This window comes from Pimephales promelas, chromosome 9, assembly GCF_988280905.1.
Source record: "Pimephales promelas chromosome 9, fPimPro1.hap1.1, whole genome shotgun sequence".
In the NCBI taxonomy this organism is placed as follows: Eukaryota; Metazoa; Chordata; class Actinopteri; order Cypriniformes; family Leuciscidae; genus Pimephales; species Pimephales promelas.
Window position 1 is genome coordinate 33,992,852 of NC_142777.1, and position 144,179 is coordinate 34,137,030.

Here is a 144,179-nt window from a genome sequence, read left to right on the forward strand (position 1 = left end):
GGCGATGCTGTGGAGGTGTATCAGAAAAAACAGGCCATGCTGCTGGAGGCCCAGAGGACAGGAGACTCTGGATGTCTGATGGTGGAGTTTGGGGATTTTAAGGGTAGGTCAATGAAGGAGGTGTATGAGGACCCAAGCAAGGAGGCTCAGGCTCTCATCACCTACCTGAAGAAGGCAAAGGCCAGGCCTAACACTAACATGGCCCTTTTCAAAGCATACGTGCTGAAGAGGCAGGCTCCAGCCCACATGCCCAGCACCACTGTGCCCGTTGCATCTGTCCCCACTGCTGCTGTGCCCACTGCCACTGTGTCTGTTCCTCCTCCACCTACTGCCACTAAGAACAGGCCTCTGCCGGCAACCAATGTGAAGGCCCTGTTGGCGCGGGGGAAGCATTTATCTGCTTCACTGCTGGCACAAAAGATTTTGTCTCCAGCCAAACCCTGTAAGTAATTTGCTAGCTTTAAAATCATTACAGTATATATTATGCAGTATATATGTGTGACGAAAATACGTGTTCAACAGCTGCAGGACCACGTGTACCTCCAGCGTCTGAGTCCGCAGCCCGGAGACAGCTCTTTACATGTGGTGAGTATCACTTAACACATACAAGTGTGTTGGTGACATGTGCTTAGTGTTTTATGTTATTTTACAGACTCTGCTGCTATGGATTTTTTTGAGGAGGAAGATGACCTGGAGATGGCAACTGTAGCCTCGCAAGCTGAGGAACAACTTCCTCAAGGTATATTAATCTTAAACAATACTTTACAAACAACTACAAATAAAACAAAACAGTATTTTTAAATGACATATCATATTATTTTATTTCACAACACAGAGGAATGGCACTTCTCAGGTGTCAATCTACATTCACTCTTTGAGTGAACATCCTCAAAGGAAAAAAGAGAATTTAAAGGTGTATGTAAAAGGTTTTATTTCATTTTTTTTATCATAATCACTGACTAAAGCTCATTCTTGTCATCTCACACTTCCCCCACTCCCCTTGAAATAAGTGGCTGTTGTAGTGTTTGGTCTGCTTCGCTTTCACGCTTCACACTGATCCCATCTTTTTTTCTTCTTGTATTTCTTCTAATGGTGCTTGGATGAAAAACAGGATTATTTTCACTGCTTCCTTCCATCTTTTCATCATCATGTCATCTCTCTACTAATCATACATGCTTTGTAGTAAACCTTGTAATCGCAGTAGCTGTCCAGCAGAGCTGAGAAAGCCATGCAGTGAAAGTCTAAAACAATAAGATAATTTTGTTGTGTTTTTTTACGCTCCAGCCACTGCAGGCTCGAGAGGCCCTGCTCCTGCTCCTGCTCCCGCTCCTGCCCCCTATCCTGCTCCTCCAGCATTGTGGACCCCTGGCCAGGTGTCCCAGTCGCCTGCAGAGCTTCCTGTCCACTGGAAAGAGCAACTCCCATCTTTCCAGCAGGACTGGATCAGGAAGACTCTGTTCAGGGCCAACGTAAAAACAGGGAAGCCTGAGCTGGTGCCACATCCCAACTTCTGGTGGTACCCTCCCCAGCCCCCGACCGTCTTCACCCAGCCCCCTACTTCTCCTGATATTTTCTTCTGCCGCCCTCTGTTCCTCTGGATGCCGCTGAAGATGTGGTCCATTCCACTTGTCTGTGTCCAGCCAGCCTGCAATAACCACAAGCTGACAGCTGCTGGCCTTTATCGCACTGTGCGCAAGGTCCTGGACATAGACGGGTGGTATGACATGGCCACAGAGTATCTGGAGTGCAAAGGGTGCAAGAAGAAGTATCCAGCCTGGTCTGAAGACATCCTGGGACAGCTCGACATGGGACACCGCAGAAAATTCCCCGCCATTCTGACATACAGGTAGAACACATTCGTATTTAGAGCAATGCACTGTAATTTGTTGTACTGTATAAAATCAAATACGTTGCTTTACTGACATTGAAATAATAAGATGTGGCACTGAACATAATTATTTGACTGTCTGTAGGTACTCGTGTGACTACCGTGTAGTCATAATGATGCGGGAGAGGACCCGGGGGAACAGTGTCACACAGCTTTTCAAAAAGCTGCAGGAGCTGCACACCTCAGCGTGGTCACAGCGGACGCTGGAGTACCTCACTGTCTGTGAGCCCTTCACAGACTCCTCCATTGTTGAGCCTCCACTCTTTTCTGCGCCCCCGCCCCTCCCACCCATCCCCAAACCCAAGTGGCTGTTGTCTGTGTATGCCAGGGACGTCCTCTCGCGGCTACCTGAGGTCAAGGCCAAAATAACCTCAGTCTTTGGCTCTGTCCTCAAGATGGACTCCACCAAAAAGGTATAAAAAGTGAAGTTTGAGTAATAATAATTGTTATTATCTTAAATTTTTCTGACAATTGTTTTGTTCTACTGTTTTTAGGTCACCAAAAAACTGGCCGGCGCTGCTGCCAACACTGCTGGTTGGTGCACTAATGTTGGCAATGAGCACGGCCAGGTGTTGGTGTCAGTCCTCACAGCGGCAGAGGGGCATGGATTGTGGCCCATGGCGGTGGGTCTCATGAAGAGGTACAGGGAGGCGGGAGTGGCACCACCCGCCATCATGTATGTGGACAGAGACTGCTGCAGTCCACATGCACACAGACAGTCGCAGGTCAGAGCCATGTTCATAGAGTGGGATGAGCTCCAAGTGCGCCTAGACATTTGGCACTTCATGCGGCGCTTTGCAGCAGGTGTCATCACGGAGGCTCATCAGCTCTACGGCACCTTCATGGCTCGGCTTTCCAGGTGCATCTTTGAGCTGGATCCTGATGATGTCGCTGCTCTACGGTTGGCCAAACAGGGGGAGTTACAGGCCAGAGGAGCTGGTCCAGTCTCAGAGAAGGCTCTGGATAAGCTGATCACCAGGAAGGAGTTGGCACTGCACTGTCGGAAGCGGACCAGAGGAGTGGAGGAGACCACCTGGAGGATCAAGGCGCTCATTGATGAGATGGACAGTGAGAAGGGGAGGGACACTCTGGGTGTACCATTGCTGGACCACGAGCGAATCCAACAGGTCTGGATAGATCAGCAGAGGCACATCGCCTGTATTCAGGACCCAGAGGGCTTCCCTCTGTACCAGAAGACAGACACACTGAAGAAGGGTGGTGTGGAGCTCAGCTGCTATCGCTGTGCTCGTGGCTCCACCTCCTTGGAGTCTTTCCACCTCCATTTAAATCGCTTCATCCCAGGTAGGTTATAACTTTTATAACCTGCAAAAAACTTTAAACTTTTATAACCTATTCTGCCATACTGAATACATACGTAACATATATTTGACTTTATTTGACCTGTAGGGACCAGTGCCAGTGATGCGCATTTCCAGGCCTATCTCCTGGAAGGCCTGATGCGCTGGAACCAGGACCGGATGGATGAAGCAGTGAGGGGAAAGACTGACCTGAGGATCTACAGTAGCATTGAGAGGGAGGCAATGGACCGGCTCAGCCGCAAAGTGCTGAAGGTGTCCCTGGATGACCGCTACCAGCCTCCAGGGGCTTACACAGGTAAGAATTATTCATGTTAACTCAAACAAAAGATTATACATTATACAGGGGTATGAGTGTTTGAGTGTACATTTTTTATATTGTATTTCAAATAATTCAACTATTGGTGGAGTTATTTGTGCTTTGTTTAATTTAGGCTTAATTTGACCCTTTTTAGACTTATTTCTTTGCTTTCTTTTGCTAAAGTGAATTTGAGTGCATTTATGCTTATTATCTTCTTGTATATTATTTTCATTTATTGATCTGTTAAACTGTATCAAGCCTACAAACGATCAAACTTTGAAAAGTTTGATTGTTTTTTTGTTTCAGTTTGTTATGGACAAATAGCCACTACAGCTATAATAATGTGATAAACTTTGTATAATGTGATGTGCTTTGTATGTGTGTTCTTTTGCAGGGGAGCTGCTGGGTATGGAGTATCTGTACAGTCAGTCTGGGAAATCCCTGACTGTTATGGATAACCCAGAAGAGGAGGATCGGCTGGTGGAGCAGATGACTGATGAGGTGGTGCAGGACGAAGGCTTTGTTGAGGAGGAACCTGAGGACCTCACAGTGCCAGTACTCTATGACCTCATTGAGCCTGTCCCAGTCCACAGCAGCAGCCCCCAGACCTTCAACCCCTGTCCCTCTGCACCAGGACCATCCTCACTACATCCACCCACAGGACTGCAGCACCCTGCCCAGCCTCCTCTGCGCCCTGCCCAGCCTCCTCTGCAGTCTCCTCCACGGCCTTCTGTCCAGCCAAGTGCTGCCTCTGCTCCTGCAACATCAACTGGGTCCAGTGTTGCAGACCAGGCTCCTGTAAGTAAGCTTCTCATTATTAGTTTCTATTTGCTTTTGCACTCTGACATTTAACATGCTGTGTATTGTTATTGTAATAACCTGCAGGCTCCTGTTCTTGGACCCGATGGCGTTGCAGGCTGGGATAAGGTGCAGGATTTGGCTGAGTACCTGGTGTCCCTCCGTCAGGCACTCTACCTGGACGAGCAGCAGGTTACAGAGGTCATCCGTCTGTGGACTGCTCTTCCTGATGGGGACAAGAGGAAGATCCACTATCAGCCCAGACACCAGCCCAAACTGACCCACGGACGCTTCAAGGCTCCGAAAAACACAGGAGTGACACCGGGTGTGGACAGTGTGAAGAGGTGCCTGATTGGTCATCCTGGGGGGCCGGCTCAGTGGCCCAGCACAAGTCGCTTAGTTGAGGGCATGTGCATCAAACTGTGTGCACTGCACAAGTCCCCAACTAAGAAGGATGGAGTCCGTCTTCCTCGTTGGACTAAGGTGCTCGCAGATTACCACCACATCCGAGACCTGGTGCTGAACTGCCAAACTCTGATGGAGGCCACGTCACTTCAGCTGTTTATGCTGAATCAGAGGACTCTCACTCAGTGGTAAGCATGGTTTTACATTGACATTTGAAAGAAAGGGATAGCAGTTATTTATTATGAATACATTTTTTGATTGCAGGTTTAATCGAAGGGAGAACACCCAGGAAGTGACTGTCCTTACCCAGGGCCTTGCTGCAGAAGACCGCATAGCTGTGGCCAGCTCACAGCTGCCTGCTCCGCGGGAAAAGCTGGATGAGGCTCCCTCCACATCAGGGGCCCGGCACGAGTTTGTCCTTCCTCCTAACAGAGCGGGACAGGCTCCTAAGCTACGGCCGGGCAGACGACCTGCCAGTGCTACAATTGTGCGGCCAATTATCCCAGCAGCTTCTACTCCTCCCCCAGTTCCTGTGCCACTGCCCCAGTTCATTTTATTGAACACTGCGCCCACACTGCTTGCAGCTGGTGCAGGTGGCGCTTCAGCTGCTCCTCTCCTGGCTCCAACTCCAGTGTTTCCTGACGTGCGAGAGGCTCCTGCTCCCACTGCCGCAGTGTCTGTCTCCCGCTTCACTCAGAGGAACAGACGACGCAGGGCAGAAGAGGAGGCCAGTGGAGCGCAAAAAAGGAAATATGTCCGTGAAGTGGCTTTTAACAAATGCTCTAAGTGTGGCAAGCCCAAAACCAAGGAGTTCGGCCATAGCCGCTTCGGCAGTGCCACGTTTTGCCCCAGTGTCTCTGGTGGCAAATCTTTAGAGGAGTGGCTGGTAGAACAGCGCCAGCAGAAAAAACCTGAACAGCCACCTCCATAATAAAAATAATCTTCCAACACAGAAAAAAGATAGTTTGTAAATACCTGTAAATAAATATCTATGTGTAAATACGGTTATGTTCATTTTCTCTCTATCTTTCTGTAATGTCTTGTTTGTTTTATTTATATTACAGAATGTTCTATTCTATTTCTACATTGTTAGTTGTTTATTGTAGTTCATTAATATCTTGTAGTTTTAGTAAATAAATACTGTTCATTTCACTCTTATTCATTGTGCTGCTTTTAATTGCCCTGGAATGTGCAAACTGTGTTTATTCATTTTAATAAAAAAATTTACATTTCGATATTTGTATGCATTTGTGTGTATAAAACATTTGAAGTGTCCTAAAATAAATCAGATAAATCACATCAATCAATCCCAAAACACATATTTGAATAAACATTTGTATTAGTTTTATTAAACCATAAACATGTAATATGCTCTTTTTAAAAAAAAAAATAATATACACAATTAATATCAATCAATATAATGATATGTCACATAGATAACCAAATTAAGGCGCATGCGCAGTTGATCACGCACTAGTCGCGCAGAACACGGGTTCGAGCCCAGCCCGCGGAGGGTGACTTGTTTCACATGTAACTAAAACTCTTCAATAACGTACAGGAATATAGCCCGAATATTGTTGCAGGAAAAAATTCTGCGTTTTTTCGCGTTTTCTGCGTCCTTTTCGCTTGCGTGCGGGGCGCAAAGATTGGACCCCATCTTTTGCGCAGCGAGCGCTCTACCATCTGAGCTAATCCCCCTGATAACCAGTGGTTACTGGTTAGACGGAATCATATCTGTGTGACACCTGATAGCGTTCACGGGTGTTACATTCAATAGTACCGGCGGAAGTGAGTAGAACGAGCGCGCGGCCTGTTTCGCAAAGGCGAAAATGTCGAGCGGGGTGGGAAGTAAGTGGTATTTATTTCATAAATAGATTAACATTACAGTCTGAAACCAAAAGCACTTTGTAAATTGAATTCTGAAGTATTTGGTAATACGTGCAAAGAGCATCTAAAGCTTATAATAACGCCGGCGTGAGCAATATTGTTGCGCTAGTTGGATTCATGATAACAAAGACGATAAGGTTTTATGTTTACATTTTCAACACACTTCTCTCTATTTTTGAACAAAATGTACTATTTTACCTGCTCTATATGTAATTAACGGTTTGTGTCGTTTTAAATAAGTCGCAATATAACATTAGTGATTAGCCTTTATATTGTAAACAAAAAATTTCCCTACACTTTTGTTATAAATTGATCTACAGCTAAATAAACTCATCATTTGAACCCCTAACTGTCCCTGTAGAACACAAGATGCTGTCGCTGGGTCCGACGGAACCCTGGTCTATTCGGGAGAAACTCTGTCTCGCCTCCTCAGTGATGAGAAGCGGAGATCAGAACTGGTAAGAATAAATGAAGAGTTCAGATGCAAAAGCCTCTAAGTGCCATTTGAAATGTTCTTCTAAAATTATCATTTTTATCAAGCTTGTATATTTAATTTCAGTAATTTCACTTAAATGGCAATGAAGATTACCCATTAATTGTCATTTAAGTGAAATGGCAATGAAGATTACCTATTAATTGTCATTTAAGTGAAATTACTGAAATTAAATACACAAGCTTGATAAAAATGGTCATTCTAGAACAAAATTTCAAATGGCACTTAGAGGCTTTTGCATCTGAACTCTTCAAATAATCATCACACATGATCATAGAACTGTAACGTTAGAATTGAAGCGTCTTAACTGCGGCTGGTCACCCTTAACTAAACGTGGGGCTTTTAGTTTTAGAAATGATTGTGGGGCAGTTATGTTAATTTTTATGATTAAGGCATAGACATGTTTCATCTCAAGGGGTTTTCCTCAACAATAAAATTCAATTCAATTTAAAAATAAATAATTGGAGGATGCGGGCATCGATCCCGCTACCTCTCACATGCTAAGCGAGCGCTCTACCATCTGAGCTAATCCCCCACGGAGAGATATGGGGGTGACACCTTGGTTGAGCGCAGGGTCTGGGGAGGCATCCAAAATAATCTCATTCTTAATCAAAATAATCTCATTCTCAATCAAAATAATCTCTGTCTCGATATTTTGGGTGCCTCCCCAGATCCCGCGGTCAAATCAGGTGTCACCTCCATTTCCCTCCGTGGGGGATTAGCTCAGATGGTAGAGCGCTCGCTTAGCATGCGAGAGGTAGCGGGATCGATGCCCGCATCCTCCAATCTATTATTATCTATATCTACATATTTATATATACGTTTAACAAAAGCATTGTAGCTTATTGCACATTTTAATATTACTTCTCTTTTATTATTTTGGGTTAAATTGTGTTTATTTTGCATTATGATTAGCTTATAAAATCTCAAACACATTTTCATTTTAAAGGGTTTTATTAATATGATTATTGCAATAGTTGTATTTCTAATAATAAAGTGCCTATGATAATTTCTGATTGAATTGATAATGTTTTAATAATTAATAATTTTCTCAACTGCAATTTCTAATATTACTTTTTTTTTCTTAACAGATAATTTTGTAGTTTATGTTGCATCAAATTGAAAGGATTTGTTACGTTTTTTTTTTAGTAACACATTACATTTTGTGTATTTGTGGTTCAAGTGCCTCAAAAGTCCTAGTATAGGGTCTTGGTCCTCTCTGATGAACACGTTTCTGGCTCAAAATGACCCGAGGGAAGGATGAGGATAATGTTTTACCGTTGAATGTGTCCGATACACTGTTATATTTTTGTCAGGGTGTCTGTAAGCAGAGCCATCAAGCCCTTCTCAGAGACTGGACGACCCCCTGACTGGTTCTCCCAGAAGGTAATTCATATTATTGATTATATCAGTTTTAGTGATCTGCTAATATATAATAATAATAATAATAATAATAATATGACCTCTACAGCATTGTGCCTCCCAATATTCTGAGCTGCTGGAAACCACAGAGGCCCCAAAGTAAGTGATTCTCTCTCTCTTTCTTTAAACACCTGCGCTGAGCATCTGTACTAAATCTTACCATTGTTCTTGCAAAACCCAAGAGTTAAAGTCCTCAAATCATCTGGACTGTGTGTGTACACAATGAAAAAGAATAATCAGCAAATAATATGTACTTTATTTTTGTGCATGGAAAGCAGTAAATACATGGAGAATGACTTTTCAGACTATTATTTTAGCCAGTATTATTGGCAACCAAAACCATCTACGTAATTCATAAGTTAATTGGCAAGTTTGTCATGTGCTCTCCCTGCAGACGTAAGCGGGGTGAGAAAGGGGAGGTGGTCGAGACCATTGAGGACGTGATCGTCCGTAGATTGACGGCAGAAAGAATCGAGGAACTCAAGAGGCTGATTAAAGACACACAGGAGAAGTACAGGTACGTCTCCACCTCCTTCTCCCCTCTCACTGTCTAAATCTGCCACTCACGAGTGATAAATGTATTCTGTACCTTCAGGAAACTGAAGAAAGAGGTGGATTTAATCCAGGCAGGTCATATGGACACTAAACTGGAGGAGCTGTGGGCAGAGATAGAGCTGTAAGACACATTTGTGCTGTCATTTCATCCTCTTTATGTTAAGAATTAACCTTTCATTTCCTGAAATATCATCCAGTTTGATCTAGTTTCAACCACCCTTGTTGAAATGTAATTTAATAAATAGATATCAGAGATGTTCAGAAATAATCAGAGCCCTATGATTGTGTAAAGATTATGTTTATGAAACGAATGTACTATATTTCATTTTAACAATATTTTTCAATGCTATTGTGAGTTTTTTTCATGGAATTGAACAATATTCACCTCTAAATTATGCACCATTTATCTCCATATATTAAGATAACATTTTTTATTAGGTTATATAATATATTATACATTAATATATTTATTTATTTGGAAATTGTCTTTTGACTACTTTTTGTCAAAGTTTAGATTTTTTTTTTTTAAATGTTGATTTGAAGTTATGTTGGTTTAATGCTGTCAAATCGATTAATTGTATCTAATATAAATGATTTTTTTTAAATAATATGTGTGTACAAATATTAATAAATATATATATACACACACACACACATATATATATATATATATATATATATACACACACACACATAAATATACATACATACACGTTTACTCACACACATACTTTAGGATGTTAGATATTAATAGAGTTGACAACACAAAGAGAAAGCATTTTGTTACCCATAATCTAATTCAAACATCAAAATTTTAATACATATGTGCATTGTGTGTGGGATCATGTGATTGTGTGTGTTCTCATGTTTGTCAGAAAAAAGAAGCAGGAAGATGAGGAGGCGGAGCAGAAGAAGAGGGCAACTGAGGCGGCCTATCAGGGTGAGATTTACATTCACTCAGAAAAGTTATTTTGAATTATATTAGTTTAGCAGTTCAACATTTGTAATGTTTTTTCAAATAATATTAGTTAAACATGGAGCTTATTGCAGATATATTGCGTTTTTAATACTAAGATTATTATTTTTTTATTACTTGGCTTATTGCTGCCTGTGAAATATTGTTTATTTTGCATAATTATTTTTATTTCTCTTTCTCTCCAGTTCGTCAGGCAGCTAAAAACACACCAAAGAGAGTCCCCAGCGTGACGGTGCGTTCTCCACCCGGTGCTAGCTCTCCCAGCATGGAAGTCCCTCAGCCAGACACATCGCAGCCAATGATGGAGGAATCCTGTGTTGGTCCCATGGTGAGTTCCTGCTTCTTTTTTTATTAACCTTTTAACTTGAATCTGACTTTAAGGGGTCAAAATCCTGCTTTTTTTTTGTCTAGACCCAAGGAGTGACCGTCTTCATGCCTGTGTCAGAGGTCACGGCTTCAGGGCCTAAAGAGTCAGGTTTGGGCGCTCTGGTGGACGACTCCCCACAGAAGAAACACCTCGCTCCGAAAGCCACACCCCCTCCCTCCCCGCTGCTGTCTGAACTGCTGAAGAAGGGCAACCTCATCGCTGCCAGCTCTAGACTGGTGAGAGAGGGGAATTGTAAAGCACTCAAAGTTTAAGCCTTTGGATTTAAGAAGCATGTCACAGCAAACAGGCTTGCTTCTTTCATGTCCCCCTCTCTATTGTCTAATAAATAAAGTCAAGAAAGAATCCATGGTAAACAACATACTCTTAAAGGAGTAGTTCACTTTAAAAAAAAACTTTTGCTGATAATTTACTCACCCCCGTGTCATCCAAGATGTCCATGTCTTTCTTTCTTCAGTCGAAAAAGAAATTAAGGTTTTTGATGAAAACATTCCAGGATTTTCTCCGTATAATGGACTTCATTGGGAACCAAACGGTTCAAAGTCCAAATGAGAGTTTCAGTGCAGCTTCATAGGGCTTTAAACGACTCCAGACGATGAATAAGGGTCTTATCAAGCGAAACGATCGGTCATTTCAAAAATAAATAAAAAACTTTACGTTTTATGAGCATCTGTTCTGTCATCTTTATCTGTTCTGTGATTCGTGTGCGTTCTGTGAGCATTCGTGACTCTCCTGTTCAAACTCGTTCATCAAAATGAACAAATCTTTTTTTCGAGTCATGACTCGTAGGGTCCTAGATAAGACCCTTATTCATCGTCTGGTGTCGTTTAAAGCCCTTTGAAGCTGCACTGAAACTCTCATTTTGACCTTGAACCGTTTGGTTCCCATTGAGGTCCATTATATGGAGAAAATCCTGGAATGTTTTCATCAAAAACCTTAATTTTTTTTTTTTTCGACTGAAGAAAGAAAGACGTGGACATCTTGGATGAGTAAATTATCAGCAAACGTTTTTTTAAAGGGGACTACTTCTTTAACAACGGAAAGTTTCCTCTTCAGTCCAACCAGCCTATTTATACTAACTAAACTGCAAAGCTTAACATTTAACAGCTACATATTGAGTATTTGACATATTGACAAGGGCATGCAATAATGTTAACCAGTGCATTTATAAATTAAAATCTTTGGGGCCGTTCACACGTGCTGTGCTGCTTTTCTACGTTAACTATACATATATTTAAAATAATATATATACATATCTATAACATAGACCGGACTGACTTCTTTGACCATTTCATCTTGCATCTTTTGCTGCATCTCACACATGAACAGCATGTTTTTTAGAATCCTGTGTAGTTAAAACTAAAAACGCATCTTAAAACGTTGCATTTTTCTACTGCAATAGACAGCCAGGTTTTATTAAAAGACCATCTTGCCAATGGTGAATTCCCCTTTCAGTGATTTGCCTAGACAGCATTTCTAGTTTTTCCATCTAATATTTGTATTTTATTCATATCAGCATATTTAGCTTTTATTTAGCTTTATTTCCAATAATAGTTTGTTAGCGTTTTTAATATTTTCATATTAACTGCATACAACTAATCTATGAAAGCTTGACTCTCATTAAAAGTGGAGAATGTGCCTGTAGATTTTGTGAACGGTTTGTCATATTGTTCTGTGTGTGGGTTTGTCGGGCAGGTGGTTGAAGGCGATGTGGCCACAGGTTTGAGTAATGGATCTCACGTCGAGCTCCACACCTCTGCAACCGCTCTGCCTATTAATCAAGACATCACAGCAGGTAAACACGAAAACACACTTCTATCTGCTTGCTTTTAAATGTCCCTCTTCAACGTGTAACATTTTCTGTGTCAGTGAACAAACTGAATTTGAAGTTATTTTGACTGCGTCCTGTATGCAACTTTTAGATCTCGCGCCTGTTGTATTGCATTATTACTGTGTAGTTTGAGTATTGTGAAAGTAGCTTTGGCTTTAGTGTGCGTGTTTGTAGCGCTATATGTGTGTGTGTCTCTGTGTCAGATGCTCCTACATTATCTCGTCTGCTGGAGAGCTCCACCCCAGTGCAGAAACCTGTCAGTGCTGATCCCCCTAAGTCCCCCACAGTGGTCCCGCCAGCCCCGGGCCACCTCTCAGTGCCTAAAACAGGTCTCCGAACTCTCTGATTTCCTCTCTACAGCACTCTCTCTGTAGGACCGTCAGTCTGTTTTTGCTCAGACAATATGTTTCCTGTTTGTGTCATGTGATGTGAAGGACATCCGATCATCCTATCATCCTCATCCAATCACAATTCACCCTGGACTTTTCCGATTATATTATAGAATAACAGGAAATACTGCAGATTTGTTCTAGAACGGCAGGTCTAATATAGAACGTCAGAAGTATTTTATACAGAAGACTTTTATACATTTATTTTTGAATTCTAGGTGTACACTAAAAAGTGAAAAATTATTACAATTAAAACAACTTTTTTTCAATTATTTAATACATTCTAAAATATAAATTATTCTTGTGATGCAAAGCTGATTTTTTGTTTTGTTTGCATCATTACTCAAGTCTTAAGTTTAGAAATTTCTTATAATTATCGATGTTTAAAATAGTCGTGCTGCTTAATCATTTTTTTATTTTGAAATTTTGAAACCAAACCATGATGCAGTCTTTGAATAAAAAATTCAAGAGAACAGAATTTGTTTTGTAATGTTATAAATGGCTTTTGATGTCACTTTTGATCTATTTAATGTGTATTTGCCGAATAAAAGTATGCCCCCCCCCCCGAACGCCAAATTCAGCATTTAAAAACTTTGATGTGGTTTTTCTTCTTAAAAAGAATAATCACTTCTTCCTCAGAGAGATGAACCATAGTAAGAATGAGTGTGTTTGTTGGCACGTGTAGGAGCCGCAGCTGTCGCTGAAGGTTCTGGAGCAGAGGCGGTAATGGCAGGTTCGTCCACGCCAGCGGAGGTGGAGGGCAAGGAGACAGAGCTGGTGGAGGAGGACACAGTGGTGTCAGTGTCATACATGGCCCACGAACTGGACCTGGAGACTGTTGGAGACATCATTGCAATCATAGAGGAGAAGGTATGCACACACAAAAACATACACAACCACCCTTGTATGGTTGTGATAATGTGATTGGTTGCTACTTCATGTGGTTTTAATGCAAATCCCCTGTCCTTATTAACTGCTATATATGGTTGTAATAAACAAGCTGACAATTTCAAAGAAAGAAAGTTAATAGTAATATAATTGAGACCATTCCAATATATTTTTTAAATTTATTTAATGGTTGGTTCACCCAAAATCTTAAAGTAATCCATGTGACTCCAGTGCTTTAATCTCAATTTTATGAAGCGACGCAAGTGCTTTGTTTCAGCAAAAAAAAACTAACATAATTTACCTCCTTTATTTACTAAATAAAACAAGGTCAAGGTTTCTCTGTTGTTCTCAGAGAAAACAAACCATCTCCTTTATGGTTAACTGCAAATGCAGAACGTAACTACTATTTCTTATAATGTTTAATTAAAAAAAGTAATTGTGTAAGTGTAATACAAATGCAAAAGTGACATATGAAGGTTAGGAATATAAAAGAGTAGTTCACTTTAAAAAATACTTTTGCTGATAATTTACTCACCCCCATGTCATCCAAGATGTCCATGTCTTTCTTCAGTCGAAAAGAAATTAAGGTTTTTGATGAAAACATTCCAGGATTTTCTCCATATAATGGACTTCAATGGGAACCAAACGGTTCAAGGTCCAAATGAGAGTTTCAGTTCAGACTCAAAGGGCTTTAAACGACACCAGACGATGAATAAGGGTCTTATCTAGGAACCTTCGAGTCATGACTTGAAAAAAGATTTGTTCATTTTGATGAACGAGTTCGAACAGGAGAGTCACGAACACTCATCACAGAACAGAGCACATGTGCTTATAAAACCTAAACTTTTTTATTTATTTTTGAAATGACCGTTTGTTTCGCTAGATAAGACATTTATTCGTCGTCTGGTGTCGTTTAAAGCCCTTTGAGTCTAACCTGAAACTCTCATTTGGACCTTGAACTGTTTGGTTCCCATTGAAGTCCATTATATGGAGAAAATCCTGGAATGTTTTCATCAAAAACCTTAATATCTTTTCGACTGAAGAAAGAATGACGTGGACATCTTTGATGACACGGCGGTGAGTAAATTATCAGCAAAAGTTTTTTTTTAAAGTGAACAACTTCTTTAAACTTGTAACAAATTGCAAGTGTTCTCCAAACCACCAAGTGCTTTCAGTGCTAAACATTTTTCAAATATAAACTTTTAAAATAGAGAGTAGTTGAAAAGTTCTTTTTATTGCCAAATCTGAAACAAAGTAATCAAATCGCTCCGTCTCAGGTGGACGACCCTGTGGAGGCTCTGGACGCAGCGGCAGTGGAGGCGGCTCTCTCCCTCTGTGAGGATCCAGCGGTTGGGGGACACCCCCTCACCAGCCCCTGGGAGTCACAGTCTTTTAAGGCAGAAGAACCAGAGCCCATCGTCCAGCAGAGCGCCACCCCAGCGGTCACACAGAGCGACCCTGACCCTGCCGATGTGCAGGGAGAAATGGAGGTTCTGGTAGAGGAGGCTACAGAGACCGAAGCGGTCGACAGAGTGACGGGGGAAGCTGTGACGCCCGTCGTCCCTGGCGCAGAGCAGAGCCAGGACTCTGAAGTTAAGATCGAGAGGGAAGGAGAGGAAGAGGGAGAAGGAGGGATGGAGGAAATGCAGCAGGAGATCAGATCCCCAAGTCCAGCTGTGAAGTGTGAGGTGGAGGACTGGGTTCAGCCAGAGACAGTGACACCCTGTCTGGACTCAGAGGACAGCTCAGCCTCAGCGAAAGACACGAAGGTATCAGCAAAGCAGCAGCAAAATAAAAATGTTGTTTTCTTTTACAGTTTCGTTTTTGGGATCAGTAAGATTATTTTTATACATACATATATAATACTTTTATTCAGGAAGAATGCCTAAATGGATTTTTTTTTTTAAACACAAAATGAGAAAATAGTTCATGTTCATCATGTCTTAAATTCAGTTTGATCAAATTTGAGGCTATTAAAAGTTTTAAATATCTTAAATTGTAGAAGAAAAGTCTTAAATATCATTTCAAGAGGACAGAAAAACAAGAATGACCTCAAATTACAAAACATGCATCCTATTTCAAGTCTTATGAAGTCTTTTGATAGTTTAATGTGACTAAAAGAGCAAAATCTAAATTATTATTCACTGATAATTGTACTTTTGGTTGCAACTCACAAATATTTTACGCAATTGAATTTGTGCCCCGTTCAAATGTGGTATTCAAATACATTTTGAAGTCAAACCTGGTCTAAAACGATTCGGTAATGAGATGAATAGGCCATTTCGCAAAATAAATCTCCTGTTACTCGTGAAAGGAAACGAGTTACAGAATTAGGGTGAGGAAACAATGATATATTTTTAATTTTTGAGTGAATTACTCTTTTAAAACAGCAAATCCCAAACTTCTTTGTCACTCATACCCTTTTTGTTGTAACTTAACAGCAATGGTTCTCTCATGTCAGTTAATGTTAACATAACATGCAGATAAACAAATCTATTTCATCTTTTTTTGTACCATAATTGTTTTATTTAGATTTTTTACTAATGTTTTTTTTTAAACCTCGTCGACTCTTGAAACTGCTTTGAAAGAAAACCGTGAAACTATGCTAGTAATTTATTACGTCTACGGTTTATTTTCTTCTTTCACGTGATGTAGGAGGTTAAAGAAGAGGATGGAGGTAGTGAGGTGGATGTGGATGAAGGGATGGAGATGAAAGAGTGTGGCGATGTGGACGGAGAGGGTGCGTATCTCTCGGAGGTTGATCCTCCTGCCAGTGAGAGTGAGGATGGATACGGCAGTCACTCCCAGCGCTACACTACTGCAGACTCCACTGCCAGCAGCCCTGCCTCATCACAGTTGTGAGTGTCTAAGTGCATGTTTGTGTGTTAGCACACAATACTTTCTTTTTTGTCCTTCACCTGCCTTTAACAATTTTCTCTCTCTCTCTCTCTCAGCTCAATGTGTAGTGAAGATCAAGAGGCCTTGCAGGCTCAGAAGATCTGGAAGAAAGCCATCATGCTGGTGTGGCGGGCAGCAGCCAATCACAGGTGAGCTTGGATTTCTTATTTAACACAGTTGCTATTTAATGATAACTAACTACCTTTAGATAGAAATGTGTTTGTGTAGTATGTGTGAATCATTAATCGTTTTGTGTTTCAGGTATGCAAGTGTGTTTCTGCAGCCTGTGTCTGATGACATCGCCCCTGGTTATCACAGCATTGTACACAGGTACCAAGCTTAGACTGCTTTAAATATAAGAATCTCTCATTCTTTTGAGTTTGTAGGGCCTATGAAAACTTGGGAAATCCGAAATTCAGTCATAAAAATGGAATTTATATCATAAACACGAATGTCACAGAATGTGGCAAAATTTGGAGGAATTAAGCAAAAGTAATATCTGTACAATGAATTAAACTGTGATATGGATGAGTGTCTGTGAATATTAATAAAACATTTGAAATCATAAATCCTGAAAAAAACTGAATTAACAGAATTTCTGGAAAAGAAATTAAAACATTTTATAGAGCCCTATCATTGTAAAAATGTTAATTATTCAGTTGTTAAAATTTTATTAATTCAATTGATTAGACATTATTTTGATTATTTTAAAATTTAATTAAACCATTAAAACAAAATCTAGGAAAAAATTCAAATGGAAAACACGGAAAATGGGAAAAAATAAAACTGAATTTAGGGGGGATTTCATAATGGAATCCTCCAAAAATTCCAAAAATGTTTTATAGAATTCAGAATTATTTAAAATAAATAATAATAAATTATTAAATTGTTAAAATTGTATGAATTCAATTGATTGGATGCTTTTTAATTATTTACATTTAATTAAACCATTAAAACTAAATAAAATGGAATACATGGAAATTGGGGAAAATTAAAAACATAATTGAGGAAAATTTTTATAAAATGGATTTCATAAGAGAATCCAGCAAAAATTTAAATAGAAAAAAGTTGAATCCAGTAAAAATTAAACATAGAATTTGAGAACTGTTTGGGGAAAAAATAAAATGCATTTCTTAGGGCCCTAAGTAAGGAGTTTTTCTATTGGCCAATAAGGTTTCTGTCTTTCCTGATTTCTCCGCCTCCTCAGACCAATGGACCTGTCAGCCATCAAGAAGAACATTGAGTCTGGGCAGATCCGTACAACAGCGGAGTTCCAGCGTGACATCATGCTGATGTTCCAGAACGCAGTGATGTATAACAGCTCGGATCATGACGTCTACCACATGGCCCTGGAGATGCAAAGGGATGTTCTGGAACAGATACAGCAGTTCTTGGCTACTCAGCTGATCATGCAAACATCCGAATCAGGCATCAGCACCAAGAGCCTGCGTGGAAGGGAAGCCAACCGCAAACAAGACCCCAATGAGAAGGTTAGAGACACACACACACTCACACACATGAGTGGAAACAAGACGCTGTGGAGAAGGTTGGAGGAATAACAACACAAACACAAACACACAGTGAGCACTATAAGGAGACTCATCAATCACACTATGCTTTCAGCGCTAATTATTTGGCCAGTGACATTTAATTCTTTAACTTATATTGATGTATTTCCTATTTAGTTTGTTGTTGGTGCATTGGAACATAAAAGGAACCGGTCCGTGTCAGTATAGCTGGTCAGTTCTTGATAAAAAAAATTAGAGCAAATCATCCAGTGAGACAAAAGAAAGCTCAAAGAAGCAGGAACACTGTTATTTTAGTATTATTTATATACTATATAGTTTTAATATAATATTTTAAATTGAAATAAATATCTAATCTTCAATTTTTGAAAGTTATTTTTAATAATTTTAGTTTTAGTCAACAATAACGCTTGCCTGTTGAGTGAAAAGCATGTGCAGTTATGAAGAAAAATTGTATCTCTAGAACAAATCAAGATCCAAGACTGGGATTTTTTTAGAGAGCAAGGCTAGAAGCTTCAAACGCCTCAAGGACAGGACATCAAAGTACATCAAAGAGTCTGTGGACATCTGAAGTGAAGTGTTGTGGAGAGTGGAAATGGTTTAGGTGAAAATCAGCTTCCTGTGCACCACAGCATGGAGCTTTATCTGTGAGGGTTGGCTCTTATTTCTGCATCTGGTGAAGCAGCATGAATTCAAGTGTGTCCTGAAAACATCATTTTTTACTTGGATAAAACCTTTTGCCTCCAACTATCAGTTGACAATGCCACCAAACAGACAGTTCCTGCAACTTGACCTGATTTCAGTCCAGCGAAGAGAAACAATGAGAAAGCACAAACTGAAGCATCATCAGGAAATATAACTCGTGATGTCTTTAGGCTGCAGACCTAATGGCCGTCAATACACTCAGAATGGATTTGTGGCCAAGAATGCATATGACGTTGTTGTAATACTCACAGGTAATCTCCACAAATTGATTTTCTGGCTCTTAATGGGATGGCTGCGCTCAAATTGTCATTTCAGCACTTTGGCCCTGAGCTAAGTTTTTATTTAAAATCCAAAAATGCTGAAATGCAGGAAAAAAGTGTCACTGTCCAAATACTTTCGGTATAAACTTGAAACCTTGTTTGGTGAATCACACAAAACCTGTCAAAAAACTTGTTTGGGTTATGTTTCACCCCAAAACAAGAATACTTAAATTAAAACCAGACTTTTTTTTTTAGCCCCTTTGTCAAATATAATATACAGTGCATTCAGAAATTTAGACGCCTTCAGTTTGTTTTGTTTTGCTTTACTACAAAATGACAATATAAGAACCAGATCTATGATAAGAAAAAACTAAAATGTGAAAAGAATACTTTCTGAATGCTCTGTACTATTGATTTGGGGCTAAAATTCGTCCGGATATGTTTTCGTGAGAAGCAATTTGGTTTCCACACACTACACATGGATGAAACACTTTCTTATAGGACCCAATACAACAGATTTTTTTGTTGTCCCTTACCCTCACTCACACACGCACTAGTGAACTGCTGAAGTCCCTGACAGTAAGGTTAGCGTTACTTGCACTAACACACAGTCTCATATGTAGACCCTGAGTCCTGCACACAAAGACCCTCATTTAGAGCCAGAACCACCTGCCAGAAGGAAAAGGAACAACTCCAAACAAGAGACTAATGAGAAGGTCAGTGATGTACACACACAAACACACACTCACAGGTGAGAATCAAGGGCAATGACTACTGCACTACTAACCCATAATGAGACGACTGCACAAATACTCCGAGTCGGTGACGCATGCATCCGAGGTTCTCTTCCAGGTTTCCACACGGCACTGGATTTGTGGCTCTTGTTGTTCTGTAAACGACTGAATCTATCGTTCTATCTATCTGTCTGTCTGTCTGTCTGTATATACACTATCGGTCAAAAGTTTGGACTAAAACAAATTTGTAAAAATGTTTTTGGAAGAATAAGGCTGTATTTTTATTTTATTTATTTTTTTCCATCAAAAATAAAGTAAAACTGTAATCTCATTACTATTTAAAATAACTGTTTTCTATATTTTAAAATGTAATTTACTCCTGTGATCAAAGCTGAATTTTCTTCAGTCACATGATCCTTCAGAACTCATTCTAATATGATGATTTGCTGCTCAAGAAACATTTCTTATTATTATCACTGTTAAACTGTTGTGCCGCTTAATATTTTTGTTTGGATTCTTTGATCCAAATATAAAGTTCATTTATTTGGAGTAGAAATATTTTGCAACATTGTTATAAATGTCTTTACTTTTGCTGAATGCGTGTTAATTTATTTAGAAAAATCTCACTGACCCCCAAACTTTGGAACGATAGTGTATATCAGCTTATATTGTAAATACAACTTGATCATTGTAAACAATTTATTTGTATATGTGGTGTAAGGGTTGGGTTGAACAGCCTTTTGGTGTCATCTGTTGTTGAATCTGTGTGCCATTTTTTGATTTTTTTAACACACCAGACCAAAGTTTAGTGAAAGTTTTTTTGTTTGTTTTTTTGCATGGTTTGTTCAGCGATGCTTTCACACTGAGCTGTGTGATCAAGATCATTCAAATGACTGGACACTCATTTCATCACCATATTTTTGAGTTTATGTTGGAGAGCTGCGGTCGTCATGGAAACAGTTACAACACACTCTCACTTACATGAACGCCTCATGTCTTCATCCGGCTAACACACACATGGACACAACTCTGTTACTCATTAACCCCAAAGACCCTCCCTTTAGTATCTCCAGTTTTGGATTCTCCTTTTTCCATCTTTATTTCATGTAATCCTCCTTTTCTTTTTCATCTGTGTGTGCCTGTATGTAAAGAAGCTTTCGAGGGTGACCAGATGACCATGATAGAAAACTGCTCCATTTTTCAATGTGTTTTATATGCGAGAGACTCAAGTTTAAAACCAGTGTGAAAGTCTGTGTAATTAAAATCCAACAGAAAACTGGATTCGTGGATTCGGTTTTGTTTACCTGAATTCATCATAAGATGTTTTTAAGATGACTGGCAATGTCAGATTCTCAAAAGCCAGTCTGCTAAATCTCCTTAAATATAAAATACTTTATGCAATACATATTGTTTTAAAGCAGCTTCACAGTAATCACAGTAATGCAAACATCATCAAAAATGAGACTCATTCTAGTTCTGCTGTAAAGCAGAAATTATTCATGAACCAAATCGTCTGTGAACAAGAAAACAATAAATAAAAATGAATAATTAATATCATGAGTAGGTTTGTTATAAGCGATTAGATCAACAATCAAATGAGAGCATCTGTTTCTATTTAAAACTGCTGTCAATCATTTTGCACATGCATGACCGATGTGTTCAACTTATCTCTTATTTCTTCACTTGTTATTTAACTTAAGGTTAGATTGAGTCACTGTAGTATCAGCATAAGCATGTTTATTTATCACAATCTAACTAAGATTAGACGTCAAGTCACCTTTATTTATAGTGCTTTATATAATACAGAATAGTTTCAAATGAACAAACAATGTGATTATATGTCATTTTCTGAATTGGTATGTTTTGTCAGAGCACGAAGAAATATGAAGCCGAGTATCATCAGTGTATCAGTGAAAACTAAGGCAATGCTTCTTTATGATATCTCCCATGTATAGGTGGAAAGGCAATGGTCCTAGTACTGAGCCTTGCGGTTCTCCATACTTAACTTGTGATCAAAATGACACCTCTTTCTTAACTGCTAAAGCTAATTGTTGGGTCAAATGTCATCCTGCATAGAATTCCCTTAAAATAAGGGACTCTTAAAACGTCTGGTCATTCTGGTCCCTTTTCATGTCTCTGATCAGGGTTTTAGATTAGTATGCCTGCTGTATGCTCCTATAACACCTGCTTTTGCTCTGTTGTACATGTCTGTCTGTCTCTCTGTCTGTTTCTACGGTAGGTTTTAAATAGTGAACTCTCTTTTTCTCACTGTGCTGTTTGTCCTTCTACAGGACAGCCTCTCCATGGCCTCTCCTGCTTTCCTTCTCTCTCTCTTTGTAAGTATCCAGGCCGAAGATCACAAGATATTCCCCGTCCCCCTCTAACCAAACACAAACACACACATTTTCATACTCTGAAACTGTTCTCTGATTGGTTAGATCTGATCCCTCGCTTCATGATTGTTGAGCAGCATTTGCTCTGTGTTATAAACTCGTTCAGGTTTGTATGCTGAAAAAGGGTTGTGAGCCGATGTAGTCAGCCGAATAATCCATTAAAAAATAAGTACTGTCATTAAAGGGTTAGTTCACCAAAAAATGAAAATTAAGTCATTAATTACTCAGCCCCATGCTGTACCAACCCCGTAAGACCTTCGTTCGTCTTCGGAACACAAATGAAGATATTTTTGATTAAATTTGAGAGCTGTATAACTACCACATTGGCTCCTAAAGGACTGCCTCTTGACGGCCCAGAAAGTCAATGAAGAAAATGTTTAAATATCCCAAGTGACTACCGTGGCTCAACTATATGTTTATCAAGCGACGCGAATACTTTTTGTGCGAAAAAACAAACAAAAATAACGAGTTTATTCGACTATTTCTTTTCTTCCTTGTAGGCCAGAACGAGACTTCCTTAGATTTCCACGACGCATGCGCGAGAACTGAACTGAAGTAGTGTAAGCAGATCGCAATTCTCGCGCATGCGTCGTGGAAATCTAAGGAAGTCTCGTTTCTGGCCTACAAGGAAGAAAAGGAATAGTCGAATAAACTCGTTATTTTTGTTTGTTTTTTCGCACAAAAAGTATTCGCGTCGCTTGATAAACATATAGTTGAGCCACGGTAGTCACTTGGGACATTTAAACATTTTCTTCATTGACTTTCTGGGCCGTCAAGAGGCAGTCCCTTAGGAGCCAATGTGGTAGTTATACAGCTCTCAAATTTAATCAAAAATATCTTCATTTGTGTTCCGAAGACGAACGAAGGTCTTACGGGGTTGGTACAGCATGGGGGTGAGTAATTAATGACTTAATTTTCATTTTTGGGTGAACTAACCCTTTAATTTACCCTAATGTTGGTTCCAATTCAGCTGTGACATCACAGGAATAAATTACATTTAGAAATATATTACAATTGAAAACAGCTATTTTAGCATGTAATAATATTTATGCATATATGCATCTTTAATCAATTGCAGCCTTTGTTTGCATTAAAAAACACGGTTGTGTACGCGTGTGTTTGTGTGTGCCGATTTGGAAAGACATGAGGATGAATAAATAAGGGGGGGTGAACTTTTCCTTCAAATGTTTTGGATTGCTTTTTCCTTTTATTTCTCTTCAAGAAACTTTTAAAGACACTTCAACTCTTCAGTGAGCAACTCAATTTTACTATTAACACAACATTTATTAAAGGAGTAGTTCACTTTTAAAAAAACGTTTGCTGATAATTTACTCACCCCCATGTCATCCAAGATGTCCATGTCTTAATTTCTTCAGTCGAAAAGAAATTAAAGTTTTTGATGAAACATTCCAGGATTTTTCCCCATATAATGCACTTTACTGGGTACCAAACGGTTCAAGGTCCAAAAGACAGTTTCAGTGCAAACTGCAAACTGTTCAAAGGGCTTTAAACGATTCCAGATGATGAACAAGAGTCTTATCAAGCGAAACGATCACTCATTTAAAAAAGAAATTAACAAAGTTTAAGTTTTATAAGCTCAAATGCTCGCCTTGCTCTGTTCTGTGATGCGCGTTCGTGACTCTCCTATTCAAACTCGTTCATCAAAACGAACGAATCTTTTTCCGAGTCAATTAATTCATTTCGTTTGTTGAATGAACCAAATGACATGAAAAAAGATTCGTTCATTTTGATAAACGAGTTCGAACAGGAGAGTCACGAACACGCATCACATAACAGAGCAAGGCGACCATTTGAGCTTATAAAACTTAAACTTTGTTGTTGTTTTTTTTAAATGAGCGATCGTTTCCCTAGATAAGAGTCTTGTTCATCGTCTGGAATCGTTTAAAGCCCGTTGAACAGTTTGCAGTTTGCACTGAAACTGTCTTTTGGACAGTGAACTGTTTGGTTACCACTTTTTCGCATTATATGGAGAAAATCCATGTTTTCATCAAAAACCTTAATTTTTTTCGACTGAAGAAAGACAGACATGGACATCTTAGATGAGATGGGGGTGAGTAAATTATCAGCAAACGTTTTTTTTTTTTAAGTGAACTACTCCTTTAATGCCGTTTTTCTGTTGTGTAGCTGTTCTGTTTCAGCTTGTAGTCTGCAATTTCCTTACTATGTGTTGCTTCTGATGTCACTTTCTCTTAAAGATGAAGCTCTCGTGTTCTAGTAACACACACACGCACACATACATGCTTCCTGTTCTCAGGTAATAGCTAGTTAGTTTGGCTCTGATGGTCTGGTGTGTTAGGGCAGTGGATGACAGGCATTGGCTCACATCTCACCTGCTTCTCTACTCTTCCAGGACGGAGGCACTAGAGGTCGCCGCAGTGCCATTGAGGCCGACATGAAGATGAAAAAGTGAACTGAGAGGTTTCACTGCAGCTGTCACAGAAGTTCGATAGCCTTTATTTCCCTGTTTCTTTAAGAAGTTCTGGCTAAGTTTAGTTACTCAATGCCGTGGTGGTTTGATTCAGCAGTTTGTATAATTACAGCTGAACATTAAGGACACGAAATGAAGAGACTTTAAGGGCCCGACCCCCTTTCACCTTCAGTCCTAGACCTGAAAAACGGGTCCAGCGTGCTTTGATGGTAGACTCACTGGACAGGTCAAACTGACCAAGTTAGGAGTTGGTTAAAAGTTTTCTACGTCACAAAAAGTTATCCGTCATCACTGGTCTCTTAAAAAAAGTTGAATGTACCACCATCATGACCACTAGATGGTTAGAAAACAGAATGTCGCTTTCTAGAGACAAGTAAGAAACTTTACAAGCCATTGTTCTGCTATCGCCTTATCACTTTGGGATGATGTAAAACGCTGATCGACTGAGGAAAGAGCAATAAAAAAGATTTTTTTTCTTCTATAGGAATGAATAAGGATCCTTGGTTTCTTTAAACTTGATTTTTCCCTAGTCAAGATCATTGATGCTTTGGTTTACCGTTTAAAGGCCTACTGTACTAGTTTCGTTCTTAAATAAGTGAGACTTAATTTGACATCTGTATGTTTAGAAAAAACTTATAGTTTTGTACAGAGCCTTTGTGTACAGTGTTTTTGTATAGTGTCGTGATATGTTTTAATAAAACATGAGTCTGCAAATAAACCAGATGTTCACGGGGTTATTTTAAGAATAATTTATTTGCTTGTGCTTTTAAACAAAAATACTGTTACAAACGCTTCACTGGGAGACAATACCAGCTTGTCCCGTTCGTTTCAGTCACACACACACACAAAAAAAAAAAACACACATCAATGACTATTAATGGTGTCGACATATATCAGCGGACAATCTGAACCTTTCCATTTCCCTGAACATCAATAGTGAACAATCTGCAGTCACACTCATACAAACATGCCACTGTGATCGCATCACACATGCAGTGTCACATGACAAATAAGAGTTTGTTATATTATGAGCTTTTATGATATTTTATAATCCTAGATTATACATGATTGTTCAAAAATATAGGGTCAGTAAGATTTTTATACATTCAAAACGTTTTAAAAAAAAATCTTACCGACCATAAATTTTGAACGCTATAGTGTATATGCACCGGGTTCCATGTTTTTATTTATTTGTATGCATATTAATTATATTTTAATATTATAACATAGCTGCTAGAAACATTCTGTAAACTCTGGAATATACTGATGTAACAGTGAGAAATAATGTGCAAAATGAACAGTTCCTAAAGTTGCCCTCGTCCTCTCGAGTCGAGACCTCAGGCATTGCCTTCTCCTTATTTGACTTGTAATACCACAATTTTAATAAAACTGAAGTACAGTAGGAGTGGCGGACGAGTAGAGCTTCCGTTTGATCAGCCGGTATTCCCGTCGGAGGCTCAAGATCTTCCCGGTCCCGAACAGGATCTTCAGCGGAGGCCATCCGCCGAGGTCAGGCTGCAGGACCACAGACACCTCGAAGGTCGGCGTGAGACTCCGATCGGGAATGACGGTGCCCAGTTTCAGTAGTGTGCCCTTGCTTTCCATGAACATGTGGATCAGTGCGCCCCGTATCCCACACGGCTCATCCGTGGATGAGCGCAGGATGTCTCCGGCCACACGCGTGGTCATGTGCCTGGGCAGACGCAGCTCCTGACAGCGCAGACTCGCTCCTTTAGCGTCATAGAGGCACTTCTCTATGCGTTTGGACAGGTCGAGCTGAAGACACAAGTCTTCTCTTTCCTCCTCTTCCAAACTGCACTCAGATCCCAGACCTGTGAATGGGTAAATGGGAAGAATGTGTCAGGCTCAGCTGATCAGACAGAAAAAGTACGCCTCAGCGAGTTTGAGAGTGACCAGTGGCTCATTAAATTAGGATCAGGAAATGTACACCGGTCCATCAGATGATCTAAGCTGTTGGACTTCAGCAGGCTGAATTAATATGTTGCAAGTTTGGAAAACTGGAACAATGTACATCCCTCCTCATGATGTCATCAATAAAATAAATCATATCCTTTAAAACTGAGAAATCTTACGGCAGACAATTCTTAAAGTCTTGATACAGGAAAGCTTTTAGACATTAAGATACATTTTGTTTGGACACTATAGGCTATACAAGTTGTCAATGTGAATATTCTGTTTATTGTAGGCTATACAGTAAAAAGATAATTTTTTTTTTTTTTTTTAATGGACAGGGTAACGAAATTGTTAACCGATAATGAAAGTCAGATTGGGGCAAGTTGTCACATGTCTATTTATGTGCTTGATTTGAATTATGCCATTCAAACTAAAAATATAACACAATGATATACATCACAATCTACTTTTCTGTTGATTTATACAATAAAATATCATTAATATATTATATTTAATATAATTAGTATAGAATGTAGTAATATATGACAATCAATTGTGGCCATATATTAATAATTTTACAAATATAAAAACTAATTGATTAAATATAAACACGAGACAACTTGCCTCAACCGTTTTTCATTCAAAAAAGATCCCAATTTAACATTTTTAAAGTAAACTAGACTATCTAAAGCCAACCTAGGAAACCAAAACGGAGACTGCGTTTGTGAAAACCCCGCTCTCCTCCTCACAATAGATCGCTTTACGTTTACATTTAATCATTTAGCAGACGCTTTTATCCACGATTCTTACTTGATAAGCTGTGTGCTTTCATGAGTCTGCCGCCGTGTTGGAGCTTGTGTCCGTCGGATCTGAAGCACTGTAGGAAGCGCAGCTCCTCCGATAGGCCGCTTTCCTGCTCGTTTCTGACGGTCATCCCGTGGCCGAGCACGAGAGCTTGTGTATAGACCATTTTAACGTGATTTTCTCCGAGTGTTTCCCCGAGAGCTCGCCCAACTCTTCAAATAAGTGTTTCTTTGTTCCTTCCATGAATGCAAGAGGTTAAAATGTGTGTGTCTCTGTTACGCCGGCTGTATTTATACTGAGCTGTGTTGTGTTGCATCAGCTGAGCTTTGTGGGATGGGCGATATGACGAAAACCCGTGAGAGGTTAAATCAGATCAGAATGCTTTAGTACATGCAACCTAACCAGCTTCTTGCATTCATACGTTTAGATTATGTTTTATACTATATTCAGTTATATTTAGGCTATACACACACACACACACACACACACATATACACACCGTAAAAATATTGTTGGTTTAACTTAAAAAAATAAGTAGAAATAAAAATAAGTAAAAATAAACCTGGTTGCCTTAAAATTTTAAGTTCATTGAAATGGAAAAATTGAGTAAATACAATGAAGCAGATTGATTTAATCATCAGAAACTCAAAATATTATATTATCTGAACTACATAAATTATCTAAGTTGATTTGACAAAAGAAAAAATGTTGTGATTACAAATAATGATTTTTTTACAGTGATATACTATAGATAGAAACCTTTTTTTAGTGTAAAGAACATTTTAATAATCTTAAGAATCCTTTAAGGTTCTTCATGAAACAATAGATTGCAATAAATAACCTTTATTTTTAAGATTATATTATATTATATTATATTGGCCTATTATTATGCTGTAGCCTATTAGGCCTATATTATACATAAAAATAATTTTGGATTAAATGTTATACATTTATATTATGTAATGTTTATATTTTTAGATGCTGTGACTGATAGCTATTTCTTATTACAAAATTATAGCCAATATTAAAATATATATATATATATATATATTTTTTTTACATGTAGTTTCTCAATTGACATAAGGTCATAGACATGTCTAAACTACTTTCATTTTAGAAAATATATCTGGCAATGTTTGAGACACTTTGTCGTTTGGAGTTACACACTGAAACAAAACAAAAATGCTAATGATAGCAATGAGACAAAGACATTTATAGTAAAGGAACTTGTAAATACACAGAAATGACTTTATATCTTTGAATTATTGCATCAGATGACTCATTGTTCTGATATCACATGCAAAATGCAGGTGGACAGAAGGAGGATGTACTTTGAAATAGAAAGTGATTCTCAGACAGTGAGAGATGACATGAGATTATTCACAGGTGAGACTCACATGACCAGAAAGACAAACAATGCTGTCAGTAAAATCCAGTTCTGGCCTGTCAACGAAGCACTCTTAAAGGGATAGTTCACTTAAATTCTTTTAATTCTGTCATCATTTACAAGTTGTTCCAAACCTGTATGAATTTCTTTCATTTGCTGAACACAAGAAGATATTTAGAAAAATGGCGGTAACCAAACCACTGATGGACCCCATTGACTTCCATTGTATTTTTTCCATACTATGGAAGTTAATAGGGACCAAAACTTTAAAATTAGATTATTTTTCATGGCAATCAGTTTGATTCTGAGTTTGATTTCATTCATTCCAAATGAGATGTGTGACTGTCTTGGAAGAGCTTTTACAGTGTTCCTGGCATGTCTGAAATCCTCATCTTCTGTCTGTTTGCCGTCTGTCTGTCTCTGAGTCACGATGAGGGACTTTTCCTCGTGACCTCACCTTTGTTCTCTGTCATTAACCAACCGGTCGTTGCTGTGACGTCACACTGCTCCACTGAAGTAATAAACAACCATCTTACGATGTTATAATGAGGAAGTAGATGAGACTTCTAGAGAACCACCTTTGGGAAGTGACATGTAAAGAGGAAAGGATAAGTGAACCATAAATCTATATGTATTCCTGAGTGGTTCAAGGAAGGAAGAATTAATGAAACCTTTGACCGTGGAGGGTTTTTATAATGTGATTGCGTGTGCAAAATGTGATTGTGTGTCTTCACTGAATCAGCTTTTAGTAAAATACATTCACATGACCTCAAATGAAGTCAACAATATATTTAGCTTATTCCTCCTTTCCATTTCACGGCTCCTCGGCAAAGCAATGAGAGGAGCGTCAGATCAGTCTTTTTGATTTAAACTCGTGATGTTCATCCATCAGCGTCAAAGCAAAACCTGATGGACGTGTCGTCTCAATCAGCTGCTGAGATGGAGAGTGTTGATTCATGGGAAAATCCTCAGTCTTTACGAATAAAGATTTTGTAGTAGGCTAAATATCACAATAATAAATAATTACACCATAATACAATCTCTGAATATCATTTAAGTGATTGTTTGAGGTGGAGATATCACAATAATAGCCTAAAAATCCACAGGCTAATCTGTTATTTATTTAAGTTGTTTTCATGAAAAGAAAGTATTTGACCTTGTAAAAGAGATAGTGTATCTCAATGGGACGTTCCTGGTTAAGTAAATAAATATTTTTAAAGGTAGCCTACTATACAGTTCAATATAAATATTTGAAAATGGAGAAATTATGATTTATTTGGTACTCATTCCATCACAAAAACCTAAGAAATGGAATAAGTTAGACATAATTAACAATTGTGAACAAAGTGAGGAAAGTTAAAGCAACTATAAAGTAAATATTATAATTAAGTAATATTTTGTGTGGTTTTGCATAAAATAATATAGAAAGAAATGTTTGTGGTATGTTTGAATTTGGGGCTTCAATAAATATATTAAAAAACACACACACACACACACACACACACACACATATATATATATATATAAAGCTCTTAGTTTAACCTATAATAAAAATATTTATTTCTATATTGATTTAATCATTTATTTAATATAACATTTTAAATACATTTTCACACACACTTCAATGGAAATCATTATAAGTTTGAGTGTAATCAAAATGGATCAGTTTGTCAATCCACCAAGGAAATGACATCAGCTCAGATGTCGAAACCTGATGGACTAGTTTGCTCCGCTGAGTTGCTCAGCTTCATTCACTTTAGTGTAAGGGCAATTTCAAAATGTTAAAATTAGCTATCAGCTGATCTGTGGATAGATAATTCAACTATATTAGTCATAGACAAGCAGTGTAGTGATTTAGTTTGAATATTCCCAGTGTTACGAATCACCTCCGCCACGTCACCAGGTCTTGTTAGAACATGTTTCTCTTATTCAGTGTAGGCATGCAGCCAATCAGTAGAGAGCTGTTCACTGGAAGAAGCAAGGACTTTTTCAACAACATTTATTGAGAATAATAATTTTCTTCAGGAATAAGGAAACACCTTTCATTGGAAATCTTACCATTTCTGAAAGAGCAATAATTTATTTTAATTTCTTGTCAAATCTTTTTTGAGCTAATTTTAACATTTTGAAATGACACTCTATAAAGCCCTTACACTAAAGTGAATGAAGCTGAGCAAACTGGCCCATCACCTGCGTTCGGCCGGTTTAGCCCCGACAAAACTTTTGCACGTTTTTAACCCTCTGGGCTTCTTCGTCCGAAAATGTTGCATATGTTGAAAATAAATAAAAAAATATATAAATTCTAATGAAAAAAAAATGCTCATAAAAATTATATAATTAATGCAAAGTATCATAAAAAAACTCTAAAAATTCTAAGTTATAATCAGAAAATATCATGGAAAAAAAATTTTTTTTGAATGGTTATCCTGGGAAAAATCAGGTCCATGATTTTATTGTGTGTGTGTGTGTGTGTGTTCACAAAAGCAAGTACCAAAATCTTTACCGAATTTTATTACATTCCGATTCTAAAAAAAAAAACGAAAAAAACGAAACGTATAAATTTTCGGCCAAAAATTAGTGAACAGCACCAGAGAATTAACAAAAACTAAAACCAAACCCATAATAAAAACATTTCCATTACTTGAAATTAATTAAACATTAATTTAAATAAAATATATATATAAAAATGATTTGCCAATGTAGCATTTCTCATTTTTGTTTAGTTTCACTTGAAGAGCTAAAAAAAACTCAAACTAAATAAAGTAAACCTAATAATAAAAATTAATAAAACTATATATTAAAAAAACACTAAAACTCACTAACTTACTAAACCTTGAACTAAAATTAAAGTGAAAACAGAAAATCAAATAAATAAAATCTAATTCAGAAAAAAACAAAAACTATATCATTGATCCTAAAATAACACTGGTCTCAGATGTGTGATTATAGAGCAATTTATTAGCAAGACTTGACCTGTAAAAGTGGCATGAGCGCTATCGCGTGTGTTCTGTGTTGGCAGATATTTCTTACTGAAAGTGTCCATAAGTATTGGAAGAAAGGAAAGAGAGAAATTATAAATAACAGCTGATATAATAATACATTCTTTATTATTATTACATTAAAGTCTATTAGGTAATTACTGAACACAAACAACCAAGAAATCCCGCAGAGCACGCATCTCCTGTTAATGCTGCTAATAATCAGTCGTCTCCACTGGTTCGGATCTCAGTGATTGAGGTAGGCTGAACATGAGGCTGGGTGCGCTGCTCATTTGGCCTTCTGGGAAAGCGGCAGACAGCGCACCCTCTTCTGGAACTGGATAGACTTCATTTGGTGGCTCTCGGATGGGGTCCATGTGAATCTCTCCGTCCTGCTGTTTCAGGTGCTGGATGATCTCCCTGGAGAGCTGATGAGGGTCACCTGTGTGCTCATCTGAAAAACAGATGTACCAAATCAGTATTATGGACACTGAGCTGCAAGAATAGCTCCCAAATAAGCTTTTAAAACTCTAAAAGATTGTATTTTGAACATTTCCAGGACAAGCCTCTTAGGCCTGGTTTCACAGACAGGGCTTAGATTAGGCTTTAGTTCAATTAGGGCATTTAAACGTGCTTTAGAAAAATCATTGTGTGCATCTTGAGACAAAAAAACAAAACAAAAACAATGGCAGACCTATTTTAAAATATATCAGTGCAAGTTGCTTTTAGTTAAAGCTACACTGTGTGATTTTTACCCCCATCTAGCGGTGAAAAGGTATATGACCATCCAGTGAATATTAGTTTCTGTTCCTCTCAATTCCGATTTCGTTTTAACTCCTACGGTGGCCAATGTAGTCCAAGATTAACATGACTTCCAGTTCGACCTCGTCCATGAGTGTTAACTCAAACGTAAAGGCGAAAGGCGAAGCTTGAATTAACGGGTATGTCCCTCTTTGGCTAATGTACTTTCAAGATGGAGAGTCAACATGGCGACCGATATTAGAACCCCTTACCCGTATGTATTTTCAATGGCATATTATACACTAACCAGAATATTTTATTACTTGAACAAAGTAAATATACATTAATGAGCACATATTTTTTTGAAAGAACTAAGTGTTTTTAGCTAAGAATAAACTAAAAGAGTTACACAGTGTAGCTTTAAAGGGATACTCCACCCAAAAAGGAAAATTCTGTCATCATTTACTCACCCTCAAGTTGTTGCAAACCTGTACGAGTTTCTTTCTTCTGATGAACACAAAGGAAGATATTTTGAAGAACGTTTGGAACTTTGGCATCAGTGACTTCCATAGCATTTATTATTTCGTTCTTCAAAATCATTCTTCAAAATATCTTCCTTTGTGTTCAGCAGAAGAAAGAAACAGCTCAAACATCAATTTTAGTCTGAGACCAGGCTTAAGTTTGGTCTGTGAAACCAGGCATTAAAGGTCTTGCTCATTTTATTGATCTGAAAGGGATTTCTCACCGTTGAGCAGGATGAGCCGGTAACGGTTCTGGCACTCTAGAGAATTGTCCAGAATTTGGCTGAGGGTTCTGTAGAACAGCAAGACCTGCTGTTTTCGTTCTCTTTCTCCAAAGCCTGCGCTTCTCTCCTGGGACATCTGATACAGCGTCCGCAGCGGTGTGGCATATTCCAGAACACAGCTATAAGTCTAGGGATAGAAACACAGAGAAGGTAGGACCTTGCATTTAAATTCAGTGCCAGTACAGCTTTTAACCACAAGGAGATGCTGTTTTGACAAATGTTGAAATGTTAAATGTTGTGTTGCCTTGTATCCCAATTTGCATATCTATACTATCTATGCTATTTAAGTGCAGTTCGTTTAAAATGTGTAACAGTAGGCTAATACCTGAAAGGTATACTATTTATGGTAGGTTTTCTAAGTATCTTAATGTGTGCATGCATACACTATTAGAAGAGACGGTTCTGCCAGTCATTTCAGGCCTTAGACTGAGGTTCCCATCTTCATTTTATGGTTTTTCTAATCAGTTAATTTAGTTTTAATTCGTTTTTAATGAAATGTTATGAATTAAGCAGCTTGTAAACATACTTTATCTCTAGAGAAATTTGAAAGAAAGTATTATGCAATAATTTGCAACAAGACATTTCTCCTTATATACTGTTTTGCATAAAGTAGAACCCCATTAAGACTTTTTTCTAAGTGTAATCTAGCTAAAATTGCTAATCACTCTTGCTTTAGACATTTTCCATTGGTGAGGAACGCAAGATTAAACATTAGATTTCACGGTTGAATTATGAAAAGTTAAGTAATGGTCCTTTTTAAGTCAACTGATTTTTGTTTTTAATCTAGGAGTAGGACCCAAGTCCCGGACACAATTAAAGCATAAAGCAGTTATTACTGCAAGTCAGCAAGTAAGTTAGTTAGCAAGCAAGAAAACGAGTACATTAGGAGTATAGGATTAGACGAATGGTGTAGTCGATTGGAGACTTGCAGAAGTATATGTAGGGAGCTGATGCTGTAGTCGACTGGTGTATAAGTATTATTGGTAGGTAGTTAGGTTTAGGGGAAAATATCTCTGACACAAGCATATGCAATGGCATGCAACATAGCTCTTCTCTCAATCAAATTAAAACACCATCTTAAATGCTAGCTCTTCATATCATTCCATTTAAGCTTTTTCTGAAAAAGTAAAGAACTAATTCGAGTATCAAAGAACTAAAATGATCAGTAATTAGCGTTATCCCACCTTATTGTCCTGGGTGATCTTGTAGACGCTGTTCTTGTAGCTACGATTCCGCACACCTGCCATGTCCAACTTCAGTTCTGGAAGGTTCTCGTGGAAGACCACATTAGTGTCCTCCTCTTCAGGTGAGCTTGGGACCACGGCGTTGAGGGGCAGAAGGATATGTAGACGTGGAGAGCTCAGTCTCGCTCCCGTGGAGGAATATTGGCTGATTTTGTTTTGTAAAACTGCAAGTTAAAGGGAAATTAAAAGGGAGCAGAATCTCTATGCATTCTCAAGTCATTACATGCTTGTATGACCATGCAATAAAAAAAAAAATTCTGAAGAATATTGACACTGCACATTTCCAAATGAAAGCATTAAGAGATCAGGGGCTGACATGTTCTACAACCAAAAACACCACAATTCACTCATATTCACAAATCATGATGTATACGTACTAAACTTGCCTTGTTATGAATGTCATAGAGAATAGGTTATATTCTATATGTTGATTGACAGCTTAGCCAGGGGAGAGTGAGAGGGGGCGGGACTCGGGGGGGATTGAGATTGTGTCTGTTCTGTTGAATAAATAGCTGCAAAGTCGTTGTAAGTGAGACTTATTTGACAATGACTGAACGCAACACACCATGTTTGAATATGTGGACATGTGAATAATATTTGAGAGCTATGGCAAACTGATAGATTTTATGAGTAAATTGAGGTGTGTATTATTATGTCAAAACTCATCAGTAGACTTGGAATGTTGTGCAAGAGTCATATGGAGGAATTTCATTGTAGTTTCTGTCCTTTTTTGTAAGCTTCACAACTGATAAAGTTCTGGCAAGGTTCTCTCAAAGTTGTGCGAACAAACATTTTTCCACAAAGAATATATTTTCATGCACACATCGCAGTGTGTCATTACTGCCCTCTAGAGGCTTCAACAAACAGTGGCTCACGTGTGGACTGCAAATAAATGTACCTGGAAGGATAAATTTGAGGTAGCCGATATAGAAAGACCAGGCCAAACCATGAGCCACATTCATCTTCTTCACTTCACAGATTTCTGAGATCTCCACTGGAGTAGGGCCCTGCAAAACACAGATACATATAGCCTACACAGACAGCAATGGTGCTGACCTGAATTTGCACATGGTTTGTCTCAAACCATATTAAAAAACACCACACATATAGACCTTATGCACCAGAGAAACGGGGTGCCGTCATCTTTAGAATATTGCCTTTGAACTTCCGGTTTCGAATTAGCTGGTGAAGTGAATTTACTTATTGTAGAGTTAACAAAAGTTATCATGAGCATTGTAATGTTTATCATAAGCATTGTAAAGCAGATGTCTTAACAAATGTCGACCAGGATTTTTTTTACGAGCAGTTCATTCATACCTATGCAAGATCGCTATGAAACACAGACCGGAAGTCAAAAGACAACGACGGCAAAGGGGCGGGGCTACACAAGGTCTATAAACATTTACACCAACATATAAACAAAAGTAAAAGCTTGATTTTCCCCACAGGGGGACTTTAAGTGAATGCTTTCTCTGTTTTATCATTTTGCTAGTAGTTATGAAAGCATTAGCTATTTTTGAATGTTCTCTAAATCTGAAATTGGTCTGAGATCATCATGGCCGTGATTATAGCCTATTCGAAGGCATATTGGCTGGAGTCTATGGTTACTGCTGCACAGGAAATATTATCAATAAAATATTATTGAACGTCGATCAGAAGATGTTTAGACAAGTCGATTAGGAGATGACCCAGGTAAACAAAGTCAGGTGCAAACTACCACAATTCTCAGGAATATTCTTGATTTGGACAATGATTTTTTTTTTTTCTCTTACCAGCATCCTCAGGCTGTTGAGCAGCAGATAAACGGCACACATGATGGCCATGGTGCTCCACTGTTCGCTAGAGAAGGAAACGCCACTAAACAATAGCATCACCAATATTGCACACATTCCCAGAATGACATGTCCTTTAAAGCAGGCCTGGAGGATCTCATTTATTCTGCCGTGATACCTGGAAAAGAGCACATTTTCCTGAAACAATACAAAAAAACAGTTTCATACCAGACTAAATCTTATTACATTGGTTTCAAACCTTTGCCTTGAATGGAAGAACCACTCCTCCGCAAACAAACACATACTGTGAATAAACGCTGCCACTGTGAGGATAAAAGCGATCATTCCTGTTCTCTCCATGAACCTGTCAGCGTCCAGCAGCCACACAAACACCAGTGTAAGAAGCCCAAGTACAGCTTCACACACCTCCGGCAGCCGGCTGCGCGCTCTGGGGACGAGACCATCCTCTCCAATCACACCAAACATCTGAACACATCACATTTACAGTTTAGACGTATGTATGGGTTTCCCACTGTGTTGTGACATAATGTCCATAACACACAATGATTTAATTCCACTTGTTTGCCAAGGAGACAACAGTGTCAGCGCAGAGCTTGAGATAAATATGAGACATTTATGCATTTTTACATTTGTATAGTCATTTTCAACAAGCTGCAAATTTGTCAAATTATATATATATATATATATATATATATATTTACTTCACTTACAATTAAATAGAGTAAAGGTTATGCGTATTTGAAGTGCTGTCCTAGGGGAGGACTATGAGCTCGGAATCTGGCCCGAACCCAGAGTATTCCCTGCATCCCAAGTTGGGATGAATGGTTAGAAGTGAGAAGATGGGGTGGTGGAGGAATGCTGGAAAACTGTCATTGAACAGAGGTAAGTCTGCTGTATAACGTTACCTCTTATCTCGTTGATTGAGTTGATTAAAGGTCCCGTATTATGCCCATTTTCACAAGATGTAAAATAAGTCTCTGATGTCCCCAGAATGTGTATGTGAAGTTTCAGCTAAAAATACCCAACTGATGATTTTTAAAGCATGTTTAAATTGTCATTTTTGGGGGCTCAGAAAAACGCGCTGTTTTAGTGTGTGCCCTTTAAATGCAAATAAGCTGATGCTGCCGGCACAAGGGGCGGAGCTTCGTGAGCTCGCGCTCAGTCTCTCAGGAAAATTTCATCACACAGAATGATGATAATATCAGAAACTCTCAGTAACGGTGTTCATTTCGAGGCGGACAATAATGCTTACAGAGTCAGAGTGCTGTTTAGAGATGGAAAAGGTATAGTTTAGTAGTTTAATTACGGTTATTATAACGTATTTGTCATGCTTGTATGTAGTCAGTTCGTTTGTTTAGTTATTACCAAATGACTCGGAAAAAGATTTGTTCATTTTGATGAACAAATTCGAACAGGAGAGTCACAACGTGCGTCACAGAACAGAGCAAGGCGACCATCTGAGCTTATAAAACTTAAACTTTGTAATTTATTTATTAAATGAGTGATCGTTTCGCTTGATAAGACCCTTAGTCATCATCTGGAATCGTTTAAAGCCCTTTGGACAGTTTGCAGTTTGTACTGAAACTTTTGGACCTTGAACCGTTCCCACTGATGTCCATTTTATGGAGAACAATCCTGGAATGTTTTCATCAAAAACCTTAATGTCTTTTCGACTGAAGAAAGAATGACATGGACATCTTGGATGACATGGGGGTGAGTAAATTATCAGGAAAAGTTTTTTTCAAAGGTGAACTACTCCTTTAATCAAACATGTTGGCAGAACCATACATATCTATGGGCAGAACTGTCTAAATCGGTTCGCGAATCAGATTCAGGTGTGTTTACGCTCTGAATCGTCTGAAGCGGCTTCACACTCATAACAGGGAGATTTAAGATTTAACATATGTAAAATTAGGTAAATTTGTATCTGTACAAAAAAAATTAAATTAAAACATTTAAAAATCTGTAAAATTAAAATTATGATCATGAGTGTTGGATTATGTGGCCGTGTTTTGAGCACACATGAAGAGTACTCTTTCTTCTCTGTATCAATGTTTCCCTTACATGCATTTGAATGTAAAACTCTGCAGATTTACTTTATTTCGACATTGATTAATAATCCAAATGCAGTTGTATAAATTATACTAACCTGAAATTATAATTTTTTAAAAGTATTGTCGAGCCCAAAATTATTTTATTTAGTAATTTAAATAAAAACAAAATGTAAATAGATCTAAAAAGCTGACAACCATAAAGTGCTAGTAATCGTGTATGTTAACAACGCCCCTTTTATTACGTGAGCCCCAACGCCCCTTTTATTACGTATATTACTGAGGCGATCAAAGCTGAAACAGTGTTAGTGCTGTAAAACTCATTTATGTTGGTGAATTTTAAATTCCCATTACAACCAATAAAATTCCCACGAAAACCATTACATCCAATAGAATTTCTGTAATAGTTTCCAGATAGAAACCATAACTGCTTCTTTCCCTTGGGGAGCAGAACTGAATAACCATTGTTAACTGGTGGGACGGGAGTCACGGGACTGATATTTTTGTATGTTAAAGAATGTGCTTGTGTAACTGGTTGAACTTGTATAATGTAGCAGAGTGTTTTTGAAGTTTCTGTCTTTCTCCATATCATTCACTACATATGTAAAAATATTTGTATGCAGAAATGTCAAAGAGCCTTATTCGGGTAAATAAGTTTAAAGTGTTCCCAAACGTGCGAACGACTTCTCTTTCTCGCTGGCTCCATAGCAACACTAAAATAAGCTCAATCCACTCTTAATAATAACTCCTAACTACTAATAATAACCCCAAACACCGACTTTTATCACAAACACAGCCGCCATGTTTCGAAACCTGTCAACACTGGATTGGGCTGGCAAAGCAGTCAGGTGGTGCACTACAGGAGTGAACCAGTGTGTTTGCTTCAGACTTCATTTTCTTGTGACTAGTTTCGTAATGATACAAGCTCCGAAGCAGTGTTTCATTACAAGGACCGTTTGAAGCAAGTTTCGGAGTGTCGGTGTCAGGTAATATCACTACGCACATTACTAACACACTCTTTAAATAACAAAAAAATATTGCGCCATTGACTAGACCAGGTTTTTGTTGGTCAATGGTGCAGTCTACTTCTGTTGCCTCAAAATAGCAACACGCCATCAATGAGCCTGAACACACCTCGGTTTCAGACTGGATGCATAAATGGGCGCATTTAAACAACATGGTGCAGAACGTGAAAATAATAATCGCGTCAGGCTGAAAATAGCAAAAAACACTTACATGATCCCGCCTACGTATGTCAATGTCGGGCCCTATGTCAACTTCAGGCTTACAACCACTCGTCATTCTACACGAGTCTTATTCACAAATCAATTCTCTCTGATTTTAGGGATAATTTATGGGTATAGGGTTAGGTTTAGGGGTATAGGATTACATTTTCAGACAGGAATGTTGTTCCAGGGTTCCAAGTTATGTTGACCCAGGAACAAGTCTAATTTTGCAAAATTGGTTGCGCATTCACCACAGAATGCTTTTTAAATGCATAATTAATAATAATTCCACATAAGGTGGAAAAAATGTTCATTATTTTTATAAAAAACTATATGTGCATAACAGAATTCCTCTGTGATATGTTCAGGTCCGTCCCTAACAGGGCGAAAGGTGTGGCCCAGACCGAGGTGGAACAGGAATGCAATTTCACCCGAGCCAAAGGTGGCCGACAGCAACAACCTGCACCGACAGGAGCCTCGGATACGGCCATGGAAAAAGTGTATGTACAGTTCGATATTATAGATGCTATTAGACTCCAGTTGATGACTCCAGTGATCTATATCTATTGTGCTGTTACACTCCTAAATATAATTTTGGGAATATGACTAGCTTATTTCCAGTTCTGCATTGGTTCCTGTTTGGACTGTTTTTCTTTCTCACGCGTTTTGTACAGCAGTGCACGAGAATACATCATACTGATTCAGTGGATTTACAGGAATTGCATGGTTTACGGTAATGAATACCGCTCCTCATTACACCACTTTGCCCTAAAGCTAATTTGGATACAGGTACTAGTTAGTGGAGCTCTTTGCATTTCGCCTAGACCAACTGAAACATCAACCCACACACGGAAGACAAAACCACGAGTGGGTGAGATTCACAGCACCTGCTAAAAATTTTTATATGACTGTGACGCATACAAAGAATCATAAATATGAAACATTACAGCAACACGACAAGCGTTTATCACTGTTAGTATCACTGTTATTGCATCCATCCTTAAAAAAATTTCCAAGAAAAGGAACAAATGCAAGTGAAACCCATCAGCATAGAAGCATGTAGTGCTCGGAATACAAGTAAGCAGCGCAGTTTTCGATTCCCCTTTTTGAAATTCCCTAAAAATCCCTCTTGTAAAAGAGATTTTAATCTCAATGAGACTTATATTAATAAAGACATCTGAATACAATATTAAAAGTAAAACTATATTGGGGAATTTAAACATTTACAATGGTCCATATCCAGATAAACATATTTAGACTCTTAAACCATATAATGTATAAATGTCATTGGATCAGATAAAATGTTATGTTAAGTATTCTTATGCAATCTTTTACCTATATGCTGCTTGCTTTGATATTTTCCCCTTCAATACAATAGTCGTACATTATAAGTCCAGATTATAAGAAGGTTGGTTATAAGACAGTAATACTTGTTCAAGCTTACCTTGAATTAGCTTTGATGATGACTGGAGTTAATTTTGTTCTCTTTCTTCTGCTCTCTCTCTCTCTCTCTCTCTCTCTCTCTCTCTCTCTCTCTCTCTCTCTCTCTCTCCCCCTCTTTGATTGGTTGGTACTGTCTTTACTGTCACTACCACACCTAATTTCTTTCTCTGAAAACATTCAGTTTCACTTTCAGTATGTAGCGAAGTGCGTTTACGGACAGCTCCGCCCCATGATTATTATTAAATGAGAAGTATCTAGAGCTGGGGTCTCCAAGCTCGGCCCTGATAAACTCTTCTGCCTGTAGCTTTCTAGTAATCCTGAAGACATAGATTAGCTGGTTCAGGTGTGTTTGACTAGGATCCCACTCATCCCAGATAGCAAGCAACCAAATGTTAAATCAATGTTAATGTGTCAACTGCATTGAATCAACATTGTTGAATATTTTTTTTTTCAAATTTCATCCAAAAATCAATGGTAATGGCATTGAAGCCATGTTACAATGTGATTTTGGTTCAACATGCTTATTGGACTCTCAAAATATGAAGCACATAACTACAACTGACTTAAAGCCACACCGTCTGAAATCAATTGCAAATAAAAGAAGATAATAAATCACACAAGGTTTTTTTGAGAATTAACAGAATTTTAGATGTTGATATTGTATTGAAAATATTTGATCACCATTATGGTGATCAGTGATTCATTTAGTACATATAAAACCAGCATGCATGAAGTATTGCTGAGATCCATATGCTGATTATTGATGTCTCTGTGTATCTAAAAAAACATATCATATCATAGAATGTAATTTAATTGAAAATCACAATGTCTGATCTATTGCAAGAATTATCAGTGAATATAATCTAGTAATAACAAATTTTTGTTTGGTCAGGGGTAAAATCAGTGACTTATTCTACTTCTAATTATGCTTAAAACTATGTTATCTGAACATCTTTGTTTGTGGATTACTTTCCCACACAATATGTGTTTTGGTAAACGCTGTTACTGTAAACTAAAGCAATCACTGATCACCATAATGGTGACCAAATATTTTTCAATAAAACATTAACATCTAAACCTCTATTAATTGTCAAACAGAACTTCTGCTGAGATCTTGAGAGGTTTTTAGTCTTCTTTTATTTCAGGCTGTTACTGTGTTGTCTGAGATTACATTACATTTCATTGTAACATTGATTCAATGCCATTACCATTGATTTTTGGATTTTTTTGTTTAGTGTTATTCGTTTTTCTTTTCTGGTTTGGATTACATTTAGATTTGGAGCCTTAAATAAATTTGATTTTTTTTTTGTGCTTTTGCCTTTATCGTCGGTAAGGGATATTTAATTTATTTCAGTTTATTTATTTTTGTGTTAATTGATTATTCTGTGATAATTAACAATTAATGTTGTTGCTGTTTCTTGTGCATTTATATTTTGTTCCCAATTGCTTGGTTTTCTTCTCTTTTTTAAGAGTAGGCTTAAAGAGTAGGGTTGATAGCAGGCTGGCTAGCTTTCCTTGGAGGGTTCAGGGAAATTCTCCTGTTTCTAGAGTGTGCGGTGTAGGTTTTCTTGCTGTGGATTTCACTGGTGGTTGTACTTCTGAGATTTGGTGCACGGGTTACTCAATGCGGGCTGATTTGAAGCCCACTGTTTAGCCAGCCCTAATAGTGGTACACCCCAGCTCAGTGGTGAGACCTTGCTAATGTTTCTTCGTGTGATCAACCTAGTCATATATAAATCACCTCTGGTATATTATTGCTACCATTGGTCCTCTATTTTGTACTTATCCACGCCTCATTCTCCGGTGATTGTGGGAAAGTGATTAAACTTGTGTGCCCTTAATTGGTGTTGCAGCTATTTGATGCTGGGGTGGTGTAGTCGCTACTTGCTAGCTCTGTATATGAGAGTGTCCCCGCCATGCCACAAGTATATGAATAATGCCTTTCTTCAATCAACTTTGGAGTTTTCTATAGGTTTTAGATGTACTTATGACACAAATCAATGTCGCTCTCTAAACAAAAATTGTGTATAAAGAGTATATGTGCTTAAGTACATGTATACATGTATACGTATAGTGGGGTCCACATTGAATCTGGGACAAATGTTTTAGGTTTTAGGAAAAAACCCATTATCTTATAGGTCATTCTTAGAGATGAGTCACTGAATCATCATTTATTTAATTCGTTCAAAACGTACTACATTCGCTGTTATTATCATGTGACCGACCAGCGTCAGTTCCGTCTCTTCACTGCCATTTAGGCTACAAATCCTCTCTCGTGGCCTCATGGGATAGTAAAGTGTCCATCATATGCATAGACTACTTCAGAATCTCGCCAGAAGGACATCTTGGTCCTTAAGTGTAAATTCAGACCTACTTTTGTCACATACTGTTTTTCGCCAACTATAGTAGGGAAGTATGTGATTTTGGTCTTGTGTGAATCACTGACTGAATCATAACTTCAGCTGATTCGTTACACAAATTAATTCAGAACTAAACAAGTGTGTCCCTGAATCATTCATCCAGCTGATTCATTCAAAAACACTGGTCCATTCAGGAACAAAATGAGTGACTGACCTAATGAACGATCACTGAATCATTTGTTCAATCAATTCGTTGGAAAACGAAACAAGGAATAAATCAAGTGATAACTGTGTTTTGCATGTTGCAACGGTTCTCCTGTGGAAGTTTATGAAACTCAAGGCTGTTTTGTCAGAGCTGACTCGTCTGAAAGGGGATTTACATGTCACTGACTTTGAATTTGGTAATATTTGCATTCTTTGTATAGCATTTGTTTGTGATTGTACAAGAAGCAAAGAGGGAAGATAAAATGGAGAAGTTTAGATTACCTGTTGTAACAGATCACACAGGCTCCTCAAGCACCTCATTGATCAATATGACGTTTGATAACCACACTGTACTGAGACACATTTCTTGTTATCAGAAAGTACCGGGTGCTTGATTGTCTGGCATAGACCTTATTCAGAGCAGTGCCATGACAGGTATGAAAGTGAGGCTGTGAGGGATAGACTTACCGTGTTTCCAATGGCATCTGCTGTAAAAAGCTGAATAAAGCTCCTAGATTACTTACAATTTTCCACAACTTACATTTTCGGGAGTTTTTTGTCAACTGAAATTTCTTGGAAAGATGTTTTTCCAGTATTTCATGAGCAGAACAATCCGAAAACACATTAAATAACAGTACAGCCCATTGAAGAGATGCATGTCTATCCCTCACAGCCTCGCTTTCATTCACATTAAAAAACAAAGATGGCGCTGCCGTGAATAAGGCGTATGGCTGAACTTATTATACAGCGAACTTCTAACTTTACAGGAAATCTTCCACACGTGGTCTAAGGAAGGATTACAAAATCATAGCCGACCCCAGTCACACAGCCTGTTTAACAAACTGCCATCAGCCAGGAACTTTCAATCTAGAACCAGCGGATTGAAGAACACACTGAACAAAAATCCTAATTTTACAGATGTTAATTTTCTTTCATTTTAAATTACTCAACTCGTCTCAAAATAATATCTGTAAATTAAAAATTCAGCTGTTGTTTTAGGTATTGGGACATTAATGACAAATTGCAGTAATTCAAATTTTTGCACTTTATTTAAAGGACCAGACGGTTTCTGGTCCCATTGACTTCCATAGTATATATTTTTTCCTACTATGGAGGTCAATGGGAGCATAAACTCCCTGGTTACTTATATTCTTCTAAATATGGAAGTCAATTGGACCAGAAATCCCATTCATAGTATATGGAAGTCAATGGGACCAGAAACTGTCTGTTTACTGATATTCTTATAAATATGGAAGTCAATGGGACCAGAAATCCCATTCATAGTGTATGGAAGTCAATGGGACCAGAAACTGTCTGGTTACTGATGATATTCTTCTAAATATGGAAGTCAATTGGACCAGAAATCCCATTCATAGTATATGGAAGTCAATGGGACCAGAAATCCCATTCATAGTGTATGGAAATCAATGGGTCCAGAAACTGTCTGGTTACTGATAATCTTCTAAATATCAAAAAATTGGCTGAATGGATTCGAAAATGGTAAAACTCAACTGTTTAACTGAGGGAGTTGTAAAATGAGCCTATTTTCAAAAAAAGTGGAGTATCCCTTTAAATAAAAGGTTGATTTTTTTTTTTGTTTTTTTTTTTGAGTTTACTGAGCGGGTCTCAGTGATGATGATTTTTTAATAATGTGTGTATTCGGGTTTTTAAATGTATGTACATAGTTGGTTCTTTGTGTGTACACATGTTGAAACTCAAGCAACAAAAACTTCCCCACGGGGATAATAAAAAAGTCAAGTCGAAGCTTGTAGACCTAAAGTAAGACCCATGACACACTGGCAATGCGAGTTGAAAAAAAAAATCAGAGAAATCCAAAAGGTTCATGCATATTTTATTCAAGAGTAAAAAAGAGATTTGTCCCATAGGGCATGCTCACACTGTCCGTACTGTAGGTCAGGAAATCATGATGCTCAGAATGAAGCTCCAGAGAAAAGTACAAGATATAGAATCACAAATAACTCATGAACATTTTCATTATTCATAACATAAAGCACAATGAGCAACCAAATCAAGGATGAGGCAAAGTGGAATAAACCAGCAGAACTCTTAATAATAATTAATAATCATAAATAACCAGAATATTGTTAAGATTAGAATAATGATCAGAATATACTTCTCCTTAAAAATGTGAGACACGTTAAGGTGTGCCTATATTCGATTTACATTTGAAATAACCATGCAGTCATGCTTTGGCAGCCTGGATGTCTTTTCACAGAATTATGTTCCTTCACACTACTGGATAACTTCTGTACATCCATAAAGTAACGCAAACGATTTAACACCTCAGTGGAGCTTAATTAACTGTACAGCAATGTAAACGAAAAAAAAAAAAAAAACGAACAAACAATAAATAAATAAATAAATAGCTTGAATACAAAATAAAGTAACATGAAAATAAGCAATAACAAAACGTTCCTTAAAAATATACGCCATTTATATACAAAATAAACTCCCAGCGAAGCTGGAAATCCGTTCAGTGCACCTATACAGGACAAGGACCTGTTTGAAACCACCCATAATGGCCCGACATAATCCCTCAGGTCAAATCACCTCCCTGTTTCTCACACACACATATACACAGGCAGCCTATAGTCTGTGATGCAGCTGACAGAATGCTTGCTTCCCGCACGAGAAGAGGCGGGAAGTGCCAGACTCAGTCCGAGGGACACGGGGGAAACTGCCATAGCAACCACAGCACGACGTGACAACGGCGGATTTACACAACGCAGCAACGAGCACACAGCTGAACAGCATGAGGGGCGTTACGGCGACTCCAAACCTCTCTTATTTGCGGATTAATCTTGATAACCTGTGTGAAGTTATTTTGTGTAATATTAGTTATTCTTTAGATATAGAGATTACTAGAGTAGCAAAACCTAGAACTGCGAGAGAAGTGTGAAAAGGAAATGGTTATAAGGTCCTCGCGCACGTTCGAACGCAAACGTACACTCCTCCGCTTTCGAATAAATAGAGCGTTGGCATTGTGTTTAACGTTCCAAGGCAGGCCAGGGAGAAAAAAAACAAACGGTAAGCGTTTATGAAAACCTACTTATCATCATATAATTATATATCACATGTCTCCCACACACACAGACACGCACGCAGAAGTGCAAACACGCATAAATAAACATCTCTTCGGACAAAAGAACAGGAAATGCCCTCTTCTCTGTGGTCACATTTCCATTACATAGCCCCATATCCATAAAACTACATATCCCATCATGCAACTCTCATGCATGATCTCCTTCGCGCGGCCGTACCGTCCGTCTCGAGTTTGTTGTTGAGGCCGTTGAACGTCAAGCAGGGAGTTCTGTAAAATATATCACATAGTCCATCTGCTACATAGACTGTAGCAGTGAAAGCGAGGGGAGAGGGGAGAATTGCATTATGGGAGGAGGAGCAGGGGCGAGCGAGGGACCGGAGGAGTAGATGAATCACTGGATATTGCTGTTGTCGTCCGTGCCGTTGGATTCGGCCATGTTCATCTTGCCCATCGACAGTCCCACGCTGTTGACCACGTCTCGGCGAGGGGGCATGCGCTCGTTTATGCGGTCCAGACCCTTCGCCTCCTCGAAACTGTTGATCTTGTGCTGAGGAGAAAAGCCACGGATGGCTATGAGGAAGAAAAGAGAACAGCAGTCACCAATTGCGCGTAGGCGAAATCGAAAGCGGACTATCACATATAGCCTACCACGAATGATCACGTACTGCTAGATGGCTGTAATATTATAAATTTGATACAATCACAAAGTGTACTCTTGACATAGTGATAGTACATAGGATATCAAGAGATACACATGTCCGGGTCATATTCCCCTTCAAAATTGTGATTTTTTTTAATTCAAAAAATTATTATTAATGTATTGTGAAAGGGCTGTCAAACGATTAATCGCGATTAATCGCATCCAAAATAAAAGTTTGTGTTTACATAATATACGTGGGTGCACTGTGTATAATTATTTTGTATATATAGAAATACACACACGCGCATGTATATTTAAGAAAAAAATAAATATTTATATATAAAATAATTATACACAGTGCACCCACATATATTATGTAAACAAACTTTTATTTTGGATGTGATTAATCGCGATTAATCGTTCGACAGCCCTACAATAAATACAATATTTAGTTTAAACACACTGACACAATCTTGTGCATATATCTTTGTGAGGACATTCATTGATTATGCAATCTCTAGCTCCTTTCTAGGACTGGCCGAAATGTTGTCGCTTTGTTCTCACTCCAATGGTCTAAAACTCAAACTGGACCTCACAAAGACAATTGTACAAGTACTCACACACACACGTCCAGATCAATAATGGTAATGACATTTTCAGGAATAATAAATGACATAAAATGAATATCATAATGCAAAAATCTTAATGTTCTTAATTTGTTTAATATTTTACATTTACTTTATGCCAAATATTTTTCTTTTTAGAGTGAAATGTGACCTGGAATGACTTAAAATTTCACTCACATACAGACACCTCCACTGATACTGCTATGTATTAGTCACAGTATTGGCACAAATTCACAAATTCACAACTGCACATATTTCACAACCAAACACATACACACACAATATATGGTGTACAAGGGAACAGCTGTGGTGATGACAATGGAAGTTACATCTTATCACTTTCCCTCCCAGTTCAGATGGAAACGCACACAAAGACCAATAGCACAGTCATTGTTTCCATTAGAAAACAAACCCACATTTTTTTTTGTAATGTAAATTGTATATGAACTTTGATCAGTTCTGATGGAAACAGAGCTTTGTCATACCACAGTCAGAGATGATGTGAGACCCTCTCTTGGGTTTGCTCTCAGACCACAGAAGATTTTGGCTTTCAAATGTATATAAACTCTTCCCATCTCACCCTGCGTGCTGGGAAAAGAGCTCTGGAAGTATTTTGGCCACTGATTTTCTCCATAGGCATTCCAAAATATTCTTTGATAACGAGCTATATAAAGCAAATGAAGCAAATCACCCAACTCTGAGATGAATCGCAAAACTACAACATTTGAATTTATTCTTTGAGCTATTTAAAATATCTGGAAAACAGATTGTGTACTAGTGTCTTGTACAAATCTTGTGTATGAATATTTTTCCGAGTCAATTCGTTCGTTTTGTTCGTTGAATGACTCGGAAAAAGATTCGTTCATGTTGATGAACGAGTTCAAACAGGAGAGTCACAAACGTGCGTCATAGAACAGAGCAAGGCGAGCATTTGTGTACTAGTGTTTTTATTGTTAATTAAAACTACGTGCACGTTAACCATGTACTAAAAGCGGGAAAGCTTTTCCTTTGCGTTTTTCGCGAACAACGAACAGACAACATTGTCAAAACGATCCTCGTTCACATGGATCTTTAAAATCGACTAAAAATGCTGGCCAGTAGTTGGCGATGTCTCTTTGTATTTTTCTATAGACTGAACTCGCAATACCGTTTTCACAAATTCACGTTTTGTAGTTTATATGGAGACGATAACAGTATCGTTTTCAAAAACTTTGAATTTGAATCCTGTTTTCAAAAGTTTGCATTTTCAGGTCCGTGTTCATGAACTTTTATTTTGTTTATATTCTGTTGTTTTGTATTGCCTGTGTTTTAGTTCCTGTTTCCTTGATTGCCAGTTTTTCATTCAATAGTATTCGCAATTAGAATAAGTGTGTCCCAAATTGTATGATTGAAATATGTTTTCCAAAGATACCTGGTCTACTTTTTCAGTTTAGAATCCAAAGTGCAGATCCGTGCACACTCAAACGGCTAATTCGCTGATTTCACGCAGCCGCCATTTTGAAATAGCTCTGGTGGGAAGAAAACTGGAAGTGGCGCCTTTAATCACAGGAGAGTCGCGAATGCGATGGCGTATTGTTGTGTTTAATGTAGAAATTTGTTATTCTAAAAATGTACATACATTTCTTTCATACTTTAGACTATATACAGTGCAATTTATTTTTATAAATTAAATTTTTTTATATATTCAGAACATAAAAAAGAAGCAGGAACGAACTATATACATATCCTATATTGGATATTAACATCCAATAGTGTAAATTGCGGCAGCAGCTTCAGGTTGGTAGTCCAAGGCATTGTTGTCTATCTATACTTTCGGGATAATTCCCACCGGAGCCTCACTTTCAATTTCAAAATGGCGGCTGTGTGAAATCAGCGTTTATTGCCCACAACCCAATGCGCGTTGGACGAGAATTCGATTAGAACTACAAATATGGCGAATGTGCGAGACCAAGAGAGGTTAAAAAAAAGGGGTTTGAGGGATAAATTATCAGTATCAAACCTAACTAAAAGATATTTACTCAATGTTATCCATATTATATTTCATCTGCAACGGCATTGTGAACTTTTTTAAAGATACGTTTGGTCATTAACCTTTACATGCATCATTTATGCAAACACATGAGGAGAGTACACTGCATGAAAGACCCACGACTGGCAGATCAACGTGCTACTACATGTCTCTACGAAACGGTGGGAAATTAAATTAAATGAAATTGAATGTGGATAATTTTAACAAGTGCATACTTGTAGGGCGTAGTATAATGCGAATTTGGACGCAGCAACATTACTTGATTGTCTCACCTGTTCCTCGTCATCCTGTGCATTTATACTCTGTGTGTTAATGTGTTAATGTTTCGTGCTGGTATGTATCTCTGTTATTTCATCGTTTGTGGATTATCAAGTCAAGCCAGTGCATGATAATGCTAGGTCAGTCTCACAAGGTTAATATGTTATAGATTAAAAATGCTGGAGATTTTAAATAGCATTTCAACTTCCAGAACCCTCATTGACCGTTAAGTCATTGTTTACCTAATATCTGTGAAAACGGTTTAGACTCTGAATGAGTTTAAAAACAAACCCTGTCATGGAGAGGTCACATGATCCCTGCAGATCACATGGTCACGACAGACCAAACCCAGAGTGAGTGCGCGAGGAGCGGCGCTGGGGTGATCAGCGTTTGGGGTGTGGTGCTGTAAGAATACTGGGTCATATGTGAGAGGCAAGGGGCGCGTGCCCCAACCCGACCATGGCCCAGATTCTTGCCGTCTGCTGAGTCATTCTGTAACCTTGCTGAATAGTAATGTGTGCCATTGGGGGGGAAAAGGGTGGAGAACAGCAGAGCAGAGTCTAGCATTTACACAAGCAGGATTATCAATTATCAACAGAGGATGTCATTATTTATATATATATATATATATCTATTCATATAATGATATATATATATATATATATATATATATATATATATATATAGCATATACATACAGATGGGATCAGGATCTTTTTTGTTGTTGTTGCTAAAATAGGTTTGTCTATTGGCTGGATGTAAGTGTTATGGCTGGTGTGCTGGTATTGACTGGTTTAAACTGGTCTACCTGTTCTCCCAGCCTCACAACAAGTGCCCAATCCCCCTATAAAACTAGCAAACAAGACTGGTTTGACTAGGATGAGAGACCATTCAAGACCAGAAAACCAGCTTGGGCTGGTTTAAACTGTTTCTTACAGCAAGGATACACTTATCACATTATAGAGTATATATGATTATGGGAAGGAATTAACTAAAGTGATGATCAAACCTGACAGACTGATTACATTAGACCTTTTAGGGTAGAGTAAGGTGAATCTGTAGTCTTTATAATTAGCAAGCCTATAGGTACTCTACCATATGATTATGAATATGAATATATTTTACAATGTAATATACTGTATTCCTGTGATGACAGCTGCATTTTCATTTGCTGCTCAAGAATCAATTCTTATTATCATCATTGTTTAAAACAGTTCTGCTGCTTAATATTTTTGTTTCAACAAACTAATTTCAACTTTTGTTACATTATAAGTGATCAATTTATTTCATCCTTCCTTGACAAAAGTCTTCATTAAACCACAGAATTTTGAACATAGTGTATGTCCCCATTTAGATATTTAGATAAATGTGTGTGCCTCTGTGAAATACACAATCCCTGACCAGTCATAGCGCCCACACGCTCAGTTAGCTAGGCTGCGCTGTCTAGCTAGCTAGCGTGTTACAGCGGTCACTATGAAACCTCCGAGCAGCACAAAGAGAGATAGAGGCCGGCCAGTTTACCTTCTCCATCCTCAACCGTCTCGACTGCTTCAATGGCCTCGATGGTAGCTGAGGAGGCACAGAAAGACAGACGGAGAGAAGGAGAGAGGAAGGGAGAGAGGGAGGATGGATGGGGGAGTTTATAGTGACAGTCATGCACGCAGCACAATCCCCCAGCATTAGCTGCCACGGGCAGTTAGCAGTTAGCGTTAGCTGGTTAGTTTCCCAGTATGTTCGTGTGTGCACATTTCAGATGGTTTAATTAGCGAAGAGAATGAACGAAAGTGTTTCACTAGAAGAGAGGTGTTAGCAAACATGTGCTTGAGTTTGTATGACATTGTCTTAGTGACCTTGAAAGAGAAAAGAGGTTGTGATTGGAAAGGAAAAGAGCGATGCTTGGTTTTGTAACTCACCGCTTTGCAAGGTCTGTTTTCCTCCAGACAGTACACCGCTCGGCAGCATGCCAGTAGGGGTCAGACCTTTCAGGGTTAACACGTTCTCACTCTCCTCCCTGTCGAAATACAAACCAGCATACATGTTGATGTACAATTGAAATAAATAGAAATTCAAGCTAAATAGAAATATTAAAATGTAAAAATAAAAGCTAATTAAAAATATGAACATATATAAATGTTGCTAAATATACTGTACAATCAAGCTGAATAGAAATATAAAAAACAATAAAAATGACTAAAGCACATAATAAAATTACTTAAACTTAAAATAGTTAAAATGAAAACAGAAAAAAGCTCATTCAAAAAAATAACAAATACTATTATAGCATATAAACAATACTAAAATATTACTCAAACTAAACTAAATAGAAATTCAAGCTAAACAGAAATATTAAAATGTAAAAATAAAAGCTAATTAAAAATATGAAAATATATTATAGTATATAAATAAAGCTAAAATATTACTAAAACTACATACTGTACAATCAAGCTAAATAGAAATATAAAAAAAACAATAAAAATGACTTAAGCACATGATGAAATTACTTAAACTTAAAATAGTTAAAAAGAAAACAGAAAAAAAGCTCATTCAAAAAAATAACAAATACCATTATAGCATATAAACAATACTAAAATATTACTCAAACTAAACTAAATAGAAATTCAAGCTAAATAGAAATATAAAAAACCTTATATAAAATATTATAATTATAATTAATCTATATATTATATATATAGAAATATAAAAAATTACTAAAGCGCATGACAAAATGACTAAAACCTAAACTAGTTATCTAAAAAAGTAGTTCTGTTTTTAGATAAAACAGAATATCTAAAAAATAAAAGCTAATTCAAAATATTAACAAATAAATAAATACTAAAATATTACTAAAACTAAAATAAATAGACATTCAAGCTTAATGTAAATATTTTTTAAAAAAATGACAAAAGCACCACAAAATCGCAAAAAAAAAAAGGTTAAAATGAAACCAGGAATATATAATAATAATAAAGGTTAATTTCAAATATTAACAAATACCCTTGTATATAAATAAACATTTAAGTTTATTGCAAAATATGCATAATGTACATGAAATATGTATTTTGAGGACATAGGAAGACTTGCACTGCTTCATGGGAGTGGGTGGTGGAGCCAATGAGCCTTTTGACACATTTAGCTTGAAGTTTCCAGCATCATGACTAATGTACATTTTCACCACGAATTCCACTGTTAAATACGATTGTATTAAAAAATAAGTTGAAATAATGAGGGCTGATGGCTTCAACAGCAGCAAATAATCTCATAGTTCATAGTAGGGAGGGATGTCTACAAAGTTGTATAAGTTATCGTTAAAAATCATTTTCCATACGGAGACATTTTTTTACTTCCTGAATCCAACTGTTGCACTTTATTTTAGTTAATCTTAACAACAGTGTGTCTCCGGCCATTGCGAACACACACATATTGCTGTATTATTTAAAAAAAACAATTATGTTGTAAACATCCAAACCACAAACATGTGTTCCCAACCCTTCTAGACTCACCGCAGAACTGAGAACATTTTGGCCATTTTGCCGATGGCACGGATCTTGTTTCTGATGACCTCTTTACGGGCAGCTGCAGCATTAGCTGAGAGAAACCAGGAAACAGGCTTATAATTAATAAACAACACACTGAAGCTGAATATTCTGTACAAATGACACATTTAAAATGACACAATTTTTAGATATCTCCATTTTTTTTAAAGCTAAAGTGCGCAACAATATGAAGTATCACAAAAATTGGACAATAAGTTCATTTTAGTTGTCATTTGGTCATATTTGACACTTAAAATTAGGTGAAATTAGAGTAAAAATATGTTGAGGAATGTGCGGCCCTCACCATCAAAGATCTCATCTCCGTCCATAAGCTCGTCATCAGAGCAGATGCTGAGGACATTCACCAACATCTCGGTCACTGTGGAGGCGTTAAAGGTCAAAAACGCAAGATCTTGTGACATTTCAGCAAAAACTATGAACAATTACATTAACAACAGCAAAAAAAACAGCAAAAAATGTCACGGTACCATTTATACACCAGCCAAACTTGATCTTTTAATTTCCATCTCTATCATATGACTTTATGAGGTAAAATCAAAAAAATAAAGTTTGACCTGATACTGTAGTTTTGCTTGTTGAGACAGAAAAGATGAAATGCAGTTCGTGTCAGACCTATTCCATCTTATTTGCTTTAACAAGTCAAGAGGGATGAGTTTCCCTCACACACCCAGAATGAATAAAATGTAAGGAATCTGTGTAACCACAAAGACTGCTTGTCTCCAGGCAGAATCATGATGTCTCATGCTGTTTACCAACACTGATTCCTCTTTCCCACCTTTCTCTCCAACAAACGGAAGCGACCAGGTGAAGACGTCCATGAAGTTGGGCAGCCAGTACGGATGTGGCGAGCAGTTGAACTGCCGTATGTTCATTACGTTGTTCTCGTATTTAAGCACGGCCGCTGCGGAGAGGCATTAAGGCAGTTAGATTCACACATTACATGCTGTACATCTGTACATTTCTATCTCTTTCCACATGACTGTCATTAAATAAAATTAAAAAAAAAACACAACAATATATATTATTTGATCTATCAAAATAATAATACATCATTATAATTCATAAATTATTGTGTATTATTGATTCAATATAAATGTATATATTGTATCTATACATTTATATTTATAATTATACATCTATATTTATAATTAATAATGTTTGCAAACAATGAACCAGATTATTTAAATGTTGAGCAAGCAATCTCATTGCGCCATGCAATAATGATTGCTTGTAGTTTGCATTTATATATATGTATATATTAGGGCTGTCAAACGATTAATCGCATCCAAAATAAAAGTTTGTTTACATAATATATGTGGGTGCACTGTGTAGAATTATTTTATATATATAAATACATACAGATGCTTGTATATTTTTAAGAAATATTTTCATATACTGTATATAGATTTATATATAATTTAAATTATATATAAATATTTTATATATAAATAATATTTTTTTCTTAAATATATATGCATGTGTATGTATTTATATATATATATATATACTATATACAAAATAATTATACACAGTGCACCCACATATATTATGTAAACACAAACTTTTATTTTGGATGCGATGAATCGTTTGACAGCCCTAATATATATATATATATATATATATATATATATATATGTGTGTGTGTATATATATATATATACTGTATATATATATATAGTCACCTTTATTTATATAGCGCTTTTTACAATACAGATTGTATCAAAGCAGCTTCAATATATACATATATAAACTCAATATATATATATATATATATATATATATATATATAAACTAGTATTATATATAAACTTTAATATATATATATAAATATAAGCTATATATATATATATATATAAACTGAATTCAGACCTTTGTTGTTGTAAACGTCCAGATAGTTTGGAGCAGAAAAGATGGTGATGAGAGAGGGGAAACCTGTAGTCTGACTCTTCCTGTACATACGGTAACTAAAAGAGCAAGAAAACAGAAAAGAGGTCGAAGAAAATTACAGAATTACCATCAAAAACATGATTAGAATAACACTGGGATGTTTTCATAAACATCAAGTACGTATTTGTGATAAAACCCTGTTCAAACTTTTTCAAAAAGCGTAGTCTCAGATCATAATTGTTTTGAATCCTTTATTCATGTTTTCTTTTAAAGAACTTGGCCTTTACTGTGCGAAAGCGTGCAATACAACACAACATTTTTCTTATTATCTTTATTAGACTGTGTAAAATGGAGTAATTTACTCAGGGAGCATGCTGTGTGCTGTTGTCGACTGTTGTACTGAGATTGTTGTGGAGTATTACTGACTGCTGTTTAGTTGACTGTTCTGGATGCCTGAGACAATGACTGATAAAAGGGCCTGGGCTTAGGTGAATGTGTGTGCATTGGTGGCATTTCAGATCAATGAACACTACTGTACTGTAATATATGTGGATTATGGAGAATCGATGTCTCTCTGTGTCTGTCGGTCAGCTGTGTACACTGATCGTCCATCAACAAACTCAATCCTGTCTGTCAATATACACATACAGTGAGTGTTTTAGGGTTTCTATATCTGTAGGAGGTGAGAAAGAGAGCTGAAGAGAAAAAAAGCGGTCATATAGAAAAAGACAGGAAGTCAAAGGTGACATGTTGTTTTCTTACCCTGCGTCCTGCGCCTCATGTGCCCTGATGACCGACAGTAAGTTGTTGGTCTGTAAAAACTCACACACTGCAGGATAGCTGTGGATAGCAAAATGATAAAACAGACAGAATGGGTAAACAATGGTAAACAATATTTAGTTATTGATAAACACTGATATAAATAACTCATTTGGCTAAATAACTGGTTAGCTGGTCTGTTTTTGCTAGTTTTATATGCTAAGCTAAACCCCATCTAACGGGAACGTTCTGGCAAGGTTCTCTCAGTTATGAACAAAATTTGCTAAAATCAAATGACAAATCAAATTAGAAATGTAATGTTCTTCCAGTATGTTAATTCAAAATGATATAATCCGTAAAATGTTAAAAGGTAGCTCAAAAACATTTTGGTAACGCTTACTTTTACAGTACAGTACTTACAGTATACACAGTTTACTTACCTAGAAAGTACTGGCTAATATAAGGTAAGTACATGGAACAGGGGTACGTTTAGAGGTAGGTTCAAGGTTAGTACTAGTTATTACCCAGTAATTGTAGTTACTAAAATAAGTACATAGTATTTACATGGGTAACTGGACTGTAAAAGGAAGCGTTACCAACATTTTCTAGTTTTCAGGGGGGTTTTTTTCCTGAATTTTTTTTTTTTTGTCACGACCTAGTATTTTTTTAACCATTTAAAAAATTGGACATTTTCATAACTTAACATTCTTATAACTTATTTTGTTAGTTAAATACTTTCTACGCCAGCCTCAGAGACCAGCTAAGATCAGACTGTTTTTTTTTATTTCCAAAAGGATCATTTTAGTGTGTCATTACTAATAGTCCAGCTAGCGCTTGTGATTTAGATCTAACATCACTTTTGAAACCTATTCCTCAGTTCACTTTGGTTTCATTTGATTATACAAACATCCGGATATTTCTTTATACAGATGCTCAGGAGAGGTGTCAACTGTGTATTATTGTCTTACCGCTACGAGCCACCAGGGGGTGGCAGTGATGTAAATATGCAGCATACAGTGAAAACCACCATCATTTCCTGCTCAAAATATTACAACGGTCTAAATGTGGTCCTAGCAAAGAAATGAAGGCTCAGATGTTGTGCTCAGACTAGTCTTGTATGTTATTTAGTACTTTAACTTGGCAGTCTTGTCTATTTTTGTCTAGTCTATACTGGCCTAAAGCGCAGCACACTGACAAACCAGCCATCCAATGTGTTTCATTGATTTCAAAAGGTTTCATAAGAAGTGAAAACAGCGAGGATTGTGGGTAATAACATTCACACCCGAGGCTCTCATTCACAGGCTGCGCAATGTTAGCTGCATTAGCTTAGCATTAGATATCCATTTTTTCTCTCTCTTTCCACATAGATTTTCTATAAGGGCTAATTCATCTAATCTTAATTAGTTTTTTTTTTAAGACAAAAATTGTGATGCCTGTTTAAAATGTGATTTTATTTATTTATTTATTTATTTTGTTTGTTTGGCCCAGGTTTGCTGTGCTGCTTTTGTTGGGCTACACAATTTGGCTAAAACATCATTGTAATGTGATTGTACATCTCTGACTATATGATAACAATAATTATAGTGTTATATTATCATCATTAAAAATAAATAAAATAAGAAATATATTACTATTGTAATACTTTCATTCACTGTAAGATAAAAAATAATAATTTTTCAGTGCAACACTAATATTTATGTCTTAATTTCTTCCTTTTCAAACATGAAACCATCAAATGTTTATTTTGGTGTAAAACTGAAATGCTTCTCCCTTTGTCTATAGATTCTCCTTTGTTGGGAACGGGTTTAAAAACGCTTCACTTTACAAATTTGGTAAAAATGCTTCATTTAAAATGTACAGAGTGTATATATGAAGAGTTCAGATGCAAAAGCCTCTAAATGCCATTTGAAATGTTCTTCTAAAATGATCATTTTTATCAAGCTTGTATATTTAAGTTCAGTAATTTCACCTAAATGGCAATGAAGATTACCTATTAATTGTCATTTAAGTGAAATTACTGATTACAAGCTTGATAAAAATGGTCATTTTAGAAGAAAATTTCAAATGGCATTTAGAGGCTTTTGCATCTGAACTCTTCATATATTCTTTGCAGTCTGATAATCAAACATTGAAAGTCCTATTTTGATTTTATTTTTCGATTAATCGTTCAGCCCTATTTTCTATCGTCTCTCCTTTTCCTGTTCCATCATTTCTGTCTTTCTCTCAGGTTCTCACTATATCTCTGAATCTTCATATCTCCGTGGATCTGGCAGTAGTAGCCAGTTGTCATGGTAACGGCAGAGCGCAGATTCCCGTGGGATTGTGGGGATTCTGTGTTGTGCTGAAGCTGGTCACTGTTTGAACTTCTTTACAATTCCAATTAAACTCGCTCAGCACTTCAGGCGCTGGACACCTTTATTTCACTGTACTTAACCGGTCCTCGAGGAACATTGTTTTGCTCAGTGATTGCTCTTTCAACTCTGTCTCAGTTGTTTCTCCTAAAATTTCTTAGGGGCAATATAAGGAGACACAAATTACACAGTTGTTAACATACAGCAGTAGTTCTCAATCTCTTTTGGTCACGCCCCTTTTAAACCTTAAAAAAAATCTGTTTTTTTTTTCCGGCTGAATGTAGTAGCTCAGATCATTTGCTCTCGGAAGAATTCATATTGAGATCTCTGATTGTGTACTTTAGGTATCTTGTTAAATCTGAGCACAGTCTGAGAGATTGTTGAGCTGTCCAGGGAAGCCACATGTGAGGTTACTGGTTACTGTTTACAGGTTATGAGAAGCAGGAGAGACTGTTACTGGTTATGAGAAGCAGGAGAGACTCCATTTGCTGTCTAGGAGAACTCATTGAGATACTAAAGAGATCTTGATTGTATGCTTCCTCCTCTTCCTGCTGTCATTTAGATAATTTCTGCACCTCTTCTATCACTTCTCATAGCGATCTCCATGAAGATGGCTGAATGGTTTACCTGTAAAAGTAGGAGCATCCACGGACAGAGTTGTGGCTGAAGTAATCTTGGCTTTTTTCATTGCCGAAGTCCTCCAGTGGGTCGGCCCACAGCAGATCACACATGGGGCCGAACGCTGGGGGCTCCTTGAACCTGTCCAACTGAGAGAGAGAGAGTGAGAAAGAGAGAGAGAGAGATGGGGGGGGGGGGTCAACATCATTAAAAAATTTTATTTTGTAAATACACTAATAATGTTCATTAATGAACAACATTATTAATATTTAACAAATTTAACTTATTTTACATTCTTTTAAAGGTGCATTGCGCAACATTTCATGTTAAAAATAGCCGTTTTTCTAACCCATACATGCTTAAACAATTGCCTGAGGGGCTGAATGAGCCTTTCTCTGATCACTGCGATTGCCTCTATAGTTCTGTACGGTAAAATAAATAAGAGGGATTCGGGACGGAATATGAGACGTCATGCACGTTCACGCTCGCCTGGCTATGTCCGGCAGGTTTGTGTATTCACCGCCATTCTCCGTATCAGCAAAGACAACTCGAGCGACAAAACTTTAGTCAACTTTCGATAAGTAGAAGATGGATTCAAAGAGACCGGCTTGTAGTTCATTCCAAACCCAAACGCCAAACTCCACGTAAGACAAAGAAAATAAAACTTTTGTCTAGTGCCAGGCGTCGGAATAAGACGAGAGTCAACATCGGGAAGCTTTCAACAAATGGAGAGATCTCCGGTCTGCTCGAGGGCTCAAACGGGTCCTATACACAGTAATAACTTATATTGTTCATGAATGTGTTTCCATAAGAATACAATCATAAGTGGATACAGTAAACACATAAAACAGTTCAACGTGGAGATAGATGGAAACAAAAAACAAAGTTTTCTACTACCCTCGTACTACATAAGTGTGTAATTTACTCAAATGCATTTCCTTTCTTATATTTAAAATGACTTGCAGATTTATAACTTTATTACCTCTGAAGACATCATGACTGTAACAAAAGATTTGTGCGGCTGATGCTCCTTTGGTTATGAACAGCTCGTGCAAGCGTGCGTGTGATCCATGAGCGTGCACACCTCTGATTGCAGTTTCGCTTGTCGCCAGAGGGGGCGTAGTTCTGCAAACTCAGAGACTTGCGCAATGCACCTTTAATCCTACTTTTTATTGCAAAGTTATTTTGCTTTTATTTTTTGTTCTATGGTGGTGATAAAAATACACCATTCTTTGTCATACAAATAAAGCACACTGAATTGAAAAAGACAGGGATAGTTTTAAAAACCATGCTCTGAATTGTGCACACCCTGTGCATCGCTAAAGAAAATACACCAGAAGCATAAGGGGTGATTTAAAGAAGACCCGTCAAACATCTGTTGTTAGAGCTCAGTCTTAAAGGCCCACTGAAGTGCCTTGAAACGCACAGCATTATTCAATGTGGTGACGTCATTTCAGAAATGACCGATTTCAGCGGCAGCTTTAGCGTCTATTTATAATGTAGGGGGCGGAGCTTCAGTTCTAGAGATCACTTGACTGGACAGAAAATCTGATGAGAAGCTGAAGTGCAGAGTGATGTCATCAAAATAATTAATTCATATTGGCGGAAGTGAGAGACTATACGGTTTGAATGTTTATATCTTCTAGATGTGAATTTTTTTTTTTTTTTTTTTGCAGCACACTAGCTTATAGATAACCTTAAGGCTAACATATTCATACTAAAAAACAAAAAAAACAGGATTGCTGAATTTTCAGCATCATTACTCCAGTGTTCACATGATCCTTCAGGAATCAATCTAATTTGCTGTTTTGTTGCTCAAGAAACATTTATCACTATTATCAGTGTTTAAAGGGATAGTTCACTTTGAAATACATTTTTGGTATGTTTTAGCTTACCTCAAGGGCATCCAAGATGTAGGTGTCTTTGTTTCCTTAGTAGTTTTAATTTTGATATTTTTAGGTCAAATCGTCCTTGTCTGTCAGTCATATAATGCAGGTCTATGGTCACCACCTGTTTAGATCTTCACAGTGAAAGGTAATGCTTCCGAAAATCATTGTGTAAACAATCAGTGACATAGACGCGCGAGATATCACGTCCGGCGCTTGCGCAGACTGAAGCTCCCGTGCCCTTAGATCACTTGGACATGACAAGAGGTAAAAGAGGTTGGAAGATCACTTGGTTACAAGAGGTAAAAACGATATAAATACTGTTCGTTTTCTCACACAAACCGCTCGTTTCGTGTCTTAGGCCATCAATGTGTACTTACATTTACAAGTCATTAAATCATGTTTAATCTGGACTTCTCTGTGCATGCTCTTTGAGGTGGTGACCATAGACCTCCATTATATGACTGACAAACAAGAACGGTTTGACCTAAAAATATAAAAATTGAAACTACTGCGGAAACAAAGACACCTACATCTTGGATGCCCTTGAGGTAAGATAAAACATTTAAAAAATTCATTTCAAATTGAACCATCCCTTTAAAACTGTTGTGCTGCTTAATAATTTTGTGGAAACCCTAATATATATTTTTTTCTTTGATAAATGTTCAAAAGAACGATGTTTATTGGAATAGAAATCTCATCAATCTTGCATCACATTGCATCAATGTAAAAGTTACGTTTTATCGATTTAATGCTGGATTAATATTAGTCCTCCTCACCCTCTTGATGTCGTCTAACGTGTGGATTTCTGGAGACAGGCCGCCATGAACACACAAAAACTGCTGATTCATCAGTGCAGCCAGAGGCAGACAGTCGAACGCATCCATGCACGCATCGTACACCTGCTCTGAGTATTTGATTTTACCTGAAAGAAAGAGAGACAGAGATCACACACCTGCAGAGCGTCTGATTTCACCCTAGAGACCGACAGAGAGAGAGATACAGATACAGATGGAAGAGTATGAAGTAATGTCGTTTCAGAGCTCAGAAATGAAGTGAGGTTTTATTTTCTCTGTATGAATCAAATTTGTACATTAAGCTCCTGCATTAATTTACACTTTCAGAGGACACTAAAGGAGAGAGAGAGAGTGTGTGTGTGTGTGAGAGAGAGAGAGAGACAGTCTGTGCTGTGTCAATCTCACTGCTCCAAATCTACCAATCTGTTCAGCCACATCACTGCATCACTCTCTCTCTCTCCATCTCTCCCTCCATCTTTCTTCACAAATACTCTCACTAATGACATGGGATCAATCAATATGTAAAGCTATGCTGTAGTGTAGAAGTATAAGAATACAAATCTGCTCTGTGTCGAGAATCAATACTGAATGTGATTATTAGCTTTTGAAATGTGCGTCACAATTAGTGTATGTTTAATTTAGTTATACTAACAAATGACCCCACAAAAGCTTTTTTTAAATCTCTTACAAGAAAAATAAATGTAAACAATGTTATGTTTACATTTTTATAATATATTTAATCATTAACAGAGTTATTAATGCTCTGTATTAAAATGTTTAATTATTTAATGTATATGAATATTTCATATTAATAGTAATACATGTAATATATTATAATAATGCATATTATAAATATAAATTAATTAATAATTAATTAATAATTAAAATTATTGTAATGTGTTATATTCATTTTTATATTATACATGTATTATATGTATTCTCATAAAATTATATATATATATATATATATATTAAAATAATTAAATAATAATAAGAAAATATTTATATAAAAAATATTCACATATATCATTTCTTTTATTATATCATTTCTATAATTATAATTAAAATAATTAATAACACATATACTTTCTTTTTAATATATCAGATTTCAGACTTGCTGTAGAGAGGAACACAATTATTGAATAACGACCTATTATTGACTGAATGACTTTCAGTCACAGACATAATAATCACACAATTTTTATTTTTAAATTAGATATTTATTTGAAATCATTTATTCATATAATAATAAACTGAAAACCAATTTTAGGTGTATGGTGTGTCTCCATTTAGATAGCACAATAAACATTTGTGTATAAGTTTGTGTGTGTGTGTGTGTGTGTGCAATATGTCCCCACAAAGATGGCAATATCAGAAATCCTTGTCCTTTTGGGGATCTTTTGGTCCCTATGAGGAAAAAGCTTATAAATTATAGAGTAATATACAGATTACACTCTAAAAAATGCTGGGTTATGAAAAATGCAAATATTGACAAACCCGGCTTTGTGTTAAATTTATAAATTGCATTTTTTTAATCCAACAATTGGGTTTGTCCATATTTGACCCAAAATTGGATTAAAAATAACCCAGCATTTTTAGAGTGATATTATTATTATTTTTACAGGGTGCAAAATTAAAAAACATATTTTACATTTTATTTAGGCTATTTTACATCTGTAGACCCTTGTCAGAATAGTAAAAAGTCACCCTAATGCTCCTGCCACCATCTTGATTTTTAAAATGATGTTTTTTTAATGTAAAAATGAATACAGTTTTCTGTGATGGGTACATTTAGTGTAAGGGGACAGAAAATGTGCAAAAATAAAAATCATTATGGAAAGTCCCCATAAAATATGGAAACCCAACGTGTGAGTGTGTGTGTGTGTGTGTTCTGTCAGTCAGCAGATGGTAAAGGAGGGCACTCACTCCTCACTCCTCTCATCAGGGAAATCACACTCACAGGCTCCCTGGGCCCAACATTAACAGGCAAATTAATTTTCTGCTAATCATACTCCCTCTTTTTCTCTCTGCATCTCTCTTTCTGTCGGACAAAAGACTGCTCCAGAAAAAGATCTCCTTCAGAGGAGATGAGAGGTGAACCGGTGTTTTTCTAGGAAATGTATACGCTAGTTTTAAACTTTAAATGTAAGTGTCGAGACACCTACGGAGAGCTTTCCTCATGTTAGTACTCACATTCTTGTTTGAAAGTGAAATATTCAGTCAAATGTCTACATTCATGGTTTCCCCGCAGAAGAAACAGCGTCTTTGGGTAGAGGATTTTCAGCGACCAGAGGTAAAGGACACACTGAGGGAGAGAATACAGTTAGAAATAAAGATGCTTTCACAGACCACATCAAGATATCTGGACAAAGATGGTGTGTACTACAAACTAGGGTCCCTAAGCAGTGTGAAGGGTGACTCACCTCAATACTGAAGTACCCTCGGTCCACATAGTCCCCTAGAAACAGGTACCTCGTTGTTGCAGGAGACCCGCCAACCTCAAATAACTTCATCAGGTCGAAGAACTGTCCGTGGATATCACCACACACTGCAACCACACATAAAAGATCGGCATTAGCTGAAGGAAACACTAGCGCTTTCAAAACAATAAAAGAATTATAATAGTCAAAAGCTTTTAGCATAATGATCATTCGAAAAGTTGTAAATATAGAAGGAGAGGTATAGAAAAATTATATTTTATTAAAATGTTTAATAATTTTAAACATATTCAAAATAAATAATAATAATAATTTAATTTGTAGTTATCAGTGTACCACCAGATATAAAACCATTAACCTTAAGAATCTACTGAACAAAGTACTCAAAAAAATAATAATGCAAAAAAGGATTTTAGGATTAGTTACAATTTCTTAAAATGTCTTACTTAAAACAATAATAATATCATTGGTATCCAGATAGTGTGAATCAAAGGCAGGTATTAAAACTATCTACTGAAAAACATACAATTCTAAACAATACTAAATTGATGAAAGCGCAGCTATTCTGTGGAGAATGTGTATTTGAAGCGTTCAGATATTTCAGTATCGATATTAAAAAATGTATATTTTGACAATACTACATTACAGTTAGTTTATTATTTTAGATGCCTTTTTAAAAGACTACAACTGAAAAATGTATATATTATACTGAATATAAATTTCAAACCACCAAACTGGGGTGCGTTTCCCGTACAACGACGTAGTTCGCTGCTTCACTACCATAGTTCGATGCATCGTTGGAAAAATCAACCATAGATATCTATATAAAGGCTAGATGACTCACGGCGGAGTATTTATCGTCATCACCGGCGGCCATCTTGTCACAGACAGGCTTTCTGGCGGGCTCTGGTATCTGATGTAAGAAATACTCTTATCTCGTTGAAATCTTGACGGATTTACAAACGGTTTGGTTTCTTACAAACGTTATTAACGTGGCTATAATTCTGGATGATTATTTATTTATACACTTATTATTCATAAGTATGCAGTATCATAACTACATCTCTGCCGTTTATAACAAACCAGACCGTTTGAAAATCGGTAGAAAATTGAGCAAGTTATGGTGATTTAAAAAGTACATGCACCATTAAAACAATGTTACGAGTGAGCGAGCTGCCTGTGACAAGATGGCCGCCAGGTGCTGACGTCGACGTCCATTGGCCAGCAGCGCGGACGAGATATCTAGCCTTTATATAGATATCTATGAATAATATCTAGCTAGTCACAACTGTTTCCCGAAACCCACTGTATCGTGCGTTGGTTTCGCACGTGGTGGAGTAATAACTACTCTTAATGAAACTGTTTGAGATCCAATTAACGCTAGATTTTTTATATAAATTACTGTTCTCAGTTATTTTGCTTTATTACCAGACTCAATATTTGGCTCGTTCTTACATAGTAGAGCACGTTCGCATATGCGCACTCTTCAAAACACGTTACTTCAAATCTTTTGAAAAACTAAAAGACGTAAATTACATTTGTATATATTCTAAATAAAAGGCACCGGTTGTACTGAATGTCAGCTTTTTTTGCTCAAGATAAGTTTTTATTACCTCCAAATGTGATGCAATATAGAAACGATGCCTTTAACCACAGGTCGAGAGCTGTCGTTCAAACCACACAACTTTGCGATGCTGTTTGCGAATGTCCGTTGGAACGATGGTTTCGGGAAACACCGACTCGTTAAACTATGCAGATAACGACGGAAATTGCGACCATAGTTGGCTAACGATGCTTTCGGGAAACGCACCCCTGTCTAGTAGAAGTGACTGCGTTATCCAATTTAGGCCTAAAACGCCTGCTAAAAGATGCCTATGCCTAAGTACTTTTCTGAAAACCCCTTTTCTGAAAAAATGCTGGGTTGTTTTAACCCAATTTTGGGTCAAATATGGACAAACCCAGCCATTGTGTTACATTTTTAAATTACATTTTTAACCCAATGTTTGAGTTTGTCCATATTTTACCCCAAATTGGGTTAAAACAACCCAGCATTATTGTTATTATTTTTCTTTTTTAAGTTAATAAAATGTTAAAAGCAATAAAAAGACAATTAAAAAACAAAACAAAAAAAAAACAACCCAGCATGTTTTAGAGTGGGGTTTCCAGAAAAGTTTGTCAAAATTTGTCAAAGCCTACTAAAATCTTAATTTCTCAGGCTCTATAGCCGATAAAAACATGGAATAAAAGCTGACACCGCTCAAAACGATGCACACGTGTTTGCTGGGCGATCCGGTCTTAAAAGGTAAACACACACAGATGTGTGATCTGGTTTGAATGGGTTACGCCACTGCTGAAATAATATCAATCCTATTAGCAACATTAGCCAGTCTAAAGTGTTCCTGCATTTAATACATGTGTGGTGTGCAAAATATGGTTGTTTTGTGTCTGACTATGGTAACACAATTCAATAGTTGCAGCTGACAATCAGTTTGAAACCATCCAACAAACATCTCATATATAAAGACGGGAAGGAAAAAGCTGTGTACGTGTGTGTGTGTGTGTGTGTGTCTGAGAAAAAGACAAAGAAAGAGAAAGATAGCAGAAGATATGAGGAGTGTTGTTTTACATCTAATGAAGAAACGTCTAATTGGAGCTATTCTCATGTGAGTGTGTGCTCCCAATGGGAGGTCAAAGGGTTAAGGGCCACGAGGCCAGGAATGCCTGACAGCACACAAAGCTAACCATCTCCTTCTCCCTGTAATGGGTTCCAGGGAATTAAATCAGTTATCCAGCGAGCCATTAATTTTTAACGACTCCTGTGTGTGAAATTCACTAGGCCACCAGCTGATGAGGGTTCAGAAATGCATGCTGGGGGAGAGGAAGAGGTTCGGTCTCAGGTGTGAGGTCGACGCGAGCGGGGAAAGGTCCCGGGTTTAGCCTCTCTGCCTGCTAAATGATGGCTTCTTCATAGCTGAGGAGCAAAGTCTTTGTCCTGTGTCAGACCTGCTGAACCTCGCTTTGACTCATGGGAAATTAAAGTCACTATAGGTGCGGTTCATTATCTCACCTCTCCTAACAATATCATCTATTCTCTAAAGTCATCTCAGCCTGTATTTTCACCTTTTTTCTGCTAAGGAGAGAGATGTATCTTTTTTTTTCTGTTATGAAATTCAATTCTGTCTCACCACAGAGAGTTACATAAACATGTGCAAGTGCATATCATACTCACTGTTGTTAGTCTCTAGAGATGTATTTTTGTACTGAATGCTTACACTTGTGGATGTATCTTTTAATCCTCAAAGGACAAAATCTTCTATTTTTACTCTAAAACATGAATATAATCATTTTTTTTCATAAGAACATGAAGGTAATATACAGTAATGTTGTCATTCCTAAATAAATATATACATAAAATGACATGCACTACCATTCAAAGGTTTGGGGTCTCTTATGAAGTCTCTTTGTGCTCTCCAACGCTGTATTTATTTGATCAAAAATACAGTAAAAATAAATATATATATATATATATATATAAAAATTCTAGTGTAATATGTAATTTATTCCTGCGATGCAAAGCTGAATTTTCAGCATTATAACTCATTACATGATCCTTCAGATATCAATCTAATTAGCAGTTTTGCTCCTTAAGAAACATGTATTATCAGTGTTTAAAACAATTGTGCTGCTTAATCATTTTGTGGAAACCGTGATCCACTAACATTAAAAAGTTTGGGACGAGTAAGAGACTAAAAAGCAAGATAGAAATTAGTCATTTTTATTGACCAAAGATGCATTAAACTGATCAAAAGTGGCTAGGAATAATTTACATTTCAAAACACATTAAAATAGAAAACAAAACTGTATTTTTGATCAAATAAATAGAGTGCCGAAGTGATGACGTCACTTTGTAGGACAACTCGGAAGCTAGCGGCGCATGGGTTCCCTCGGTCGAAAAGCAATGCATTTTCCCCATAGACTTTTGGAAAATCACAAAAAATAAGATCTGTGTTTAACAAAGAGTTGTGACCCTTTCAAGTTTTGTCTAGCAAGATAATCTTTACAAATTAATCCAAAATGTATACATTTTGAAACCTATATAAAGATTTTAAAAAACACAATCAGACACAATAAAGTTTAAAAACCACAAGCAGGTTATAACTGTGTTCATATCATAGATCAAAATGTGAAAATATCTAGAGGTTTTGTTCACCACAGACCTTATTTCAAGCGATTTAGCAAAAACCCATTCAAAAATCCCATAGACTTTAGAGCGAGGGAAACATAGTGCTAAAATGCTAACTCACTTCCGCATTTTGGCCTACAGAGTGATGTCGTAACTTCGGCACTCTATAGAGCCGTGGTAAGCATTAAAGACAAAATCTGAATTATTTCAAAGGTATTTTAGGTATTTGATATTAGTTTATTTATAGTTGAAAATAACCTTTAGTGATTATATATGTTGATAATAGAACAACAATATCTGTTTCTTTTTTAGTTGGAGATGAGTAACCTGTGACGGGGGCCTCAATGTCCAGCATGGTCTTCTCCTGGCGCAAGATGGCTCCCCCCTCGTTGATGATGCGCAGGGCGACGGGCTCCTCCACGCGACCCTCTTTAGTGAGGTGAGCCTTCAGCAGGTCCACACGCGGTTTCCCCTCGCTGTCGAACACCTCTCGCATGTTCAACCTGTGGCTCAGCGGGAACGGCACCGCTGCCGAGAGAGAAAGAGAAGAACCTAGTAAATGGTGTAGAAAACCAAGAGGGAACAAGATTACAAAAAACAGACACATCCATAATGCTGAACAAACTTTATTCCTGAATTCAGCTCGCATTCAGGCCAGGGCGCACAGGGCAAACTCAATAACACACTTTCAGAGGGCTTCCAGATGACTTTGTGAGGAGCTGGACTGACTACACAATTTAGAGGACGGAAACTCTGGAATATCCTACATAATCTACTGAAATATAATGCTAAATAATACTAGGGGTGTAACGATTTTCGAACCGAACCGAAAAACCGCGATACTGAACTCACGATTCGAATCGTGATACTGTCCTTGAATTTAGGTTAAAAGTCTAGGCTACAACCTTTTATGTTATAGTAATGTGTGGCTCCCTATATAGTTTACAGCATAAGCAGATTTTTTTTTAATCTTTGTGAAATGATTAATTGTAATTTAAAGACAAAGACCATTTTTTTTCATTAAACCCCTGTTTAAAAAAAAAAAGCCATTTTAGCCATTTTTCTGAACCGAACCGAGACGTCAAAACCGAGACGTCAAAACCGTGGGAAAACCGAACCGTCAGTTTTGTGTATCGTTAAGGTCTGTTCACACCGGGACGAATTTCGCGCCCATTATTCGCCGTCGTTTAATGCCTCGTGACTAAACAATGGACGCCAATGTGAGTGTGCACCAATGTGCGTAAAAGCATCATTTTCAAAAAAACGCCTCGGGCTCGTTTTTTTAGTTTGACGCGGTGCGTCAAAAACTCTCAGACCAATGAGATTGGCACTTTTCCTCACCTGTTTGGAGCTTCTGAAGTTACAGTAAAACACAACTTGGGGGCGCTCAAACACAAAACGGTCTTGCCGAGCACACATATGCAATGGCGAAGAAGATATATGCCAAGTAGCGTCGCAGTCTACACTGCCAGGCAGAAATAAGACGAGGAAGATGCGAGGCGGGATGAATGTAGAGCTGCTGTTCAAATTGGTGCTAGAACATAAAGAACTATATGACAAACGTGCCTGCGACTACAAACATCTTGATAGAGAACTGTTATGGAGTCGTATTGCAGAGCAAATTGGCGCCATCTAATGTCAAGGAATGAATTTGCATGTTCACTCGGCTCATCGTCAGCGAAAATTGTTTGGGTGTGAACACAAAAAACACATTGAAAAACGCTGACGAATAACGCGCGCTGATATTCGTCCCGGTGTGTACGGGCCTTTACACCCCTAAATAATACTATAATGTTGATTCTAAGTGAACAGGCTTGCAATTTTCAAATTGTAGACGACAAAACAAGTGAAAAATCCCATAGATCAACTTGAGGGTGGGCCAACATACCTAGACACGCATACCAGTAAATGTTAATATACCAATTACACATTAAATTACACACCAACACATCGCATTTCTAAACAGCTTACTTACAGTTGTTTCAACCTATTTTATTAGGATTTTACATTCGCCATGATCAGTCAAAAATGGGCCATTTTTATGGAATATTGTAGTATTTATAACTTAAATAACTTCCCCTCCGTCTTGCAGGGACATCTCTTCTCTTCTCTGATGATGTGTTTACAGCCGTGAGGGCGGGGCAACCTGTCACTCACATGAGATCCGCCAATAGCAAACCACAACCATCCAATCAATGCCTTGTGGAAATTGAGTCCCACACTACATTTCTTCTCTTGTTTGAGAAGCCGATTCACTCAGTGTGGTTCATTCTTGTGTTACGCAGCACGTTTGAGCTTCAGCAAGAACCAATGAGGTTCATTCTCGTGTAACGCAGCACTTTTGAGATACTGCATGAACCAATGAGGCTCATTCTCATTCTTCATTCGTGTTCCGAAGACGAACGAAAGTCTTCCGGGTTTTGAACGACATGAGGGCGAGAAATAAATGGCAGAATCACCCTTTTTGGGTGAACTATCTAAGGCTGACAAAAAAGACAAAAAGTCTGTAGAAAGGTGAAAAGAGAGCAAAACTGTGGCTAAGTGTTACCGGGCAACAGCAGCCAGAGGTTGGCATGCCACCAGTGAAGCGCATCACACACACACACACACACACACACACTGAGTCATAGCAGCCCACATGCTAACCCATTTCTACATCCAAAAAATGTGTTTTCAAAAACTTATTTTTCAGCCTGTGTTTAAGAGTTTGAGCCGTGCAGACGTGCTTCATCATCCAAAACAATAACTGTGAAGAAGATGAATTCAATCAGGAAACATTTACATATTTCAGAAACAGAGGAATGAAGTATAAAGAGCAAAGTTTCATTGCTCAGAGGTTGCTTTTGTTAGTATTAACTAGAGCCCGACCGATAAAGGATTTTGAAGGCCGATACAAATATTTTTGGGTTTTAAAATCCGATATTCCGATATATCGGCCGATATTTTTTTTTTATTAAACATTGTTGGATTTCACACACGTGTAAAAGAAAAGCTAACTTTTCTGCACAAGATACGTTTGATACTTTTTCTCTGTCTAAATGTTCACTCCTCGCAAGTATAACTTGACTGTGACTAGAGATATGCTAGATATAAATACAGTAATCATTACTTTACTTAGGCAGAAAAAGTTAATTGTTGTTTCCAAGCTCATTAATGTTAACGTTAGCAGTCTTACACTGATGATAGTAGCATTAGCTAGCTTTGTGTTGAGCTAGTCTATGATGAGCCATAATTTAGCAATAGATAACATCATACTGCAAATTGTAAAACATACATTTTCAATATAACAGGCCAAGGAGAGATGATTGAAGCGTGTTTTGTCCATTTTTATTTTATAAATATTCATTTATCGCCATTATAACTGCCGATACCGATATTTTGGAAAATGCCTAATATCGGCCGAAAATATCGGTCTGGCTCTAGTATTAACTTTGTCTCAGAAGTTTTTTCTAATATTTCTTGGGAAAAATACAAATGGACACAAATGAGACAAAGATCGGCAGAGAAAGTATCGAGCTTTATGATGAATGTGGATTGTTCACGTTTAGCAGGTTTGGTTCAATTAAAATGAACATTATAGTGCGATTGCTCTGTTAGTGCAGTTCATTTGATTAAGTGTGAACGCTGTCATCGAACCCTGGTGTGCACCAAACAAGCGAACCGAGACCCACGTTTTCAAACTCTGCCATGGTTTGACTGAAATATGAACGCAACATGGATTTGAATGAGGGATATTTAAGTTCATAATAAAATGTCTGGCTTTTGATTGGAGAACATCACAAATGAGAGCTCTTTAATAAGTTAGTTGTTTCTGGATGAGATAAATCGAGAGCAAAAGTATTTTCTTATGCATTCTTCCTCTCAGTTGTTTTTCCCACATGCGTCTCTGTTTCAGAAGAGACATCAACAATGTCTAACTGAATCTGGGATGAAGAATAGTGAATAGTGCCTGAGTTTTTGAAGCTCCAAAAACCGCATCCCATCCATCATAAAATCCATTCGGCTCCAGGGTGTAAATAAATGCCTTCTGAAGCGAAGCAAAGGGTTTCTGAAAGAAAAATATTCATATATACAACTTTATAGAATCCCTGGCTTATGTTTGTACGAGAGAGTTGTGTTCTGGCAGTCGGGTGACCTCTGACCCGACGTATGACTGGCGTAGGCATAGCGGAAGCTTAGGTGGGAATTGACGCCTCTCACGAAAACCAAATAACTCTCTTGTGAATGTGCGTACGGAAGCCAGTTATTATAGTTTACAAAGCCGCTGGATTCGTATGGATTACTTTTATGATGGATGGATGCACTTTTTGGAGCTTCAAACACTATTAAGAGCCAAGATATTTTTTAATATAACTCTGATTGTGTTCTGCTGAAAGAAGAAAGTAATTTACACCAATGGCTTGAGGATGAATAAATTATGGGATAATTTTCTTTTTCTTTTTTTTTTTTGGATTTGCTCCTTAGAACGTTTAAACAGAAAATGTTCTTTAAAATGTATTTAATTTATGAGCATATGAGCAATAAAATCTTTTCTGAGTTGATTCTGGTCAAATACATAGAACATAGTTTGAGATGCTGTTGAGATCTCTTCTAAATCACAGTCTGAAGTGAAACATGTGAGATTACTAGGGTCTAAAGAGAGAAACATCTGAGAAGTAGGAAATTCTCCATTTATTCTTCATTTAATCCCAATCCAGTCTAGGAAAAACATTTGATCTATCAAAGAGATGTCATCTGTGATTTTCCTTTCCTGCTGATCAGAACACGATGTGTGTTTGGACGAGCTTCAGAATGAGCGTCCTGAGAATCTGATCTCCTCTGTATATTGTTATTGTATGTGTACAGTATGAGTGTGTGTGTGTGTGTCTTTATTTAGCAGTATGGGTGTATTATTGAAGTGCAGTATGCAGCAGAGATATCTTACATAACACTGTCTCCTCAGGCAAGTGCACTGCTCTCTCACACACACTCACACTGCCGACTCCACAAGCATTCACATGCACGTGATAAATGCACACACGCGCTCATGAGAAGAGAAATTAAATACTGTATATGCACGACTCGTACAAAATGTTCATAAATAAACCAGACATGTGAATGCAATTATTTAGTGCATGCATTTTCCAAATATTTTTCAAAAAGACTCGAAAATAATAAACTCTGTAAAGGAGTAGTTCACTTTTAAAAAAACTTTTGCCCCCATGTCATCCAAGATATCCATGTCATTCTTTCTTCAGTCGAACAGAAATGAAGGTTTTTGATGAAAACATTCCAGGATTTTTCTCCATATAATGCCCTGTACTGGTAACCAAACGGTTCAAGGTCCAAAAGACACTTTCAGGACAAACTGCAAACTGTTCAAAGGGCTTTAAACAATTCCAGACGATGAATAAGGGTCTTATCAAGCGAAACGATCGCTCGTTAAATAAATAAATAACAAAGTTTAAGTTTTATAAGCTCAAATGCTCGCCTTGTTCTGTACTGTGTGACTCTCCTGTTCGAACTCGTTCATCAAAATGAACGAATCTTTTTTTGAGTCAATTAATTCGTTTCGTTCGTTGAATGAACAAAACGATTCGGAAAAAGATTTGTTCATTTTGATGAAAGAGTTCGAACAGGAGAGTCACAAACGTGTGTCACAGAACAGAGCAAGGCGACCATTTGAGCTTAAAAACTTAAACTTTGTTATATTTATATCGTTTAAAGCCCTTTGAACAGTTTGCAGTTTGCACTGAAACTGTCATTTGGACCTTGAACCGTTTGGTTCCCATTGAAGTCCATTATATGGAGAAAATCCTGGAATGTTTTCATCAAAAACCTTAATTTCTTTTCGACTGAAGAAAGAATGACATGGATATCTTGGATGACATGTGGGTGAGTAAATTATCAGCAAAAGTTTTTTTTAAAAGTGAACTACTCCTTTAACCTCTCAACTACTTCACCAAGAGGGAATCAGATAAACTGCGGAGCAAATAAAGGCCCTGTATATACACCTAGGATGCGTTTTGGTTGATCAGATCACAAGTTACGACTCCAAATACAAGTGTAAACGGGCTCTAAAGCGTTTTGAGCTTGTCCATTTTTCATTTGCTTCCAGAGGTAGTCGTTCAAACAGCCACAAAAGACGCCTACTCTCCGCCGCCTACTGGCCTAATGCGTGAACATTATAGGAAGCGCTCTAGCTAGACAGCATTTAAACTTTGTCGACTAAAGACCCAGTTTGGTTTGAAGATGAAAAACGTACCAAGCACAATGTTCTCGCACCACACTCACCGTGTTCGGCACGGACTTGCGGCTGTCTCCGGGTGCATTTTGTATGTAAATTACATATTTTTTCCATTACATGGAAAGATCTGAAAAAGCCCATGCATTTCCTCACCCATTCTTCTCGAAGAAATTAGGACAGAAGAGGTTGAAAGTGGACAAAAGAGAGATTTAACACCTGTCTCCCTCGTCCACTTGTGATCCGATTAACCAAAACGCAGGTGTAAACAGAGCCAGAGACCCCAGCTTTCTCACACGTGTCTCCTCTAGAGATCTTAACAACGTCTCAAACTCTGCTCAGATATGCCAAGATACCAAAGTCAGCAATACAATGAGATTCAATATCAACTCTCATATATTTCTCATCAAATTCTTCCAGGATCAAATGATCTACCCACATTCATTTTAGCTCTGTAATCTTACTCTATGTCAACAACCGTCTCATTTGTGTCTATTTTGATGGCTCCTAAGGAATTATGGGAGAACCATCTGAGGTAAAGCTGATACTTAAAACGGTCATAACTGAGAAATTGCAAACTCTGAGCAATAACATTTTCCTCTGGGTATCTAAAACACTTACAGCAACACACAGTCCAGATATTTGCATACATTCCTTCTGAATAAGCACACACTGTACACTGTCCTCTTTCTGAACATGAGAGTAATTACTGTTGTCATGGTCACAGTCATACAGTGACAGGCTTTACACGCCCTCCCATGTCAACAAACACACATGAGGTGCATCTTTTCACAAGCATTTTAATGTAAATAAACATGTTGGATTATGAACCACAAGATTGAAATGAAACTCCATGAATCATTGATCAGAGAACGGGACGAACCTGCTTGAAACAATGTGAGCTAAATATAAACACGACTGTTGCAGAGACCCAGCTCAGGCCTAAACAATAAACACAAGTATAGTTGACGTATAATGTGTCGTGGGGCTTTATCTCTCTCTCACTCGTGTGTGTGTGTGTGTGTAAATATATATATATATATAGTGTGTGTGTGTTTATAACACCCAACTGATACAATAAGCTGATAAATGGCTAGAATTTAAATAATTTTGTCTAAAAAAAAATATGAACCCATCGTATTTTAGACTATATATATATATATATAAAAATGTAAACATACTGAATTTTGTGAATTTCGGCATCACATTATTATTTCAGAATGAAAAATTCATATTCATTTTGATAAAAAAAAAAAATTATAATATTTTTAATCACTTTTTTGACTTCTGTAGTAAATTTTAATTAAATTTAAGTACAAATATTACATGTAGACCATACATTATTTTTTTAAAAGCAGATCATTATTTTCATTATGGTCAATAAATGATCAATGTCTAAACTTAAAAGACAATTCAAAAACAACCATTTTAAATGCTGAATTTAGGCATCACAGCATTATTGTGTACAAAGTACAAACCGAAAAATGCATATTTTGAAATAACTTTAGATATTTATTTTTATCACTTTTCTTCAGTAATTCATTTTAAATGGTCCTGAATTGAGGCAATATATTTTTTTAAAATACAAATATTCCATGTAGACAATTAATCTATAAAAAAATCTATAAAAATATCCAGCTTAAAATAGGATACACAAGACATGGTTTTTCAACCCAGTACCAACAAACATATTTTCACATATTGTGATCAGCAATGTCAATACGGAGTCACCATCTGCTCTGTGTCAACAGTGGTGTTGACCTTTGACCTCTGGTATGGAAAGTTAATATCAGCATTTCATGAATACTGCGCCTTTATTTTATTTTCTCTGTCAAATATACTTCTTGCCCTTTCACAGCCTGTAAGCTTTTTGTGTGTGTGCGTGTGTGTCTGAGTGATGGAGCAGGTCAGGGCAGGACATGCAATGGCAGTGTGAGGTCAGGATAACTGACCCGTGTGTGTGTGTGTGTGTGTGACACCCTCCAGCTGCTGAGACAGATGCTGAGACTCCTTTTGAATCTACTTGAGACTCAAAAAAAAAACGCCAGACCAAACACACACACACACACGCGCACTGATCTCTGGCTCTCACTCAAATGCACACACACAAATGCACTCGCAAAAGCATTTGCAAACAAACAAAAAACGTTTCTGACTGCTCACATCTCATTTCAGGCAGATATTTCTCAGACTTCTGCTGAGTTTGGATATCATGGCTCACTCTCATGTCGTCAAACCTGTATGTCTTACTTTCTTACACTAAACAGAAAAGGAGACAGTGTTTACACTGCTGTTTTCCATATAATGAAAGCATACAGAACCCATTTAATCTAAAATGATATAAAAAGGAGGAAGAAACATGTGGTTCATCATATTACTGTCTAAAGTTTAACGTGCAACTTCACCGATTTTCTACCTGTTTACTCGTTTTCGTGTTACCTGGACCGAGATATTTACGTTTATTTGTCACCAAAAAGGGTATTTGTGATTCTTTGCAGCCTTTAGCCGCTGCCTATAACGGCACATATACTGTTCTAAATTAAGATACAAAAGTATTTGCATTAGTATTGTGGTTGTCAAACATTAGTGGAATGGTTAATGGTTCCCCTATGGTTTGATATTTTGTAATACACTATCATTCAAAAGTTTAGTTCAGTAAGATTTTTTTTAAAGAAAATTATGTTACAGAGGTTGGTTAGTTAGTTAGTTAGTTAGTTAAAAAGTTACATTTATAATGTTGCAAAATAATACTGAAAACAAATGTTTCATGATTTCCGCAAAAATATTAAGCAACACTGTTTTCAACATTGATTATAATAAGAAATGTTTCTTGAGCAGCAAATCATCATATTAGAATGATTTCTGCAGGATCACGTGACTGATTTGGCATCACAAATTGTAACAAATATTTAAATAGATTAAATTGTTATAATATTTCACAATATTACTGTTGTTACTGTGATCAAACAAATGATCAATCATTTTAATAATCTTAACAAACCATGATGCATATGAAATAATGCAATGTAAATCATACATTTTTTACGGTTGACTTCAGTGTCTGAATAGGTTTTGGGGCCACTGTATGGCAGTTAAACTTGTTATTTCAGCTAAAATTGTGCTGAAAGAACAAGTCAGTGGTTGACTCTGAAGAATGTGACAGTATATTGAATCAACAGAGATGAGAGTAGCTCTCATGAAGGAATGAGCTTAGGGATGGTCTGAAAACTAACTAATCTTCAAAGCACAGTACATACTCAAAAATATGAAAGAGCTTTATAAAATATATATATAAAATGTTAAAGAGCTTGATCATTTAAAGTGATAGATGATAAAACTGCAGCACGTGCTCATGATAAGAAAAATGTTATTGTCCGTTGATGTGGACGCAAATATAGTTAAAGGCCTTAAAGGAGTAGTTCATAATTTACTCACCCCCATGTCATCCAATATATCCATGTCATTCTTTCTTCAGTTGAAAAGTAATTAAAGTTTTTGATGAAAACATTCCAGGATTTTTCTCCATATAATGCACTTTACTGGTAACCAAACGGTTCAAGGTCCAAAAGACAGTTTCAGTACAAACTGCAAACTGTTCAAAGGGCTTTAAACGATTCCAGACGATGAGAAACGAAACGATCGCTCATTAAAAAAAAAAGTTTTGTGTTTCTGACTCTCGTTCAAACTCGTTCATCAAAATGAGCGAATCTTTTCTGAGTAAATTTGTTCATTTCATTCGTTGAATGAACCAAATGACACGACAAAAGCCATTTGTTCATTTTGATAAACGAGTTCGAACAGGAGAGTCACAAACGTGCGTCACAGAACAGCAAGGCAAACATTTGAGCTTATAAAACTTAAACTTTTTTGTTTTTTTTAAATGAGCGATCGTTTAGCTTGATAAGACCCTTATTCATCGTCTGGAATCGTTTAAAGCCCTTTGAACAGTTTGTAGTTTGCACTTGCACTTGAACCGTTTGGTTCCCAGTAAAGTTCATTATATGGAGAAAAATGCTGGAATGTTTTCATCAAAAACCTTAATTTCTTTTCGACTGAAGAAAGAATGACATGGATATCTTGGATGAAGTAAATTATCAGCAAAAGTTTTTTTAAAGTGAACTACTAAATTAATAATGATGAACCGATGTAAATCTGGTGATGGTGTAAATTGAAAACTTTCTATTTAATCTCTAAACAAAGTTTTTTGTAAAATAATTTTCTACTATTATGTGTGCAAGCTCCTCTCCTATATGATGAACCGGGATATTCCTTTAAAATGATTTCACGCCTCAGGCCCCGTCCATACAACGTTTTCGTTTAAAAACGGAGAATTAAAACGAATACGATCTCCGTCCACACCAGCGTTTTATCTGCGTATTAGAAATGAGCTCCGTCCACATTAAAACGACTGAAAACGCGGATCACGTGACCATTCACCAACACTGGGCATGCGCGTGCCGGTGTAAACAGTGAATGACGAATCAGGGAAGGAAACGTCATGACTGATAACACCCAATCATAGAGCCAAGCGTCAGCCTCTGCGTCAGCGTTTCTGAAGTCCTCCGTTTTGTCTGGTTTTGTCTCGTCCACACTAAAACGCCTTCCGGAGATTCAAAACGCAAAACGCAGCTGCAGCGTTTTTAAACTTCTCCATTTTAGGTCTTCATTTTTCCCGTTTTAGTGTGGACGGGAGGTGCAAACGTAGCAAAAGGTCTCCGTTTTTATTTTTAAACGAAAACGCAGTAGTGTGGACGGGGCCTTAGGCCTCTGTTCAAAACACCAATCGCTAATTTTCTTACACTCTTAAAAATAACATTTCCAAAAGGAGGTTTTCACAGCAAAGCCATAAAAGAGGACTTTTTTGTTTTCCCAGAGACCCTTTCAGTGAATAGTCCTTTTTTCTTAGTATGAAATGCATTTAAACAAATCTAAAGAACCTTTTTCCATTATAAACCTAATGTGGAATGGAAAGACTCCATGCACGGAGCCACTGAACCTTATGGGACTAATAATGAAATATTAATGTGATGAACAGAGTAGAACAATAATATGCAGGTGTTTGGTTGATAATATCTTTCCCTTTTTCTCTCAATCCTCCTGCTTCCAGTAGTCAGCCTTACTGTAAGATACGCTTCTCTCAGAGTAACACTTTCAAACGCCGGGCCACCCTCACACGCTCACAGGCAATGAAGAGGATTGTTCTGCGGATCCATTGAGCCCGCTGGAGCCCCACCAGTGGTAACACAGATAATGGCCTAGAATCATACTTTGGGAAAGTAGGCCGCTGACAGGCTCGCGCTTGTTCCCGGACCCCAGAGGTACGAGAGGAGGGACTCATTCAGGTCACAGCTGTGCTAGAGTCTCTCACTCTTCCTCTCTCTCTCTCACTCTTTCCTTCCTGACCGTTCACTCCTGCCCTCACCCCGTCCTGACCCCCGAAAACGGGAAGACAATCACCCAAGGTTTGCCTTGGAGTGTGAAGCCCTGCTGTGTAGGAGAAACCATCGGCTCAGCGTTTCAGGACCATGAGCGCTCCTTTTTTATAAAGACTCGCATTAGCTGAACATTACTCTTTTTTGACGGGTTTTAGGTCGAAGGGCATGAATGTTTCACTTGCTTGATTTCACGTGTCAAAAGGTATGTTTCCCCCCTGATGTGTTTCTGTTGGAAAAATATCCATATTTATAACTTTATAAACTAATCGTTGGCTTCTGGTAGCAGCCGTAGTCCGTGTCTAGTCCGTTGGAAGTTGACCTCAGACCAGTTGATTGATAATAATACATTACATTGATGATAATAGGAGGAGGAGTAAATCAGCATATCAGAATCATGTGACACTGAATACTTGAGTAATGGCTTTGGGGAACTCATATTAATATTTCAATTCAAATTTATTAAAATATAAAACACCAACAGTTCTTTTAAAATGTCATAATATTTGACAACATACTTGTATTTTTTAATTCAGCCTTGGTGAGCAAAGTAGACTTTTAAAAAACATTTTTAAAATTTGTACAAACCCTAAACTTGTCTATTTAATTGCAAATTAAAACCTCTCATAAAACGCATAAAACTTTAGTTTACAAAGACGTGTAACTCACCGAATGGTCTGGGGTGTTCACTCATATGCTCACACAAAAATCGCAGCAAAAGATGCTTTCCAACAGGTGGTTTACCAATCGTTGTAAAACTGTAGACCTATTTTTCCGAATGCCTCACAACCATACATTCTCCGTTGAGAGCTTGAATAATAGACACTCCAGCCCAGTTGGTGGCGATAATGCACCTTTGCCGATTGCAAGCAAACCACTTGTATAGTGTAGCATAGACATATACTGTACACTATACGTCACCTTGGGGTTCTAAGCATGCGTCAAAACCGCCGCCATCTTGGAAGAGGGGTCTTGTCATAGGAAGTAGCTAGGTAACGCTGCTATCTCTGCGTTTACTTCGAATTCATTGATGGTGGCGGACTTTTGTGCAGCGTATGATGTTCACGGATGAAATCTGAAATAGGAAGAATTTTTTTTTTTTTAATTTTAAAAAAAAATGTTTCTGGAATCAATGATAAATGTTTGGAACAAACCAAAAAAACGAGAAAAATCGCATTCATGATGATTTATGGTGATTTTATTTCCGTTAGACCTGTGTCTACATTGATGCTGATGCATTAAAGTGGAGGGGCTCCTCTGTTTCAAGATGGCAGCTCTATTGACGCATTCGTTCCAATTAATTGCCGTAGCCAAGGTGACGTTTAGTGTATGTCTGTGATAGAGCCCGACCGATAAAGGATTTTGAAGGCCGATACCGATACAAATATTTTTGGGTTTTAAAATCCGATATTCCGATATATCGGCCGATATTTTATTTATTTATTTGAAACTAGACATGATAGTCACAAATTTTGTCATGCTTATTTGAGTTAAGAGAACTGATGGGGGTGTTCTTTCAATTGTTATTCAAGCAATGTATGTATCGTGACCAACTCAACGAGTTTTGCTAACAGGGACGGTGTAGAGTGCCCTCTGGTGGACAAACTATACAACTCCAACACTCATGACATGGTTCAAGCGTGTTTCGTCCGTTTTTATTTTATTTTTGAAATATTCATTTATTGGCCATTATAACTGTCGATACCAATAGTTTGGAAAATGCTTAATATCGGCCGATAATATCGGCCTCCCGATATATCGGTCTGGCTCTAGTCTGTGATAGTGTAGCCTATGATACTGCGACTGCATAAGACTAAAAAAAGAATACAAACAACCCCATTTCTGTTTCTGGCTGCGGAGTAATACCGTACATAACAGAACATACAATACAAGTCAATGGAGTTGTACAAAAACTATGATAAAACCTGTTGGAAAGCATCTTTTGCAGCGATTTAACATATCAGTGAACACCCCAGACCACTCTGTGAGTTTCACGTCTTTGTAAACTAAAGTTTTATGTGTTTTATGAAGGATTGTTCCTGTGCACCTATGCCACCATTGTAGAGGTGTGGGGGTGCAACCACAGAAACTAAAAATTCTCAGGACAGCAGCATTTGTCCAAAAAACAATCTTAACCATTATATTTCATCAGAAACGATCTTAAAACAGGGCTTTAAAGGGGTAATGAACTGAGAAATCAAATTTTCCTTGAGCTTTTGACATCTAAGAGCTCATCATATTATAAGAATATTCTGTAAGTTTCAGAACTGAAAACGTCCTTGTTAGTTCAATAAAAGCTTTTATTGACACCAGGCTCAGCAAACGACTCGTTTTTCAAAGTGGGGAACTATGACGTCAAAGAGGATAACACGGATAATACTTCAACACGGCCGGTTTAGCCCCGCCCACCGATTCGCGCATTACACGCATAGATCAATAATATAGGCCTGCCTACCTCGTGATGACAAACTGGGTCGAGAGTGAAACTCATTATAATATGCAAAACTGTTATCCACTCACAGCAGTGGGCGTTTACTTCCAAGTCTTCAGTGCGAGACGCCCATAAAAACCGAGCGTTTTTCAGCTAGGCTCAAAACTAGGGTAGAGAATAGCCTATTACTTATTCATTTTGATATTTTTTAATGTAAAAACCAAGCGAACGTCATAAGTTGACCTCAGACAACAATATATGACGCCTATGTTTTCAGGTGAACTATCTTTTTAAAATATGAGCAAATATTCACATCTTAGTACTGGTGACAATAAGTTCTGCAGAAGCAGAGTTTCCCATCCTAATGAGGTCATATTAGAGATCCCACAGTACAATACAACATTGCTGCTGCAGATATTGTCGGTGGGATGCTCACTTCTGGGTGGCTGAAGTAGGGCAGAGAATTTCAGAGATTTGTGGTGTCGAACGACAAACTAGTGAGATCTGAAGGGGCATATAGCAACCAAAGACCATCAGACACCCACGGTGCCGTTCTCGAAGCACTTCCACCCCACTAAATGCAACATCCTGTAATTAAACTGCTGACAATCTAAAATACATCATCCTGTGATCACACAACCGTGGGACTGCTCTGTTTCAGGCCCCGAGACCTAAAAACGATGGAAGACACATTTTGCTGCGTGTCAGACAGAAGTGTTTTGTTGTTACTACAGGCGAGTCTTAAAAACACAGCCGCCACGTCCTACGACAAACCCATAATTCTGCAAAAAGATGAGACGAAGAGAATGAAAAGGAACGGGAACAGAGAAAACTGACTAAAGAGATGGATAAGAGAAAGGGAGGGAGATTCGCCGGTTAGCGATTGACCCAGATCGGGAGAAGGTAACACAGCATCACATGCCTTCCACGGAGGGATTTTTACAAGCGCCATTTGATGTTGCACAATTAATGCATGCTTCACACATGAAGGCGCCATCTGCACGTGCACAAAAGCGGGACTTCGAGATGACAAACAGGCCGATGAACCAATCAGCAGAGTGAGCTGGGTTGATTGACAGGCCAGATGTGATGAGGTCATACAGCAGGATGAACATCATTCAAGATCTGTTCTTCTGGATTTCTGGATCACAGAAGCGTTCCTGCTTTCGCATGGCCTCATTAGGTCTCTGCACTATCAAGTATGTCCTCTGCGCTCCAAACTTACACCCAAAGAATTTATGTTAAAGAGGCTAAATTTAGTCTTTCACTCTCCCTCCCAGTTTCACCTTTAGTCTGTTTTGAACCAGATCTACGGATGGGTATCTGTTTGTGGCGGCATGCTATTTTTAACCCAGTCCACTTCCTGTGTTGTGCACTAATAATTTCGAATATCCTACAATTTCCTGCAAGTATCCCTGCTGAATCCTCGTCCAGGTCTAGTGTCAGTTTAAAGTAAAAGTTCTCCCAAAAACGAGTCGTTTGCTGAGCCTGGTGTCAATAAAAGCTTTTATTGGTCTAACAAGGACATTTTCAGTTCTGAATCTGAAACTTACAGGATATTCTTATAATATGATGACCTCTTTGATGTCAAAAGCTCAAGGAAAATTTGATTTCTCAGTTCATCACAAGAGTAGTATACTATAGCACACTTAAACTTCATTTTTGTAAGGGTCGGTGAGCCGGAGGTCCTATCCAGGGCATAGACGACCACGTTTTGTTTTCCATCAAACATGTGAGAGAGAGACATATATAGCGGTGTGTGAAGGTGAGCTTTCTTTATTACACATACATCTGTATGTATGGGTGTGTGTGTGCGTGCTCAAGTTAACATCTCTAGTGACCCATAACATATGTGTGTGTCTGTGTGTGTTTGTGCATCTGTGTGGGAGGAAACAGTTTTCATCATTCTCCTGCAGTCCTGTATCACCACATTTGAAGCGACATTGCCTCTCTCTCTCTTTCCTGCTCTCTCTCTCTATCATTCAGGTGGGCGAGGAAGTTGATTAGCTCAGTATCTGGTTAGATCAGTCATGTTTAAAAGGCATTCTCACGTGCATGAAAGCAGAGCCGAAGTGTGTGACCCTGGCTACTTTCGGAAATAGCATACTACAATACTACTCTTACTAAGCATGCACATCTTCAACAACTATATTTGCCAAAATGTGCAGTAAACAACAGTACCGCAATGCACTAGGCACTATATCCCACAATGCACTGTGCTCAACTTGGCCTTACATCTCCATTGTGACAAATGAACCAAGTAATATCCGCTGCAATGTTTTTACATCCATTTCTGGCCCCCTTGCTTGAATAGAGTGCCAAGAATTAAGATGAGTTTACAGAAAATTTGATTAAAAATGCAAAATAACTCACTGTATGCTGCCTTCAAGTCATGTAAGAATGATTGTATTCGCAAAATGAGCACTCGTGAACACCACTTTAAATTCGTAATTCTTTAAGCTGGGGTGTTTAAATTTTATAAATCATGGTGGAAACTAATTATTAAACTACTAAGTATTGGTTATGATTAGGGGTGTAACAATATATCGTGCCGCAATACAAAAATGCAACAATATGCATCGTGGATACTAGTGACAATATGTATCGTAGATAGTTCCCCAAAATAAAAATTACTGTGTGAGAAAAAATTCTCACAAAAGTTTTAGTGTCAGTACATTAAACTACTATCTATACTGTTGATTATAATGTATAATAATGCAATGGGGGAATATTTGTGGGTCCTGATAAAGCCAAATTACTTTACCAGTAAAAAGTGTCCAACATTATTTTGCTACATCTAAATATATTAATTATATCTAGTCAGAAAAAGTGCAAGAATATTCGTCTAAAATAATTCTGTATTTTCAGCTTCAGAATCATGAATATTTGTATTCTGGTGTCACCATTGTCCTTGGGTTACAAGCACCGAGTTCCATTGCATACAAGCATCCATTACAAAACTATGTGCATTTTTTTTACTAAACATATTTGTCAATAGTGAAATCAAAAGAATTTTGAAACTGGCCAATGCATCTGAAACATTAACATCGTTATCTTCCAGACTACAGGAACATCCTATGAGGATTAAACATGCATGTAATGAGGTCATGTGACAAGAAACTGCAATGCACAAAATTACGCTCTAGTCCTGTCTTCTAAATAAAAGAGCAAATCGGCGTTGGAAGCTCTGGCTTTCCATAGAAAGGAATTCGATATAGGAATTTGCTAGGCTGAAACATAGATATCCATATAAAGGCTAGAGTCTTTATCGTCATCACCGGCGGCCATCTTGTCACAGGCAGGCTTTCTGGTGGGCTCTGTGGTATCTGATGTTAGGTGAGTGATTAGCACGAAAACAAATACTCTTAGCTCGTTGAAATCTTGACGGATTTACAAACGGTTTGGTTTCTTATAAACGTTATCAACGTGCCTATAGTTCTGGATGATTATTTATTTATACACTTATTATTCATAAGTATGCAGTGACATAACTACATCTCTGACGCTTATATAACAAACCAGAGCGTTTGAAAATTGGTAGAAAATGGAGCAAGTTACGGTTATTTAAAAAGTACATGAACCTTTAAAACAATGTTACGAGTGAGCGAGCTGCCTGTGGCAAGATGGCCGCCAGGTGCTGATGTTGACCTCCATTGGCCAGCAGCGCGGACGAGACATCTAGCCTTTATATGGATGTCTATGCCCTGAAAAAGCTGTACGGAGACGTTGCAAATATGGCCGCCAAGTGAACTGACTTTCCTTAAAGGGATACTCCACCCAAAAATGAAAATTCTGTCATCATTTACCCTCAAGTTGTTGCAAACCTATATGAGATTCTTTCTTCTGATGAACACAAAGGAAGATATTTTGAAGAACGATTGGAACCAAACAGTTGTTTGGCACCATTGACTTCCATAGTAGAAAAAATAAATGCTATGGAAGTCAATGGTGCCAAATTTCCAATCGTTCTTCAAAATATCTTCCTTTGTGTTCATCAGAAGAAAGAAACTCACACTTTTTTTCATTTTTGGGCGGAGTATCCCTTATAAAGTCAGTATGAAATGGAAGTTTTGATTGTATTGTCGTATTAAGTGATATGGCTTCTCAAACTACAAAAAATGTAAGGTGTGGAATTATTTGGATGGTTGTGGTTCGCTATTGCTATGATGTCATGTGAGTGACAGGTTGCCCCGCCCTCGCCCCACTAAACACTTCGTCAGAGAAGAATATAACAATATAAATATTCCATTTAAAAAAAAGACTGATCAGTTTTGATTTCATGGTGACTTTAAATAGCTGCCAATGTTCAGTGTATACTGTGCAGTATGCAGTGCTCTAGAATTCTTTTCCTAACGTTTGCCTATGTACGAGAGAAAGAGATTGCTGGGACACAACAAGCGCATGCACATCCATCCATCTATCTGCTGTCAAGTGCCTAATTCCCCGTCTCTCCCACTTCTCATCCTCCGCACTTTTCACACATTCCCCCTCTCTTTTCTTTCACCTGCTCCCGTTTCATTTATCACCAGGCTCATGTCAACACTCTCTCTTAGTTTCTGTGCCGACTGCCGGGCTTTAACATCTAGCTCGTGTTGTGTGTCGGTGCTCAGCAGGAGGCATGCATGAATTAACAACACAGACACACAATCTGGAGAAAATGTTGATCTTTGAAGTCGTTCCGACAATGCCTTGAACGTGTGTTTCTGACTGCGTGCAAATAATCTGTTTCTGTTTTAAAACCTCCTAGGGGCCAAGGACACCTATTAGTACCAATCGTAAAAAATACACTATGATGCAATTACAATAATCTAGTCATTATTGTCGCATTACCACATTCCTTCAGGAGACAGATGGCAGTGAGGCGCATTTTGTCTCGCAGAGAATGCAGCGCATAATAACTTGTGGAAATGAGCAAATTCATCTCAAGCACTCTACTCGCTTACTCACTTTGTGTGTCTCTAGCATGTCATCTTCCATGCACCACTTTTACTCTGCTACTCCCTAGGAAAATGTGTACATTTGTAACCCAACGGCTGGGTTTGTCCATTTTTGACCCAAAATTGGGTTAAAACAACCCAGAATTTTTTAGAGTGCTAGGGCTGTGAAACGATTAATCGCGATTAATCGCATCCAAAATAAAAGTTTGTGTTTACATAATATATGTGTGTGTAATTATTTTGTATATATATAAATACACACACATCCATGTATATATTTAAGAACTATTTGCATGTATATACTGTATATATATATTTATACAAAATTAATATTATACATAAATATTTGATATATTAATAACACATTTTTCTTAAATATATACATGCATATGTGTGTATTTATTTATATATACAAAATAATTATACACACCACACACACATATATTATGTAAACCGAAACTTTTATTTTGGATGCGATTAATCACGATTCATTCATTGCGATTAATTCGCAAAATCATGGTAATACTTTGTTTGACATGGTATTCTTTGAAGTTTCCTGGAGTAACATGTAACCAATTATCCCAAGCACACCATCTTCTTCACTAAAACATCATGATATTATCAGGTTTGTTAAGTATGCAAGTGGGTTTTTTGTTTTTTTGACATGGTACAGCTATTACCAGGATTATATTAGAGCAACATCTAAATAATTATATATCAATCATCCCATATTGAACACGGTTACTATTAGTTTTACCATGGTTTCAAGACTAGGACACATACAAAATATGATGGTAATACCATTGGAGTAGCAAGTACATAATTATCCCAAACACGACATCTTCACTAAAATATTATAGCATGATCATTTAAGTGAAATGCAATGGTATTACCAGGTTTTTGGGCATGCACCATAGTACAGTATATTTTTTATATGTATCATCATGGTAATACCAAGGTTTTTTGTCAGTCCTGTGTAAATACTTCTTACAAACAAGTACTGTGGGAATATACCATTATGAAGTGATGGTTTCAGATAATAATATTACAGTACTTTGAAATATATCATAGCACTGAAATCCATGTACCATGGTACTTCAAAGAATACCAATTGCATGTCCAAAATATCATGGAAGTACCATTGGCACATTTTAAGTGTAACAAAACCATACTGTTGTAACGTCATGCTTGGTAGCATGTTTCTTGATTTTTGGATATGACCTATGGTAATAATAGTACTGTTTGGCCTACATTGGAGTATATTTAAATAGAATACCATGCAATATATGTATTACCATCTTATAGAGTGTATCATGGATACACCACAGGATACTTTTCCCCTAAAGGTTTCCTGAACAACCAAGCATTTTCACAATTCAGCTGCATCCTAATACCTTTCTCACGCCAGCTGCTTTGCTTTCCTTATACACCAGCTATATCTGGACACGCTCTCACACAGACCTTCCCGAAAGCTTATAACCCAGCATACCTAACGGTTAATATTACATAATGGTGACACATATGCCACACTATGATTATTTAATGCGGAATGGCATATGTTGCTAAATAATTACAGACGGCCACACTCCAGGGTTAAGGAAAAGCCCTTTACAATACACACCACATCTCTCTCTCTCTTTCTCTCTCTCGCTGTCCAAACCTCCCTTGCTCTACACAGTACGGTGGTCAAAAGCATGCCTCCCCTGTCCGCTCTTATTGTCTTTTATAATCCAAACAAATTCCAGTGTTGATCACATACACACAGGAAACAGATGCCTTCGGGCAGCTTTTGAGTATGCACAGCCATCGCTGACGTCTAATTAACCCCTCTCTCTCTCTACTAAACGCCCACACTATACATCCACATCCACATCCACATATCCCAACATCCAGTGATGCTGTAATGCCCACATCCTCTCTATATGGCCTTTTTAGTGGGTTTTATTTGATCATATTTCTTTTCTTGCAAAAACTAGAAATATAAAATGGCTGTAGGCATTGATTGGTATTGGCATTTCTGATGGGTTTGCATTAACGTATCGACTCATCATCATCATCATCATCACATGAAATATATAGTGATGCAATGCACTGAAATGCAACTTGCTTCCTGCAATAACGTTTAGCTTTTATGCCTTTGGGATTTCTGCAGAGCATCCTCTGTGTGCAGCCTTGTTTACAGTGTGTAACGCTGTACCAACGAATCGATAAACTGCTTCGGAATGATAGACTAACATACCCTCATAGGCCATCTATGCAAGGATGTCCATGTCAGTGCACGAGCTGACATTGCGAGCATCTCAGCGCGCATTTCCCCCGCATGACAAGAGTGCACTCGTGCAAGGGCTCGAGGCATTGCACATTTTACATAATTACACGCACAATCGATACGTTAACAATCATCTCGTTATCCGAGTGCTGCTATCCGACAAGCGCGCGCACTGACATTGGAGTAAAATATGCGTATAGGCGAGCATAAGGAGGAGATGCATGCAATGCAAAAGCCACGCTACCTTTAAGTCGTCCTTTCGCTGTCATCCTCAAACTGCCAAAAATATTTCATTGGATCGAGATGTTAATCTCTCTCTTGCTCTCCTCCCCCCTCTATCTCTCTCTCTGGGGTAACCTGGCACTGTATAACAGTTCATCTATCCGCCAGCAGGCGCGCGCAGCCATCGATGCGCTTCACAAATGTGGCAAGCCGGTTTCACATTTATTCTTTAAAATGGTTGTCTAGATGTATGTGTCTAGACTCTAGAATTTATTTTTAATTGCTATGTGTATAAACTCAGTGTAAACGTAATATACTGTAGATACAAGTACTTATTCCATTAGTTACTATTGTCTGGCCTACTTCACATTACTGCACTTATTAGAAAGGGGCTAGACTGGCACACCTTAAAATGTGCTTTTCTCTACACCCATAATGTGTGATTTAAGAAATGGAGCAACAGAATTATATCATAATTCTTTCTTTAAAAATCTGATAAATGTATAATTTTTATAGCCTATGTTTTGCGCAGGTTAAAAGATATAAATACTTTAGCTAAAAATAACATGTTTTTAATAATGTCTACTTGTTCAAAACAATCACTTTAGCAAAGTTTGTATTCATTTCAATTTATTTAGATAAATAAAACAATTCCTTTTTGCTCAATAAAAATATAAAAATTCATTAAAATATGTTAATTTTAAAAATATAGAAAACAAAAAGATTCTGAAAGCATTGAATGAGATCCCATTAAAATTTAATATAGCATTTTAGTAACAATAAATATCTTTTATTGTATGATATTATTAATATCATATATTTTTTTAAACATGATGATTTAATTATAAATATGGTGATTATCTCTAAGGTGGACAGCCAATTTAATATAGATTTTTTATAATCTATTTATGAAAATCATTGACAAGAACTTTGTCTCAAAATATAGACAATTTTACCGATTCTCATTAAGCAATCAATATTAGATTAATTTAGCATAGAGTCAACTTCGTGCTGCCCTGCCCGCGATCGCAGCCAAATTTCCACATGCATCTTGAAAAGAGGATATTTAGGAAAGTTCTGTGGCAAGTGTTTGTGCCATCTAGTGGTTTAGAGGAGAATATAATCAAATGTGCCTTTTACCCTGGTGCGCCTTTAGTCCTTTTATACCTACATCACTTTGAGTCACTGGTATCTACAAGTTGTAAGTAATAATTCTTATCAGTTAACAACAGTGTTTTTATATTTGCTAGCTTTTTTGAGATAGTGACTGATTGCAAAAAAAACAAGGACTAGATTATGATGAACGAGCATTAATGCTAGTCACTATAGAATAAGAATTAGTAGTCTATATAAGTTAATGACGCAGAACTGAAAAAGATACTAATCCATGAATTACTTGCAATTAATAACATAAATATAGATGTTAGTTTCAAGGAATAAATGTTAAAGCAGCTTGCCATATCTCGCCTGCATCAGCATCACTGAGCATATAGGAAGCCTTAATGGGTTTGCCAATCTCATAAAGAACGGAAAGAGTTTTTTTTTTAATGCAAACACACCTTCTGATCATCATTTGATCACTGATCGATCATTGATGCATGAATTATTACGTTTTCAAAACCTCACAGTGCATCATCATAGAAGCGGAATCATCGCAAACCATTCACAATCGCATAAAACGGCATGCTTAAATGTGCTGAGTATGATTAATAAAGAGAACATAACAACAGTGCACTTACATTTGATTACGCGGTCGGTAGGGTTTAAACCCATGATGTCTGTGCTGGACATTCTCATGGGTTGTTGTAGATAACGGGGAAAGTGCGCCTACTCCTAACGGGTGAGCGTGCGGTCTTCGGTGCTGCGGGATGCGCGGGCTGCAGAAGCCGCATCACTTGGTGCGTCTCTCCTCGGTCCACAGTCGGTCAGAAGGAAAGATGTGTCGCAGCTGATCCGGGGAAAGAGTGATGCTGGGGATGCTGGACTCTGCCTGGTGCCGTGTGGGGGCGGATGGGTAGATAGATGGATGGATGGATGGATGGATGGATGGATGGAGCAGTAGCAGCAGAAGGGGGGCTGGAGACTTCTGCTCGGTTCAGGGTATCCTCAGCGAGTTGCAGCACCACCCCGACATGGCGAAGACAGGAACTCCCACGCTCTGGCTTGCAGGGACTGCCTCATACCGCCATCACGCGGAGGTTGATTTGGGGTTTCCCTGCGCACGAGAGGAGAGAGAGCGCGCGCGCGCCAAGGCATTGTTGCTGCTTTATTGACGTCAGTCATTTTAATGCTTCATGGCGTAGAAAGTTGAATGTACAAAGTACAAGAAAATGTGTATTATGAATGTTGAAAGAACAAACAGCTTCATTGTAATTATAAGACTTAGGCTGCAAATTATCTAGAATGCATCCATCTATCAAGAATGTTGCATTAGGCCCTACCATTAGAATGCTGTTTCGTTACTGAAAAAGATGCAGCTTCTATTACTATTAAATGTATTAAAAATGTGCTTGAGTATGTTTTTACAATACAAATATAGCCTACTATAATGCATTTTTAATACATTTACCAGTAGACCTACATCTTTTTGACCAGCATAATTTTTTTTTAATTTTTTTTATGGATTTTGGACACCATTGTGTTTTTATAAGTAAGTTTAGCATGTAAATAATGTATAATAGTCATTCAGTAACGAGATATTTATCATAGTATCATTGCATAATCTATTCACTTTTATGGTGCCACAGCATATTTTGCAGTTTTTAGTTGTCTTGTATTAATAATCAATATTATTTTGTATTGCGTTGTATGTTTCACATCAACAATACTCTGTTCTACTCAATTGTAACTGAATGATTCCACCTTCATCCTGTTTTTTTTTTTTTTTTTTTTTTTTTTTCAATGAATGTGTTTGTCTGAATGGGGTATGGGCATAAATCTGTGCTGCAGGATAAAGATATCACGATGAAACAAAGTATTTTAGGAATATAGGCTGATAGTTTGATCTTTTTGGATTTGTGTAATCAGGATTATGAGGATCAGACAGAATCACCTAAAATATGTGCTATTATTGTTTAGACAATCAAATATTAGAAATGAGAACAAAGGCAGGTAAGACAATATAAAGGTTTCTAATGCATCAGATAAATACCAATCAGAATGTATATATATATATATATATACACACACACACACACACACACACACACACATATATATATATATATATATATATATATATATATATATACACACACACACACATATATATATATATATATATATATATATATATATATGTGTGTGTAGGTGTGTGTAAATTAAACCTAAAAATATACAGGTAAAGTTTAATAGCATAACTTAATGTGGCATGTTTGTTTGATAAAAAAAATAATTAATAATTGCTAAATAAACCTGCACAGCAGTAGTCCTAGTTTCACACGCATCCCCTTATCTATAGACGATAATCTCGTATTTTGCCACGATAAAACATTAATTTGTCAAATATCCCTCCGCAATGGTGAAACTTCCTCTAGTCGAGGGTATGCATGTTATTGCCATTATTATGATGAAATTGTATAAACTGCTCTCCTCATTCGAATGTAAATATGACTTACAATAAACATCTCGTCAGATCATATTTATATTCTCATAGTTCTTTCCATTCTACTTCTGACTGAGCTGATCAAGCTGGTTTGTCGGCTCGAAATGGAAGCTTTCAACCACAGGCTTTCATTTGGGCTCAATCGCATTAAAGTCGCTGAGCACTATCCGCCATTTTGACTCCGCTATTGCATCAGTTTCGTGATTCACCACAGAATTATCTAGCAACTGGCGTCGGCGCGCAATCTATCCCCGGCGACTGCGTCCATTGGCGGAAGGATCTGATTAGAGCAGCGCAGTGTGCGTGATGCGGTAGCTACTCGCTGCCGCTGCTGCAGGAGGAAGGACCGAACCGCTACCAGCACCACCTTTCAGTTTCGCCTTCAAATTACACCAACCGGCTCCGTCACACACACAGAACACCGACTGAATTATCACCCAAGGCGTCCTTTATTGCGATACCCGAGGGGTTGGCCGCGTCGAAATTATAGAAGCGCCGTTTTAATCGAGAATAAGTCTGGTTTTGTGTGTTTTTGACAGCAGTAACAGCACAACAATGGCTCTGAAAAGAATCCACAAGGTAAGAGAAGGAAGTCACGGGCGCCATTGCCCTATTCCGCATCATCCTTCATATCTTACCCTGGAAAGGCGATTTAAGGGATGTTACTGAGAAGTTAAAAGTGTTAAGTTTGCCGCTGGTGGGATGACAAGTGTAGTAAAGCACCCCGGTTCGACGGTTCGGCCCGGGCTAACGGTTAGCATGTTAGCTGGCGACACTCCGTCGAACTATGTGAGACTGATATAAAACGATTCTACTGTTCCACTTTTGTTTGTTTCTTATCGCTTTTTATCTCAAACATAAATAAACAGTCATTTGAAACGGAAGTCGGTTTGCAATGGCTCACTTGAGGATTAATGTTATCTCATGATAACGTGTTAGCATGCTAACCCTTCGTAGCCAAAAATGCTAAAGGCCCGTTTGGAAATCTTAAACAAAGATCGTTTATATCCTCCGCAACATCTTCAAGTGACTGTGTTTTTACCATAAATATATTAATGTGCAGTATTATTGTGTTGCGTTTGTTTATATCCTGCTGTTTTGGGTTGTTAACTGGCTAACCGCTCAGGGAGAGGCATGATCTGGCCCATCAGTTTGCTTTCGCATTTATGTGTTTTAAGTAAATTTTTGGATTAGGTGGTTTATATAGTTTAATATCTTTTTGTCTTTATCGACATCTAAATATTTGGTGCTTGAGTCTTAACTGTTCGATTTTAAAGCCAAACTCTCACATTATATATCTGGATATTTGAGGTTAGCTCGTGGCGCAAGCAAATTGACGTTATGAACGTGGTCTAAAGCATTCATATTCAAACTTATGACCCCTTGTTGGTTTTTTCCTGACAATTTTTAAGCTTTTAATTGTCTCGGGTTTCTGTAGAACATACTAACCAGAAAACAAACATGTTACATAAGTTGTGGTCCACCTCTCATGTCATTACAGCAGCAATAACTCCCATTACACAGACTGTTATGTGTCTGATTTGATATTGACCTCTTAATTCTCTTCTTAGTCACCCAACCAGTGCGTTGGTTTGGTGTATTTTACTGTCATTTTGTCAAATGCACAGATATTTGGAGTGTTTAGTTTCGGTGTCAGTTTCTCAGTTTCATTTTGGTGCTTCATTGTTAGCAGCGTGTACTGCAGGTGTTTCAGGAAGGTGATCTGGACAGGTGATTCACAGCTTTACCTGCTGGGTTTCAAGTCATGGTAGGTGAGCACTTTTTAACCTCAATTTCTGTTTCTGTTGTGTTGCAGGAGCTGCATGATTTGGGCCGTGACCCACCTGCTCAGTGTTCAGCGGGCCCAGTAGGGGATGACAGTAAGTACCTCGTTTCACCCACCGATGTATTTGACAAACTAGTGTGCTTTTATTCTTCCCAATTCAATTTACATTTTAATATGCTCACTGGTAATTTCTGTTTTGATTATGTAGCAAATTCCACGTTCAATTTTAATCCATGTTCCTGTTTTTTTTTTTTTTCATAAGTGCATGTTATTCTAAAAACAAAACATTTTGTTTTCGCAATTATTCATTTAATGAGTTGTTTGCCAGAATAACCTCTCTTTCATATAGACCACGTATCAATATGACTGAATTGGCTCATGATAAGTTCCTAAGCCAAATTTTAAGTCTAAGGTGCATCAACTTGAGCATGTTTTTTTATTTATTTATTTTTTTTATTGTTAGACATCATAAAAGCCTGTATTTTGAGAACTACTACTGATTCATTAAGCTGTAACAAATAGTCACCGCATTTAGCGGCCGCATCTGAGGCAGTAAGTGAATCAAATTACGTTTTCAGCAACATAACGATTATAAAGTTTATTGTAGCTATGTGGGTGCTCCTTTCTTTTCTGTCATTTGGCCAAAATCTCATGTTTTCGAGTGCATGCTATTTAATACATACTGGCCATGACTCGATGACAAATGCTAGATTAAGATACTCTTCTCTGCTCCTCCAATGCATAAAACATTAGCCTTTAAATATAGTGTTTGAGTAAAGAAAACACCGTACTTATTAAATAACCAGTTCTTTATTTACTTTTGCATTGCAAACCAGTAGAGACGGAACTGCACGCAGTTCTTCATTCACGATAGAGAGGAGTGGAGTTATGAGATTTTAGCGACAGTTTAAAACCAAAAGACAGACACAAAGGCTGACCAATCGTAATGATTTATGAAAAAAGACGAAATATGAAGATACAAGGTTTCTGTCCTACACCGACAATATGGTGACTTATAGGAACTGTATGGCTTCAATTTTCCTGTCTGATCATGTTTTCTGTGTGCCTTGATAGATTTGCTCATCAATGTCTTGTGTGAGGCTCAACCACAAGACAACGGATTGTTTGAACTGATGTATAGCATATATAGCTTCCCTCAAAAGAGTCGCCACTTTATTAAACCATGAATCATACAACCATCTGACCCACTTAGTGCCCCAGAGACTTGACTGAAATATGACAACATAATTGTACCCAAATTTGCTTCATCATATTTTATACTGTATTCCTCAGTGTGCTCTTATTTCTGACCAAACTGATCCTGAGCTGGCAAATCAGAATTGTATCTCAGAGTTTTAGAAAGATTTTAAGAATGTAAGATAAACATGTTATGCAGGCTTCCTCTGACGTTTCTGTTTGTCTTGTTTCAGTGTTTCATTGGCAGGCCACAATAATGGGACCAGTAAGTATTTTTCTTGTGTCCCCTACAGTAGCACACCACATTACAGAAATTATTTGAACTTGAAGCATAATTGTGTTGTCTAAGAAAAATTGAAGTGTGTTTATATATATATATATATATATATATATATATATATATATATAATTTTTTATTATTTTTAAAGATTAATGAAGGTAGACCAGGTTTAGTTTTTATCAAAGATAAATGTAAAACTATTTTAAAAGTTTGTTTTGTCTATATATTTAAAAATGTTAAACTTTGTATAGAAAGGTATTTCACTTTTTTTTCTCTCCATTAATATAGCTGGGGATACTGGTGTGGCATTAAACTATAAATAAATAAACAAACACATTTAATTCTAATTCAACTGTTTTCCCTACAGAATGACAGTCCTTACCAAGGTGGAGTGTTCTTCTTGACCATACACTTTCCCACAGATTATCCCTTCAAACCGCCAAAGGTCAGTAACGTCCACAGCAGTTTGGAACAGGTTCTCGGGTGTTTTGGTTATTCTCAGGTGCTGCTTAATAATTCGTCTCCTGAAATCATCTCATTTTACCAACCTGTTTTTTTTTTTTTTTTAGCATGACATGAGGAAATGTTTTTCCTCCTACCATATATTCAAATAATTCAGCTAATGATGCAGTTACTGAATGCAGAGAATCTTGTTAATGAATTTAAAGAATTTGTTTCAAGGAATCCTGTGCTTGTGTTTGGATTTTTATCTACATTAAGAACTGTTTTTGTGTTGGCGGTAGTAATACTGTTTAGCCTGAAATGGGTGTGTTTTGTGTGCTTATGTTCGTCTACTGCCTTTTTCAGGTTGCATTTACCACAAGAATCTATCACCCAAATATCAACAGCAATGGCAGCATCTGTCTGGATATTCTGAGGTCACAGTGGTCACCGGCACTCACCATCTCCAAAGGTAAATCACTGCCAGGTTTCAGCTATTAGTTTTTTCAGCTATTAGTCTTTTTGACAATTCAATCCAGAAATGTTATTTTCTTGGCATCAACTTCGATGTTCCCATGGTCAAGCCTGTATGGATTTTATTGGGTTGCTTCTATATGCACCCACGTGGTGTTCTGGAGAATTCTGACATATCCTAAATTAATATAGACAAAGTATTCAAAGCTAAATTGTGTTTGATTGCTCAAGCTCTCTCATAGCTTGAAGTGCTGTGAGAACTGCTTTAAATAATGTAGCACTCCAAACCCTATTGGGCATTAAAATTTGTTACAAGTACAATTTTGAAGAATTTTGTGTGTTGTGTACAGAATTTTCTGATGTTTTTAAGCTGAAATTTATCAAGTGATTATCTAGATCTGCCATGAAACAGCCTTTTGAAGCTGGTATGACAAATGTCTGCATACAGTGCATAGGAATTATTTCTATGAATAATCTAATTTTTTAGTTTAAAAGATGCATCTTTAAAATGAGGGAAATAAAAACTAGAGAAAGCAATGTTGGAGAATATTTTCAGTGTTTCTTCCTTTAGCATCTAATTGTAAATGCATGCAGCTGAAGGCAAATATGATGCTTCTCACAGTATGTTTAAGTTTTTGTTTTTTAACTGTATTGATAATTTTCATTTTATGTACATTTAAGCTGTTTGTAACAGATTGTTGGTGCTTAATTTATTCCATAAGCAACGAGTCTCCTGATGTTAGATGTCACCTGTTTATAGAAGGACAACTCTTTTTTTTTAAAGTGCCTTTAGTGTTTTTTTCTTCAACTTTTCCTTCTCTCTTGCACTTCAGTTCTCCTGTCCATCTGCTCCCTGCTGTGTGACCCCAATCCGGACGACCCCTTAGTACCTGAGATCGCCCGCATTTACAAGACTGACAGGGAAAAGTGAGTGTCCTCCTGTGCACTAGTTCAGTACCACACACACTGTGTTTGTTCTAACACTCTTCCCCATAGGCGCTGTCTTGCAATCATTTGCATTATTATCCATGTTATTGCCTACGCAGTTACCTATTTATATTGGTCACCTTACTTCCCTATGGAGGTTACACTGATACTCTGAAGGCTTGTTTTGGGAATAATTTGCTCCTTTTCTGAGCCTTGTAATTGACTGCCACAGCAAAAATTAAATTGTTTTAAGCTTGCTATAATGATAAAAATGAAAGAAAATTTTAAAAAGCTGTGTTCAATAGCTCAAAGCAACAGTGTTTTCTTTTATCCAAACAATATTGCACTGGGTGTAATATTTTGAACAGGAAAATTTGTTTATAATCAAATTGAACAGAAAAGGTAGTTGAATACCAGCAGGTTTGTTTTGAACTACTGTTACTGGCAAATGTAGGTGGAAAAAGCAATTGAGGCTGAATTCTTATGAGAATTCAAAGGATAACTGAAGACTTCCTTTATAATAGCATATCAGTCATTGGTGATGCCCAAAATTTTGTCAAAGGGATCAAATCACGTTTTCATCTATCTTTAGAGAAGTTCATGGTACTTCCCAAAACACATTGTCAATAGCATTCCTTCGACCATATACATTTCTGCACTGATGTTTAAAAGTTGTATCAGCGATTGTAGGTGACGTCACTTCTGTTTGTGTTTGAAGCGAGATCCCAAACAAACCAAGTTGGCTCACCCCTCCCTCCCGGTTTGTGCATCATGAAAAACTCACACACTAGAGCTATCTAAGAATTATATTTTCACACACAGTTCACGTACAAAAAGTCAGCACTAGAAGCTATTCGCCTGTCCAGACGAAACAGTGCAACCTCGGCGTCCGATTTAAAAATGTTCGATTCTTTGAGTTCTCTCCACCGTTCAAAAGCCTTCCCGATTATTATTCGTTTCTTTGACGAAAAACGACGATATTCCCTCGCTCTAATCCTCCTTCTCTTCTTGGGGATTTCCTCTTCCATGTTAAATGTATCTGGTCCGTTGATAGCATAGGGTTGATGGATTAAGGGTGGGGGAAAAAATCGATTCGTAGATGCATCACGATGCGGAAGTGGACGATTCTGAATCGAATGAAAGTCGATTTTCAAAAAAAATAGTTTTTTTTAATTTATATTTATAATAACGTAATATTGATGGAACGCGAAAGACGGAACTGAAGCACGGAAGTACAGTGGCTGGACCGTCTGTGGCGTGCACGATGACTGAACGCCAAATCCGAACACCCTCCTCGTTAAAAGCTGACGTGGGGAAATATTTTGGCTTCTGAAGTTGAGGGGGGAAATGAGCTGGACAAGAGCCACACTAGTTGTAAGCTTTGTAGAATTAAACTAAAATATTTTGGAAATACGACAAATGAGAAGCCATATGACACGTTTCCAGCCAGAGGAGGTAAAACACTCAGCTGAACCGGTCGTTGTTATATGTATATATATATGTATACATATTAGGGCTGGGCGATATGGCCAAAAAAAATTATCACGATAATTTTTTTTATATCAGTCGATATCGATAATTATCACGATATATGTCAAATATTAATTTTTTTCAAGTTTAAAGGCAGATTTTTGCAACAAAGTTGTATAAACCAGAGTGTTAATTGTGTTTTTAAACTACTCTTTAAATTTATGTTCACTAACAAAAACAGTAACATCTGTTTTTTTTTTTTTTCCTTTTTTTTCTTATGTAACAACCACATTTTTATTTGTTAAAGTAATATTCTGACTGTTTGAGTTGCATTCAAATTAACCATTGGTCATTCAGTATCATGCATTTAGATCATAACCACAGATAACCAGGTAAAGCCTATAACTTAGCTCCTCACTATCATGGCATAACTTTGTTTTCTGTATTTTTTGAATGAAAAACAATAGCCTGACAGCTAAATACATTATTAAATACTGTACTTATATTCTATTAGTCATAATACATTGTCAACATTAAAAATATTATACAATTCAATATGTATATCCCACATTTCATGGTGCAGTTAATATTACCAGGCTAACCTTACAGTAAATCCATGGTAGGCTAAATGGATTCAGTATCAATTCAGATTCTGACTGTATCGTTGCACGCAGTGTTTCTCTTTTTTGTCAGCGGTGTTTAATCTGCCTTTAAACTGGTTTAAACTTGACATTTGTGTTCTTCGCTGAACTCAAGTGCTTCTCACTGGATCTCGTGAGCAAAACGATCAGAGGCGCGTCTGCGTGAGCTCGCTCTCCGCTCAATGCACTGCCGTTTGGACTTTGAGCCGAGCGGATAAATGCTCCGTGTGGCGCGCGCGGTTTAAATGAGTTTCGTTCCGCTTTTTTGACGCATAAATATTATCGAACATTTATCGACCTCTTGATATCGTTTTATCGAGAAATTATATCGCGATAATTATCGTTTTATCGCCCAGCCCTAATACATATACATGCATACATGCATGCATATATATGCTGCTAGTTCAGGCACACATTTATTTTCCTGTTGTTTTTTTGCAATGTTAATAAAATATATTGTAAATTAATTCTTTATGGGTCATTACTTTGTACTTTTAAAGCAAAGTATTTAGTCACACACACACAAATAAAAGATTCAGATAATCGATTTAGCATTGAATCGCAGCCCTCTGAATCGTAATCGATAAATAAACCCACCCCTATGATGGATGCTGGCTTATTCTTGAGCTCCGACTTTGTGTGCAGGCGCTGTGCACAAGCGTAAAAACAAACACCTGCCCCTGTCGGTGATCGGTTAGAACACGGTTTATTTTGATTTTGAGTGGTGGTTGTACCCATTTGTTTTTGTATGCAGATCTCAGAGCCTAGGCTGCCTACAAAGACCCGTTTGTATTACCTGTTATGTGTCATGCAAAATTTTGCTGGAATGTGATGCTGATATTTTTTATTTGTCTTCCCTCACAGGTACAACAGAATAGCTCGGGAATGGACACAAAAGTATGCAATGTAGTTTTGGAGTTAGGATCACGATGGGAGAAAATGACACCTCTCCATCTTAAGATTAGGGGAGGTTTTGAACGTTCAAAAGATTAAAAAAAGAAAAAAAAAAAGCTTAAGAAAAAAAACAAACAGATCTTGTTGGTTTCCATTGGAGTGCTTTCTTTAAGCCACGCCTCCCCTCACCAGAGCACCTCCCCCACTCTTAGCCCTCTGGCAGCCATGGTGTACATACTGAAACTTCAGCTGTAGACCCTTTTCCTCCCCAAATTCAAACCTCCACTCCACAGCTCCCGCTTTACCTTCTCCGTTGCTATAGCGACGCACCCGCTGCTTAGGATCAGTCCGTATAAATTTTGCTGTAGAAGATGTTTATGGCTCTAAAAGCATTCCTTGTTGTTTTTAAGAACTGGGAAGGGAGGGCTATATTATCTTTTGTTGAGTTCTCCCTGCAATTTGTGATAGTCTGGACATAGAGGGATTTGTTTTTTACAGTTTACTTTTTCATTTCCATTTCCTGGGCTTCCAACTGTACATTGGATCAGGAAGTTGTTTTTTTGTTTTCTTTACTGCAGAGAAGGGAGGGGTATGTTGGCTGTCTTTTTGTATAAAACCTATCAAAGGAATTCTTTTAAAATCATAGCTGTTAAAGGAAAATGGACCTCCTGTCTTCTCCTCTGGAGTATTCTAATGGACTTGAATACTATGAATATATATATTTTTTCCATTTGCCATTGCAAAGACTCTCTACCCCTTTCCTTAGCCATGACCAACTTCACAAACATTCACCATCACGAAGGGTTTTGGACCAGTTATTTAAAGCAGTCTCTAACATGTGTCTTGTTGTTTTTTCTTTCCCCCAACCCACCCTTGTAACTCATAGTTTTTGTTTGTTTTTTTTTTTCTTTTTTTGTTCCTCTTCCCTTTTTCTGCTCTTGTTGAATTAGATGCTAACATGGTTCAGCCAGACTCGATTGGGTCCCAGGGTGGGAGGACACAAACTCCTCACAGACAAACTTCTGTATATTTAATTTCCTGACGGGCTCGTTGAGCTTTGTGTGTTGATTAAAACTGTGTAATAAAATGATTACTAAAGTCTGAAATACTTTCCGTCTGCATGTTTTTTTTTTCCTCTCACGTTAACATGTCTCAAAAACACTAAACTTTGTCCTTTGTTTGGGTTTGGTAGTCAAATTAATTCTCAACTGCTTGCCCAATCAGTGGTCATTTTGACAGAAAACAAATGTAATCAATTGCATATTATAATGATTGCTTAAAGTTTTCCACCCATAATTATTCAGACACTTTTTATAGGAGCTTTTTCCAGTTTGGTGTGGAGGACAAAGGCACTTGAATGTAAAGTGACTGAGGAGTGGTTTTACAAACAGGGCAGGCCTTAGTTCAATTAGGATAATTAAGTAGCTTTTATAAACGTGCCTTAGAAAAAAATCCATTACTGGTGTGCATCTAATGGCAAAAGAATGACACTGACGATTTTTATATTTTGGTTCGTCATTCTTTTTCAATATAAAATCTTGTTGACTGACAGTTTAAAGATGCTTAAATTCCTTTTTGCAGTCAGGTGAACGCTCAGTCAATGTTTTGTTGTTTATGCAACATTTTATATTACGAAATATTTAAATAACAAGACTACCAAACTACTAGTGGAGCGCTAAGACTAAGAAGGGCCCCATGTTTACAGCAAGTGCGAGTAGGTCACGTCACGCTCTCCAGCCATTGGTCAGGTTTTGAGTGACGCAATCGCGCAGAGTTTCCGCAGTCACGGCGTCCCTCTGGTTCAGCGTCTCTCAGACCTTGTGGTGCCCTTAAACTTGAAGTTATAACACAAGTCTATCGTCATGGCATCTCAAGTGCCTGGGCTTTCAGCTCTGATTAAACCGGGGTTAATACCGGGTTTCAAGGTTTCTAAAGGTAAGAGCGATTTTTGCTTTAATATAAAGCCGACGGCAACCTTGATCGATTGCAGTCTAGCAATGCTAAGGAATCAACACATATATGTCGGCATGCTCAATTTAATGCTGTGAATACGAATATTATATTCATTTGAGATTTTAAATGATTTTAGATTAAGTTATATTAAATTGGGATTCTAAACACGCGTATTGCATGCATGCTCGCGTTATTATATCATAAGTGCAGGCATAATGCATTTTGGATATTTAAATCAATGCAATGATTTATTAGTTATTAACTGCATCTTGATTGTTATGCGGCAAAGAATGAGCTTGACAAACTCGATTGTTTTCATATCTCGGGAAACATGATATAGACCGAATAATAGTTATTTTTGAGTTATTTCTCAAAAATTCTCAAAAACCACCTTTTTGAGAATTTTTTTAACAATCATTTGAAACAAATCGGTCTATACGATTTTTTTTACGTTTTAGCATTCACGTACTTGCAGCGATATGTTTACATTGTTTTAATGACACTTTTTAGAGTATGTTATATCATGTCAGCGATTACGTGATGACGTCACGAAGAATTGCGAAACGAATTGTTCGTAAGAACCGATTCGTGGAAATCCGTTGATTCACATGACCAAGATGAAAGATAAATGTAGTGCCTACTCACATAGTAAGCGATTTCGGACGCAGCTAAACGTCCAACCTCGATTTACACAGTCTATATCAGTGACATATTGACACGGATACATACCTATATAAATAGTCTATGTACATACATAACTCGAGTCGTGACTACATTTTAGTGCTGATTAAGTTTCATGGGTTTAGGCCAGCCATAGGTCACATGACACAAAGATATGTCTAATCCCAGTAAATACCTGTCATCTGTACAGCATGTGTTTTGTTGTGTGCTACAGACATAATATTTATCTGTGTATTTGTTGTTTGGGCACTGAGTTGTTTTTCTTTACTATTATACAATTCATTCTAAAGATATTTTATCTAAAACTGTTTGTTCCAAAGGGCTTTTGTCTTGTATGTACAACTGTTAATTAATAACTACCTGGTGCGTGATGGTGAAATTGTAATTCATATCGATTTTCTTAATTCATGCATTGCAGAAAATATGGAGCTATTAAATTAGGCGAAATGAAATTGTCTCATAGAAAATCATGAATTAAAACCAGAAAGCTTTGAAATGTGACCTCAAACTATTCATAGTTGGACATGCTTTTTTAATTACTGATATTTAATCAGTCCAGAAGAATTTTTTTTTTTTTTTTGTAAAAATTGAATTTGGAAAAAATATAAAACATAGTGATATAAGTCATAGTACCCTACCAATAGATCATAACATCCAAAATTCAGTTTTAAGATTCCTAGACTTGGCTGAGGGTCCACAATCAATCTGATTTCTGCTTGTTCCCACTACAAAAGAAGCCTTAAAGTGCATTTCTATTTATTTATTTTTCATGTAAAAGAAGACATTTTGTCTCCCTCGTCAGACCCAAAGTTTAAACAAAAGTTTACCTAGACAATAGAAATGTGATATGCTTTTAATAATGAAAGTGATGCTGAGTGTGTAGAGCAGGCAACCTCCCAGCCCTCTCAAAAACGAGCACCTCCTCGTGTGTACGTTTGCAGATCAGCTGACCACCATCGTTCCCATTGCAGTGGCTGCGGCTCTGAGCACATACCTCCTGACGCGCTACTTCAGTTCACAGAGCAGTCCCGCGAGCAGGGTCAACTTGACTGTCAAAAAAGACAGCCCGAAAGTAGTGCACAGCTTCGACATGGAGGACATCGGCAACAAGGCCGTCTACTGCCGCTGCTGGAGGTCCAAGAAGGTGAGCGAGACCATGTTAATAGGATGTAAATGCCTGCTGAATGAACCTGCTGGTCTGTTTGGAGATTATCTGTTTGAAGAACTATTTTTAACCATATAAATCCTACTGTATTATATTTGATACATAAAATTCAAAGGCTTCTAAATTAATAACATGAGTAAAGCTTTGCTGAAAACCTCTTGTACACAATCTACTACATGCCTTCTGTCGTCTGATTGGCAGTTTACACTTTTTGAGCAAGTAAAAGACCTTTTAGTATAATTCTAAAAACATCCCCTTTCAGATCGTGTACATGTGTATGAAATATTTACTGATTTTTATCGAATAAACATAATAACTTTTGTCGTAAAGAAGATTTCAATGTGAACACATACTGGTCTGAAGCAACTTAGGTTATCTTAATTATATTATATTTTAACAAGGTTTTTCTATTAAATTAATAACACTGACTGGAGACAACAGGCTTTTGAGTAACGTTTATTTGTTTATCTCTTTTTTACATTTACTCGACAACGATGTTCTAAAAACAGTAATGTTTTTTATAGGGCTGTCAAACGATTAATCGCGGTTAATCGCATCCAAAATAAAAGTTTGTGTTTACATAATATATGTGGGTGCACTGTGTATAATTATTTTATATATATAAATCCAAACACATGCTTGTATATATTTAAGAAATATTTTCATGTACATGCTGTATATAGATTTAGATATAATTTATATTGTATATAAATATAAATATTTTATATAGAAATAATTTTTTTTCTTAAATAATTTACATGCATGTTTTTGTATTTATATATATATATATATATACAAAATAATTATACACAGTGCACCCACATATATTATGTAAACACAAACTTTTATTTTTGATGCGATTAATCGCGATTAATCGTTTGACAGCCCTAGTTTTTCCTTTGCGTTTTTCACTTAATCGATGATCGATAAGTTTTATCGATTAAATGTATTATCGACAATTAATCGATCGTCGATTAATCGTTGGCATCCCTATTGGGCACCAAACAGTTCAAGGTCCAAATGAGAGTTTCAGTGCAGCTAGCGAAACGATTGGTCATTTCAAAAATAAATAAAAAAGTTTAAGTTTTATAAGCACAAATGTTCGCCTTGCTCTGTGATGCGCGTTCGTGACTCTCCTGTTCGAACTCGTTCATTAAAATGAACAAATCCTTTTTCGAGTCTTTCGTTCGTTAAATCAACCAAATGACCGAAAAAAGATTCGTAAAACATTTAAATTACATCTTACTAAGGTCACATTTACATGACATGCCAAAAACAGAAACGTTTTTCCTTTGAGTTTTTTTGCATATATAGATGCCAACTCTTTCGTTCACGTGACGTGGATCAGAGAAAACGACTAAAAATACTGTATTACGCTGTCATGCCAGTAGTTGGCGATGTTTCTTTGCAAAGTGACACGACTGAACATGTAAAATGCATGTATTAAAAAAAATAATAAAATAACTTTCAAAAACATTGAAATCAGTTTTCAGGCCCGCAAACATCACCGTCATGTGAATGAACGGCCAACACGCATAAGTTTTCCATTTTTGTTGAAACGGTGTTGTGTAAACATTGAGAGACAAAGTATTGATATAGCCTACATTTTATGTAAGTAGTCTGTTTAACTGTTATAAAGAACTATAATATACTGATTTACATTATACTTGCCTATAATACATACTAACATATTTTTGCTACTAGTTTTGGCTACTGAGCCATAAAATCCTTCTGTATCAAATATGATACAAAACATAATTCTCATATAAATATAGTTCTTCATGTGTAAGTCGTTTTGGACAAAAGCATCTAATGTAAATGTAGGCCTACATAAAACACTTTTTTTTAGATGTACTGTACACATTTTAGATAAAGGTTCAATAAACTGTTTCAACTGACTATTATTTGAAATGTCAGGCTTTCAAGGGTTAAAGGTGTAATTCACACTGTCCTGAAGCGCCATTTTAATCTAGAAGAGCTTCCTGTGGCTGTACTAATGCAAAGTGCTGGGATAAACACCAAAACCACATGTTGCGTGCAGATACGTTATCATACTCTCGGAAAGATCATCATACGTGGTTGTGATTTGTATGTATTTGTTTGTTCCCTGGACAGTTTCCCTACTGCGACGGCGCACACGCCAAACACAACGAGGAAACTGGTGATAATGTCGGACCCCTGATCATTAAGAAGAAAAACCCCTAGATATTCAGTGTGTGTGTGTGTGTTTCCATCAGTGTTTTCCATCCACTGGAGGTGAGAGGAACTGGACGAAGATTTCACTTCTCAGTGTTAATGCATCTCGTTCACACAAGGACTTCCTGTATCACTGCAGACACGCTGTGGTTTTACACTTGGTCTTCCTCTCCAACTCTAACACGACCCATATTATTTAAATGTGCTTTAATGTACTCTAAAACAACTTTGCACTACAGCGCAGATGAATGTGGCGGGCCAAAACTTCTACGCACAGTTTAATTAACATTTGAGGCATTATGACTTGAGCATGTAGTTTTTACCACATCAGGTGTAAAACTAAACCAAGACTTCATATCAGTATATTTTGCTCTTGCTGTACAAGGAAAGTTTGCATTTTGAATAAACGTGATTTGAAACGGCCGTCCTTGTGTCATTGTTTCATGCTCTGTTCTGCGTATATTCACTAAGCAGGGTTATCATTCTCTACCCACAGTTTTAAAACAGGATGTGGGGGATAATGTGCTCTACTTCCTGTACCGCTGCAAAACACAGGAAATTAGAAGATCCCTGCTGCAGTTCTGCTTACAGCCAGCAGATGGAGCCACTTTATCAATCCACTGCTCCTGGTTTATTTTGAAGATATTGTGATTACTCCTGTGGCTCTGAAGGTTTTAAGATCGAACAAACAATCTTTTTAGCTTCTTTAGACCATAGTTGTGTCCCAAATGACGCACTTACTACACTATGTACTCAACCATGTAGTTTATGAATTTTATAAGGATATTTTGTGATCCAACATCAGGATCTGATAGCCCTTCCACTCTTCTACATAAGTAAAGACAGTTGAGCGCATGGTCTCCAACATTCCACACTATTTTCGGTTAAGTGCATCATGTTATGCAAAGTGCACTTTTTATATTTGGATAGGCCTACTTTTTTTTTATCATTTTTAGCGTGAACACACTATTATACCACAAAACGTCATACAACAGTGCTTAACTAGTAACTACACAAATTGGGATGCATCTCATGTTCTTAAGTGGTATTTGAAAGTTGTCGTTATGAAAGTATGCATATCAATTATTTATTGGTTTTATGCTTTATGTAGCTTTAATGTGCGGTTGAATTAACCAATTTTTTTTTCTCTAACATTTTGCTGATATAAAATTGTGTTGTAGGCAGTTGCTGGTCGTCAAAACAAGCTTTAAGTCTTACGTTTTAGTCACTGGACATGGCTTTGGGGCCGTTTTACAAAAATAATTGAACTAATCCCATCTTGTCTGTCTAGTAACTTTTACCATCCATCAAGGATGTTAGTCTGTGAGATAAAGATAGGTTAGATAAGATTTTGCTGTGTCCAAATGTCGAGGTCTAGCAGCTCTCCTCAACTGGCCAAACAATTTTAGGTAGCCTATCATTGATGCCCTAAGTAATTCATTACATTTATATAGCGCTTTTCTGGACACTCAAAGCGCTTTACATAGAGAGGGGAATCTACAATTGGATCTACAAGTACAATTGGCATGGGACAGGTTAAGTTTAATTTGTTCAAATCAAGTCTCTAAAAAAGAAACTGCAGGTGAAATAGAGACCAATACCAAGACCATTAACAGTCTGCATGTTGGGGGGCCGTGGAGATCTCAGTCATTGAAAAACAGGAAGCTCTGACAACATGGTGCCCAAAACCACAGGTAACTCACAGGAGCAGTGGCGCCTCCAGAAATTTTTCGTAGGGGTGGCCAGATGGGGCCAGTTAAAATCTTGGGGTGGCACACCAAAACTACAGTATACACCATAATTTCAGAATTGTTTTCTACTGTTGTAATAAACCAGCCAGTAGAAAACTATCAGAAAGACTTAAGGAAACTCTTACTGATATACTTTGGTTTATTGTGTAATATTTAATGTTACTAATGATATTAGTAGGGCCCAACTAATATATATTTCATTGTATATAATGATATATATTATATGATATATAAGGGTCCTTGCCCCACAGCAAATTTCCAGATACTTACATAATTGTGATGAATTTAATCATTTTTAAGTTATTAGTTTGCAGTGTAAGATTACAGTTAACACCTTTAAATATTACATAAATGTATTATGAATTTTTAATACACTTAATGAGTGTATACATCAGCAGCAAAAAGTAATTCTTGAAAAAATCTGCACAGTAATTTTATAAAATCTAAATATGTTAATAAAAACAAATTACTATTAGTTCTCTTTTAAAATTCAATCAGGCAATCATGTCACAATTTTATATTTATATATTAATGTCAAGAATTCAGAAGTGCATAGCCTAAACTACAAATAAATTATATACAATTAAATTATGCTTATTTAAAATGTATTGAGCAGGCTAGGTATAACAAAATATATTGGCTTTTAATAATATTTCAGTGCGCAAACCCATGATTGAGCCCGTTCTTGCATGATTACATGAAAAACATCGCGGGTGCAGAATGATGTGCTCAAAGCAACATGGAGTCACAATGTGCAGCAGTACTGCGCTTCATTAGTGCGCATTTAAAAGCTCATGTCACAAATCGAAAAAATGTTGAGCGCACAAATCCAAGTGCGATTTGTTCCTTTGTTTCACAGTTATTGTGCGTTTGATGCCGATTCATAATCCTTGTGATATGTAGCCTAATCTAACAGAACACGGTAGTGAGTAACTTAAAAACAGCAACAACTCCAAGAAAATAAAGTAATTTTATGCGAATATACAGACTTTTATCTACAGATCATGCATTTATAATGTCAATATATCATATTGGAGAGAGTTTTACCGTGCATCCAAGAGGCGCGCGTGCTGTTTGAATATGAATGGAGAATGATGACAGTCGCAGAGGAGGGAAAACGAGTTTATACTTTAATGATGTAAATATACTTCTGTCCCTCACATTAAGCTATGGAATGACTTCAGATGACTTTGTCACCCAAACTGACGTGAAAAAAGCGGGAGGCGCCGAAAAGCGCGCTGTTTGCATCCCTGCCTGTCCAAACGTGGCAAAAACACACCTAAAAGCTGCTGTATACCATTTGGCACTTAAAAAGCACGTCACGACACATAATTCCCCGTCTTCTTTTACTTAAGAATATTTTTGACTTATTTATAAAATGCATAACTGATGCTACAAAAATTAATACTGGCCATTGGGGTGGCCAATGGGGTGGCCAGGAGTCGGCCAGGGGTGGCCATGGCCACCCCTGGCCACCCCCTGGTGGCGCCATTGCACAGGAGTGAGAAATAGAGAGAGCAGAAGAAATACGGAGAGGGTCTCAAGGGGGAACGAGTCGACTGCATTTCTGTGTTGGAGAAGCGGGCTGACGGCATTCCTCAGCGTCTGAGAAAACCGGACGTTTGCTGTATCTCTTTCTCTTTTTTTCTCCTCCTCTCCCTCGGTCTCTGTGCCGTCGTCTTTCAAGTGGGTTTTATCCCCTCCTGTGGAGCGGGTCATGTGTCTGGCTGCCAGAGAGAACCATGTGACGTTAATCCCCCCCCCACTCCCACCACACAATCCCCCCCAGCTCAGAGAGGAGGAGGGCTCCGGCTCAGCTCTCAAAGTTATCTGGGAATTATGAGGCCACAAGGAAAAGGCAAGTGTGTATTTGTTTATTTATTCACCCATTTTCATGATCTATCCCGTGGTTTCTTTTGGAGATGATCTGTGTTCTGTCACACAGCAGGGAAACACTGGCTGTATACTACAGGAACGTCCTCCACGGTGAACTCAGCGCATGATGCAACTCAGAATCCAAAGGTCTGATGAATGACCTCGCAAACAAACCTGGAATAGTCAAGCATCCTGGAATATTATTTGTATAGTCCACTTCCACAGTGATTGGTACAGAATGCTGTAGCTGTACAGAAATATTATTAAAATTATTTTATTTAGTTTTTGTTTATATATAGCCTACCACATACACACATGATATATGACATATATATGTTATATTATATTAAATCATATAATTATATTAATCATATTAAAATAAATGTGCACTGTGTATAATTATTTTATAAATATAAATACACACACATGCTTGTATATATTTAAGAAATATTTTCATGTTTATACTGTATATAGACTTATGTATAATTTATATTATATATAAATATTTTATATTTAAATAATGTTTTTTTCCTAAATATACATGCATGTGTGTGTATTTATATATATACAAAATAATTATACACAGTGCACCCACATGTAAACACAAACTTTTATTTTGAATGTGATTAATCGCGATTAATCGTTTGACAGCCCTAATATTTTTCTTATCTTAATATATAATTAGATATCTTTGAAGTGGCTTATGTATGTATTTAGCCTATATACTGTGGTAATCGCATAGTACCATGCTAATATATCAAATGAACGAAGTTTTTGTTTTTAGAAAACTGTGATGTAATGCCATGGTATTCATTGAAACACTATATGGAGTGCTATCTACAAAAAAAAAGTACAGTGGCTGCATCATGGTACAGTTGTGGTATGAGTTGGTAATATGGTACATTAATATATACCACATTACTTCCAAAAGATACAGTGGCATTACAATGGTGCATGTCCAAAAACAACCAAACATAGTTGGTAATAGTAATGTTTTGTAGGTCCCGTAACTAAGTAGTAGTATGGCATTTTAGTGTATAATAGCACCATATATTAAGATACAAATGTTGTGGGAAATTACCATAAAGTACACCCTCAATGCTGGGTTGTTTGAACCCTAATTTGGGCCAAATATGGACAAACCCAAATGTTGGGTTAAAAATGTGATTTAAAAACTTTCTCTTTTTTATTACATTTTTAACCCAACATTTGGGTTTGTCCATAGTTGACCCAAATTTGGATTGAAACAACCCAAGTGTACCCATGTAAATAATATGACATGTTTATGGATTTTACCACAACCCCAAAAAATCCATATAACATGCTCCTTTTTAGTGGGCTACATTTTTGTAAGTTATGAAATTATGAAAATGGAGTAAGTGCAAAGTAATATTGCCATGTTTTTGGACTGAACCATGATGGTACTATTGATTAATGGTATTTAAGACTTTAGACATCTGAATGAATATGGTAATTAGGCTATATGCAATGGTTTTGACACAGAACTTTTCGTAAGGAAAACTTACATAGTTTTGAGCATTTTGGTGAATACAGATAGGCCTAAATTGGAAAAACAATGATGGGAAGTGCAGCTGTATAGTGGTGTCACTTTACTCAAGCCTAAACTTTCCCGTTAATGCAATTGTGGAGGACTGTAACACGCAACCCCCCTCAAACCCGCAGCCAGCAGCGCCGCACTGATCGATCCGCATTGATCGTCCCTGACGAGCTGTTCCACTTTCCAGCCAATGCACGCGCGCCCGTCTGCGATTGGGAAGGAGCCCGAAACGGAGGAAAATTTCTGCCGCCCTGGCGGTGTCACTTCCCCACACTTCAGCTGGCCGCCTGCCAGACACACGGGACGCTCACAAGAGCTGGAGTGGACTCAAAGCGACGAAGAGGAGCGGACGGACGGACAAATGGACCCACAGCAAAATGGCTCTTCGACCACAGAAAGTCAGCAAACACAGAGAAACACGACGATTATGGTAACGACCCTTTAGTGACTCTTTATGCTGACTGATGGAGAAACTGAAATGAATGTGCTTTGTTGGATTGTTTTACGGGTTATTAAATAATATGGCTAATTAAAGGGCTTTTAAATAGGAAAATAAAATTTTCCTAAATAGACTTGAATAAATTCCATTGATATGTCTTAATAGGGTTATTAAATAGGCTATAAATTGTATTGATATGTCTTAATTTAAAAAAATAATTAATCTAAACTCAATCAAATTAATAAATAGGCTATAATAAATTTTATAAGAATAGCCTACTTTGTGTGTATTCCTGTTAAATACATTAACATATGGCATTAATATTCATTAATTATAAAATAACTAACGAAGCAAAAATATACAGCAAACAACATACATTAATCTAATAAATAAAAGTATACGATAAACAATATATTTAATGTAGGCTATGGCTAATGACATGTTAATTTGATGCAAGAATTATTAATAATATTAAAATTTTTATAAGGCTATAATTTATTGTGTTATTCACATATTTGCATTTCATTGTCATTTACCAGAGCACCCCATGGGGTTCTATTTTGGAGTCGTGTTTCGCATATTAAAATATCAATCAGCACCAAGTTCCTGGAAAGCCCCAATGTGCAAAAGTTCTAATATAATAACTCAATCACGAGCGCAGCCAACAGCCATTAAGAATGGAGTCGACAATGGGCTGAGTGTCCAGCCCTCTCAAAACTATACTTCATTCATTATTCCACTCTATATGCATCACCGCAGACAGCCCCTCGCGCTCGTCCACACCTCTTAAAGGTTATTTATTTTGTCCCCGACGGAAAGTCCACTTCGGTTTTTGTGTGAGGCTCCAAAAATCTATGAAATGTGTTTGCATGTTCTTCTCCGGGCGCGAGGATGTGGAGGTGGGATAGAGAGACGCGAGAGGCTGGAGGAGCGCACGCGCTCGCTCTCGGACAAAGTGCGTTCTGCGTGTATCTGCCGGTGTTTGGGGGCTATTGAACGAACCAACGAGAATAATTCAGTCTGGGTGAGCATTTGCTTTCGTTTGGCTCTTTTAGCTTGTATTCTCTCTCTGTGTGTTTTATATAAATCTCCGCAGCGCGTGAGAGCACCGGACCGCTCGGACAGTCGGAACGCTCCCCTCGGCTCACGAGCGGTGCGAATGAAAAGACGCCCGTGTTCGCAAATAGGCAAATACCCTATATTTATCAAAGGGGGTGGAATGAGACTTTGTTGGGGACTGTTCAAAGTTACAATGACACCCAGCCAAGACGAATAAGTTGGCACTGAAATAACAAGGGAATGTGCTTAACCAACGCGACGTGTTGGCGCATACCGCGCGCTGTCACCATAGACACATCGGTCGAGATGAGACAAAAGGGATTTTGTTTTACTTTCTAAATGATCTGCGTTACATCTGCTTGATCATTCGCCCATATACATTAGATGCATTGGTGCAACTTTGCCACGCGTAACCAAATAGGCGCAGGGAATAGTTGAATATACGGCTATTTGTTTGTTGTTTGCTTGCAATGTTGTCACCGTAAACATAGCTCCCGTTGTGACATTTTCTGTTTTTATTGGTTGTCTGGATTAAAAAATATATATATATAGGATATAGGCTACCGAGTGTGAATTTCTGAATTATTCAGAATTTCTCTTGGAGAGACGACGGTGAGTATGAATGCACGTTATATGTGCTGTTGATTATTAATCCATTATGAGTTGTATGCAAACTTTTTGTGCGTGGTGCGTACAGTATTTGCATTTTGATTATTTAAATGATCTTTTGTGAATATCTGCAATTAATCTATGCTCTTTTGCTGGGATTGATCCAGAAAGGGTTTAATTGAGGTGATTGTTTGACAGAACACGTAGATCTTGATAAGCAGGGCATCTTGTTTAGACACAGTTGGGCTATTTGTGCAGGTTTGGCTATTGTTCCCTGGTGATGTCCAGATCTCTCTACGTCGAGCTATTGTCCCTCTGGCTCGCCGCAATACTGGACACAGCAATTTCCAAGCCTCATATATGTTTGACATGAGGTAATTCAGTATTACATTGCTGAGTGGGCATTCAAACTGTTGCTAGGAACTTATTTATCTGTAAGCCAGGTCAATCATTTACGGAAACCCTCACTAGATGCAGCTTTTGTCCTGGTTTACCTGCAGTTGAGGGGTACCTGTCTCCAGTAAGTTTTTATTCCCATGCATCAAGATCCTGTGATGACTTGTAATTGATATTGTCATCTGTTTTGGTATTGTACAAATGTTTTGGCTAGTGTGTTTCACATGGTTTTAATAATACTGTTCAGTATGACTGAATCAACCTGAATACATTAGGTTTCACTCATTATTGCAATTTTTAGATCAGTTAGAAATAGCTAATGTATGTGTGCACATTTTCCTGCTCAGTATGTATGGTAAATATAACCGGGGCTAGTTGTCACACATGTTTATTTTTTTTTAAAGTGAATTCCTATTTAGACACCAACTTTATAGTGTTGATTACCTTAAAGGCTAACAATGTTTCCACTGTCATTTCACTAAGAAATACAGTTTATTTAACACATGTTGACCTTTTGTGACAGCATTTTCACAATGAAATCTGAGTTATACAGAAACACAAAACAAATCTAAGTAAACACACAATAGTTTTAATCAACATTACTATAATATATGCATTTATACCATTTAAAAAATGTGACAACTTGCTCCAACCTGATTTTTTTTGTTAAAAAATACTTGTTAAAGAAAGCAAAATTCAAAATTCTATAGTAAAGACAACTTCCCTGTTTGACAACTAACTAGCCCCGCTCTCTCTGGTGTGCATATTTTATTATTTTATTTTATTAATTCTTTCATTCATGCATGTTTGTTTGAATGAATGGCCAATTACATCATCTTCAAAGACAGTCACTCACAACCTTAAGTCATTTTTTCTCTGTAATTATCACCGATAGCATGCTTTACTGAGCATGGCAGTTAATTGAAATGTTAAGTCGTCGACGAGCGTGCGTATACGTGCGTCAGTGCGGCTGAGCTTGCACCTAGACATCCTGATTTCACTGGCGGCTCACCCCAGGGGCTTTGCGCTTGAGCTCACGATTCCGGTTTCGTGATAGAACAGACCGCCTGTGGACCCTGATAGACGTCTCTCACTGAAAAAGAATTGCTGTCACCAGGAACGGGCTTCTGCACATAAAGGTTATGAAATATAACAATTTAACAGACTCAAACCGTCCAATTCAATATCCACACAAAATCTCTTCTTTTTTTTTTGAACTTCACAGCGAGTGTCAGTTCCTTGGAAGCACGGCGAACAAAGCGTAATTGTCACTAAAACAGATGTCTAGGACAGATATTATGTATAAATGTTGGCTGAGGAATCAAAAAGGGTCAGATGAGGCCAAAGCGAGCAGCAGATTGTTTGTCACAGTGAACCCATTTCAGCAGGCCAAAACAATAAGCTAATAAAGATGGGATATGATTATAAAGTAGTAGAAATGTTAAAATGGTGTGTGATGATGTGCTGTGAGGAATCACAGGGGTGAAACCAACATGTTCTCCACGCTCTTTAGGTTTGGACACCGTTCAAAAGTTTTGAATATTTATGATTTTTGAAATAAGTCAATAAGGTTTCAAAAATACATAAAAAAACTGAAATATTGTGAACTAATATTATAATTAATAAAAAGCTGAGTCAAGTTCAGTCTTCAGTCACACGATCCTTCAGAAATGATTCTAATATGGTGATTTGCTGCTCAAGAAACATTTCTGAACATTATCAATGTTGAAAACAGTTGTGCTGCTTAATATTTTTGTGGAAATTGTGATACACTACCATTCAAAAATTTGAGGTATAAGAGTGATTAAAAAATAGAATACATTTATTCAGCAAGGACACATTTAAATTGATCAAAAGTGACAGTTATGACATTTATATACCAACACTGATAATAAGAACTATTAATGCAGAATGATTTCTGAAGGATCACGTGACACTGAAGACTGTCATTGCATCACAGGAATAAATAAAAATGGAAAATGTATTGAAATATAAAATGGTTATTTTTGACTGAAATAATATTTCTCCACGCTCTTTAGGTTTGGACAAAAGTATGTTCAAAAGTATGGAATACTTAAGATTTTATTTTTTTATTTTTTTGAAAGAAGTCTCCTATGCTCACCAAGGTTTCAAAAATACATAAAAAACTGAAATATTGTGAACTTATATTATAATTTAAAAAGCTGAATCAAGTTCAGCATCATTACTCCAGTCTTCAGTTATTCTAATATGGTGATTTGCTGCTCAAGAAACATTTCTGAACATTATCAATGTTGAAAACAGTTGTGCTGCTTAATATTTTTGTGGAAATTGTGATACACTACCATTCAAAAATATTTGAGGTATAAGAATGATTAAAAAATAGAATAGCTTTATTCAGCAAGGACACATTTAAATTGATCAAAAGTGACATTTATGACATTTATATCATGTAATAAAAGATTTCTATTTCAAATAAATGCTGTTCTTCAATATCATGGTTTCCACAATTCCCAACATAAGAACTATTAATAATTGAAAGCAGAATGATCACGTGACACTGAAGGCTGGAGTAGTGACGCTAAAAATTCATCATTGCATCACAGGAATAAATAAATCAAAATTGAAAATGTATTCAAATATAAAACAGTTATTTTTTAACAATATTACTGTTTTGACAGCCTTTCTGAGTGTCTTCAGGAAAATTATTTTCAAACTTTTATCCATGCTTGCTTTAACCTCTTTGCGTATCTTCTATCTTTCCTTTCTAGGATTCTCAGGCCTTAGCTAATGGATGTTTAAGATGTTCATGAGGCTCGTCTAGTGTGGACTGCTGATTCTCCAGCTGTGCGCGCGTCAATCCGGTTTGGCTTCGGTCTTCAGAGGAACGTTGCAACTCTACCCCCCCACCCCCCACCCCTTCATCCTAAGCTCCCTCATCTCCCTCTCCCTCCCCCTCACGCCGTGGCCCATGTCCGCCAGCGGAGGGTCCATGGAGGGAAGTCGAGCCGTAGAGGATGAGGAGGCGCAGGACAGCTGCTGCGGGGATGAAGACACGTCCCCGGTGGTGGAACGGAGAAACCGCAGCGGCATCATCAGCGCTCCTCTCAGCAAAAGCCTGAAGCGCTCACGGGCTCTCTCGCAGTACATCGCGACCTGCTCGGCCGCTGCCGTCGCCAGTGTCGCGAACGCTAACAGACTCGCTCAGAGCTCCATGGTGGCGACGGGTGTCAAAGCGCACCCTACGGCCAGCCAGCACAGGTCACAAGTCGGGTACGCCAAACTGGACCGGGGCGCGTTAATGTCCGGTCTTCTGGACTCTCCGAGCGGCCTGCATCTCGCGCAGGCCGCCGAGCTCCTGCGACGGGCGGGGATGCTCCTTCCGGTCAGCGACCCTTCCAATGTCAGCGTGGGAGGGGACATGGAGGCGGTCTCGGCTTCTGATTCGCTGGGCAGTGTGATGGACTTCCCGTTGTTCGGCAATGGCGGAGTGGGCGGCAGCTTTCCGTATCACCCGGGGCTCTTCATAATGACGCCAGCGGGAGTGTTCCTCGCCGACGGGGCGCTTTCTCACGTGACCGGCGCGTCGGAACACCAGCAGACGCAGAGCGAGATTTCGTCGGCCATCGGCGCCAACGGGAAGAAAAAGCGGAAGCGCTGCGGCCTGTGTCCACCCTGCCGGCGCAGGATTAACTGCGAACAGTGCAGCAGCTGCCGCAACCGGAAAACCGGCCATCAGATCTGCAAGTTCCGCAAGTGCGAAGAGCTCAAAAAGAAACCTGCTGGCGGGCTGGAGGTAAGATGGTGAGCAATGTACAGTAAATTCATCAAAATTATGACCGCAAACTAGCATCGCCTGCACGGGCACCGCAGCACAATCAACGCTAAATCACTTGGCAGCGCTTCTGACACGTCGAGCTGTGATGCTCATGCAGGGGTTGCCAGTTTGAGTGTGGTTTGTGACATTTTCTTGATTCTCTCTCCTCATCTCCTTATCGTTTCCTGTCCGCTGTACTCTCCCTGTGCATAATTTAAAAGTCATGAAAAACTAGCAGAACATGTGTCATAGTGAGTTAAGTCTTGCGGAAATGACTTATTTCAGTTCAGTGCAATCGTGGATTTGACTAGAATTTACTAAAATTGCAGTTAATTTTAAAAATAAGTCAAACTAATTAATGTATTAAATAGTGCTGTCAAACGATTAATCGCGATTAATCGCATCCAAAATAAAAGTTTGTGTTTACATAATATATGTGGGTGCATTGTGTATAATTATATATATAATATATATATATACACATGCATGTATATTTAAGAAAAAAAATGTTATTTTATATAAAATATTTATATTTATATACATAATATAAATTATAAATAAATCTATATACAGTATATACATGTAAATATTTCTTAAATATATACAAGCATGTGTGTGTATTTATATATATAAAATAATTATACACAGTGCACCCACATATATTATGTAAACACAAACTTTTATTTTGTATACAATTAATCGCGATTAATTGTTTGACAGCCCTAGTAATAAATAATGACCTCTGACCTGTACAGAAATTCTGTAGCTATTTCCACTAGCATTCAAAAGTCAGCAAGATTTTTTTTTTTTTAAAGAAATGAATACTTATATTCAGCAAGGATGCATTAAATTGATCAAAAGTGACTGCAAAAACTTTAAGAATTTTACATTTTACATAAATGCTGTTCTTTTAAACTTTCTAGTCAAGTGTATCAGGCTTTCCACAAAAATATTAAGCAGCACAACTGTTTTCAACAGTGATAATAATCAGAAATGTTTATTGAGCAGCAAATCAGCATATTAGAATCATTTCTGAAGGATCATGTGACACTGAAGACTGGAGTAATGATGCTGAAAATTAAGCTTTGATCACAGGAATAAATTCACTGGAATAAATTACATTTTAAAATGTATAACAATAGAAATTGTTATTTTAAATCGTAATAATATTTCACACTATTTACTATCTTAATGTATTTTTGATCAAATAAATGCAGCCACGGTGAGACTAAGAGACTTAACATAAAAAATAATACCGACCCCAAACTTTTGAGCATCTCACTAAATAAAATATCTGGAACTTTGACCAAAGAAGTCATCTTACGCATAACCATATAGAACATATTTAAAAATATATATATATATCATGTGTAAACGGCTTCTAAATGGCTTTTAATTTCTCAGGAAGTATTGATATATTGTGATTTGCTTAGTTCATTTAGTTAATTAATCTGCACATCATGTGATTTATTAGATTAAAATGTTTTATCGATTGACAGCCCCTTGTTTTTACAAACAGTCTACATAGAAATTAATGCCGCGTGTGTTCGCATATGAACATCACTCATCCTGACAAATGGCAAGCTGAATGCAGTTTCCCATCTCTCAGGCAGCGTAACTTGAGATGTTTCTGCCTTGTTTTCAGGCAGGTTCAGGTGTGGGAAAACTATCTCTGAGTCTGTGCTGATGTAAGCTAGTTAGGGTCTATAACTCTGCGAGATTGGTGTCATGGTAAGATTGGTCTAGTTGGTTGCTCTTTTTTTCTCCTTGCAAGGAAAATGTTAAGGCAGCCATATAATGTTCCACAGGTAAGGTTCCCCTTCACTGCCCGCTATGATGAGATGATTCAGAGTTTCAGCTATCACATTTAATGAAGTTGAATGAACACAATGAATATAAAATGTTGACCACACAAGTTTCTAGTGCTGTGTGGGAAGAGACTGAATGTGGGACTTTGGACCTATAAGATTTCAGTGTGGGCGGGGCTACCCAACACACACAAGACAACAGCATATATCGTGCATTCAAGTTATGACGGAATAATCGTATTAATTGAGCACATATGAATGCCATTAAGTTGTAATTACAAGTGGGAAACCTGTGGGATTACCATTAAGGCCAGAATTTCAGAGTTGGCAGTGGATGCAGTGTCTGTATTAATGGTCAGTTTGCTAAAATGATTTTTTTTTTTCATTTACAATTAAACAAACTGGCATGTATTTAATATTCAATTTAATTTAAAGCACCTGACATCATAATAACTTGATTACTGCCATGCCTTTTATAAAGCTGAATTTGGAAAAGCATAATAGCATACCACTTTATTACATCTCTTTATGTATTTTTTTGCAGAAATTGTAAGATTATGCTATTCAGACATTTGCTATGTTTGAAAATGTAAAACTATAATACTGAATACTTTGTAAGCACTGTAAAGCGTGTAATATTCTTTAAAAATAGTAAATGAAACAGTAGATATTATTTTACAGTAAACTGTTTAAACAGTAATATGCTAAACTGTTGTCAGATGACCTTATCACATCACATATGATATGACTGGAAATAAAATGGTCATTTTGCCTTATGTATTAATATTTTCGTAAAAAATACGAAATCAATGAAATGCCACTGCAACTCCTTGTAAATCCTATAATCAGGTGCATAAGAATAAGCAAATAATCGAACTAAAATAGAGTCATCTATATACTGCTATATAGCTTGCAAAACTTATTTTAATGTTTCAGTCATGAAACCTTCATGATGGTCACATGAAAGTTGCATGACTAAAACATCAAAATAAGATTTGCAAGCCATTTGTTAAATTGTTATTTTTTTAATTATATAAAAAATCATGCGTCATGTTTGAAATGGAAGTGCAATGCATTGTGGGACACAATGAAATAGATCTGGGATATGCCATTCAGGTATTATAGAAAGTGTCGTGTGATATATGCTATTCCAAATGAATAGCTAAATGGCTCCGCCCACAGAAAAATCTCAATGGCCCTAAATCATACAGCTGTTTGTTAAACATTAAATAAAGAGGTTCTGATTTTGTTGCATTAAAGGTAGGGTAGGCAATTTTAGGAGAGGCTAGCAATAACGAGCTAGCTTTGAAAGCATGAGATCCCACCCTCCCTTCAGAGCGTCTTTAAGCCACGCCTCCTTTAAAACACATGAATGCTTACAGCAGGGAGCAAACAAAAACGTCACGAGAGACGCCGTGAAGTAGGACATCAGACCGAATGCAATTATTGGAGGAATATTTGATGGTCTTCCACTGACAAATATTTACATATAAACACATTTTAGACTTGCTTTATCGGGACGTGAAGAGACTTGAAGGTGTGGTCACATTAACACATTTTGCATGCAAAAAAGGATGTATGAAAAATCTCACACTAAAGTCACTTTCAAACCAAGCAGCTTTCTGTTGGTCGACGTGACCTGGAAAATCTTTGTGGGGAAGTGTTTCGTTCCTCACATATAATTCCAGATCGTGTGGATTTGAAATGACTGGATTTCGCTGTGAAAAAAAATGGTAAATGTGACTGCATTTTTACTTGATGCTACAAACTTTTTCTGATTTAGGGCGGTTAATAAAATGATTTATATGAGTGCATATGGGGCTTTTCGTACATGTGCATATTTATTTGTGCATATGAATTTGTTTTCATGCATGTTTGCATACATGCATGTGCATGTGTGTGTCTCTGTATGTGTGTGGCAGCCTCACATGGTCCATCTGGCCTTTGCGTCTGTCATCTGGAGCACCAGGTGTCAATGTGTCCCAGAACCCCTCTCTTTCTCGTCCTCCAGAGGCCCTGAACCGCACGTGTGTGTGTGTGTGTGTGTGTCTGATTGTGTGTACAACCTTGCAGGAAGAGGCAAACACAGCCCCTGCGAAAGTCATTATGGACTTTGTGTGTGTAAGAGGGGTTGTGTATATGTGTGTGTACTGACCAATGACCTGCCTGGTTTCTTTGAGAATTACAGCCTTGAGGAGGTAGAGATTGAAGTGTTGGTGTGTGCAAAAGTTTAGAGAGCTTAGTTTGTGTGTGTTTGTGTCTCTATGAAGTCTAAGGCCCAAAATGCAAACGCTTCTAGCTACGTTTTCACACTTTGTCATATTTCTAATCTATAATGCAACACAAATATGTCACCACAAGGAGTGCTAAAGTGAGAATTTGCATAAACTGTGAGTTTTTGTCTTTCGGGTCAACTACTGTCTTGGCTGGCAACAGTTTCAATATAATCTTGCTAAGCAATTTTACATTTTTAGTTTATAGATGTGTAACACTTAAAGGAGCTAAACGCAAGTCTCTGAGTTTTTGCAGAACTACGCCCCCTCTGGCGACAAGCGAAACTGCAACCAGAGCTGTGCGCGTTCATGGAGGAACACACACACATACGCACGTTTGCACGAGCTGTTCATAACCTAAGGAGCATCAGCCGCACACTGTGCGGCACACATCTTTTGTTACAGTCATAATGAGGTAATACAGTAATAAATCTGCAAGTCATTTAAAGTATATGAAAGAAAAGGCATTCGAGTAAATTACACACTTATGTGTGTGAGAGGGGGAAACGGGGGTAGTAGAAAACTTCCGTTTTTGTTTCCATCTATCTCCCTGTGCTTACTGTATCCACTTATGATTGAATTATTATGGAAACACGTTCAGTTATCACTTTGTACAGGATCCGTTTGAGCCCTAGAGCATACCAGAGATCTCTCCGTTTGTTGAAAGCCTTCCCGATGTCGACTCTCGTCTTATTCCGACGCCTGGCACTGGACAGACTGAAGTTTTATTTTCTTTGTCTCACGCGGAGTTTGCGTTGGGGTTTGTAATGAACTACAAGCCGGTCTCTTTCCGCGCCATATACAGATATGAAGTGCACGTCACCGAAAGCAACAGATATGAGCTGGATTTTATTAATCATCGGCTAATTTCAAAATCAGCAAAGACAGCAATAAGAGAGATCGGCAACAGGCCCGGTAAGATCAATTCATTTCTTTACTTTTAATGAAGATGGTAGTGTTAAGCGTCTGCGACTTACTTTCACTTTGATTTGCGATAGATTGCGGCGCGCTGGCTTGCTCAGCTCAGCTGCTCATCTGAGGTGATGCGCGTCGTCATATATGACTAAAATAACATGACATATAGCTTGGTTTCAACAACCAGATGCATTTACACTTGTCCAGTTTCGTCTGGAATGCGGCCCAGACCACGTCCTCAAGTGGTTTGAGCGATCGGATTCATCCGTCTCTAACGCGTTTCAGAGGGCATTTACACCCTGGTCTTTTCACGATCGAATAGCTATCCGATCACAGAAAACACATGAAGTGACCAGGTGTAAACAGCCCCTTTGAACCCATCGTCTACTTTTGTGGAAAGCTGACTAGAGTTGTGTCGCTCGAGTTGTCTTCTCTGATACGGAGAACGGCGGCGAATAGCTACACGAACCTGCCAGACATAGCCAGGCGAGCGTGAACGCGCATGACGTCACGCCCAGTCTCAGATTCGAGCCCGAATCCCTCTTATATATTTCACTGTACAGGATTATAGAGGCGATCTCAGTGATCAGAGAAGGGCTCATTCAGCTCATCAGGCAAGTGTTTAAGCATGTATGGGTTAGAAAACGGCTATTTTTAACATGAAATGTTGCGCAATGCACCTTTAAAGGTACAATATGCAGGATTTTTGCAGTAAAATACCCCAAAAACCACTAGTCCAATGTTATATATTTTGTTTAGTTGATTAACTTACAATATCCCAAATGTTTCCAACTATTTGTAAATCTTGAGAAAATAGCAATTTTAACCAAGGAAACGGGGCGTGTGAGCAGGAGGAGTCGCCAGTCAATGACGTCATATCTGCGTTACCCCCTGGTTTCCGCCAGGTTTGACCTCGTACTGCAATAGTAACCATGGCGACAGACTTGGACAACTCGGTCGGTTATGCCCATTATGCGTGCTCAACAGCGTGAACGTCCCTAGCAGGGTTTTGTTCAAACATTATGGACCATGGCAAGCGGACTTTTAGACAAAAAGAGGACTAAAACGAAGATCAACATCTTTCGAGATGTCGAGAGCTCCACGTCCGCGACTAACTTCGACTTAGAGACGCGAGTGTTGCATAATACTTGAGCAAATCTCAAATGCCGTTTAGTGTGATAGTGAAACTTTTATAGCAAGTGAAACAGCACTGGCTGCGTTACCTCAAGTTTCATTCCTCTAATAAACTGACCTGTGTGAGTACGTTAATTCAGCGTGTAGTTCACTAGAATTTAATTTCCTTATTCCTTTATATCCGCGGGACCCGCGTTGCGTGTGGCGGTGGTATATGTCTAGCAATCACGCCCTGCTTCATACTACAGTCATGATAAAAACATCACTGTATTCACTCATCCATTAAACATCCATCAGCTTGACGACAAGATCCATAATTCCGCTTAATGCAGAATATACGACATCAATATACGCCTTTGTTATTGTAAGAGGTTAGTGCCCCCTGTTGGCAAAACAGTATTGCATATTGTACCTTTAAGAGGTGATTCACACAGATCGAGTTTTTTCTTTGCATTTTATAACATGAGAAGCAGGGCCGTGGAATAATTGAGCGGAGCATTTCTGGAACGCTGTGTCATCATGGGAAAGATGCTACAAAAGAGTGCAACGCTCAAACATGTCGATCTAGCGCATGTTTACTACAAAAACAACGGAAAAGCAAGAATTCGCATACTTGCGTAGAGTATATTTCTTGCCTAAAGCCTCGTTTACACTGCTGCGTGTTGCTGTCCTAGCTGACATAGTTGCCCTGATAACACATATGAACGCATAACGCATATGAACATTACTACTGCTGAGATTACATTGTGTCAGGTGATCTCTGTGGGCGTGGCTCCTAACTGTACGTTCACACCGCCGCCGACTTGAGCTTCCAAAGTGGCCGGAAGTCATTCATTTTCAATGGAAGCTGGCTTCTCTCAGCTGCAAATCCATCGGTGTCGCATTTTGGCCATTTTGAGCATTTTGAGCGTCAATCAGAAAGTTGAAAGAAGCTCAACTATATGGTAATGAGCTGTGACGCAGTTCAGCAGCAAGCAGCGGCAAAACGCCAGCAACCAATCGGAATAAAGACGTCCTTCACACTGGCAGATTCCGGAGAAATGTAAACTCTCGTTCCTACCAAAACATTAGTTCCGAGTAAATGGAAGAGAAGCTAATAATCGCCGTCGCTGTGTTTCCTACTGGTTTCGTATCATTTATGACATGACGTTGTTTGCTTATACGGACCGCATTAGCGCAACTTTTATTTAAAATATTTACGAACGCTCGTTTTAAAGCGGGAATGCAATTAATTTGCTCACGGTGACACCGATTTGACCGCAATAATAATAATAATAATAGCTAACTATTTTTTTCTCCGACCAAATGTGACCAAAACGATTTTAAAAATGATGTCATTATAAAAGGTTTCTTTATGTATTGCTCGTTTTTTTGTTTTGTTTATTACATTTCATGTTGTGACACTTCTACCTGCAACGTCAGAGCGTTCAAAGCGTCCAAAGCGTCAACAAGCTTCCCCGTACTTTTTTACAAGCGTCCTTGACAGAGCGGCCAGAGCTTCTTTGACGCTCAAGTCGGCGGCGGTGTGGACGTACAGTAAACGGTGGTCCTACGTCGTACCGTGAGAAATGTTCAAAGACGGCCGTTGTCATGGTCTTGCGAGCAGAAATAGCCTGCGATCCTCAAGCTCCATTTGCAAAATTGGCATGCCTATCTAGCCATGACTGCGTCGATAATCTTCCGCTTATTCCTCTTTTTTTAGTTCAGCGCACATAAAAACCACAATTGCCAAAGTGCGATTCATCTTGCTCTATTTGTTTACCACTAGCGCATGCTGATGATGGCGTTTTATTCTTCTATACTAATTTGTGTTGTAAGGCAAGGCAAGTTTATTTATATAGCACATTTCATAAGTGCTTTACATAGAGGAAATTAAAATAATTAAAACAGTAGACTACGATTCAATAGACGCCGTCCTCATCGTACAGTCTACGTGCACGTCGTACCCAAGTCTGTTAAATCCATGTTGTACTGTGTGATTTGTAATGTCTGTAGCAAGCATAATATGCAGCTCGTGATGTTTGGTCGTACTATCGCTGGGGTTTTTATTGTCTTGATAGTGGTTTGTGCTTTTTATGTTTTTGAATAAATGTTTCTCGGTGTGTTTTTAAAATGTTTAGGCGTTTATTGACGGTGGGTTTGCGTATGTTACTGCGTGTGTTTGTGTGCTTTTATTGACAGTGGGGTTGGTCTAGTTGAACACGGCATAGAGGACTTATGGAGTTTAAAGAGCCTTTATTGACAGTTCACAGTCAGTGGTGTGGGGGTCTATTGACTTCTTGATGTGCGTGTGTGTGTGTGTTTGGGATGGATAGATGTGTTTTTATATGTAGGGCCTTTTATGTGTTTTGAGCCAGCTTAGGCCTGTGCGTTTTGTGCAAATCTCATTCGATTTCTGGCCATTGATCTTACCTTGCATGTCATTGCTTGCATCTTTTGTTGATGTGTGTTTACCGCATGATGACACATCTCACTCCATCTGTGTGGTGACCGGTATCTCGGAAAGTCCCTGATAGCTGGAAGTGGGAGGAGATTGAGTGGGCGGGGCCTCAGACTTTGCCTGACAGGCCCCTCCTCTTCTTCTAGTCTAGAGGAATCTCAGTCTCACAGCCAGGCGACTGAAGTATTTTAGGAACAAGTGTGTGTCAGTGTCTGTGTATGTGTGTGAGAGGCAAAGACAGGCAGACACGTTATATCAACATATATTGTATCTGTACCTGCTAAATTTTACATACATTTTCTCATCGGACATTTATTTAGTGGTGTATGATAAGGCAAGTATCACTATTATTATTGTTCATACTGTTTGTGCTGCAGACATTACTGATACCTAAAATCAAGAGATGTGTATAGAGGAGCTTGCAACCTGCCTGAACACCCTAGCAACCACATAACTACAGACATATACTTAAAAACAGACTACAAACTCCATAGCAACTGCATAGCAACACCTTAGCATTGTGGCAATGACTTCTACACAAACAGCACTCAAATTTATCACCCATAACTTTCAACAAAATATCTACTGTATGTTTATTAGAGATTGGATGATAAATAGTTTGACCAGATTTTTAATTTTTTTTTTTGTTCCTTTTTTTTTTGTATTAAATCTAGCGATAAATTCTCACAATCCGGTGGGTTTCCAAAAAAAAGAAAAAAAAAAGAAAATAAAAATAACAAAACAATGATATTCACAATAATAATAATATAACAATAGAAATATAAATGTAAAGCATATTGTTTTTTGTATCAGAAATAAATTATTTAAATATTTGTAATAATTACAAATATCGTAAAATAATAATAATAATTACAAATTGTTTTAGTATTTTTGTTGCACAATGATAATTTTGTTGTCAAAAAATAAAAAATACATTTAATTGCATTAATAATAATAATAATTCAAATTCATGTGATATTTTTTTATAGTTTATTAATAATTTAATTATTAATGTCAACATTCAGAAATAAGCAATACATGTAATTGCAGAAACAGCAAGAAATCTGGCAATTACTATAATTAATAATAACAATTATTATTATTATTATTATTAATAACAATATTATTATTAATAAAATATTCATAATGACTATTTTTTGGTGTTTGTGTTTAAGACACAGCGGAGACGATGGGTTAAAAAATAATCTTCGGAATTAATCTGGTGAGTGTTTGTGTGTGTGTGTGCGTATCCGAGAGCGTGTCTCTGTCCATGCACTCACGCTCCGTCTGATTGGCCATGTGCATGGGCCGACAGCCCATCTGTGTTGGCTTGTCTGTGGGGTCGATGAGGGAAAAGGGGGCCTGGATGCGTGTGTGCGCGCATACAAACGCCAAAGCCCTGTCAGAGAGTAATGAGAGAGTGGGAGAGTGTGTTTGGGAAACAGAGAGAAGGACTAGGTCATGTAAGGTGAAGTCATTGCCTGTGCATGTTACTTCATGATGAAGGGAACGCTCCCCTCCCTCTTTTTCTCCCTCGGTCCTTCGTTCTTTCGTTCTGGACGTCTTCCCAGGAAACGCTGCCGTTGTCTCCACTCTCCCAAAGTCCCAGAGCCATACACTACCCCTGCCCAGTCCCAAAGCAGGCTGGGAAAAAATCTGCCATTTGCACCACTGCGGTATTCCAGCGCTTTACGGTCTTAGCGAGTCTGGCTCCGCAGATAGAGAGGGATTTGCAACCGAAACGGGAAACGGTCTTGCGATGAGGGTTGAGAGTCCAGTTTAATGAGACATTTCCTATTTTCTTACTGCTCCATTGTTTATGTTTATGTTGAATTATCAATGACTCATGCTGTTTTTCTTCCTCGCTTCCTTCCTCTGTCTTTCCTGTCTTTCCAAGAAGGTGATGCTGCCAACCGGAGCTCCTTTCCGATGGTTTCCGTAGGGCAGCTGGACCCTCCCCCCAAGACTTCCATCCCATAATGAAGGACTCCCGATGGAAAGTGACGCTACTCCCACTCGGAACGCCGTGGCGCTTGCAAACACTGGGTGCACACAAACAAATAAAACAAATGAAGAGCGGAATGAAAGCACTATTTGAAAACGAACGTGTCCTGAACCAAAAATAAACAGCGAATGGCGGATTGTCATTCCGTTTTTCTCTTTTTCCTCTGTTCCATTTGAGGAACCATCTGAGTTCTACTTCAGAATCTTGCCCTTTATTGGATGCTCTGGAACTATTTGCCGCCAAATGGAAAACGGACAATCATTTTTATTTGTGTGTTTAGTGGTTTTGTTTGTCCATGTGTGGAGAAATGCCGTAATTTCGTTTAGAGAATGTAATCCCAAGGCTCTGTTTTAAAGCTTGTGATAATTAAGGAGCACTATTGTAATTTAGCACAGTGGTTCTTACTGACTGCCTCAATGTTACGATTGCCTTTTTCGTTTCGTTTCGTTTTTTGATATGTCAAACAGTTTTCGAGTTGCTCGATATTTGATACGAAGATGACCTAATGTAGCATCCCTTACTTCAAACATGTTTGAAAGGTCCTTTTGGGTTTGTCGTTCTGGTTGTTTGTTTTTAAATGCCGAAGGCCTGCTGAGATTGGAGGGAGGGTGAAGCTGGTGGAACGACAACATTTAGACCAGCTACGCGTAGGACCCGCCTCCTTTTTCACGCATTTTCAAGCCTTATGGGATTGGTCAGATGGAAACCACAGTCCTAAGCATCTGGACTGCCAAAATTCAGGAAATGATTGAAGTTTTATGATAATATTTCTGATTAGGATGCTTTATTACTGAATTACCCTACGTTCCAGAGCTCCTTTAAAGGAGTAGTTCACTTTTAAAAAAACTTTTGCTGATAATTTACTCACCCCCATGTCATCCAAGATGTCCATGTCTTTCTTTCTTCAGTCGAAAAGAAATTAAGGTTTTTGATGAAAACATTCCAGGATTTTCTCCATATAATGGACTTCAATGGGAACCAAATGGTTCAAAGTCCAAGAGAGTTTCAGTGCAGCTTCAAAGGGCTTTAAACGACACCAGACGATGAATAAGGGTCTTATCTAGTGAAACGATCGCTCATTTAAAAAATAAATAAAAAAGTTTAAGTTTTATAAGCACAAAAGCTCGCCTTGCTCTGTTCTGTGATGCTCGTTCGTGACTCTCATGTTCAAATTCGTTTATCAAAATGAACCAATCTTTTTTCGAATCATGACTCGAAGGGTCCTAGATAAGACCCTTATTCATCGCCTGGTGTCGTTTAAAGCCCTTTGAAGCTGCACTGAAACTCTCATTTGGACCTTGAACCGTTTGGTTCCCAATGAAGTCCATTATATGGAGAAAATCCTGGAATGTTTTCATCAAAAACCTTAATTTCTTTTCGACTGATGGATGAAATGGGGGTGAGAAAATGATCAGCAAAAGTTTTTTAAAAGTGAACTTCTCCTTTAAGTCCCTTTCACATGATTCATGTCATTGAATTCTCAGCAAGCATTGCGTGAAATCGTTGTCTGAGACGCTCGTTTCGACTATTTCAACTTTGACCCCATTTGTTATTGAGTTTTCATAATGTAGACTGGGATTACAAGACAATTCGCCTTTTGTATCATTGCGACACATTGTGACACAACCAATCTTGTTCCTGGAGATCTACCTTCCTGCAAAGTTCAGCTCCAACTCTGCTCAAGCACAACCGAACAAGCTAATTATGATCTTCAGGAGCATGTGATAATTACAGAGATAGGTAGGTAGATCTCCCCTGGTCTAGAGCATTAAGAGACAAGTTTTGAGAACTCTTATCCCACATTTTTTTTAACCTCATATATAAACGGTAGCTATTTCATTTTCATTGCGTACAGTTCTCCGATTTCTTTCTACCCAGCAACCTCGTGAATCGGCCTTCTCTAATGTTATCTGTAACGCTTTTCATGTGAGCACAAGTGCATGACGCTTGTGTTGAGACGTGCACTGACGCCCTGACACGAGTCATGTGAAAGGGGCCTTAGGCTAACCACATAACATGGACAACATGTTGGATAAGTGACTTATTTTTAGCTGTAATTGTCATTTTGGTGTTTTTTTCTTCTTCAATCTGAACAGGTTCACTCCAGCTCAAATACTGATCTAGACTGAGTGAAATGCACAGTACCAAAACAAATTCAAGACAAAATCCAACAGCACGCCATTCCCGTGCCGTATGGGGCCAAATTTATTGGTCTGCGTAAATGAATGCATGTATTTGTGTCCAAAGCCAAACATTCTGAGGTCTTGGCAGTCCTCAATTTAATAAACCGAGGTGCAAACCAAACATTACTATAGTCCATGTCGAAATATGTCATATTGTATAGAATTTGCATGATGATGACCTTTTTAAATGAATGATTATTACTTGTCTTGAGCTTGAGATATTATCAAAGGGATAGTCCACCCATAGTTCTATCATTAATTACTCACCCTCATGTCGTTCCTAACCCGTCAGACTCTCGTTCATCTTCAGAACACAAATCTGAGAGCTTTCCGTCCCTCCATTGACAGATACATAACTGACACTTTGACGCTTCAAAAAGTTCATAAAGAGTTCGCAAAACGAATCGATATGAATTGAGAAGTTTGGTCCTCATTGGTCTGAATGAACCTGAAGAATGAAGAATGAACCTCATTGGTCCTTGCTTAAGCTCAAACATGCTGTAGTGTGTAACATGAGAATGAACCTCATTGGTTCTCCATCAAGCGAACATTGAGCTTCTGAGCTCCACAACTGACGTGTGTTGATGAATCCGTTCATCATATAAAGCGATCGAGTCTTTTCAGAAAATTTGGACTAAACTGCTCAATTCATATGGATTCGTTTTCTGAACTCTTTCTGAACTTTTTGAAGCTTCAAAGTGGTAGTTGTCAATGGAGGGACAGAAAGCTCTCAGATTTCATCAAAAATGTATTAATTTGTGTTCCGAAGATGAACCGAAGTGGCTTTGGAACGACATGAGGGTGAGTAATCAATGACAGAATTTTCATTTTTGAGTAAACTATTCCTCTAAGCTCTTTAAAATGTTTTTATTTGATTATTCATTTTCATTTTTGGTTGGTGTCCACAACTAGAGTCATGGATGGAAGAAGTCATGTGAGGTGAAATCAATGAGCACTCATAATTTTCCTCTGACTGAACCGTGCGCGAGTGTGTGTTTGTGTTGTGGGTGGGTTAAACCAGTGAACTGAGCGTGATATTTTTGTCCATAGTGTAGGAGTGAATGAGAGTGTGAAAGCTTTTTTTTTCTCTCTGCAGGCCGCGTCTGTCTGTCTCACTCCTCGTGGCCATCAATCCGATGAGAGCTAGCGAGCCAGAGGGCCGCATGGGGAGAGAGAGCAAGCGCAGTGTGTGTGGGGGTTGCGTGGAGAGGAGGCCGAGCGTGTTTTTTTCTCCTCCAGGTGCACGGCCATCAGAAACGATTGAACGCCACCCTGCCCCACATGCGACGTGAACGCGAATCTCTATCCGAGCAAATCTGATTCATTAGCATGCAATTTAGCGTGCGTGTGCACGTCTGAAACGATGGGCCACGATCACAGAGCGGCTGAGGGACGCAGCAAAGCCTCCTTCAGTCTTATCAACATCACCCAGACCCTTCTGTGCTCACGTCTGCAGCTCTGTCCAAAACACACACACACACACACTCGCAGCTATAGGGCTCTGGCCTCTCACTCAAGCTACGGGGCGCGCGGAGAGAGAGAGAGAGAGAGCGCGTGGTAACCAGGGCGATGGTTGATAAGATATTCGCTCCCCCACGGTTCATTCGTTCCAGGGGAACAGGAGCACGGCGCTACTATGGTAACGGCAGAGCGAGATGTTGCGCTATAATTGGTGCAGTGCTGCGAGCAGCATAGCGGCACTTCCAGGTGCGCGTGTCAGCGCGCAGGAGCCACGATATTACACTCCCGCTGGGAGACGGCGGAAAAGCACAACGTGTCCGGTTCTCATCTCCTCTATCCTCCACCACCCCATTCTTCTATCCTCTTTTAATTTAGTCACAAAACGTAGCGGGGTTGTGTTTGATTAAATGTTTTTTTATCGGACATATTCCAAATGTTTGCCTAAAACCCTCTTGACCGTGCAAATTGGACGGTCTTTAAAAATGCAGCGGACCATTTTCTTAAAATAATATTCAAATCAATGTCGTTTTTCTTTAGTAGGCCTATTCTTCTTTCAATCTGAAACTTTTATATAGCCTAAATTATAGCAATTTAAACTTTTAAATCGTTTAGCCTAGGCTACAATAAGATCAGTCAAATAAACAATTTGATCTCACTATTACTTTGTAGATTACTTATTGGCTTTATTAGCATTGGGCCTACATTTAATTATTACTGAAGCAGTGGGGTAAAATGAGCCACCCCTCGTTTTAGGCAACAATAAGGTGACTTCATTTTCAGGTAAACGCATCTTTTATTCATCTGTGAAGAATGTTGCATGGGAAATGTTTTTTTTTTTTTAATGTCCACATATGTTTTTTTTTCTTTCTTTTCAGTTGAATTCAATGTATTTCCAGACAAAGGAGAATTTAGAATTAGGCTATATAAAAAAGAAAAGAGAAAACATTACAGTTTAATTGGAGCTCTATAACACAAATTAGCTATCTTTTTCGACCAATATATATATAAATTATATTAATAATATAAAAATAAAAAACTTTTTAAAAAAAACTATTTTTAAGCCTACATGCTTTTCGAAGTGGCTCCATTCTTTCTTGTTTAATTGCCTGTGATGATTTTTAAATGATTTTCAATGATTTGTAATTTCAGAGAAACACCGTTCACGTGTCGCCTAATATCCGCGTTATCCCTGGTTTCCGCTAGTAGTACTGAATCATAGTACTGAACTGCGACTTTTTAAATTTTTAAAAGACACAAGGTTGTGGAATAGAATTTAACTAATTATTAAATGACATGATGATACACACTCCAGTACAGTAGGTGGCGGTATGCACCTAACAGTTGTTTGCAATCCGCCAGGCGCCATTAAATAATAATAAGAAGAAGTGGACAACTGCGTTACTTCTAGCTGCACGTTCACGCTGTTGTTGTTGTTTCGCCCAAACATTATGGACCATGGCAAGCAGACTTTGGGGAAAAAACGGAAAACTAAAACAAGGATCAATGTCAGCGTGGCATTTTCGAGATGACGAGAGCTCCACGTGACAAACTTCGACTTGACAAAGCTCTACATGTAGACAGGTGAGCAAACATAAAACTAATCAACAATGTTATATAGTTCAACATGATGAAATGTTGGAATATGGGTATGCTATTCTAATGTTGATGTCTACAGCCAACAACTAACACATAGAATAACATTATAACTTTCAACACACTCAAATGTTTTCAGGGGGGTTTCACGACGCGTCATCAATCCGGAAGTCGGCCGTTTTGGAGGCACAGAACATAAACAATGCCATTGAACTGAACGGACTCGCAAATTTGGCTGATTATTTCTGCTGAAAAATTGTCGAGTTTTGGTTTATACTAATCGGTCGCATTGGGAAAATACCTTTTGAGTTCTACAGACTGCCAAAAGTTAAAGAGAAGAGTGCAAAAAATGATGAAAGTAGGTGTTTGTGGTTGAGAGGCACAGCATCAGCTTATCAGCCACATGTATAAATGAAGCTTTGACTATGGCTACATTCACACTGTCAGTCCAAATCATATTATCTTTGTATCCGATTGGAATCTGGTCTAAAATGATGTCCACATTGTTTATCGCAACTGTTCAGATCCGATTTGTGAGTCCATGCAGCTCTCGGGCAGTACGGCATTGACATTGACACTGATGGGGGAGTTTGCATTTGCAATATAGATATTTTCTTATTTATTTTTTACAACATGGATATGTGCAGCCATCGCAGAGCTGTAGGAGGCTGTTGCCGTGAGGGTCGCATACCACCCGAAATCCGATCGTTCAGACTGAGGCATATGTCCTGGTATTTGAATAGGATTTCAAACCACATATGGATGTAGCTTGAAACGGATTTCATGTGCTTTTTGGACTTTAGAGAAGCAAGCTCGTTGGACCTTTACCATATATTAACTTTAGTTTGTCAAATTATTGCGCTATTTCCTGCTTGGTAAGTCTCTATATGATTTCGCACCTACCACGGTTTTTTTCTGTGATTTTTTTTTTTTTTTTTTTTTTTTTTGTGTAACAATGTGTTCAGTAGTACATAAACAGTGCAATCCATGCTGTTGTTTACATCCGAGTGCCTCCATAATGGCCGCTCATCCGGGTTACCGCCCAGAATGTGACGTCGGTGAAAACCCACTAGTGATACAGCGTTACCTCACAAGTTTAATTCGTCTAATAAACTGGCTTTATGCACAGCTGCACTACTTCCTGAACTTAAGCCAGCTCCTTGTTTCCTGTCTGCCATTAGTTATTGGCCGAACTTGATTAATTCAGGTGTGTCTGATTATTGTTGCAATGACTACTGAGGTCAGGCACACATAATCAATTTGACCAATAATGGCAGACAGGAAACAAGGAGCTGGCTTAAGTTCAGGAAGGAGTGCAGCTGTGCAAAAACCCACTGACCTGTGTGAGTAATTCAGCACTTGCAGGTAGTTCGGTAGAATTAAATGTTCTTATTCCTTTACATCCGCGAGACTCGCATGTGGTGCTGATATCTGTCTCTCATTAGCAATCGTGCCCCGCTTCATACTACAGGCATTATAAAAAAAACCATCAATGTATTCAATCATTCATAAACATTATTACATCCATCGGCTTGACGACAAGTTCCATAATTCCGCAGGAACTTCCGATTTCATTCTCAACTGTTTACATTCGATTAAAGACATAACCAACTATGTTTACTATGTTTATCGCCAATATGGCTATTTTGCCACCACTAATTCCACCACTGCTCAAGAGTTAAAGGTCATTAGGTACAAATTTCTATTCAATATGCCTCATTATTATATTCAGTATATATTGTTCTGAAACACAAGATCTTATAGAGCTGAATTTAATTGAGTGATTACTTGTTTTGCTGTAAACAACACCAATAAAGTTGCACATTCATCCATGTTGGCGTCAGTTGCCATAGAAACAAATAATTTGGATTCTGAGGACATAAACAGCCCAAGTGCACATTTTCCCGTAATTACGGTAATTGCAAAATGACGTGAACGAGCATAATTGGGCTGTTTGCAGGCTCATCCAATAAGAATTTGGAGCCATTTTATGAATCTGAAGTGTCAACTACTAATTCAGAGCAGACGAAAAAAGCTCAAGCAGTCATTTTAAGTTCGCTTTAAGCACAAAACTGTGTCTTTTCAAACAGACGTGTAATTTCGGCTCCATCTGCAAAAAAATACCTATCTTTTTTGAGCTGAAACCTCACATGGTGACAGTGCTTCCGCAGGCCAATCTACCAGAACGGAGACTCGGGAGAGGGCTATCACCACAGATGGAAAGAAAGATTTCTTTTTCCTCTCGTGGAGATTGCCCCCCCCCACTCCTCCTCCCCCTTGTCCAGGCAGTGTCTGGCTTTAATTGCGTATGGTGGCAGGGAAACGCTGCTGGCCACGGTCAGGTCTCTCTCAGAGAGGAAGCCATCTAATTCATCCCCCCTCCTCCTCCTCTTCCACACCGCAAACACGCAAGCCACACAACTGACGTCGTCGAGCTGAATCTCCTGCAACCTTTTCTCTATATTTTCACTCCTTTGTCAAACATGTGCAATACACAAGACAACGTCTTGCGCCATGCTTGCACAAACAAAATAGTAAAATAACAGAATGTCAACATAAACTATTAAATTCCTTTTTGGCCTGGTGGCCATTTGTCCAGAGATGCATTTTTTTTTTTTTTGTGGTATATCCACTTAATCTACACTGCAAATGAAATTTTTAACACATTTTGAGAGTGTGTTATGTGTTGTGACAGAAGTAGATTGAAATATAACTAGATCAGTCCCATTATAATCAGGTTACACTGATTAATGCCATTGTGCACTTATAGTATAGACTGCTTTGTTGAATATAATAGGTGCTAGTTTTATTGCCTCTTGGCCTTTGGTCTCTGCGTGTAAACGGCTTTCATTGGTTGATTGATTTTTCCTCAAAATGGCTTTGGTTTCATAATGAGGTGTTAAAGGGATAATTGACCCAAAATGTCAACATTATTTCTCAAGTCATGCTGATTTTTTTTAATGCAGTTTTTAATCTATCAATGAAAGTCAGTGAGGTCCAATTTCTGTCTGGAAAAATCAGCTGAAAGAGATTCCAACTATATTGTTCCTTCTTAAAGAATTAAAACGATTCCATTTAGTTAGAATAAGTCTATAGACCTTAGTCAGGTTGGACGCCATTTTGAATTTAAAGCAGATGAAAACAACAGACGTGCAGCATTTACAATGGCACGCATTCATTGTATAAAGGTCCTTTAGAATAGACCACATAATTTCACAACTTTTAAAATTGTTTTATGGAGTTTTTAGGTTAATCGTATTGTTGTTAAACAGCTGTACAATTCTATTGACCTCCTATTAATTCTTTCACTCATAGCCATATTTTCATTCCTGTGAAAAATTAAATATGGCGCTACCCTGACCACACTACGAAAAATTATTTTTGGTTTAACTTAACCTGGTTGCCTTAATTTTGAGTTAAATGAAATTAAAAAATTGAGTTAATAGTAATACAGTCTTTTTAAACTTTTAAAATCCTTAAGACATTTTTAATATCATCTTTTGCGTTTCACATAAGAAAGAAAGAAAAACATAGAGGTTTGAAGTGACATGAGGGTGAGTATAGTGTCAGACTTTTTTTATGAGAACTATCCCTTTAAGAAAAAACACCAGTTATTAAGTTAAACTCACTTGTGCTCAGTGTTGAAATCACACATCTTGTGATCCGTCTTTCATGATGATGTCATGTTTCTAAGCGAACTGCGAGAGGTCCATCTCGCTCCTAATTGGACATGGCCGCTATCCGACAATCTCCCCGAAACCAATCAATACACCACGTTTACTGACGGGAATTATGGCCCATTGGACAATTGCACTCTAACGCAGTGGGACGTGTACACACACATATCTGCAAAAGTCTTGCTCTGCTCAACCACTACATGTCAAAACGGGAGTAAAAACATTTCATAATCACATTAACATGAACTCGGAACACTTTTTGCTTTTGGTTTGAGAGGTTATATTTGCTGGTGTTGTAATACGACATGAGCGTTCTTTCTCTCTCGCTCTGATGGTATGGTGCAGGGCAATGGGAGGTGAGAGGGGCGGTCAGGCACTTCCCAGGTCTGGGGGATGGGTGGTTGTGTGTGTGTGTGTACACAGTTTTCACCTCACTGCTCGAGTCACCAACAGAGCCTATTAAAGCCAGCAGCCTTCTCCAACAAAGAATGACTGCCAATTACAGCCGCCTGTCCTCTCTCTCTCCCTCTCTCTCTCTTTCTCTCTCTCTATCCTTCCTCTCTGCCAGTTTCTCGCTTTCAGTGTCTTGCTTTTCCACTCCCGGGTCATCATGCCTCTCTCTGTCTATCTGTCTTTAACATTTATTTGCTACAAGCTATCAACGTGATCTCTACATGCCTCTCTGCTGTCAGTGGCAGCAAGAAACAGATTTCCTCTTAAAACTAGATTTTAGAATGGTACTTTCCCTGCAAAATGCTGCCACAATGCTAGGGTGGGTTTTAGAATGTTGCTATGTGGTTGCTAGGGTGTTGCTACGTGGTTTCGTATGTGTCTCTATGATATTCCCACTATTCTGGTGTTCTGGATGGTTGTCAGGGTACTGATATACAGATGCTAAAGTATTGTAAATTATTTTTACCATGTTGCTGTGTGGTTGCTAAGGTGTTGCTACATGATTTCCACTGTGTCTCAAAGATGTTCCACCTGTTCTAGTATTCTGGCTGACAGGGCACTGCTATGCAGTTGCTAAGGTGTTCACTAGCTCAAGTGAAAAAAGCTCATCTCAAAGTCTCAAAGATAGCCTCCATATTCTAGCTGGTTGGCAAGGCGTTGCTTTGCAGCTCCCGAGTTGTTTTGAGTGGTTGTCAGCACTTTGCTTTGTGGTTGCTAAGGTGTTCTGAATAATGTTTTTGGTATGTTGCTTTGAGGGTGCTATGGTTCAAGCCTCAATGAAACTCCCCAAATTCTGTCTGGTTGCCAGGTTGTTGCCATGCGGTTGCTGAGGTGTTTTGAGTGGTTGTCAGCATGTTATTATGCAGTTGTTTAGGTGTTATGAGAAATTTTAATGTATTGCTATGTGATTGCTAGGGTGCAATTGGTGGTTACTAGGTGGTTCCTCTTTGGCATATGTGAAAATGCCCACCCTCAAGTCTCTTTCCCCCATTCTGATGTTCTGACTGGTTGCCAGGTCATTGCCATTCGTGTTCTGAGTGGTTCTTAACTCATTGCTGTGTGGTTGCTAGGGCATTGCTAGGTTGTTTCTTACAAGCCCAAGTTAATTAAGTAGAGGCTAAATGCTGGACCTCAAATTCTGGCTGGTTTCCAGGGAGTTGCTATGCCATTGCTGAAGTGTTTTGAATAGTTGTCAGCACCTTACTACTATGTGGTTGTTCTGATTAATGTTTAATGTATTTCTAGGGTAATTTAGGTGGCTGCAAGATGGTTTCTTCCTGGCACATGAGATGTGTCACCTATTCTGATGTTCTGGCTGGTTGCCAGGTTGTTGCTATGCAGTTGCTAATGTGTTCTGAGTATGTGGTTTCTATGGCGCTTCAGGTAGTTGAAACCAAAGTTAAAATGGTTAACATGTTTTATACCCACCCATTTCACGTAATATTAGCAATCAAAATATTAATGCTTGACATACCAAACAGCATTTATTAAAATATATCTTAAAGAAGTAATACAACACAACGCAGAACGATACTCATCATTCAGGTATTATGCGTTCTTATCGCTATGGCAAGTCGTCATATCACCCAAAAATTAAAATTCTGTCAATATTTACTCGCCCTCATGTCGTTCCAAACCCTTAAGACTTCTTTGGAAATTGGAAAACAAATGATGATCTTTTTGATGAAATCTGAGAGCTTTCTGTCTCTCAATTGACAGTCTAAAGCCTAGTTCACACTACGTGATTTTAAGCCCGATTTAAGCCCGATTTGCAAATCGTTGAGTCGCCGACAAGTCAGGGTGTTATCGCGTGCAAATCGCGGGCGATTAGCGGACGATTAACGCTCGCCAATCCGTTAGTGTGAAAGAGCCAACAACGCGTGAAAGAGCCAACAACGCATCAAAGACAGCTCGCAGACAGGTCACCGAGCTCAGAAAAATATCTAGCATGCTAGATATCTCGAGCAGTCGCGCGACTCAATCTCAGTGATGTCATGAGTACAGCCAATCATAGCAACGCATGAGTTGAGGACACCAGGTAAATCTTACTTTTTCTTTTTTGCTTTTTTTTTCTCAGAGCAGATCGTCGAGCAAACAGTGTGCAGCACTAGTTTCTGTCTGACGTCCATATTCGCGTGTTGTGTTCTTCTCTGCAGTTTCGCGTCATTTCTGGTTCGTTTTATTGCATGGTTTTTCGTTACAAAACATGGTTTCTAGACCAGATAGAATCGTGTTGTTGTCAACTCGTTATTTGTTTGATTATTTTCAGGATTTAGACCGTACTATAGTACTGAAACAGCTCTCATTGAGTCACAAATGATAATGCTCTTATCATCCGATCGTGGTTGTAGGCTATCTCTATGTAGTGTGTTGTTAACTCGTGTAGTGAGTTACCTCCTGTTGTGGATCAATCACGTTGTGTTGTGTGGTGTGAACAGCTAAACAACTTGAACACTCATGATTTCACTGAGAGCAAGTCATGTAATGTGAACTGCACAGTTCAGCCCGACATTTTAAAATCATGTAGTGTGAACTAGGCATAAGCAAATCACTTTCAAACCCCAGAAAGGTAGTAAACACATCATTATAGTAATCCATATGATTCCTGTGGTTTAACCTCAATTTAATGAAGTGGCCCAAGTACTTTCTTTGTGCAAAAAAACAAAACAAAGCAATTTACCACTTTATTTTCATGTTCATTTGTGTTACTGAAGAGGAATGAATGTCTAATTTTGCCTAATGTCTGGGTGAACTATCCCTTTAATAATCTTTTCCTCGGCTTGAAATTGATAAACCAACGAGTTTAAGCTTGTATGAGTTTCTGCACGTGAAGTCTATGACTTGCTTGAGGGTCATAATCTAACAGAGGATGTTTTATGCAGCTATGCAACTCTGAAGCAGAAGCTGATGTAGAACTCAGGTTGTGAGGGGTGGAGGAAGGTTAGCTGAGTCGTAGCCTATGGCTGTGAATCTATACAGTACACAAACAGTATTTTTCCCTCTCTCTCTCTTTCTGTTCACCTTTCCCTCGTCTATCTCACTCTGGATATTTCCCCTCTCTCTCTCTCTTATATTCTGTTAGCTCTGCTGATGTGACAGGGTCCTGACAGCACAGGGAATTCACCCAGAGTCCAGAGAGAGAGAACTGCCACTGCATGGTGATAAGATGGTGGACATAAACCCTCAGGCACTGTGTGTGTGTGTGTGTGTGTGTGTGTGTGTGTTTGGAAGACGGTAGCGAGGGTATTTGACAAAGGAAGGAGTACCGTGGGGAATTGACCACTGCAGGCTACACGACACTTCCCAGTATCCTGTTCAATCTTTCTTTCACCCCCTTTTCAGTGTCACTGGGACATATTTTACTTTCTTGTTGTGATCTCACTACCTCTCAATTGGTTTAATTTTTACAGTCATTTTTTGGGGGGGTTTTACATAAAGCTAGTTGTATTTTTTTTTCTGATTTTGAAATAATTATTATCTTTTGAAAAGCCTCAGGCAACATGCCCACAAACCGCCCACAGTCCGTTCACTGACCGTCTGATGCATGCTGCACACAATGGCTGTGTTCAGAGTAACACACTGCTATACTACTCTACCTGGTTCTGCACTTGCAATTTTTCATATAACCTACTACATGTTCAGTATACAAAAGGACAAACTGCATTGAAAATTATTTCCCACAATACAATACGTCAAATAGGACGTAACATCAGCTGAAATTTTTCCGTTTTTTTTGTAATCATTATTTGATCTGACTGCCGAAGCTAATTCATTTTTCAAAATGACATCATGACTTTTGCGTAAACATACACGCCAATTTCGAGTCAAGTGGTGTGTTATTTCAACGCATTTTGAGCTTTCCGCGTGTATGTCTACGCCATTAACGTCCGCGTCATTCCGCGTGTCTGTACACGCCGTCAAATGTCCGAGCAAAACGAAGCAAAATGTACATCTACATCTGGGGAGCTATGTTTTTCTTTCCTAGGATGGTAAGGGAACAGTCATAAATGCCATTAACCCCAGTGACGGTTAGGTTTAGGGACGGGGTTGAGGTAAGTCATATATTTATATATACAGTAATAACGTTAAGTCAACGGCGTTCATAAACACGCTGAAAAGCGATTATGCGTCTTGATAGCACGCCAAAAATGGAAATACGAATTGGCGTGTCATACACGCGCTACTTCATGAGATCAGTCTGCATTTTTACACAAGACTGGATAAAATATGCAATCAATTTCTAAGATAAGTGAAGGCTATCAGCAGAGCAACTCCTCCCATCTTAGATATACCTAAAGGCTTGTTCGACTTCATGCAGCTCTGCGCAGACCGATCGGCGACTGACTTGAAGCATTGCATGCCGGTTAGTGATGGGCGGATCGATACCAAGTATCGATATTGACGTCGAGAATCGAAAGTATCGATACTCAAATGAAAATGTCCATACTAAAGGTTTAGCATACATTCATACATTCGCTGACGTCCGTGACAATCACACTATAATTAAACACATAATAACTTTAATGCCTTCCATGTGTAGCTACTTCTTTATGACAGCATGCTACGTGTTGTGTTTTTATTGTTCTTTTACGCATGCGGGTCAGTCCAGGACCATGATCTGTTCACACTGGAACCTGATACTGATACACAACAATGTGAACAGCCATACAAAAAAGGCTCGTTGTTTTTCTGTTGTTTTCATTCCATGATTTTTTTTAAATGTTATTTTACTCAATTCAGTTTCATTGATCATGTATATTCTGAAATGAATTAAAATTCACAGTTCTAACTTTAGTTAGGGTTAGGGTGTGCACTTTTAAGTGTGCTCTGTTCCTTTTCTCCCCCATTTTTCCCTGACTTCCCATTTTCCACGTGAGTGCTCCCCCTCGGTGGTTCCCGCACCTCTAATTCTGCTTTTCCGCAAATCTGTGTCACCTGCTGTCCTTGCTGGCTCGTGCCCGCTGCGACACCAGCTTGCCAACGTGCCAGCGG

General features: G+C 37.9%; 7 protein-coding genes, 1 long non-coding RNA gene and 2 other non-coding genes across 23 annotated transcripts; 6 read left to right on the plus strand and 4 right to left on the minus strand.

Moving 5' to 3' along the window:
* Positions 1–6,451: 6,451 nt before the first annotated feature.
* brd8b (bromodomain containing 8b) lies at positions 6,452–25,217 on the plus strand. 6 transcript variants are annotated; one of them, XM_039648706.2, is made up of 20 exons: positions 6,452–6,556; positions 6,957–7,053; positions 8,405–8,474; positions 8,560–8,609; positions 8,905–9,027; positions 9,106–9,186; positions 9,941–10,005; positions 10,227–10,369; positions 10,453–10,644; positions 12,122–12,221; positions 12,461–12,586; positions 13,332–13,516; positions 14,812–15,303; positions 16,190–16,392; positions 16,489–16,581; positions 16,694–16,762; positions 17,640–17,922; positions 19,547–19,639; positions 21,949–21,993; positions 24,422–25,217. In XM_039648706.2, the coding sequence occupies exons 1-20, from the start codon at positions 6,538–6,540 to the stop codon at positions 24,479–24,481; spliced, it is 2,589 nt and encodes an 862-aa protein (XP_039504640.1). In that variant the 5' UTR covers positions 6,452–6,537; the 3' UTR covers positions 24,482–25,217. The 6 variants fall into 6 exon arrangements, with proteins under 6 accessions (XP_039504640.1, XP_039504641.1, XP_039504642.1 ...); XM_039648707.2 differs by lacking the exon at positions 21,949–21,993; XM_039648708.2 differs by lacking the exon at positions 19,547–19,639.
* trnaa-agc (transfer RNA alanine (anticodon AGC)) lies at positions 7,551–7,623 on the minus strand. Its single transcript has one exon. It is a non-coding gene; the product is annotated as a tRNA-Ala (tRNA).
* On the plus strand, positions 7,801–7,873 carry trnaa-agc (transfer RNA alanine (anticodon AGC)). Its single transcript has one exon. It is a non-coding gene; the product is annotated as a tRNA-Ala (tRNA).
* A 16-nt stretch (positions 25,218–25,233) lies between the features above and the next one.
* On the minus strand, positions 25,234–27,507 carry LOC120460761 (DNA damage-inducible transcript 4-like protein). The gene is made up of 2 exons (XM_039648711.2): positions 27,224–27,507; positions 25,234–26,331 (listed from the first exon to the last, which is right to left on the minus strand). The coding sequence occupies exons 1-2, from the start codon at positions 27,381–27,383 to the stop codon at positions 25,880–25,882; spliced, it is 612 nt and encodes a 203-aa protein (XP_039504645.2). The 5' UTR covers positions 27,384–27,507; the 3' UTR covers positions 25,234–25,879.
* A 3,591-nt stretch (positions 27,508–31,098) lies between these two features.
* sting1 (stimulator of interferon response cGAMP interactor 1) lies at positions 31,099–40,990 on the minus strand. The gene is made up of 7 exons (XM_039648471.2): positions 40,887–40,990; positions 36,404–36,630; positions 36,145–36,322; positions 35,271–35,379; positions 34,313–34,536; positions 33,069–33,255; positions 31,099–32,036 (listed from the first exon to the last, which is right to left on the minus strand). The coding sequence occupies exons 2-7, from the start codon at positions 36,628–36,630 to the stop codon at positions 31,798–31,800; spliced, it is 1,164 nt and encodes a 387-aa protein (XP_039504405.2). The 5' UTR covers positions 40,887–40,990; the 3' UTR covers positions 31,099–31,797.
* LOC148977588 (uncharacterized) lies at positions 37,740–68,990 on the plus strand. The gene is made up of 3 exons (XR_016169738.1): positions 37,740–37,878; positions 39,811–39,942; positions 68,852–68,990. It is a non-coding gene; the product is annotated as an uncharacterized LOC148977588 (long non-coding RNA).
* Positions 45,285–92,405, minus strand: ppp3cb (protein phosphatase 3, catalytic subunit, beta isozyme). 5 transcript variants are annotated; one of them, XM_039648980.2, is made up of 14 exons: positions 91,793–92,389; positions 68,867–69,091; positions 64,342–64,466; positions 64,112–64,223; positions 61,901–62,046; positions 59,245–59,384; positions 56,270–56,347; positions 55,490–55,584; positions 54,396–54,521; positions 53,904–53,978; positions 53,567–53,651; positions 51,980–52,077; positions 51,588–51,635; positions 45,285–47,083 (listed from the first exon to the last, which is right to left on the minus strand). In XM_039648980.2, exons 1-14 carry the CDS (start codon positions 91,848–91,850, stop codon positions 46,905–46,907), a joined length of 1,590 nt encoding a protein of 529 aa, XP_039504914.1. In that variant the 5' UTR covers positions 91,851–92,389; the 3' UTR covers positions 45,285–46,904. The 5 variants fall into 5 exon arrangements, with proteins under 5 accessions (XP_039504914.1, XP_039504915.1, XP_039504917.1 ...); XM_039648981.2 differs by having other exon boundaries at positions 68,867–69,067; positions 91,793–92,305; XM_039648983.2 differs by lacking the exon at positions 91,793–92,389 and adding an exon at positions 90,076–90,231.
* Positions 92,406–93,858: 1,453 nt separating this feature from the next.
* Positions 93,859–102,875, plus strand: ube2d2 (ubiquitin-conjugating enzyme E2D 2 (UBC4/5 homolog, yeast)). Its single transcript, XM_039648923.2, has 7 exons — positions 93,859–94,236; positions 95,474–95,537; positions 96,874–96,905; positions 97,288–97,365; positions 97,728–97,833; positions 98,669–98,762; positions 101,738–102,875. Exons 1-7 carry the CDS (start codon positions 94,213–94,215, stop codon positions 101,781–101,783), a joined length of 444 nt encoding a protein of 147 aa, XP_039504857.1. The 5' UTR covers positions 93,859–94,212; the 3' UTR covers positions 101,784–102,875.
* A 574-nt stretch (positions 102,876–103,449) lies between these two features.
* On the plus strand, positions 103,450–108,185 carry LOC120461174 (CDGSH iron-sulfur domain-containing protein 1). 2 transcript variants are annotated; one of them, XM_039649329.2, is made up of 3 exons: positions 103,450–103,702; positions 105,343–105,545; positions 107,682–108,185. In XM_039649329.2, exons 1-3 carry the CDS (start codon positions 103,630–103,632, stop codon positions 107,769–107,771), a joined length of 366 nt encoding a protein of 121 aa, XP_039505263.1. In that variant the 5' UTR covers positions 103,450–103,629; the 3' UTR covers positions 107,772–108,185. The 2 variants fall into 2 exon arrangements, with proteins under 2 accessions (XP_039505263.1, XP_039505264.1); XM_039649330.2 differs by having other exon boundaries at positions 103,530–103,702; positions 105,373–105,545.
* A 5,952-nt stretch (positions 108,186–114,137) lies between these two features.
* cxxc5b (CXXC finger protein 5b) lies at positions 114,138–132,129 on the plus strand. 4 transcript variants are annotated; one of them, XM_039649239.2, is made up of 3 exons: positions 114,138–114,409; positions 118,200–119,232; positions 129,713–132,129. In XM_039649239.2, coding segments are annotated over exons 2-3 (834 nt in total). In that variant the 5' UTR covers positions 114,138–114,409; positions 118,200–118,399; the 3' UTR covers positions 129,714–132,129. The 4 variants fall into 4 exon arrangements, with proteins under 4 accessions (XP_039505173.1, XP_039505172.1, XP_039505171.1 ...); XM_039649238.2 differs by having other exon boundaries at positions 129,716–132,129; XM_039649237.2 differs by having other exon boundaries at positions 114,139–114,409; positions 118,200–119,224; positions 129,716–132,129.
* The last annotated feature ends 12,050 nt before the right edge of the window (positions 132,130–144,179 follow it).

What these genes read in the sequence shown, in the direction of transcription:
- brd8b (XM_039648706.2), top strand. An exon ending in TAATCAAGACATCACAGCAG is followed by an intron (nt 12,222 to 12,460) that starts GTAAACACGAAA and finishes TCTCTGTGTCAG; the next exon opens with ATGCTCCTACATTATCTCGT. An exon ending in TATCACAGCATTGTACACAG is followed by an intron (nt 16,763 to 17,639) that starts GTACCAAGCTTA and finishes CCGCCTCCTCAG; the next exon opens with ACCAATGGACCTGTCAGCCA.
- LOC120460761 (XM_039648711.2), bottom strand. Translation starts at nt 27,383, where the DNA reads ATGGTCTATACACAAGCTCTCGTGCTCGGCCACGGGATGACCGTCAGA. An exon ending in GAAAGCACACAGCTTATCAA is followed by an intron (nt 26,332 to 27,223) that starts GTAAGAATCGTG and finishes ACCCATTCACAG; the next exon opens with GTCTGGGATCTGAGTGCAGT.
- LOC120461174 (XM_039649329.2), top strand. Translation starts at nt 103,630, where the DNA reads ATGGCATCTCAAGTGCCTGGGCTTTCAGCTCTGATTAAACCGGGGTTA. An exon ending in GGGTTTCAAGGTTTCTAAAG is followed by an intron (nt 103,703 to 105,342) that starts GTAAGAGCGATT and finishes GTACGTTTGCAG; the next exon opens with ATCAGCTGACCACCATCGTT. An exon ending in GCTGCTGGAGGTCCAAGAAG is followed by an intron (nt 105,546 to 107,681) that starts GTGAGCGAGACC and finishes TTCCCTGGACAG; the next exon opens with TTTCCCTACTGCGACGGCGC.
- cxxc5b (XM_039649235.2), top strand. Translation starts at nt 118,400, where the DNA reads ATGTCCGCCAGCGGAGGGTCCATGGAGGGAAGTCGAGCCGTAGAGGAT. An exon ending in AACCTGCTGGCGGGCTGGAG is followed by an intron (nt 119,225 to 129,712) that starts GTAAGATGGTGA and finishes TGTCTTTCCAAG; the next exon opens with AAGGTGATGCTGCCAACCGG.
- sting1 (XM_039648471.2), bottom strand. Translation starts at nt 36,630, where the DNA reads ATGTTTGGTGTGATTGGAGAGGATGGTCTCGTCCCCAGAGCGCGCAGC. An exon ending in CCTCAAATTTATCCTTCCAG is followed by an intron (nt 34,537 to 35,270) that starts GTACATTTATTT and finishes TTTAACTTGCAG; the next exon opens with TTTTACAAAACAAAATCAGC. An exon ending in AGATCACCCAGGACAATAAG is followed by an intron (nt 33,256 to 34,312) that starts GTGGGATAACGC and finishes TTCTATCCCTAG; the next exon opens with ACTTATAGCTGTGTTCTGGA.
- ube2d2 (XM_039648923.2), top strand. Translation starts at nt 94,213, where the DNA reads ATGGCTCTGAAAAGAATCCACAAG. An exon ending in GGGCCCAGTAGGGGATGACA is followed by an intron (nt 95,538 to 96,873) that starts GTAAGTACCTCG and finishes GTCTTGTTTCAG; the next exon opens with TGTTTCATTGGCAGGCCACA. An exon ending in TACAAGACTGACAGGGAAAA is followed by an intron (nt 98,763 to 101,737) that starts GTGAGTGTCCTC and finishes CTTCCCTCACAG; the next exon opens with GTACAACAGAATAGCTCGGG.
- ppp3cb (XM_039648980.2), bottom strand. Translation starts at nt 91,850, where the DNA reads ATGAGAATGTCCAGCACAGACATCATGGGTTTAAACCCTACCGACCGC. An exon ending in CGTTAGACGACATCAAGAGG is followed by an intron (nt 59,385 to 61,900) that starts GTGAGGAGGACT and finishes TCTCTCTCTCAG; the next exon opens with TTGGACAGGTTCAAGGAGCC. An exon ending in GACGGTTGAGGATGGAGAAG is followed by an intron (nt 47,084 to 51,587) that starts GTAAACTGGCCG and finishes TCTTCCTCATAG; the next exon opens with CCATCCGTGGCTTTTCTCCT.